Source organism: Chaetodon trifascialis, chromosome 20 (assembly GCF_039877785.1).
Source record: "Chaetodon trifascialis isolate fChaTrf1 chromosome 20, fChaTrf1.hap1, whole genome shotgun sequence".
In the NCBI taxonomy this organism is placed as follows: Eukaryota; Metazoa; Chordata; class Actinopteri; order Chaetodontiformes; family Chaetodontidae; genus Chaetodon; species Chaetodon trifascialis.
The window spans coordinates 18,556,803-18,676,399 of record NC_092075.1 but is presented as its reverse complement, the minus strand read 5'-3'; the positions used below and the strand labels follow the sequence as shown (position 1 = coordinate 18,676,399).

At 42.5% G+C, this 119,597-nt stretch overlaps 1 protein-coding gene across 1 annotated transcript; it reads right to left on the bottom strand.

The window, feature by feature from the left end:
* Positions 1–41,551: 41,551 nt before the first annotated feature.
* On the bottom strand, positions 41,552–115,157 carry LOC139348328 (ephrin-A5b-like). The gene is made up of 5 exons (XM_070988308.1): positions 114,200–115,157; positions 54,103–54,395; positions 46,857–46,922; positions 46,641–46,721; positions 41,552–46,152 (listed from the first exon to the last, which is right to left on the bottom strand). Exons 1-5 carry the CDS (start codon positions 114,322–114,324, stop codon positions 46,028–46,030), a joined length of 690 nt encoding a protein of 229 aa, XP_070844409.1. The 5' UTR covers positions 114,325–115,157; the 3' UTR covers positions 41,552–46,027.
* Positions 115,158–119,597: the final 4,440 nt, after the last annotated feature.

The following is a 119,597-nucleotide window of genomic DNA, read 5'->3' as shown; positions in this document are numbered from 1 at the left end:
TGGATTGATTCATGTGTGTGATGCTCCTAATGTCTCCCTGTCTCTTTTAACGACTCCTCATTCTCGTTTGGAGCAGGATATGGATCACCGCTGCTCGCTGCTCCGCTGCTGCTGTTCACCGTCTGATTACTCTGTCCAATTAGATCACAGAAGCTGCTCACACTCAACGCCTCAGCTCGCTTCTGAGAGTGACAAATATGACAATTACCCAAAGTACCAGGCGCTGCTGTTCATACCTTATTAAAGAATCAATCAGGACCAGGAGCGCCGGGCCCCAAGGCACCTCCTCAGCCTTGAGGAAGCCAGGCTGGAGGTTGTTCTGCATGTTGGCCTCTGGTTTTGAAAAGAGTTGAAAGCGTTTGTTGCTGTTGGGTAAAAGCAGGTAAATATACTTTCATACTTTAAGCTACTTTATATGGACCTTTGAAAAGTGGAAGTACAAAAACATTACACAGTCTTTAAATCATTCTTTATGTCGGTGGTATCTTCCATGTAAATTTGGTATAGACTTAACTTTACTATGTTCATAATCCAGTGACTGTACTGTTGTGGATTCTACATCACAGTCTTGCAATACCCATCATAACCTTCTAACCAATCACATGAAAGTGTTCTTTGTGGTCATGTTATGTAGTAGTTACTAGTATTTTAGTTAGTATTTTAGTTACTAGTATTATAGAACTTTGCCACCTAATTAAAACCCATGCACAGTTGTTAAAATGAGTGGTCAACAGTGTGAAATGCCATTGTTTTCTTTTTCAGAGGCTGCTATATGTCGGGGTCTCTGAAGACACACTAATGACTCCAACAGAAAGCTGCAATATAACAACTAGCAGAAAGACAAGACTGTAAGGGTCAAAGCCAAGGAGCTCAGATAATGGCATGTATTTCTGCAATATTTATAAGGAAGTAAGAGTCTGGGAGAAAGTTTATTTTTTTTATTGAGACAGCAGCAACATGAGCAGGAAGTACAAGTTGCTGAGTGGAGGAGATTGGATGGTATGTCAAGCATTTCTCGAGGAGATAGCATTTCCTCATTTGACATGGGTGAACACAGAAATCCCATAAATTCTGACACTCTGCATGACAGACTAAACATACAAAACCAAACATAAAGCTCCAGCTGCAGTAGTGACCTTGACCAGTGTGCTTATCTCAGTGAGCTCTGAGTCGGGTAAACAACTCCACATGTGGTCCTTTAGTTCAAGGCTGTAAATGGATTTGTAGACACCGCTCGTCACTCCATTAATGGGATTCAGACATCCATTTTTCTTGACTGCAGTTTTGCATATTGTTGCAGTGTTTTTTTTTTTATACTTTTAGTAGGATTTAGAAAGATTTCCTGAACTCCAGAACAACATCCTAGACCTCCACCAGTGTGGGTTCAAGGAAGGTCAATCAACTGAGACAGTCCACTTCGCATCCCAGAGGCAACTCTCACTTCTCACTCCTCATACTCCACCAGATCCTCCCTTCCACCCTTGAATGAAGGGTTGTCTGTCTATTTGCATCCTACCTGAGGGGTTGCACCTACCTGGTGACATGGAAAGTATCTGTGTACGATGATGCCTGGTAGCTGCACTTATCTCCTTGGCCAACAATGCTTGATGCTGTCGAAAACTAGCATTGGTTCTATACCACACTATGCTGATGACACCCAGCTATTCTTTCCACCTCCTGGAGACCTGTCTTGCATGACCCCTTGCATTTGTCAGCAGATCTCAGTGGTCAGTTGAATGTTGCAGAAGGTTGCTGCCACTCTGTTGTTCACCCTGCCTCAGTTTTCCTACACTTCTACTCTACTACACTGTTTCCCTGTTTCATCTTGCATCCTGTTCAAGACTCTTGATCTTGCCTGTGAGGCAATATTGATTGAAGTCAGGACAGCAGAGTCACAGTGACAATACTGAGTTTACTTTGCTTAAGGATTTGGCAAATAAGCGCTGTGCAGAGAAAGCATTTTCAAGGACTGCAGAAACTTTTTTGCTGAGAGTGAAGACTGGCTCTTCATTAGATTTCCTTTGGAGGGCAATCTTTGGTAATCTTGCTTGATCTCTGCCAGAAACACAATCCCATTTTAGGAAGGTCAAAATGGCTGATTTGTGTTTGTGGGCTGTTGTTCTTACTTTTGCATGTCATTTTGGATCAGACACCAGTTTTTTCATTTGAAACCAACAGAAAAACAGAAAATGACATATTCAGGAGTCAGAATTTTAAAAGATGAAAATGAGAACACCAAATTCATTAAAGAATCCCCTTTTGTTTTTTTGAAAATTCCTTTTTTAATGTGGGCATGAATGAAGGAAGCCAGACAGGTGGCACAGAAGTGATAGATAGATAGATAGATAGATAGATAGATAGATAGATAGATAGATAGATAGATAGATAGATAGATAGATAGATAGATAGATAGATAGATAGATAGATAGATTTGTCATCACACAGTTGTATCAATGGCGTCTCCTTGATCAACTGGCAAATTTCTCAAGTTGCCGGAGAAGAGACCACAGAGCAAGTCTACCACCTATAATTTAGTTTAGCAGATGTGCTCTGCTCATTACTACTGCAATAGTGGTGATAACTACTGAGTCATCACCTCCATTGTCACCATGTTCATCACTTTAATTATAATCCCCATCATGAGCATCCACATCTGATTTGATTTCAGCTCATAAACTGGTGTGTGCTTCGTTATGCTGGTGTATTTATTAAAGGAAGTTATGAGGAGTCACTACTCACTAACAGCCACTTATACTTACATACAGTCTTTTCTTTCTGTAGCAGAGAGTATCAGCTCATGTGCCAGCTCTTCAGAATCGACTGCTTAGTGATTATGAGCTGTGGTTGGTGCTCATGCATCATTTTACCAGCGAAGATAACAATCCTTTTAAAGGGGCAATCCACTGATTCTACATATGATCTTCAACTAGAGTACTACTCAACCCCTGAGAGCAGCTGTCTTTTGTTGCTCTGGATGTTCAAGTTTGATAAATTAACCCTGATGATAGATGCTATTTGCCACATTGCATTATGGAAGAACCTATGTTTTTGGAGCTTTAGTCATAGGGACCAAAAGTCAGGATATCTGAGCCTCTTCTGCTTCAACCATTCTTTTTTTTAATATGTCTCTTGTGAGCCTCGTGAGATGAATGGGACAGTTGTTGTTGTTGATTTTGATCGACCAATTCAGCCAACATTGTCATTACCTTCAAAGCAAAGTGTTAGATGGAGAACAGATGTCATCAGTCGTCAGTCTGTAGATTTTGATTGACAAAGTTGTTTTTTTTTGTCTTAAGAATGATTTATTGAAATCAGCTTTGAAAATCAGAAATGTAAAATAGTTTTTAGAGTTTAATTTGACTCGTTAATTGTGTTAAGTGTGAACATATACAGTACATGGTGAGTGTTGAGGGAAGGTAAGGAGTGTGACCTGTTATCTCCTTTGTTTAGATGAGGAGATTTTGTGCAATGACAAAAGTGGCCAAAATAGTGCTGGTTCTGGACTTGCTAACAGGACTTTACACATAAAGGTACAGTTAGTCTTACACTTTGATGGATGACCAGCTTTGTCAGAATGTGCTTTGAGGTCAATGCCACTTAATCCAACATTCCCATGACAGAGACCTGGCCACCAGTGTTGCTGCCTTTGAATAGGACCCAGTCACAAAATTACAAATCCTATTGGGTCAAAAGGGGGAAACCCTCTTTTAAGAAATAAACATGTATGCGTGGTCTAGGGCTTGGATTCAGAAAACTCTTAAATAAGGAAGCTTCTGTTAAATTTTTCTATTAAGATGATGAATATCACCTGCCTATGAGTATTCCGGAGATTTCATCTTCAATATAACTGAACTCCCACATCTGCTGCTGGAAATCAGTGGACAGAGAGAGAAGTTCAGCAGTGTCAGTAGTTTAGTTAGAGGGCCTGATGCAATTGGAAAATATTAATAATACAGCTGCCAAAGGCTCATCAGCAGAGCAGCACTGCACTGTGTCAGTCACAGACATGAAGAGGGAATGATTTAACATGAAATGTAATTCTCTAAAATCATCTATCCAAAGCAAAGCAGTCTGTGACTGATATGAGAGATGGTCATGTGACATTCACTGAGATATTAGATGAGAGAATACTGTCGCCTTCAGTAAGTGATGTTAAACTGTCAGGGGTGATGACAGAAGATGATACTGGACAGAGAACTTTCCTGCTGGACTGAGGAAGCTGCTGTGATGAATTCTCAGTAAAGTGAAGCCATGATTAAGATGATGATGATGATGATGATGATGATGATGATGATGATGATGATGATGATTTGGTGAAGATAATCTTAATTCACATTAGGTCTGTTAGGCATGATTTTTTTTTTTTTTCAATGAATCTAAAGTCGAATGAGTTTCTCCCCTGTGGAGGAAGGCAGACTTTGTGCTTTGCTGACTTTGCTGCTCCTAATTACACCACTATGTCACTTTGCTTGAGATGGTATTGCAGTATTAGTTTCAGTGCCAGGTATGGGTACTGCTATTGCCTAATTGCTATTGTAATTTGAATTTAATTGCACTTTTTCAAAATCTTATTTTATATACGCTTTAACTATTCATTTCTTAGGTTTCAGCCTGTGTTGCTGTTACACACCTCTGGGGATCAGTAAAATATCTTATAGCAGTCTTTAGACTACCTATACATGACCACTGAGTTCTGTCTGTACCTCAAAGGCAATTCAGAGTGTCAGAAAATTGGTTGATGCCACAAATTCTCTGAAATCACTTCCACGTGCCAATCATGAGGCATAATTGTCAGGTGTCACTCTGAGTATTGAATATTTAACACTTCGGGTTAAAATAAATGTGTCAATGTAGTGTTAAAAACACATTGTCTGGTGTTGTGCAATGACACCGTAAGTGTTGAATTTTTTTTTTTTTTACAGTATTTGAATATGGAACACTTATGGGCCAATTCAAACATGGTTCGAGCTGATTTAACACCAGGTGCTCAGACATATGATGATGTGCATGATAGCTTTTATTATCTACGTCATTTAGAGAACCAGCATAAGAACCATATTACTGTTAATGAGGTCATTCAAGGTAATTTTCCTGATTGATGGCAGATATGTAATGTCTCATTAGATATAATGTGTTTCCATGGTTTTACTTGCAGGGAAATCAGATGTTGGATTTTTGTCCTCCTCTATGTTAAATTCAAAATTCAAAAAGTTTATCAAGTGTATAATATTTTTTCATTCCTTTTTAACCACCATAGTCAAACTGTTTATAGGCCTTTAATCATTGTTTATTATGTCTAGACTTAACTGAAAACATGCTTTCTCATCAGCTGACGCACTTGACTGGCATTCACATGGACACATTATTTTCCTCTCAGGAATTCTTCCATCCTGGCGACCCGGAGAGCCTCCTCTGTGCTCACGGGATGACCGATACCTGATCCTATCCAGGAGCCTCCGAGATCTTCTTCCCAGCCAAAACGAGCGCTCTGTTTAATGAATAAATAACGGTTCGTCCCGGTTTGCTGGATCACAGGCAAACATGTTTTGAGTTAGTTCTCGGCAGGAAGAGGCGACACAGATATTGCTGGGGAAATTCGATGAGAGGAGGAATAACATTCACAGCAAAGCAGGTCTGGTGATGCCCTCCCTCACATCAAGACAGAAGGAAAGGGTGTGTATTTGATGTGGAATCATGCTGAGAGGGCCGGGATCAGTTCAAATGGACGATGACTGTGCAGGAAGTGGTCACTGGTGGAGAGACGGACGGATGACTTACGGACATTCACAATATACTGCTCCATGCACAGAAAAACTCAAGCACATGAAAAGAATTCTTCCCATAACGCCTCATATGATGGTCACGGTGTGACCTCCACATGTCTCCCTGGTCACACTGGTTTATATGCCCTCTTTAGCGTTAGACGTTAGAAACATGAATGACGGGCAGGCTGACTTTCCCATCCCAAGAAGCATGCTGCTAGCATGGCTAAAGGTGTAGCTAGTGAGTGAGACAGTGGAACAATTTTAGTTAAGGTCACAGGTAAAGCTGTTTTAGATCAAGCAACAAAAGCAAGGTTACAGGTTTTTAAACCTGGTTACTGTTGTGATTCAATAGACTTTTTAGGAGTCATTTATTACAAAAAAAAAATTGCTTTCTGGGACTTCAGTGCTGCTTTTCAGAGTGAAAGTTAGGCGACCTTCCACCACTCGACTGGCCTCTGTCTCCAGCAGTACTTTCGCTCAATGCAGTGTCTCCTTCAGTTAATTATTTTGTGGCAGAAAAATGCATTTTTCTCTGGTTTCAGGAGACTTGCAAATGTTTGGTTTTCAAGATGAAAATACCTTTCACTGACTAGCATCAACATCTGCAGTGCGCTGAGTGATTTGACCTGTTTAGATATCTGTATATAGAATATTTATATGTGTTTTTGGACCAGAAGTTCTTGAGGTGCTCAGATGAAATATTTTGTTTGGTTGAGGAGGCTCATGTGTGAGCAGAGGCCCCTGGGGCCCTCTCACTCAATGGGCGGCGCTAAGGAGCGCCGCCCATTGAGTGAGAGGCCCCAGGGACCCTCATCACTCCACTGAGCCCTCTCATTCCAACAAAATATCTCACTCCTGATGCCCTCAAGACCTTTTGAGTCCACAACACCTTATAATAATCTAAACTCACGAAATCTCACAGGTCAAAGTCGTTTCAAAGATGTTTTCCTACTTATCCTTTTCAAAACAAACTCTTCCCCGCTGTTCTGGTGATACAACAAAGAGAATAAAAAGGAAGGCTTGTTCTCATAAAAATGAAGTGTTAAAGCTTAGACATCATTTAAACCGCAGGTGAAGTGTGTTTATAGGTCGGTTCAGAGGTCCCTTTTGGAGTGACAAGTTTGTCAAATAAACATCATACTAAGTGTTAGCACTTGTTCCCTCATTTCCCCACAAAAGTCAAACATAGCATGGTCATATTTTATGCTACTACCATGCACGTCTCTCGAGTTTGTCCCACATGTTTAACTGAATTTTAATGACCGCTCATGAAACATATTTCCTGGAAGAAAAGGCTGAATAAGAGCCCTTGTTTTAATGAAGTGGTGTATAATTTAAACGGCTGAGAAATGTCATCTTTAACCATAAAGCAGAGAGAAAAGCTCAAGAGATGCACATAACATCTCCCCAGATGTGCATTTAAGGCTATCATATGGCTGTGAGTAATGTGCTGCCTCCACAGGGTTTATCACACTGACTCTAAGGACTTTTTTCTCCCACAATATTTATTGCTGTTTTCCATTATTCATAAGCTTTGCCATGTTGAAACAAAATGGTATTTGATCATACATGTTCTTATTCTGTTCTTGCATAATATCATGGCTGCAGGTTCAGTTCTTAGCAAGACTTCATGGATGGCAGTGTTGGTCAGTCTACCACTTTGGTCAAGACTGATCTCAACAACTGTTGGATGGATTGTAATAAAACTTGACTTTGTTCATCCACTGACAACAACATTTATTTCCCCCTTAGGATTAAACTTTGGTATCGCTCTGAATTTTGCTCTGTTCCCATCACGAGGTCAACATTTTATACCTGCTGGACATTCCCATCATCCTCAATTATATTTTGTGTTTAAAGCTAATTAGCAAATGTTAGCATGCTAACATGAAAGTAAGATGCTGGTAATCATTATACATTCTACACACAGCGTGTTAGCATCACTGTGAGCATGTTGTCATGCTGACAATGGCATTTAGCTCAAATCACAGCTGTGCTGCAGCACAGCATCACATAGATGCTGATTTGGCTTCAGGCCCTGTCTGTCTGTCCAATACAGAACCATTGACTGCTATTCATGTTCTGGCAGGATGAGCCCTTAATACTTTTGGTGACTCCTGTAACATGTCATCTTGTGCCATTGTCCGGACAAATTTTACTCTCAACCAGCACATTGGCCTAAGACATGGAGTCTACTGGCTGGGTTCCCATGACGTTTCCTTTGGCTATTCATGAGGATGAACCTTAATCATTTTGTTAACTACTTCATCATTAGTTAAAAAAATTAATTCATGGATTTGGTCTTCATGTGTGTGAGTGAGTGTGAGTGTGTGAGTGTGTGAGTGTCCATGTGAAAGGTTAGTGCTGCTGGTGAGCCAACCTTCTTCCTTAATGCTCCCCAGAGGATGAACCTTTTGAATTTTAATGTCACTCTCACCTCTCATCTTTGTCCATGACAAGGTATCTCAAACAACTGGTGACCAAATTTGCTTCAACTTTCATGGTCTCCAGAGGAGCAATTCCCCCAGAATATGAACCCTTCTCATTTTAATGACCTCGTTACCTTTCCTGTGTTGCCACATTTTTCTTTCTGTGTTACTATGCATGTTGAACAGTCAGCTGTCCCTGTACACGCAATGGGAAAAGAGAACTTCAAAATAGCCCAGTGACCAATTACATAAAGATAGTTAACAGAGATCAGTTGTTTGTCAATTAATAATATGCAATTCAGTTTTGAGCACAACACCAGATGAAATGTTCCTGTAGGGTGATTGCAGTTTTAAGCCCAACATGATTAATCAATCCACAGTTAAGACAAAGGTCGCTACAGCTTGTTTTCAAACATGCGAGTTATCTACAGTGCTGTAATCAAGCGGTGGCGAGCGTTTGTGTGATTGCTGGTGTTGTTGTTGTTGGCACCGTTGGCTCTCGTTCTCCACTCCTTCCAGACCTGGATCTATATTTAGAGAACAAGACTGTGGTAATGGGATGATAAATGGACTCGGCGAGGCCTAATTTCATGGGGCAGGAAATCACTGGAGAAAAGCTAAACTATAGAGGCTGTAATTATCCTGTGGGAGAGATCAGTCACAAACTACAATACAGGAAATGGATGTATCATGATTCATGGTAAAGTAACATGTCGTACATTCAATCTTTCACTGTTATACCACCTTCACATGCTCGTGCCCCCTCGTATGCTTTCCCGAGGGATGTTTTCTTTTTTTTAAAGGTGATATACTATTCAGATGACCTCATCTCACTGCGCTTCTCAGGAGACACTGAGCCACACACTGTTGGTCACTCACCACTATTTCCTTTGCAGCTGCAGCCTCACTGCATGACTTCCATGCATATGTAATGCTATATGTAAACAGTGTTTGCAGAGTGATATATTGTCTTGCCTGTAACATGTTGTTCTTTTGCATCGTGTGAGATTCTTTTGCTCCTTGTGCGTCAGCCTGCACACAATGTTGTCCGTATGTTTTTGCGTTCATGTTCTGAGGAATCTGGAAATAAAAACCTGGTTCGAGCAGACTGGGGTGGGTTGACTGTAGCTCATCATGTATGGGCTATGACAGCTGTACCAGCGAGTGCTGTGGCTTGAGCTTTCTGTCAAATACTGTATGTAACTACTACAGAACCTGGTTTGGTGAGGGATTTTTTTCAATGAGTTATTCCTTAAACTAATTTTGAAACCTGAATTTCTTTGTCCTCGATATACTACATTGGCTCAGTTTAGTAGTTCATATGCTTGAATAACCTAATTTGTTCCCCTTAATGACCTGGTACCTTGGTGCCTTCAAAACACTTAGTTATTTATACTTACTTATAATAATAAGAAGAGCAAAACTTTTTTAATACAGCACTTTTCAAAACAGAGATACAGAGTGCTTTACTTTTCAAAACAGATTTAAAACATTTCACGACTAAGGCAAGTAGTCTTGCACAAACACAAAGTAATAAACATTGTGTTTAAAGGATAAAGATAGTATTATTTTGTATTTTCTAATTGTCAAAAAATCCTCTGAAAAGACTGAAGCACAACACTGAGCCACACTGCTGCACTGGGTGACATGTTCCTTCATTTCCATGAATGCAGCCAGTGCGGCTTAATTAGATTCGATCCCACATTCACCGTCCTGCTGCTGTAAATACTCACTAGACCACCAAATGTGTGTTAATCCGCTGCTGAAAGTAGTCCGCTATAAAGGCACAATGTGCTCCTTCAATGCTCTGACAAAACCACAGTGTTCAGCAGTTTCAGGAAATGACTGAGCCCTTTATAAAAATGAAACTATTTATTTGTGATCTGTTGTGAAAGATTCAATAGAAAAGTGTTTCATGAACTTGTTTAGAAAAGTATGGAATAAAAACAAGCTTATCTTTTAGCAGCTAAACCCTGAAGAATATTCATGTGTTTCAGATCCGAATCTAATTTTCATGATAAGAATGTGGAGCACCAAGGACAAATGAAATAAGGCTGATAACGCTGTTAAATACCCACAATTGTGATAGAATGAATTTGGGAATTCAAAAGCGCAATTCATTAATTTAGTCATGGTACAATATCAAGGACACTGATAAATAAATTTTGCATGCTGGTAAATTAACAAATAATGACTGATTATTCTAAAATGAGATTTATCTAAACTTTTGTACATGAAATATTTCAACCTTGTAAACTACTCTTCTGAACATTTGCTTGATTTGTGACTCACATTTACATGAGCATAGATGGGAGATATTATTGTTGCTTTTATATAAATAATCATCATAAATTGGAAAATCAAAGATTCTGCAAAGGCACATAACCAGTCTCTGCTCAGGACTTTATGATAAGTCAGTAGAGGAAATAAAAAGTGTGCCAACCAGCTGCAGTCTGACAGTGATTCTGAGTCCAGGTCCCATTTTAATTCCTTTTTTTTTTTTTTTTTTTAAATTCTATCTGGGACGTTTTACCCTACATTTTAATATCTGATCAGTGTATGATCCCTAAGTGAGGATATGTTAATTGTCCTCTTGACCAGCAGAGGGAGCCATTCTTTGCCACTTTGATAATATCAAGTTTCTTCTATAGGTTTTAACACAAGTGTCAATCTTATCTATGACAGCGTTTCTAAGTTCTGTGTAACAGCCATGGTAAACTTTTCACTCTGTGTGTGTGTGTGTGTGTGTGTGTGTGTGTGTGTGTGTGTGTGTGTGTGTGTGTGTGTGTGTACTATGTAATCCAAGCTGGTCCGGTCAGAGAGCTGTTTGGCCTTCTGATGCTCTGGAGTAAATATGAAAATAAAGCTTCACGCAGGAAAGCCCTAATTAGTCTGTCACTCCAAACTTACCGTTCAACCCCCCCCCACTCACCTCATCCACCCCCTCGACACCCCTAGCCTCGACTCACTCCCACCCCCTTCCTCACCCTCAGTATTTTCTCCCCCTGTCAGAGTCGGTCATGAGTGTCAGATTTAATCTGGTGCAGGGGTCGACCGAGCCCTGGGGTGCAGGGAGAAACCCATCATTTTGAGTTTGTTTGTGTGTGTGTGTGATGGATAGAACAGATAGAGGAAAGGATTGGGCCGCAGAGAAGGAAACAGCCTGACAAATTCAATAAAACACCTCCAAAGAGCGCCGGCCGCGCCTTCTGCTTCACTTCGCCTCTCAGAATAAATATGAGTTTGTCTAAATCCGCCGCGCAGTGCATTACCGTTGTGTATAATTGTCTCATTTTTTCCAGACCGTTCCTCTGTTTCCTTGTTTCACAGACTGAATCCAATTACAGGTGTCACCATCACTCACGGTGGTGGATGGAGTGGATGATGCGGGGATCTGGACGATTGATTGGTTGTTTGCGGGGTGATCGCATCGATTATCTGTGAAACACCCTGACCGACAGCTTCTATCAGTCACTCTCAAATGGGGCTCCAAAAAGCTAAACTTAAACTATTGAGGGAAGTGAGACTTTATCTATGACCTGCCGCTACTGACCGTTTCCCGTGAGCGATGCTAAAAGTAGGCCCCGGATATCCTTCTTCAGGCTTCTTGTCGGCTTTGAAAAACAACATATTTTTGGAAACCACACAGATCAACCAATGTGAAATCAGATGTTGTTGTTATTTTCCCACATGTAAATATAGCAGGTGTCTTCAATTTTTACAAATGAGGACCTTCAAATGGGGATTTTCCAATATCTTAGCAACTTGATGACCATGATTCTGGAGGCTCCATCTTCATTTGAAGAGCCAAAAAATTAAAAATGACCCAGGTAGAACATACACGTGCCAGACTTTATGCCAGCATTATGAACTTTAAAGAAATTTAGTGTGTGAATGGGGAGCCAGTGAGGGATTGGGTCATGCCTTGATGCTGCACTTGCAACTCCTGCTGATTGGATGGAGCATCTGCATAGTAGGAGCAGGTGAAAAGAAGTGGTTGAGACAGCAGAGATGCATGAATGGATATGACGCAACACGCCTTCAGTCTGGTATAATTCAGTAAGATTTACATTAGGGAAAACCCAAGGGAACAGGAGTAGCTGCATCAATGCCATGTTAATCACGTTAATCATGAAATGAAAATGATTACAAGTGTTTAATCTGAATCAAGAAAAAATCTTCCATCTTTGCCCATTTTGTCATGCGCCAAAAGACTTTCCATTTATTCTTTTTTATTTCCTGTTCCAAGCGCATGGATGCGGATGGAAAATAAAGCAGTCTATCTAAATATTTGTCCTTTGCAGCTGCAGACCTGCATTTACTTTGAGTCCTAAAATATCAGCCTGGGCCTGAAAAAGACAGAAAACTGTACCTGTAGCTTCTCATGAACTAAAGCTACATTTTGTTTTATGTAGAGCACTTACAGCTGTTCTTATTACTCCCTCGTGTGCATCCCTTCCCAACCATTCTGCTCTTATACACAAATTTTAATTGTCTATTGCTGTTAATTCTATCAGTCACTGTGACGCCCCAATGCCAGAATAGATCTGTCGCTGGTATTGCAACAGCAGTCAGCAGGTCAGTTGTTCTATAAATTGTAACTTAATTGTAAATTATTACCATCTCCTTAAAATGACACAGGAGTTGAGCAAGCATGTCTCTTTAGGTGAATACAATTCATTTGTCCTCGCATGTCTTCCGTGCATCTCTCTAGCAATGAGCTACGATGTAAGGAAGAAACCGCAGAGAGGGAATTGAGGAGCCACATCAGCCCAATGGAAAGCAGCGCGTGTCGCCAAGGAACAGTAGGACACTGAAAATGAGGGACGCTCAAGTTGGCCACCATATTGACAACATTTGCCTTTTGGTTGTTTCCAGTGGTTTATAAAGCTGTGTATTGTTTGAAATCTCAAAAACTTGAACTCCAGCCTTCAGTTGGACACAGTCAACCTGATCCTTCTGTGGAGGATAGTGGAAAGAAAAGCGAAAATCGCTCACAGCATCCTTGAAGAGAAGAAAAACATGGATCCACTTGGTGGACTAAGCGAAAACATAACAGTGGGAGTCTGTGCTTTGGCTTTGTAGGGGTCACAGTTAAGTGGAGGGGTTAGAGGTGCAGAGAACCAATGCCCTGCCCCGGGTTTCAGGGGGCAAGGGCAGGAATCTCTGTAATCAACGGGCACAAGCTTTCAGGATGAGTGCGCCGACCACAAACACAATAGATCCACTGAGATGAGGATAAAACTGACACTAATGATTGCTCCCCCCTCACTGCATGTGGAGTTAATTTTCATGCTTTTCAAGTGTTGTGTTTGCAAATTAATCAGTTGTTCCCATGACGTTAACATGACTGGTCAGGCTCGAACCTTGTCAGTAAATTGCAAGTAATAATACAATGAAATAAAACAATATCCAAACACATGTACTCAAATAACATGATAAGAGGAGAAAAGATGATTAAAAATCACCGGCTCGTTGGTTCGCATCAATAATATTCTAATTCATTTTTGGTTTTTTATTGAGGGGTTTTCACTTTCTATTAAATTCTGCTTTTATCAGTGTGTTTCTTTCAACAACAAATTACTGTAATGTGAAACGTGTTGCTCACGTTGACAACCTTCCACTGAATTGTCAGTCCGCAGTTCCCCTCAGCTCTTGGGTGCATTTCAACCTTTTTCAGCTCGTTGTTTTGGTGTGACGGCCCACAACTTTGCTATTTTGATTCGCTCTCAGTGCTCTCATCAGCCTCATTTCCACAAGCAGCAGCAGCTGTTTTCGGTGAAAACGCTCTGATAAACCCACTGTTCACTACCTGCCCGGCACTCTACATAGTGGAGCATTTAGCAGCTAAAGAGCCAGATGTTTCCCTCAGGAGGTGGTGGACAGCAAACCCGGAGCTAAAAAGAGAATGAATATTGAACTCACATTCATTCATTCATTCAGTTTTTTTTTTTTTTTTTTTAAATCAAAATCTTTTCTCACCATCTAAAAGTTAAACTTACATGGACCCATACATTGCATGATGGCATACAAACCATTATTTTGTATTTACATTAGTCTAAACATTCCTTTGCATTGCTGAAATTTACTGCACAGTTTTAAATAATGTCCAGGATAGTTTGATAGAGTCTGAATTACTATCAGGCAAGACACTGATTGTCATTCATATATTGAACTTTGAATTATCTGCGGCACTTTATAGTGATTTCATGCTCCGGAAATAATTCTAAATTTTCTGTTGCCTAGTTTTACCTTGCGTAAAAACTCATTTCCAGTGAGAGAGGAGAAACCTTTGTGGATGTAAACTTAATTAAAATAATAGTTTTACACTGTCTGGGCAGTCCAAAAGCTTTCATTTGTTTCTCTTTCATATTTTCACGCAGACGTTTCATTTTCTCCTCCACCTGTGAATTCTCCTCAATGTGCATAAACTACCTTGAACTGTTGATAATCAATGTTCACCCATAAAAACCCGGTTGAGCCTCTCCCCAGGGCGAGGCGTGGTGGTGTCTTATTTATGAAATTCAATATGCGTGCAGAGAGAGTGGACTGCGGTCCTTGGGGGTATCAGTAATCGTCTGGAATAACTTCCAATTAATGAGCCAGATGGTATTTTCACAGTAACACCTGGGATGTCCAGGCGCTCAGCAGGCAGGAATTAATTCCACTTAGAGTAATATTTCAAAAAGTGTTATCCCCTACATCCCTGTCTCTTCTTTTTTCATTGCTGGCTGCTTAAAGCTGTAATAAATACCCTTTGCACTTTTCTAATAGAGCAAGTCTGATTTGGCTGCACAGGCCTCCTCTCTTGTTTCCGAGCGTGTTTTTAGACCTTGGTCACCGTGCTGAAAGACATAACTGTCTGGGCCGACTTCCAGGGAAGTGAAATGGAAAATGGTAAATTCCATGTGTTGGTCTGTTTATAACTTAATATGCCACTCAGGCTCCTGCAGTGCCGAGTGAGGGCCCTGGCCTAGTGCACACAGGCTAAATTGTGTTAGTTAGGCAAACACTGCAACATGACGGGATTAACCAGGAATGTGAGCAAAGGCACAGCAGCCAGCAGAGACTGGCCTCAGCTCATCGTATTTTGTCTTGTAATTATGACTAAGACCAGTCGATTTGTTGACCATGGTGGCCACATTGGTAAATACATATGTCACTTGTTATGAATGACTACAAGACTATTTGGATGGAGTGATGTACCTTGGGAGAAAGGCCTGGAAAGGTCTTCTACAGGGCTTCTCTGGGTTGTGCTTTAAAGGTCAGTTGAGTTGCATTTATTTTGGAATATATGGTGGCCGGGCTGCACGGTGGCGCAGCAGGTAGTGCGCGTGCCTCACAGCAAGAAGGTCGCAGGTTCAATGCCCGGGCCGGGCCTTTCCGTGTGAAGTTTGCATGTTCTTCCCGTGCATGCGTGGGTTCTCTCCGGGTACTCCGGCTTCCTCCCACAGACCAAAAACATGCTCCTTAGGTTGATTGGTGACTCTAAAATTGCCCCTAGGTGTGAGTGTGAATGGTTGTATGTATGTGCCCTGCGATCGGCTGGCGACCGGTCCAGGGTGTACCCCACCTCCCGCCCGTTGACAGCCGAGATAGGCTCCGGCCCCCCCGTGACCCCGAAAGGGATAAGCGGCATAGAAAATGGATGCATGGATGGATATATGGTGGCCATAAGGGGCAAAAACAAACATTTCACACACCAACAATTAATTGTTCGCCCGTTACATGAATCTATCCAATGCTGGAGTACGTTCCTTGCTCGAAAGTACTTCAGTATGGGTGGTACGGATGTCAAAAACATTACAGAGCAGACAAATAAGAGGAGAAAATGACCAAGTGCAGTTCCAAACCACAGCACTGAGGCTCATGTCTTCACCCTGGGCATCAGGCCTGCACAGTGCTGATCTCTGACCAGAGAAATTAAATGAAACAGAGCACTTCCTGTAACATTTGTGCAGTGTTATTTTTACAAAAAGCATCGTATTATGGCCACACAGACAAAAATGGGGTTGGTTGAGTAGTATTCTCACTTGATCTAACTACAATAAACCTATGACTTCAGTTTCGAGACACTGCAACAGCTTTGTATTAGACTCACTGGTTCCCAACCTTATTGCCAAGTCAAGCCAACTCCTGACCCCTCGTCACGATGGCATCTGATCAGCTGAGCAGTTCAACCAAAGACTGATGTTCTCGTCTCAGACTGTTTCATTTTGAAAGTCTTGCAGACGTAAAACTCTCATGTGTTTCATAAGAAAAAAGGAAATATCTGAGTTAAAAAAATATACTTTTCCCTTCCCGTGTCTTTAAATGAATTCCAAGACCCCCTTTTTTATCTTGAGGCTCTTTGGGGGGCCCTGCCCCCAGGTTGGGAACCCCTTGATTTAGAGAAGAGCGAGAGAAGCACTGAATGATAAGCTGTCTGATCACCATTCACACTGCACTTTACTGACTGCATCATCATCATCATCTGTGCAAATTAAAATGATTTCTCTCAGGGCATAAAGAGATGGAATAGATTACTTATCCAGAGATGTCAGCTGCATAATACAGTCATCATTCCAGAAGCATAATCATTAAAATTCAAGAGTAAAATTATTCCAAATATCTACACTTACCACCAAAGCATTTGCCCCTGCTATGAATTTGAAATGCTTCATTACAAAAAGCGTGAACAAGAGGTTTCAAATAATGAAACTTGGCATGTTTTGTCTGTGTCTCTTCACAGCGACATTGAGTTTATTGTCAAGCGCACAATGGGCGTGCTGTGATGAGCTGCCTTTGATGATCATAAATGAAATCAGAGCTCATTATGATGAGTCGATTTTGATCATCAACTGGCCCCTTTTTTTTCTGCTCATAATGATCAAAGTCGGCTCACAACGCAACTCCCTGGGACCCTCTCGTTTGCGGTTTGCTGTCGTCTTGTTTCCAGGGGCAGAGCTGCAGCCCGGGGGCTTGGCCCTCCATATGGAAGACATATGCACCCGGTTATTTGCTCATGTAGAGACAGACTGCCTCTCTGCCTGTACTCTGTGATGTAATTAGTAGCTTCTCTTGTCAAGAATGAGGTTACTGTTTATCTTTGTCGAAGCCCGTCCATTAAATCATTATTAGCTGGCTAAATGCTGCAGGAGGAGTTTGCTGCCTGCGTGGCCGGTTCACTGAGTTATGACCAAATATCGCCTGTGTCTGACTGTCCCGTAATTGATGGCTCTGGTTAAGCTTGGGCTGATCCATAAAGAGCAGTTTCTGCACTGTGGGTAATATGGGCCTGGAAACTGAGGAAATATGAGATAGAGGAGGCTGTGAGTCACAGGAGGACACAGAAAATCCCCACATGAAAGGCAGAATAGACATTACGCGGCTCCATGTAATGTAATGTTACTCATGTCCACCCTGAACGTTCTTAGGATCAGGTCTCAGGAGATTAATAAGAGCAAAGAAGCAGTTCTCTCAAGGTCTTTTTTATGATTGCATTTTTATTTTTGTGCAACACTTCAACACTTACAGCAAAAATATCATCCCTTTGAACCAGTCCTTTTTCACAGGCTTATGCCATAGTCAGTAATGATCTTAGGCATGCTGTGCAGGCAGCTCTAACAGAGAAGACTTTCAAGTAATCAAACCCTGTTTCTAATGCTGTTTATTGTTGACATGTTTTCAGGAAATGCAATTCAATGTATCTTAAATTACTCTCCATTAACTTTCATTGTTTGTGGCAGAGTCCGGCATTCCTGCACTAGATTGCCTCAAATTTCTTACCTAGAGGGATTCACAGGAAATGATGCATACATGTATTTTCACCGTTACTGTTTGTCAGAGAGTGAACAGTAGCACAGTGCAGTGCAGCCCATATCAATGAAATAAAATTACAGCTGTGTTAGAACTGGATTAAGTTAATGCAAACTGAACATTTCATGCTGCTGTTGCTTCACATTAAAAGTGAACTGGTGAAACAGCGGGTGGCTTTTATTGTGAAGCGGCAACGAGAAACACAATGCATATGTTACTGAGGTTACGTTGGCGCTAACTGTGACTGTTCATCAAAAGTGCGTTCACAAAACAAGAAATGGTTGTTTTCAGCATTTCTTTCAGTGGATCATATTTACTGTATGATCCACTCAGGTGCTCAGGTGCACAGGAAGTTATGGTGCAGGCAACTGACGGCAAGAACTTCAGTGGGAGTTGGAGACCTTTGTTGTATGCCATCCATAATTCAATAAAAATTCATTCAGTATTCTAACGTTTCATCAGGTTATTCAGAAATGCCATCATTTGGGATTGTAGTGCTGCTTTACACGTATAGATTTGTATTGTTGTATTAGATTTTTTTATTCTAAAGCATAATAAAATACATTTTAAAAAGGACAACTTAACAAACAAGAAAGGAAAACTATTGCTAATACACTCAGCACTTGCTAAAAACAGAAATATAAATGTAGAACCCATTCATAGTACAATAAAGTGACTGCGCATAAAAAAAGAAGCGTTTAGTCTTTAATTCTTTAAAGTTTGCTCTGAGGGTAGTGCTAGAGAAAAGTTCACAGAGACCTAAAAAGAGTTCGTCCTGTGGGGAGCAGGGATACACTCAACGTGTTTCATGACAGTTTGCCTTAGTTTTTATATTTATTCTATGCAAAGTTCAACATTTTGGCCTGATGGTGGTGCCAGAGGAAACTTCAGATAGCTCACGCTCTGGGGAGCAAGAATGTGCTTGCAATTTTTTCTTGGGAATGTCAAAGGCCCCAACAATTTTCATATTTCTTGGGTAGAAGTTTTTTGGGGGCTTGGAGGACGTGCAACAGCAAAGGTCAAGATCCCACTGAGAACTAGGACTCATCCTCTGGGAAGCATGAACATCTACAGCTATTCTAATGAAAATCCAATGTGCTGGATGGATCACCATTTTTGCATCCCACAAAGCATTCGTAATGCTCTTGTCTGTGAGAATTATTTCTTTTTGGAGGAATCTGTGTTGACAAGCCAGCAGCTGTGCGTGATGACAAACGGTGCATCTGAACTTCTGACTTTCATGTGAAATATTAGAACCTCCTCACAATGTTTGATGTCCACACCTCTTGGCCGACCTACAGAGACTCACAGGGAAACGTCTGTCTTAAGCAACTCTCTGTGTGTGTGTTTGTTTGTGCATGTTTGTGAATATGTGTGTCCCTGTGTAGTCTCAATTTGCCAGGAAGTCTGGCTCTGTGTGCAACATGGAGTGATGCATGCTGGGAGCCTGAGGCATGGAGATATTAATTAGCTCAGAGGAAACAATAGACGACTGGCTAACAGAAAGCAGAGCACACTAGCAGGGCCGTTTTTATTTAAGCTGAATGAAATATGTCATATCCATGTGATGATTTAAACAGCACGATTTCTTTGATCCTTCGTGATGAAAATCACTTCACAACCTGTCATTTTTATGGTGGTGCAGCCTGGAAAGCTCATATTACGTTTTACGATGCGAGATGAAGCAGGAAACGATGCTCTGTAAAGAGATCCCTAAACAAATAATGCAGCTTGTTTGCAAAACTATTAAAATGGCAAAACTGCCACGATGTGGCTCTGAGTACAATTCTTCATTACAGGTTTTGAAATTATTTTCCAACATATCGCAGGAGTGGGTGGTGCCGTTCAGTAACAGGTTTCCCATCAGGCAGTAAACATTAATTGAAATTCTTTGTGCAGTGAATTCAAACACATCCTCATGTTTTCATCTACTCTGGAACTTAGATCGAGTTTCTGATCTTTGTTTTGTAACATTAATTTTTCATTTCTGCTGTCAGGGATTTCATTTAAAATGAGGATATAATCATACTGAATTATTACTGAATGAGGCTGATTTTTCATAAATAATGTTTTTTTTTTGCAAAGAGATAAGAAACAAGAGAGATTGAAAAAAATGCTATCAACTGTTTGTGACGGTGAAAAACATGGTTATCAATTTATAATTTATGAGTGTTATTAAAATGAAAGGTGACTCTGCCATCAGCGCTTGTTTCTTTTGAGAGGAGAAAAGACAAATATTCTCTTTGCTTCTGTTCCTCTGGACCTCTTTTGATAAATTGATAACAGAACTCTGGAAACAGTGTCTGAACTTAGCCTGATCAGGTTTTTAAGAAGTTCATAACAGCCAAAACAATAGTCTTAAAATGCAATATCACGTTCATGAGTTGATCTGAGGGTTATACTCATTTATTTAATGTGGCTTTTGTACCACTACAGAATCAGAGGGTTAGATATGATACCAGTAAACCTCTAGTAGTTCTGATATGATAGACTTTTCTTAATTATTGCTTGTATGAAAAAACATTCCTCTAATCAAATTTGCTGTGTAAACCAAAGTTTATCATGTAATTAAGCTGTCATGTAAATGACTCATTCTGTGTTAATGGCCATACCAATACCTCTGTTGTTTCATTATTATGATTTATAGAATCTTTGTTTGTTTGTTTGTTTGTTTTGTTTTATTGGACAATAATTTCTTTCTTTTTGTCCTCCTTTATTGTATATTTATTGGATATTTGTCTGCCTCCATCCCACATTCACAGAAACAAAACTTGTCCTTGGGAAGACACTGAACACCAAGTTGCTCCTGACTGTCAGGCCCAGCATGGTTGCATGCTGCCATCTGTGAGATGTGTGTAAAGCTCTTTGGATAAAAGCGTCATATTTACATTCTATCAGTGATTCTGGCCCTGGTGTTACTTAGTATGGGATCTCAGCCAAATTCTGTGGGTTTTCCTCATCCCTACCTCACAGAGGGCAGCAACTAAAGGTGATCACACAGGAGGTCAGATATATCAAATATATGTGTTTGGTTCCTCTAGCTGGCTCTGAGCTCTCCCACTGATTTTATTGCGTCTGTGTTAGCTTCTGTCACCAAAGTGATTTTTGATTTTTATTTACAACTGAGACGCTCATATCCAGATGTTAAATCTTTCTACCAGTGGACTATAAACAGGATATTAGAGCTAACACCAGAGCCATTTAACTTCCCAACCAGATAAACACACTGCACAGACTTTTAAAAGACTGAATTATTACTCATTATCATCATCATCATTATTACTTATTATCAGCAAAACTCTAATTTGAACGCAGATATGTGACTAGGAATTACATGAAACCAGACAACTTCAGCAGGTTGTGTACTTAGCATTACAGTGACTGTCCTTTCCTGTATGGCATTGCTCATTACTACCTGTTTGTTTGTCCAGATGTTAATTCGAATGCACTTTTACTGCAGCAATTTGTGTAGGAAGAAGATCAGATCATGTACTCAAGCAGTACCACTGTACTGCACTACTGTAGGAATACACATGTGTCAGTCCTGCATTCAAAATTTTGTACAAATACAAGAGCATTTGTATCAAAATATAATTACAGTGATTATCTCTCAAGGTTATTGACAGACAAGTTGACCTCTATTCTTCTACAGGAGAAAAATGCATGGCGACGGAACAAGAAGGAGCAGCCACAGTGAGCTGTTCGATGAAGGCCTGCAGGCAATCGGCTGCACACCGCCAACTTTTAGACTGCCCTTTGAAAGTAGCAAAAGTAAAAGCAGTCATTATAATTGCTATTATTGCAATATCTTCATTGCAATAGCCTATATATGTGTGTGTGTGTGTGTGTGTGTGTGTGTGTGTTATACTTGGTAGCTTCTGAATTGCCCTGTGGGGATCAATAAAACCTTAAAGGATGAAGCTTTCAAAGGGAAAACATAAAAAATGCTACTTAGGTAGCATATTGGCCAGTATAGTGAACGAGGCCAATGGGGTCAAAACACCTCTTTCACACTTTTTTCCTGTTCTGTTGCTGTTTAATGGTTCCAACATGACACAGGACACCTGTAATATCTCTCCCACTTTTTTTTTAATCATCATCATCGACACCTACGAGCATCGAGCAGGTACTGAGAGAGGTGATTTACTAGCCCACTAAAACCCTCAAAAGGTCACAGCAGGATGCAGGCGGGAAAAAATGGAGCCAATGCTCTGCAGTGATGAGGTGAGAGCCGCTCTCGTGAGGTGGCGTAACGAGCCGCGTCCGCAGCGGGCGAAGCTGCGATTTCCGCCCATTAAAACAGAAACCCTGGGTTCGCCCCGGCTGTCGTTAAGAGGCAGCTGTGTCTGCGAGGGTCAGCACTGACACGGAGCTGGACTCTGATAGCGTGTCTCCAGCTAATTGTGAGAACACTCATTATGCTTGATAAAGAAGAACATAAATCACAAGGAGAGGCCTGACCTGCGGCTGGCCCCGGACGCTTGGCGGGGGAAACTCTCGCAGGCCGACTCAGAACAGCTAAGATCTCATTACGTCTTTGGCTTGACAAAGAGCCAGCAGCATCTTTGACTGCTGGGGAGACCTGCTTTCATACACACTGCCTCTGTTCTGTGTGGCCTGATAAAAGCAACCTGAGACTGTCACAGATGCTGGCAGCGAGTCTCTGATGCTGGTAGCTGGGAGTACTCCCTGCTTCACTCCAAATATCAAGGATCTTCCTGAAAAGAAGTCTGTAATCCAGACAGCACAAGGTCTTTCCTATACAAATTACATTCATGTGCAACTGTTTTACATTAACAGCACAAATACACTGGTACCCTGATTCAGCACTTTTGGCCAGACAACTGTTTAGTCATGAGCTTTCATGTTTGTCAGGAGGATGTGCTGCACTGTCATTGACCGGTGCTAAAATGCAACTCTTGTGCATTTAAGGTGCTCTCACACCTAACCAGCTGAGTTCAGATCAAGTCTGGCCGGTTGGATCAATTAGTTCGGGCTGGTGTGAAAGCTGCCTGTCAAACTCTGGTTTGGACTAAACAGCTGGACCGAGACTGTTTGCTGTGGTTCTTCTTTGGTGTGAAAGAAAAGCAGACGATCCAACACACTGAGTGACTGTGGATGTATGATTTTAGCCTGAATTCAAACCTCTATTAACTCCATCGTCTGGGAATGGAAACTCAAGGCAGTGATATGTATTAATAATGTATATATTTATGTAGCCTCATTTGGTAATCATGGTAGCACATGAACATCAGCAAGTTCATGTGGTGGAAGAAGGACCTGAGATCTGTTAGTTAATTAAAAGTAGAAATATTCCATTATAAGTAAAAATCCTGCATTCAAATTCAAAAGTAAAAGTACTTCTTATTTATTGGAACTATTGATGCATTAATGTGTACAGTACTTTAATGTAGCAGCTGGTAAAGTGGGCCTCATTTAGTTATTTTGGATACTGCTGGGTTGTACTAAAGTAACTGTAATGGAGTAAAATAGTATGGTATAAAGCAGTAGAAAATGCAATAAAATACTTCCAGTACTGAAGTAAATTTATGTATTTACTTCCCACCACTGTCAGCATGTGAGTGATAGATCAGGAAGTGAAAAGGGGCTGACACAGCGCGGTTGATTTCCCCACGTGGGTACATGTAGCCTGATGATGCAGAATGACATCACCACAACTCTCCAACCAGAGAGCTCCCCGTCAGCCCGTGAGACTGCATGTTTACTCCTCTCGGTTTGTTTGTTAAGAAGTCAGTGTGAACACAGATGGGTGCAGAATTAAAGACAATCATCAAGTCAAATCCCTGTGAATACAGAATATATTAAAATTTCCAACATATTTCCAAAGAAAAAATAGGTGATACGATCACATCAGGGTTTTCAGAAGGTCTGATGAAAAATGTTTGAATCGGGGTTACATGACACAACAATACATGAAAATCCTCATGAGAGCGCATCGCACTGCTTTGTGCTTAGAAACACAAAGGCTGGATTGCAAAACAGACGAGCTAACAGTGAAGGAGTGCTGAGAAAACACAGGTTTGTGCTTATCATAACTCCCATAAGCGCCACTTCCTTCAGCACAGATCAAGTCTTTTCCAACATTTCACCATTCAACAGCTTCACAGATCATTGACTTCTCTCTTGTGTGCATGGGGATACAGACTGAGGCTAAAATATAAAAACTGATGAGTCCACCATCTTGCTCGCTGTAAACTACGACCTTCAACATGCTTGTGTTTTTCTGAGTGCTGGTCTCGAACTGCACCAGCTGCATCAGAGTGAGACATCAGTGGGATGTTTTACAGCAGCACATGTTGGACTGCGGAAATCCAAACAGCTCAGTGACTTTTGTCACAATGTTTCTGGTGCTGAGGTTCAGTCTCATGGCTGTTCTTTGAGACTGTCAGTATTTCAGTACTGCAACATCAACACTGAATTTGAAAGGAAATAAAATATTTTAGGAAACGACACAGTCGTGTGGTACAGATACATGTGTGTTTTATACACTCTGAAAGGTTTTCTGTGTTTCTGTTTCATGCTTTAGTAATGCTTTAGTAATAAAAATTTAAATGTTACAGGTAAGGGCTGCACGGTGGCACAGCAAGTAGTGCGTGTGCCTCACAGCAAGAAGGTTGCCTGTTCGATTCCCGGGTCGGGCCTTTCTGTGTAAAGTTTGCATGTTCTTCTCGTGGATGCCTGGGTACTCAGACCACTCAGATCAGATCATTAGGTTAATTGGTGACTCTAAATTGCCCCTAGGTGTGAGTGTGAGTGTGAATGTTTGTTTGTCTTGTGTGTTGCCCTGCAATCGACTGGCGACCGGTCCAGGGTGTACCCCGCCTCTCGCACGTTGGCAGCTGGGATAGGCTCCAGCCCCCCCGTGACCCCGAAAGGGATAAGCGGCATAGAAAATGGATGGCTGGATGGATATTACAGGTAAACCTTGTATCTTGGCCTTTCAGCTTATTTACAGGAAAGATTTGTGCATTAGCGTTGTGCAAGTTCACACATCACAAGAGCTAACTACTAAATCTCAAAAAATAAACTAGTTCATGTTAATTTTAATTTAATTTAATGTTAATTTTTCAATAGTCAGCAGATCTACACTGCAGTCTCTGCTCACCTGTTGCTGGGGAATGAAAGTAACTGGTCCTTTGTAAAATGCTGTGAGTTTGAGTTGGGTGGAGGAACTTTGTAGCTGCACACTCGTGGTCTTACCCTTTGTGAGTGAGTGATGATAACAAGAAATCCTCAACATCAATCCTCATTTCCCCACACTGATCGTATTCTTCCACTTCATGTGTTGTTTTAAATTCCTTGCCGATGTAGCTGACACCAGACCTGCTGGGCACAATTTGCATAAAAACCTTAGATTTTGATTTGTTCATAAAACACCTTCAGATATTCCCGGCTTCCCCACTCAGCCTCCCGCTGAGCTGCCTCCGCTGGTTGAGGTTGTTGGGTTAATGCTTCATCCACATGTAGATGGATACTTGTCAAAACAAAGCTTTCTCTGTGTGTTCTGCCTTTTCGTTCACACACAAACGCAAAGGTCAGAATCAGATACCTGGTCGAAAGTGAGATGCTGTGAACATCCCTGCGTTACATAGATGAAAATGCAAAAGCACGTAGAAATTCAACACTTGGTTTATTGATGTATTTCATGTGATACACTCAAATCTGTGTGGCATGTTTTGCAAAAAGCATGAATTTGACCAACATTGTTTGTCATTAAGTTCAGGTAAGCCTTCTCCCATTTGGAGGATACCCCCACAAACTTTTAGCACTTTTGTCAGCAGGTACGCCTCCTGTTTATCCCTCTCGCTGTTCTTCTTGCTCCTCTTCAATAGATGTCTCATCTGATGTTCTGCATACTGCCACCTGCTGTGAGAAAATATTTGAACAATTATATTTTCCATCCATCCATTTTCTATGCCGCTTATCCCTTTCAGGGTCGCGGGGGGGCTGGAGCCTATCTCGGCTGTCAGCGGGCGAGAGGCGGGGTACACCCTGGACCGGTCGCCAGCCGATCGCAGGGCACATACACACACCATTCACACCTACTGTAGGGGCAATTTAGAGTCACCAATCAACCTAATGAGCATGTGTTTGGTCTGTGGGAGGAAGCCGGAGTGCCCGGAGAGAACCCACGCATGCACGGGAAGAACATGCAAACTTCACACAGAAAGGCCCGACCCGGGAATTGAACCGGCAACCTTCTTGCTGTGAGGCACGCGCACTACCTGCTGCACCACCATGCAGCCCCAATTATATTTTCCCTTAAATATATTTAATATTATATGTATATTTAAATACAGCGCTTGAGCATCATTAAGTTAACCGAGTCTTAATGATGCTTGTGTGCAGTTCACCATTAACCAGGAACACTCATGCACAACACTGATGACCACATTCTGTTTATTGTATGTCTGTTTAATGTATGTTTAACACAACATCCCGACGTTTTTGGAATCAGGGTCGTACGTAAAAGGATTGGAGTACCTTTTCCCTTTTTCTATATAAACCTGAGGTTGTAGTTGGAGAGGAAGGGTCTCTGTTCAGCAGGGGGAAGTATTGCTTTGAGGAAATGGTTGACCTTTGACCCTGGCTGGTGGCTTGACAGCACACAACGTGTTTCCAGCTTCCCTTCAAACACACCTCAGCTCTCTCCTCCAGAGGAGAAAGGCCTGTACGTTCCTGCAGGACTTTGACGTGCGCTGTTATTATAACACATGGCTAATTTTCTCCCTGACACATTCGAAGCCAAGACAAATATTCACTTTCTCTCTCCTGTGTGAGTTTGGATTATACAGGCCCGAGGTTTGACAGCGCAGTATGGAAACAGCAGACTGGATCATTTTGCCACTGTGGTGGACTGCCGACACTCATCGGAAAAAAAACATGATTATTTTGGACGTTAAGTGCACTTTTATTTGACATGAGAGACGTGGATGTGTCCATGTCTTTAGAGAGTACGGTCCAGAGTAAACACTGACTCCTCACATTTCCAGAGCATTCCAGCACTGTGAGAATCAAGACGTCGTAACATCTGCAAAGCCCACTCCCCTCCTGATTCAATTTTTGACCATCAGACCAGGACAGATTTATTTCTGCTTTGATTTAAGTGTTTATTTAGCTGCTTCAGCAAAAAACTGCATTGAAATGAGTTTATTTAATTTAAAAGGAATTTACTGTATGTGATTTAAGAATTTACAGCGAAGCACAGAGAGAGATGGGTGACCCTGAATATTTCTCTCCTTCACTTATCTTTAAAGTATTCATGTCAATCTCACCCCTCCTCAAACGCGTGAGGCAGAGCGGCTTCAGTCAGCGGTCCACCCATCTCATTCAATCCCATTTTGACGAACAGCCTCACAGCAGACCAGTGAGGTAATGAGAAAGAACATTTTATTCAGACATCTGACTCACTGAAAGCATCACTCTTGACAGCTTTTTAACATTTGCTCTCTGCATTTACTGACAGCTGCAGTCGGTAGTAATGATCAACGTTAAGTTGAAAAGCTAAGGTGAGCTTAGAGTGTAGACCTGCCTTAGGCTCTTTATGATAGAACACTAAAAGCAGCAGAAGTTGTACATTTTCAAATTCTGCATGTGTAAGTCGGCTAATATATTAAGCTTCCTCTCAAAAGAGAAGTCAGGTGATATTATATCAGCTTTTTCCACAGATAGCATGAGACCAAAATGAACTATCAATTGATCAAACTAATAATACTTCATATATATCATGTTCAGCCAAAACAACCACACTGTTGCACAGGTTTCTTCATTAACATGGATGCACATACTGCAGTTTATTTCGACACCATGCTGATGCTGGAAGCACTCATCAATCTGCCAGATATATATTATTCCACCACTGAAAATAGACTAAACAAATGCATTATATCCTCCTGTATGAGCAAGGTTTGCTACAACCTACTGTGACTAGATGTTTTAGGAAAGTACTGACCCTTTTTTAAAATAAAACTATATTTGTGACATGTTTAAGATTTAGACGTTGTGCTCTGTACACACACCGTCCACTGCAAGTGTGCAGTAAAGTAGGTAAACATAGCACTTCCCACACTAGAAAAAATATTTGCTTGGGAACATGATCCAGACACCAGATATTTTCCCCTGTAAATTGGTTAAACAAATTAGTTTTAAATGTCTTCTTTTTTGTGTGTGTGTGTGTGTGGGGGGGGGGGGGGGGGGGGATTTGCTTGTTACAGTGCACATTTTAGTTTTGTCAGGTATTACAGCTATCACAGCTTTCTTGTATTTTTTGTTTTTACAGTAGTTCTTCTGCATGTCTTTTCTATCTTTTAAACCCAACGGCTAAAGAATGTGCAGGAGCTGATGACACCATCAATATAACAAAATATTGTGAGCGCAGTACCATTAAGATGAAATATGATTAGAGATTAGACCCATGAGTGAAGGACAGAGAGAACAAGGGCCTGCCAAATGTCCAAACTGAAGATTGTTTGGTGATTATGGGCAAACTGCTCAGCCATAGGAGTGGTTCCTTTTAGTGGTGTGGCATGACTAATGGACCGCAGTTACTTATCCATCACACCATGAGAGCAGGCATCTGTAGGCCACCATACGCTCCTGATCCCCAGGCCGATTAATGGCGCTGTACTGTAGCATGGGAAACAGAACCATGTGTCACCTCACTGTAAAGCTATGCTAATTAGCCAAGCAATAAAAACATTCAGGCTAATTAACAAAGAAAAGGCATATAAAAGGAAGGAATGTCAAACAGAAGAGGAGGAGGAGGGAAACTCAAACTGCGGCTCACAAAAGGAAGGAATGTCAGAGACCAAGCACCAGCTGAGGGTGTGCTGAGCATGCTTCTGTCTGTCTGCAGGGCTTTCTAAGCTTTTTTTTCCCTGTGTGTGTGTGTGTGTGTGTGTGTGTGTGTGTGTGTGTGTGTGTGTGTGTGTGTGTGTGTATGTTAAGAAGATTGTGTGCGAGGCGGAGGTCATAATGTCTGAGAATATCCAGCTTCCACGTGTCTCTGGGGTGTGTTCTTCTTAATTACAGCCTCTGCCATGTCAGGCAGATTGTTAATTTTCTTCCTCAGTGTTATTTGTTTGAAAAATGCTCCACTCATTGTTTATAAATCTGTGAGACACATTTAATCTGAGGGATAACATATTAAAGTTAAAACACTGAAACATAGTCCCAAGATGTCCCAGAAACAGAAAAACCCACATAAAAAATAAGTAAGTAAGAATGTTAGAAATTACAAAGAAAAAAATGTAATTGCTGATTCAATTGAAGCAAATAAGCCTGTGTGTATTGTATTGTACTTAACATCCAGTTCTCCCTAACTACCCAGAACAATGTTGCTCTTGCTGCAGTGCAGTCAACACAGGACCAACCCTCAACTAATTTCACTGTTAGTGCCAAATTGAAATTTTGACCTGATGATGGCGCTAGAGGAAAAGTCAGGAGGTCACTTGAGTTGACATAATTCATTTTCCTGGAACCATCAATGTCTCTACCAAATGTCATGGCAATCCATCTGAAATATTTGGAGATATTTGAAAACTTTGACATGCTAATTGTGTTTGAAAGGTAATTATCCTTCATCCTCTGGGAAAGAGAAAAGATTTCATTACAGTTTATCCGATATCGAACTGACCAGCCAACCAATCATTGCCATCCCTAGAACCACACAACATTGTCAAAAAACCCTCAACTTTCCCCTCAGGCCAGACTCCAAGACATCTATTTAACCCATTTATAGGTTTTGGGTTACTTAAAAAGAATAACAAAGTGGCCTGTGATAATATTTGTGTTTCTTTTTCATTTAGCGGGATCATCAGGATATAGCACACATCTGGAGGAGCAGCACTTTCTCTTAAAGTAGAACCTTTAACAGCATTTCTGACACTCAGATATACAAAGAAAAACAATGCAAATTTCACAGCTATCACAAATATTGGTAATTAAATTGTGTAATGTAATTTCAAACATTCATACTGTTACAAGGACTTCTTTAAATAATTTTTGCAGGTCACAACAACGTGCATTTTCACTTTCATCTAACTCACAGCTTTTGTCATATGCATTATCACACCATAAAGAGGCATAACAGCTGTGTGTGGTGGTGGTATGTTTCTAGAAGCTGCAAACCCAGCTGCAACAAAGACAAGCAGCAAGCAACTGTAAAAATGTAAGAACAGGAAGAACGTCTGGATTTTGCAACATCTGTTCGTGTATTTACGAGAGCAAAGGACTGAACACTACCAGCATGTTCCGGCTGAGTGTTGGAGTGTGACAAAACATGAGGCAAGCAGGATCTTATAAAATCTCAGGAATCCATGCAATTTGTTTTTTCTAAAAAAAGATTGCATTATCAAGATTGCACATTTAAAATAGGTAAAATGATCTGGTGTTTTACAAAAAAAGAGACGATAAGAGGAAAATCAGAAAAACACACAGCTGTGTTGTTTTAAACATCTTTTCTATCTTTGAGACCGCAGCCCCTCAGATTTATCATGTGACCCACCAGCGGCTCCAACCTCCCACATTAGGAACCACTGATCCACAGTATCAGATGAAGACATTAACAAGACAAATAAACTGAAAACCCATTTAAGCCCAGTCACACCAGCATTTAACAGAGTGAAATCAATTCATTTTACTGGAACTGCTGCAGTCACAGGGGCAGATAAATCCATTTTTCACACTGAGCTAAACTTCAGTCAGCTTTGAAATATGAATTGACCAATAGCACCATCTTATAGCTCTGAACTCAATGACTCCAAATCAAAGAACATAAATAACATGGACATAGTCTTTCAAAGTCTTTCTGAAGAGCTGTTGTGAAGCTCAGTGACAGTGACTCCGGCAGTTGCCATCTTGGCACTGCCAAACTCGTGGCCAAGCTAGTGGTCAGTCAAAGCAGCCATCCCATAATTATGCACAACTTTAAACCTTTATATAATTTAAACAAAGAAGTTGCAATAAAAATGTATCCCCTGTTTATCTAGCAGGCTGTAAGCCTGTAATATGGAGGTCTATGGGGATTGCCTTGCTTTTGAAACCAGCCTCAAGAGGCCATTGGAGAAACTGCAGGTTTTGCCCCAGAGGTTGGTACTTGGTCCACATCTTGTCAACTGACCTAACCAGCTAGCATGTTGACTTATTTTGACTCACTGGCGCTGTTATATTTCCCACTGACTAGGATGCTAGCAGTTAGCTTGTCAGATGCAGAATTTAACTAACTAGCCGTGTGATTATCACAAGGCTAAACAAAATTTTGGTGCTTTCCGTTGTGACTAGAGTAGAAAATGTATTTTTAGCTATTTAAAGAGTAGCCTAAGATAAAATGAAATGAAATTCTATATTATATTCATAAAAGACATGACCTTTTAGTTAAGAAACATTTCAATCTCTCTTTTAGTTCACAAAAATGTTTTTATTTAATTAACTGTTCAGTAATGATTTGTGCAAAGGGAGCCTTTCTCGATGTATTCTTTAACTTCTTTTCCTGGTCTAACTGCAAAAACAAACATTTCCTCCTTCAGACTCTGTTTGGCTTGTGTTTTCCTTCTTTACTAACTTATTTATATTGGACATGGTGTTTAACCCGATCATTTAACCTGGCAAGGTGAGCCATTTGCAGGAGAAACACTGTGTATTTGTTCATGATGACCTCTGAACAGTTAAACTCTCCTGACACACCTGTGATCAGTGGTCATGATTGCACGTTTGGCTCGAGGTGTGGTCTTTAGAAGGACCTGTGCGGTTTCCACTCTGTAAGCAGGCCAGTGTGTTGGTTTTTAGGACGTTGAGCTCTCTCATAAACTCACACATGTGCCTGGCATTAGATTTATATACTCTAAAAACCAGGGTTATGTTAAGCCGAATGATGGAAATCATTTTCTTTCAAAATGTTTAAACTGTGGTGCGTTGAAAGTGAAGCTTGAATATGTTTCATGATGTATTGTTGAGAGGAAACATGTCGTTTAACCAGAAAAACACGGCAAACTAGAGGAAAACCGCCCCCTCTTCCCATGTTGACTTTTTCCAGAGTTTCCTTCAGCCTTGGACGACCTGCGGATTTGTTTAAGATCCTGAAGTGCCCTTAGTGTTTTGTCTTTATAATAGTGAAAATAAAAGAATACAAATCCAAACAAACCCTAATGAGGCTTAAACAGAGACAGAACAAACACAAATATTGAAAATGGACCTGGGGTTGCAGTGATGTAATTGCCAGCAGCAGAGCATTTAAATACATACAGCACTTCAGTGGGTCAACTGATCAGAGTTGGTGCTCTTCTATTAAGTATTTAGATGCCTTCTTAGGCGCAATCCTTTAATTATCAGCCCATTTATTTGCACAGATGTGACAGCTGCAGTGTCTCTTTCTCTGTGAAAACTGCACCAGCCACACACTGCAGAACAATCTTCCTTACTTCCTTACCAAAAATGACGTTTGATGCAGGCTAATTTAGAAACATTGTAAAATTATGTGATCACACTGACAATTTTTTTACTTTGTTTTCAGAACAGAATTTATCACTTACAGAAGATTAAAGAAGTCCCTTTTCACAGCTCACCAGCCAGTTTAGCCCAGTACAAGTGCATGTACAAGTGTATAATGTGTGTATATGTCAGAACTTTACACACAGTCATCAACACGGGCGCTGTAAAATAACAGCCTGCCCTGAAGGAGACACTGCCACAGCAGTTCAGTAGCTCTTCAGGACCTTGATCCTCTTCCTTGGCACCCCTGACATTTGTAGACTCCCCCCCACCAGCAACCACGCTGCCAGATATTTAAACGCAAGCAGTCCACAGCAGTTTGTACTTCAAGCCATCATCAAATGTCACTTTCACCTTTCCTATCAACAATAACATCAGGTGTGTTTCAGAGAACATCATTGCACAGTTTGCGCCTGGAGGGCTTAACACAAGAATGTTTGTATGTTCCCACAGAAGAAGGAACATGAGACCTGATGTTCTTCAGGAATAAGTCTAAGGAACAGTCTCACCGTGACTTTCTACATGAAGCTGCTTGCATGCATAGAAGCCTTTCAGAATGCAGACAGAGACTGAGTAACTCATTCAAGACCACCATGTGAACAATGATGATGAGTGGTTTCAGTGAACTGCACACTTAATTAGTACAAAGACCATGCTAGTGTTTATCAACCGTAAGGGAAAATGTAAATTTGGGCTAAATGATTTTAAGTATGCATCACTTTCCAAAGCATTTTTTTAATTTGATACCAATAATAACTACACACAGTACTCATTTCTAAATGGCTGACAGCTGTCTGTTTAAATTATAACCGGACACCTCGAATAAAGACCAAGTAAACCAAGTCAAACCATTGTTCTAATTTAGCTCACAAGATATATTAAATAACAGGGAATCACAGAAGCAGTGCTCCTGTTTATAACTGGTCAAAAGAACTTAACTCCTAACTAACCTGAGTCAAGGCCTGCTCACACCATCATTTAAGATGGCAAACTTTTAATCAAAGAATCAAACATTTATGTGTGTTGAATTGCTGTGGATTTAGTGGATTTGCCTGCAGGTGCCAAGTAAACCCTCGTAATGTGTTTTGCATTGAACACAATGCCTTTTAGTGAGCCTTGAGCTGCAAATTTACGCCCTTGACCAATAGCTAGCCGTCTTAGTGCTGATCTTTGACAGAATGGAGAGCCACAATGGAGAAAACTGCTGTAGATTATTAGTTGTGAGTGGCATGGCCAGAAATACTCCTGAGGAGTTTAAACTGCTCCACCAAAGAGAAAGGATTTTGAGACTTATGAGTCAGAAGCTGATGGTGCAAATACATCCAATGATACTGCCTAAACTTATCGTAAGCAACCAAGCTAGCGAGCTTACCTGACAGCAGTAAACGCACAGAGCCACACATAAACAAATAGCAAACAGCTGGCAAGCTTGTTTGCTCAGAGGGCTTTTCCCACTCTTCACTAAACTCTTAATTGCTCCCTTAAGACCTTTTTTGTTTAGTTGTCACTTACCCAGCTACTTAATAACACTGATGTCAACCAAACCAAAGTCCTTGGTTTTTCCATTCTGAAAATACAGTCTCATGAGTTAGATTTGAAGGCAACACGTTGATTCTTTAAAATGAGAAAAATTTCATGTTGGTCAACGTTATCAGTGTAACAACAACAATTTACAACCAGCTGCTCTACATTTGATTCCCAGAACTCCTGTGACTGTTCCAGTTACTTTGTACTAATTCTATGTGGGCAGAGGTCTCCTCAGCCGCTGCTTGTGTGTGTGTGTGTGTGTGTGTGTGTGTGTGTGTGTGTGTGTGTGTGTGTGTGTGTGTGTGTGTGTGTGTTGTAGAGCTGCCCTGTCTGAGAGCTGACTCCTGGGATCTCATGTAGTTACAGTACATTGTTACGAAGTGTTTGTGTCTGCATACAGTAACTGTGTGTGTGTGTGTGTGTGTGTGTGTGTGTGTGTGTGTGTGTGTGTGTGTGTGTGTGTGTGTGTGTGTACCTGAGTGCCAGGTGGCCACCTGAGGCCCCGGGCTGGGAGAACACCTGCCTCTGCACTGCCTGCAGCTCCATATTTTCCCATGTGTTTCAGCTTAATGTTGTTATTGTGTAACAGTTACTGTAACACACTACTGAAGGAGTATCAGTTGTAACAGAGCCTCTCAACACTTTACCTACACAGCAGACAAGATCCACCCTGAAACTTTCTGCATTACTAAATAGTTTTGGTCTTACAAGATATCTGAGGTTTCTGTCACCACCCACTGGAGGTGAATACGTGTCACCTGTGGCTCAGACTTCATTCTGATTTACATCATTTGAAGAACTCAACAACATATAACAATGGATAGTTCTACTATCTATAGTGTACTTCTTTTATCAATCAAAGTTGTTAACTGAGGTTTGAGGTTAACGTACACATAACGTGAATTTAATAAGTTAACAAAGCCTCATATATGCATGTAAAAGAAAACAATCAAATCACTATTTTCACCTTTCCTTATCCTTAACTAAGCAGACTAATTCTTGTGCCTAAATTCAAGAATTATTTGCATGGTCGTCGCCCGTAATGGATTTAAATGGCAGTAATGTCATTCTGTAAATTACCTATTTTGTTGTTATAGTGGTTGAAGTTATTGTCCTAAAAAGTGCTTGTTTGCGCCACAATGACAACCAAACAGCTAAGGCAGGACAGCTGTTAATTTAAAGCTAGCTGTGATAGCCACAGCTGGCCATAGCTAAATTTACCTAGCTTACTAGTTCCTGCCTGGATATAAAATAGATATTTTGTTAAGCAGACACCTTAGTACTTAAGTTCTACATCCCACAAAAATTAAGCAAGTACAATCTTAAATAAGCAGCTAAGATAATCCTGCTAAAGGTAATTAGCCTAGCTTAGCTGAGAACTAGGCTACCTCCCATCTCAGCCTCTGTACTGAAATTAGCATCATCTAGTGTGGTGGGGCAAACTTGTTGCATCAAAATAAGCATTTAAATATGGCTCAAAGACAAGGTAACTACATAAACAAATTTCATATATATTTAAGGGAAACATTTTCATGTGCTCCCTTAAGATTTTCTAAGGTTAGCATGCTTTATCTGCATCACTGAGGTTTTATGTGTGGCCTGTCACAATGATTTTTTTTTGGGGGGGGGGGTAAAAAAAAAATGACAGAAAATGTATTAAATTAAGTTTTATCATGCAGTTTGGCTTACAGTGTTGTGATTAGTCTCCAAATGTCTCCCAATATCACACAAAATACATTAGCCCCTTCAGCAAGGATCCAGTCTCGCTAGTTTCATTTATGCAGAGACACACAAGACTGGCTCAATGATTTTAATCTAACAGTTATCATTCCAACATGACATAATACATAACAATCAGTTATGTACAGACTGAATATCATTTTGTGACTATTCCACAGAGGAATAACTAATGATCGATCACAGAGCTCTATACTGTGCTGTATGCAGTACTAGAGGCCATTTTGTGAATATTGATTTTTTTTTTCTAAGGTATGGGCTTCACCCTACAGTCCTGTATGTGTCTGAATAAAAGATTTAGCCCTTTTCACCGGCCTTGAGTCAATCACAGTGTCATGCTCTGTGTTTTCTCTGGCTTGGCTCTCTCCTTTCAGAGATCCCATTCAGCTCTGAGCCATCTACAGCGAGAGCAGAGAGCGATGAATATGTTCTGTTCCACTCAGTCTTTATTTTTAGGTTTGAGTAGACTTACAGATGGCCTACATAAAACTGAATAGGGCTTCATTTTAACAGCGGGGCAGAGAATTGGCCGCCATGCCATTGTGTGGTCTCTATTATGGGAATACGGGGGAGTTCAGTAATACAGCCTGTCCCTCGCTTGTCTGCGCACACGGCCAACGTGATTTTCCATGATGATTTCTGAAATGGGTTTGTCCTCAGGGTTTGCGGCTGCGCTGCCATGCGTTCGAAGGTCACCGCTTCTGAAGAGGTGTCGCGATTGTTTGGCTGCTGATATTACATTTCGCTCCCCCAAATGATTCATTTACTGCGGCCCGTCGCCCAATTCCATCTGCTCGAGCCTTCAGCTAAATTGAAGAGGACAGGAATAAAAGTTTGAAGAGGAAGCGTTGGGAATTTAAGTGGAGATATTACGGGGGGCACTCCCTGTGAGATCAAATTAACACGAGCCGCATGAGACGCTCTTAAAACCAAGGCAACAGGAAAATTAATCAGGAAAATGAAGGATTATGAATTAGAAGGTGTCAAACTGGAAACATACTAGTCTGCTAAGTGTGCTGGATATTTGAAGAAGAATCAGAGGGACAATCCCCTTTATTAGTCACACAACAACTACATCACACACACACCATGCAGATTTGGTGAAATTTGTCCTCTGCCTTTATCCCATCCTGGAGCGGTAGGCTGCCATCTGACCTGCGCCCGGGGACCCAATCTCTTTCGTCATCATTGGACAGGTGGTGATCTTCTTGCATGTTTTTAGTGGGGGTTATTTAAGGAGGAAACCCCAGGTGAACATGGGGAGAACATGCAAACTCCACACAGAAAGGCCCCTTTCCTCAAGCAGCAGGCACCGAAGGCATGGTGGAGCCAGAAGGCACCATATTTGGACAAGAGGATGGAGCTGGAGGATGGTACACATTACTACACCTCTATCTGATTGCATCTGACTGAGAACCAGAGAAAATATTTAAATACAGCACAATATTGTGTAGCATAATTATTCCCATTTATTTCCATTTATTCCCATTTTGGCTGGTGGGATTTTTTTCCCTTTCAGCCGTTGCCTCACAGTTGATGTTACAGTTCATCCCAGAAGGCGCTGGTTGAGGCTGAGCTCAGGATACTGTGCAGGACAGTCGAGTTCACAACAAACTGAGAAAACCATCCCTTCATGGAGCTTTGTGCACATGGACATTGTAATGTTGAAACAGGGAAACACAAACTGTGGACACAAATTTGGGAACACACTATAAAATATAAGTGTATATTAAAGTGTTAAGATTTGACTTCATTTGATCTAAGGGGACGAGAACAAAGCACGAAAAATAGCTCCAGACATAAAATACAGTGGACAGTGTCCTCATGCGCTTGGACATATAGGGTATCTTTTATGGAAAACAAACCCACTGCAGCTGCTGTCAGCCTATACTTTTTTCCCTGCTCTCTCAGACCAAACAACAGCAACCACCAGACTCCACTTCCTGCAGCTGACATTTTCTCAAGGTAGCAGGTTTCTTCACAGCTGAGTTAATGAAAGGGACGAGCCTCGCACCTCCCGCTAAGGCGTCTGCTGCGTAAGGCGTGCTGCAGATGGGGAAAATGACAGAAAACAGCTATTAGGCTTTTACTGTTTTTGAAGAGGATGGTGGAGCAGGCTTCCTATTCACGGCCCTCTCCTCTGCCTCACTCTCTCAGGTGGTCTAATGAAGGATTACACAGATGAGCAGCCGTGAGGTCATGCACAACACTCCCATGATGTCACATTGCTGTCCAGTGAATATCATGTCTCTAAATTTTAAAGGTGTTTATGGGGATGGAATGTATTGTTATAGGCTAATGAAACCCTTCAAAAACTCCCAGAAACAAGGTTGTTTTTCCCGATTCAGAAAAGGTTGCAGTGCAGGTCCTGGGATGAGTTGTAAGAATGAATCCCTCATGATAATCAGCAGCTTTTGCAGTCTTAAGTTGATCTGACAGCAGAGCAGATACAGTGAGTCTGTCTGCAGCTAATCCTGCTGCTGTGAACAGGTTCCTGGATTTATCCTCCATAATCTTACCAAAAGAGTTTAAACACACGAGGAATCCCACAGTCTTCAAACACTGATTGTATCCTCCAGAAAGAGGCAGAAAACATTGATTACATGTTTACTTCTTGACACATTATTCATTAAGGTTTACTGGAAATCACAGCTCACATAACCACATATGAGGCCACAAAATCAGTGTGCAGAGCAGAGAGAGCAGGAAGAGGAAGCGTCTGACAGATATATTTCCCTCAGACCCAAAACACAGATAACAGGGGACTGGTTATCAGTGGGAAGTCCAGTTTGAGACATTCCCACAATCCTGCATGTGTCAACATGGAGCTAAAGAAAAGGTGATCTTTAAACAAAATTTATGCTCTTACTTGCTTTAACTTTACTCACATCACATTTTTTTCTGCACATTTCTTCATTGCAATGGAACATTTTACAACCCCCAACTAAGAGTTTTTGTGCAAAAACATCTGTGTTTTGACTACGTATGTTGAGTGCAATGCAGTGTTTTTTATGCTTATTTAGAGTACATGGGCTGGTTAACTGCTAATTGGCAACACCTCCAGCACAAATTAAAGTCCTTTTCTTGATATTATTTCATCTACCCCCTGAGCATAGTGGACCTCGAGCTTGAGTCATTCTCTTAAACAGGGTTTTGGAAATACTGAGATTCATGAGCCCACATGCTGTTTTTGGGTAGGAAAGTGAAAATGTCTTTGAGGATGTGGGCTTGGGCTGCATCAGAGAGATTTGAAATAATAATCTCATGTTCGGCATTCATGTAACATTTTACATTTTTTTTTGTTAACAGTCCAAGTGGATTTGATTTCACAGTCCTGTTCAGACATTGACAGAGAATAAAGGAAACAAACCTACCTGAGAGAAAAGTTGAAGCAGTGCTCCTGCTACCTGCTTGGCTATCACTTCTCTCAAAGGAAAGACTTGCAGAAATGTGGTAGCATTGTCACAGATGACCAGAACAAATCTACTTCATAAATCTACACCAATCTGCTCAAAGGTGATGACAGGGAGTGGTATAAGGAGCTCTGGAGCTGTCAGTCTGACTGGCCAGAAAATCCTCTTGAAAGGTTTGCATAAAGTCTATATGACCTGCCCAGAGGATGGTGTGGTCTACCCTAAGCACTTCCTCGCTGCATGTCTTGGGGAGGACTGGCTGGCTACCACAGTCGCTCAGTGTGTTAGGAGGTCATTTTCAATCAAAAATATTAATTTAGGGGGTTGACAGTGGAGCTTTTCTGTGCCTCTTGTCTGACAGAGTGGGACCAGGTCACTTGGGTAAACCTTAAGAGCTAGTTCAGCTTCAGATTCAACTTCAGGATAGAGGGTGTTGTGTGCTCTAATGGCTGGAAAGCCCCCTGAGGCATATTGTGATTTATGAAATTGAGCTAAATGAATAAAATCTTGTCTTGGTTCTGTTTGGGCACTGGGTGAAGGTTAGGGAAAGATCATGGTCTTGGTTTACTACAGAAAAGGTCAGCAGTGACTTAAAGCATGAGACACTACATGTTTGTGAACATTTAACCAAAACCACAAGTGCTGCATCTGCTTAAACATTACAGTTACATAAATTGAGTTGTTTCAAGAAATTCCAGAAATGATCGTCAGAATCTTGAACCATAACTCAATTACAGACAGACATGCCAAGAGACACTTCAGCAGGGTGGACTCTATGGGTTCATAAAGACATTGAAGTGGTCCATTGTGCTTGCAGTAAAGTCCCTCTAACCACTAAGGCTTCTCTTCCTTCTTTAACCACAGTTGTACTGACTGAGAGTGAACTGCTGTGTCCTCCAGTTAGCACCTGACCACAGGGCCGTCTGAGAATAGACATGGCCTCCTCACGACCGAGATAGAGGGTGGGGGCAGACTTGGGTGTCACCAGTAGTTATGGAAGAGAAGAGACAGACGCTGTAAGTCTGTGTCCAAAAGCAGCATCTCTTCACATCAATCATTGTTCACAGTGGAAAAACACACTTATCTCAATGTTCCCGACAGAGCAGGGACATGACAGCAGGAGAATCAAAGTATCCAACATCAGAGCCGCAGAGGTGGAACTTAACCTCACCATCGGTACCATCAGTTTTGATACTTTTTGCTTATACTTTCTTTAACTTGAGGAAAATTCCCAATGAAGAAATTTTACTTGAAATTGGATATTTTTTTACAGTGTGTTATTGCCTGTATTTAAAGGGACACCAGTCATTTTACACATGAACACCAGTTTACTCGTGAGTAGTATTACTCAGCCTGTGGACAACATTGTCTTTTGTAGGGAGGAGCCACAAAATAACCCTGGTGTTGTCATAGTGATGTCATCAGAGTAGTCTTGACTTGGATTTACGGATTCGTATCAGAAAGTCTGCATTACAAACAGGGACCATGAAGTTTGATTTTCCTTGCCAGGGAATGTCAAGTGAATGATGAGTTCAAGTTGCATTGTGGGAAATGTAGGATCAGGCGTTTCTAGAGCAAAAAGGGTTGAATGTGTCAGCCCCTTTTCCCCTTTTGACCTTTATTTTATCAGTCTGTCTCTAGTGGCTCCCTGAACTTAATGAAGATATTAATACTAGATAAATGGAGCGGAAAGACTTTTTCCACCGCCGAGAGTTCATGGCTCCAAACCATCCAAGGCAAATATCAGAGATTTCCAGCCGCAGCTCACTTTGATTCAGACAGCTCAGCCGCACCTTCATTGCCACTGATAAACAGGTTGTTCCACTGGACCACAGTACTGTGTGTTCTTGACTCTTTCCTGGAAATTTCCCATTGTTTTCATGACAGCACAGTGTGAATGCTATGGTAGGACACCTTAAAGTTCTTGCTGGAGGTTGATGAAAGGTGGCAAAGTCACAGAGACAGAGGGAGGCAAGAGAAAGTAAAAGACAGAAAGTGAGGAATTGAAGCAGACAGCAGGAGAGGCAGAGCGAGGACGGAGCAAAAGACCGTGTGAGACGGAGTTTTCTTGGCAGAGCTCCCTGAAGCGCTGCACATTCCCACAAGATTAATTGAAGCTGTTTCTGTTTTTGTTTTTTCAGTCTGTGAATTACCTCCAGATTACAGAGAAACAGCTGTTCACCCACTTCCCCCGGACCCAGCCTGTGTGATTATGCATCGAGCGACAACCAAGACAAACATCCAGCTCTCACTCGAGCTGTTCCGGCAAAGCCTTCACGCCTTTCTGATGTTCTTTCCGTTTCACAAACCATCACTCATTTGCACAGCGATTAATAAAACAAATCAGACATGATAATTACAACGACAAAGAAATATTTATTAAATCTTTTTTTTGTTGTTTGTTTTGTTAGTCATAGCTGCTCCAACACGTGTATTTACAAAGAAATGTCCTTTTTGTAGAAAATTCTAGTGAGGGGGTTGAGCAGGAAACAGACATTAGAATAGTTCAGATGAGTACAGGAGGGGATGGGGCTCATATAGGCACAAGGTACAGTTACTACAATGTTGAAAGAAATGTGCAGTTTTGTGGCACATCCATGTCTGGTTTGGGAAAAAAAAAGCACAGTTGTGGCTAAAGTAACAAAAACCTTCCCAATGCTAGATGCACTAACAAAAGCACACATCCTTTTTTAAGATACAGACGATGGAGAACAGACGCCGCAAACCAGGGGACACAGTGGTGTTAGCTTCAGGCTGCATGTACCAAAATCAGGTGAAGAAGTTCTTCGAACATATTACCTGCCCTCTCTGGAGCACAGTTTGCTCAATAAAACATGAAACATCAAAATTCAAGGTGGAAAAAAGCCTTTCTCCTGCTGCCACGAACAAACTCATTGAGCTTCTATGCCAATAAAGGTCAGTCGCATCTCCTGAATTATCATGACCACCTTAAGCACAGTTTGGTTCGGAAACAGCTGGAGGCCGAGATTAAGGAAAGACCACGAACAAAAAGAAAGAACATTCTGCACCTTAGAGGCTCTTTTGATCCAACGATACAATGAAGAGGAGCGGGTTTTCAAACAGATATTCTGGCTCTTGGAGATCCATCTGTTCTTTCTTCAGACCCTCTGATTCATGATTGTAACTCGACCACGCCGCTTGTTTGCTATACGTCATGTCAGCACTCACACATCGACAGATAGAGGGTGCAGAGATGATTCTCTATTTTTTTTTTGTTTCATATAAAAGACATACAAAATGAAACGAAGCATTATTTTATATCAAACAGTGATTTTTTTTTTTTTTTTTTTTCTGGCTAAGAACATTAATGTGTCAGTTAAATCGCCCTTCAAAAGAGGTGTGGAAAAAAAGAGAACGCATCCAACACTGTATGTTACAACAGACTAATTGCTGGATACACAGTATCCACAAAGCTGACTGATTGGTTTTCCTCGTCATGGCGGGGCTGGAGGCAATGATTACTGTTACTCTTAATGTTGGCTAAACTAGAACGGCTGGAGGCTGGTAGGTGTGAGGAGGAGAAGATTTAATAAAGTAGTGATTTGTTCTCTCAAATCATAAATGACACCCTGCAACTAATCAACATATTGAAAATACTTATTTGCTCTTACCCTCAAAACACTTTTATTTCCTTAAATTAACAATCTCTTGCCTCAGATTAAAATTTATGGGCCATAATGTATGTTATGTTATGTTATATTGAGTTACCTTTTCTCCCCGGCACTCTCAGCTCTGATGTAATGACGCTTATTTGGATTGTGGACTGAAATTTGTTTGAATTATTTGTGAACTGACAGTGTAAATGACTATTTTAAAGCGGTGATGCACCAATTTTACTGTGATAAAGTTGTATGATGTGTTTTGTGGCTCTGGAGGAACCTTTTTATAAAGATCTAAAAAAGAACAAAAATAACCCAGATGATGTCATTAATTTTGTATTCTTCAAGTCCAAACCTACTAACGAGCCTGTGTAACACCCTGAGGGTGCAGAGTTTGTGAGACGTACCAGTCGAACACAAGACACTACTGAGTTGCATTATGTAGGATCCAGTGTGTGTGTGTGTGTGTGTGTGTGTGTGTGTGTGTGTGTGTGTGTGTGTGTGTGTGTGTGTGTGTGTGTGTGTGTGTGTGTGTGTGTGTGAGATAACATGTGGTTGAGACTAAAAGCCAGCATATCTGGGCCTCCTGGATGTGGACCATTCTTTTTTTAATCTGTCTCTTGTCACTGTTGAAACTTTTGAAAGATTTTCCTCTAACACAGAGCTATTCTTGTAATATTTAAACATTTCTCAGATACAATTATTATCATTATTATTTCTGTAAAACTCCGGCTTTTAATTTTATTGCACTAATGCTGCTCTGTTTTCAGAACAACAGGTGTATTTCAGCAATAAAACCACAGCGAGTGAATGTGAAGCATATCAGTGCCGCTGAGAGTGACAGGTGGAAAACTCGGCCGAGCAGTCGTTTGGATTTTCACATCGTCGTATCGTCATTATCAGAGATCGCTGACAGACGATTCGGTGGCTTCTGGCGGCTGATGGGGGGGTGTCTCCCCTCCCTTGTTCTCTCAGTCTCCCTCTAATTACAAACACGAAAAATTAGTTTAGCTGTAGTTCAAAGTCAGTAACGAAAAGCAGAATTACAAAATAATTACAGGCATTTATATACATTCACAAGTGAATTTTTCAGAAACACGAGCTGGTCTGGCAAAAACAGACCCAGTGCTGCCAAAGTTAGCGGGACGGGGCAAAGAGTTTTTGAAATCATGTGGCTCACAGACTCAGTGGACACACATAAAAATGGCAGCGGATGGTCTCCGGCAGCCGCGATGCAGCCGGACGCTGTGGACATCGGCGCGCAGAGCGAAGCTTTGGTGAGCAGGCATACGGAGGACGGAGATGCGGGGTCTTACCAGATTGCACAGAGCACTTATCAGGATGGAAAAGGGATCACAAACAGGTTGCTTGACGACCAGTAAAGAGCAGATTCTGTTTTCTATAAAAAATCATCTCCTTAATATCAGTAAGGAAAAAACAATCAGCTCTTCAGTTGGTGATAGTGGACTTGGATTTGATTGGATATGTTTACCGCATGCTCCTGCTTTAAAACAAGACTACTGATCTCAGCAGGAGCACCACAAAGCTTCACACCTCTCCTTCTCTTTCCCCCCTCAGGCCACGTCTGGTTGTTTCAACTAGTCCCACGAGAACAGGACCCCCCCTCTGTTTATTTCATCTCTTGATTTTTCATTCCAGGAATAACCGCTATGAGGGCGCCTTCGGTACACTTTTTGTACGGTAGCAACTTAACATGACATGCAAGTGAATCACGCACAAGCCCCTGCTCCACACACACTACTACCACCTGCTCTGTAACTCAGCCACTGTCCCACCGAAACATCTTTAGCCAAAGAAAACTTGTGCTGCTTTATTCGAGGAAGCGCGGCCCTCCCCGATTAAAAAAAAAAGGATCATTCTGTCACCTCATGTTAGGCATGGACACATCCCTGAACTCTGTAGGAAATACGCCTCTATATACAATAGTTGTGTTATGACAGTGATTCACAAAGCAATAGTGTAACAGTTAAACTACATTTGTGACATGACAAATTGGAAAAACACAAATATTTTACGATTTCTACACCCTGATAGCACATCAGACTTTTTTTTTTTTTTCTTCTTGGACTTTGTTAAAAACAATTTAAAAAAACCATCATCGGCGATTGATCCACCAAGCACATACATAAACTGTACTCATTGTTTTTGTATGATTGTATCAAATAAACTGTGTGTAATATGAACTAACTTAACGGATAATTGTAGTCGTTTTTTATTGCCTTTCTACCGTACTTACAGACTAAACCAGAACAGAAAAAAAAGCACGAGGACTTCACAATAAATAGGAAAATACATTTTGCCTGGCAAAATACCATATCGACCTCTACGCTCCGCTCAAATATTTTACTGTACACCCGTGTAGGCTGCTACAATTGAATTATGCGATTTATTAAAAAACAAATACATTAATCGATCATTAAATCTCCACTATCCAAACACTAAAAGATGAGTGCTTCTTCAAATTTTCTTCTTTTTTTTTACTCTCAACAAGGGTCCTCCACAGTCTGAGACGATACACCCGACTCCTTTTTAACCTGAGAGGAAGGTTAAGTCATCAAAAGACCGCCCCCTACCCCCCATGCTCTTGGCAACAGTCTCCTTGCAACAACATCTGTCTCGTTTTCCTTTCTGTTGGCCCGCACGTGACGTGTCGCTCCCGGATCTTCTTCGACATCTCCTCCACACTTTGATGTGAGATTGAATCATGTTAATGTCGGGGGGGGGTTACGTGACGTTTTCCTGAACGCAAAAAAATGTTAAAAGTCTGTAAACTTTTGAGGGCTCCTGCTGTGCTTCTTTGCCACTTAAGCTTAAGAGTGTACTGACTGTGGAGTTTGTGTGTATATGTTTAAAAGCATGTATGTGTGCTTGTCATCAACATAAAGAAATGTTTAATATCTGCATACTGTGAACGGTAGCGAGGCGAGCGGGTCAGAAGACGCCGCCTCTTTCACCTCAGGGCGCTTCCACCATCAGCACCCATCGGAAAGTCAAGAATCACTCTGGTTGGCAAGTCAAAAAACAGCAAAGGCTTCAGTGAAGTCCCTTCCTCTCTCCTTTCACTCAGAGAGATTGTCAGTGATTTTTTTTGTTGTTATTTTTTTGTTTTGTTTTTTAAAAAGTGCTCCTTAAGGGGAGGGGTTGCAGGGTAGGGTGGCCTGTGGTCCAATCAGGACAGTCCATTCCTGGGGGATTCCTCAGACGGGCCGCTATAAAGACAAGATGGCAGCCAGGAGTATGAGGGCGGAGCTGAGCAGGAGGACCGAAGTCTGGCACCGGCCGACAGAGTTCACGTCCCTCCGAGCTGGTTCTGGTGACTCGTGACTGATGCCGTCTGAAGGAAACATGAAGGAGACATGAAAACTATTATCATTAAATAGAAAAACTCATTCAAACTGTTAGCCTGTACACTTCATTTCTTTATTTTCCCACTGCGAACACACTCTTTACACGTGGATCTATGGTGGGATTCAAACTAAATATTTTCTAAAATGTTTAGTATATAGTATGAAAATGAGGCAGTTCATGACATTTTGATCATCAAAGCAACAAGTCATGTGTAAACAAATATTCTCCATAATTTGATCCATCAAGTCTTCAATTCTCATGACCACATATTATTTATGAATCATGTAAATCATGCAAAATGTAAAGGAAATGAAAAGAAAGGAATGTTGTCAACAGACGTAGCAGTTATGGGAAATATAAAGTCTGTCTTTAACACACACACACACACACACACACACACACACACACACACACACACACACACACACACACACACACACACACACACAGTATGCAGAGTTTATTCCCACCAACCTCTGGGTTCTAGGGAGTTGTGACTGTTGTCTTCAAAATCGACCCCTTCCTGCACGCTGCCAGAGTTTTTCACACAATTGTCTTGGAAAAACAAAGAGGAGAGTGGATATGCGAAGATTAGAAAACTCGAGCGTCACTCGTACGCAGCCTGCTCACAAGCTGCTGCACAACAGAATGGAGAACTGGGCAGAGAAGACACAACAATCTGTGACTCACTTTGAGGCCTGACGAAGACTTTGAGTCGAAGGCAGCTTCTTCTCCCCTTGTCGTCAGTGATGGAGGCTGTGGAACCACAGGGCAGAGTTACGGACACATTGCTTACACTTTTCCATTTCAAAACACCTTCCTGGATCTAGTGCAGGGCTGCAGGATGATGGTTTAAAAGGGCAGTCATCATATAATGAGATCACGATGAGTCATCCACCATCGGAAACAAAACAGCTTGTTTGAATAAATTCAATTAGGGTGTTTTATTTTGACAGATCTGCCTTCACTGACATATTTTTCTCTCTAAGCATACTGTATGAATAAAATGGCTTTGAATGTTCAAACCTTTAAAATGAAACAAGGGGTGCAAGAGATATGTTTCACCCACCCACCCAGCCACACGCATGCATGCACGCACGCACGCACGCACGCACACACACACACACACACACAACCTTTCAACACATGGAATGAAGCTTAAAACACCAAAAATAATTTTCACTCAATATTTGCTATAATTGCAACTGCAATAATTGCTAAATACCTGAAAGTTTAATTGTATGAAAACAACACAGAGAGCTAAAAAAAATGGTTAACTGTGCACTGAAGGGCAAAATCTAAAAGACTAAAAGCAAATGATTCACAAAGTTCTTGCACGCCTGCTTGTGTTTAGACATTTTCCATTTGAGAACTTTGACTACTTCCATCTTCTATCTAAAATAAAAAGTTCCGCAAAAAAAAACACCAAACACTTTGACAGCTTCAGCTTGTACATTCGGTCCCTGACACCTCCTTATGTTTCCCTATAATATGCATATAATGAAGTCTTCAAAGCCTACGAGTTGCATCCCAAATGACCATAAACTGCCACGGCTCTGGTCTGACTCAGTGATCACATAATCTGCATCTCAAAAAGCAGAAATATTGTGTAGTCCGTTTAGAGTAAAGGGTTTTGTGGCTCCGATTGTACAAACCCTCCATTCACATTCACGTCACAGCTTCACCCGAGACCTCTTCCCTCTCGAAAAATCCACCTTCATTCATAAACATCGGCTGAGCGGCAAAACGAATAATCTCCGACAAGGTCGATTGTTTCTTCATCAGAGGTACTCGTCCTTTAAATACACTCTGAAGAGCTTTATCTCCTGAACTTCCCTCTCATTCTGATGTGAAATGCTCCATATTTTATGATATGAAACAACTCAATGTCACCCTCATATTTCCAAGTCTAATTTGGCCAGGGGCAGTCATTTCTGCAGATGTGTGTCATGCTGTTAAGCTCACCTACAAAATCTCATTTCCTCTGTTTCCTGATTGTGAAAGGCAATCATTAAAACTTTTTTTCTGTGGGGTTGCTGTGATTGTTTGGCAGAACTACCAAACCTAATTAGTTTTCAAGTAGTGCTGGGGACCAAGTAGCTAACAGAGCGCTGAGGGTGTCTCCAGCTGTGACGAATGACTTCAACTTTTTGTCATTTTCATGTTTTGTCTGGCCGTAGGTTCATCCCACAGTAACTTTTCCTCATCGGGCCTCGAAACTCTAACCTCTGTCATTTCCTGCTGGTTGCCAACTCTGACCAACACACACACACAACCTTGAGTGTGTTTGGATATTTGTGGCCATGCATGTTATGTGGTTTCCCATGCATGTGCGTCTGTCCACAGACACTCTTCTATCCTTTCACCTAAATGCTCCGTGTGATGGATTCTAGCCCAGCGGTGAATTCCTGATAAAAGTAAACCATGTCAGCGTTTCCACTGTCGCGGCTCACTCCGGCTCTTATTTCAAAAGGCACTTTATCAGATACCGAGGGCTGTGAGAGGAGATAAAAATCATATTTAAAACTTTGCCACGAGAGGAATATTGGAATTGAAGCAGTGGAGAGAGGAAATAAGTGTGAGAGAAACGGTGTCAATCACGCTGCTTCTGTCTGTGTCAGCGGGTATCGAGTAACTTACCTCACACCCCGACGGTGGCTGGAACAGACGGGAGGACTCACGGTCTCAGTTTCTGTCTCTGAACTCAACTGGACCCTGTCTTTCTCTCTCTTTATGCCTCTCGTGCTCCCTCTGTCTCTGCCGTTGTCGTTATCTCTCTCCACTTTGTTTGACTCCTATAAAAGTGTACTCCTGCACTCTCACACGAACGCCTTGACGACCAGATATATCAAAACACATTATAGGATAGAAGAAAGAAACCATTGTTCCAAGCTTCCATCCAGGATGTTTTAATCATTATTAATCGGAAATCCCAAATCGGATTTCTGCAGCCCAAATCGGAAATTATTCTGATTTGGGCTGCAGCTACTAATTATTTGGGTTGTCAAATAATCTTATTTCTCCAATAAATTATTACTAATTTAGTCCACAAAATGTCAGAAAGTAGCAAATGTCTGTCACAAGTTTCCAAAGTCCAAGATGAGGTCTTTAAAATATATTATTATACACTTGTGTTGTCCCACAAATGGTCCATAAGACAAAAATATTTCATTTCCTATGATATAAAATAGTGAAATCTCTCAGAATGTGGAATTAGTAAATGTGAGGAATTTTGGTTTGATAAATCATTTTAGCACTCATACGGTTTGGGTTTGTTGATTTCATATTTCCTCATTGCATTAATTATAAATTCCCTCTCACTTAATCAGTGAGGAAGATATATTAAATTTTAGGTGACCTTTAACAAGCTGACTTATAAGAATAACGTATTGCTCCTAACACAAGCAGAGAAAATCACAACTGTGCACAGACGCAGTTAAAAAAAAAGCAGTTAAAATCTGGTGAAAGATCAAAGTTGCGTGTTAAATCAGCAAAAATCAGTTATAACTGACAAGAACAGAATCATAAGTTGTCCAAAGTTCAGACTGCAGACTTTCCATAAGTGCACAAAAGAAGTCTGTTGGCCAATCAGCAGTGGACGTCCACAAAAGGGAAAAACAAGCAGCAGTGCAGCTGAGCCTGTGCTGCAGAAGGAGACATCATGACAGTCAGAGTAGCTGCAGTTGTCCTTTAGGTGGTAAAATGAAAATTATGAAAGCACTGTGAAAAACCCCCTCAGCCTCCAGAGGACTGAAACACAGCCGCTCCTCTGTAAGTGACCATGGTATCAGCAGGATTATACATGCTGAGGTGTCATTTATCAGCAGACCCTGTCATGCATGATCTCTGATGTGTTACGGACGGCTTGTAATTGCTTTGATGTGGTGTTGTTTGAAGCTTTTAATGTGGAGACTGACAGACGTACATGTTCTTCGATATGGTTTTAGTACTTTTGGCTAATTATTTACATTTTACTTCTTTGGGATTTGGGCGACCTCTCCTATATGATTCTTTAGATCTGCGGAAGATCCTGCATCCTCCAAAATGTTGTCGTTTGTTAGTGAAATATCCTTGTTGCAGCTGTGATCAGTGTGCGTAATATCTCCTTCCTTCCTGCTCTGTTGTTGTTCTTTAGCCTTCTCTGACATTGTGTCACACTGTCTTCCTCTCATCTCACTTTCTCACCCTCTTTCTCTCCCCTTACCACCATCCCATCACGGATTCCAACACACACACAATTACCCAACTGTCTCTCTTCCTCTCTCTCATGTCTGCCACTGAGGTCAGAGTCTGGGTTTTCTGTCCTCGAGCAACACAGCCGTGCTTCACCATGACTGTAACTCCAGCTCTGCCTGCAACTCTAGACCCAGTGTTAGCCGGGTCGTCCAGCCGCTGCCTTGCCATGACAATGGGACGACGGTAAACCACCTGGTCACACGCTGAGGCACATTCGGGACTGGCGACACATATCACAGATCACTAAACAGGCGGATTGTCGTGTAAGGCCAGGCTTTGGTGTGACTGTGAATTAGACAGATCCTGATATAAATACTGCAGGATCAGATGTTATTCTTGTGATGACCGGTTTATCTTGGGGAACAAAGCCTTTTGTCTTTGCATCAGCCACGAGAAGCTGAAGGGAAACTGTCGGGGCGCTGTGCTGGCGGGGTTCATGTCATTATCGATGTAGATCTGCGCTGGCTGTACAGAGCGGGACCCGGCGTTTGAAGAGCGAGGGCTTTACAGGGAGACAGTCATCTCTCTCACACAGGGAGAGCCAGACTCTCAACTGTCTCCTCTGAAAATTGGATTTCTATCCCCTGAGATTAGGATCAGGCTTTCCCCGCTCCACTGAGGCTCTATTAGAAAAACATGCCGCCCTCTGAGGCCACGAGAAGCTTGCAGCGCACACCTCGTCGTCATCTCCATGACCTTTGACCTTCTAGGACCAGCCGAAACACTGATCCCACACCAGGGCAGCTTTCCTCCGGGTGTTTGTCTGCCTGCCAGACGGGCATGCTCTTAGCCAACAGCAGGTGTCATCTATTTGACATGGCCCCACCCCCTCTTCCACCCCGCCTGAGGCAAATGACAATCACCAAGGAGGAGGACAAAGGAGTGTCTGTCTTCACTCAGACAAGCGGACAGGAACACCATTTCAGTGAGTCATTTACATGGCCATGAACAGATTCCCAAACCATATGATATGTCCAACACAGGTATTAACTATCAGCCATTGTTGGGCTTTGTTAGAGCAACACACAGCAACGTGACACTGATACCAGCAGATGACACATACTTTACTGAAACCAGCATTTCTGAATATGCATGATTGTGGTGGTTAAAAAAAAAACAAAAAAAAAAAAACAAGGACCATCTGGAAAAATGTGTGACTGCAATACTTCTTTCCAGCAAATGTTTCAAGGCTCGAAGAAAGATTCATTAAGAAAGTCCATACATTAGGATTTACTGCAAGTATTCCATGAAAATAAAGACAAAGAATACTTTCCTGCAGAAATGGAGGCTCAAGAAGTAATAGACAGTGTGAGCGGAGTGACAACTGCAGCACCTCGAGCCTTGCATGGACATTGAATTTAAGTACAAAAATTAAGCAACTGCATTAGAAAGTATCTCATTCTTCGGTGGATGTAGGAAAATTTCTTGGTCGAAAAAATTAAATCAGAAAGCCTAAAATTCCGTTGGTGCACTGCTCACAGCAAGCACAAGCTAAGGACGACACTAACCTGATAAAATATTCAGCAACGTAAAGGAGTATTAATCAATACTGTCATATTAACAATGGATCAAATAACTGTGTAATGTGAAAGGGGTCACTTGTAATGAGGATCCTACAAAGACCCATCACCCACTGTGAAGTTCCCCTCAGCTCCACAGAGCTCTTTTAGCAAATAGCTTAGGTTTTTCAGACCATCCTTTACGGTTCTGGTTCATTTGCATCAACCTTGTCTTCAGCCAATGGTAGCAGTGGTTTTCAGTGAAAAAGCTATGATGAGCCCAATGTAGCCTATATTTCCTGCCCAGCATCAAACAGCAGGCAAAGTTAGCGACTAGCTAATGTGAACATACTGCAGTAGCATTTAGCAGCTAGATATTTCCTCCTGAAGTTAGTGGAAACTAAAACAGAGCTAATAGAAGAGTGAATATTGGACTTGCATTCATCAAGAGGACAAAAACAAATGAACGATAATGTTGCTCCAGTCTGTTGGGTGTGTAAATTCTATGCTCAGACTTTATACGGTAATGTAACAGGCTCTGTAATATGATAATATGTCAGTGTCACTTCGCTTTCAGACTCTGGGCATTGTTTTATGATGAGCTGTTGTGAATTTGTTACAGGTTCTGACTCCCTTCTTTTCCACAGCAGCTGAGGCTCATGGGTACTGTAGTATTTAGAGGCATTCATCAAACAGAGGAACACAGAGAGTAACTGGAGACTAACAGGCTTTGGTATTTTCCCAGAGGTGTCTCTGTCTTTTGTTATTTCATTCCGTGCTTAGATCCCGTGTTGTCAGATGGAAAAAAAGTGTCTTTGGTGAACAAGGATCTGATGGATGAGTCACGAATCTGAGTCAGCGAGAGATAGTCCATATGGCCTGAAACTGCTTGACGCCATATGGACTGTCTCTGCCTGTGTCTCTGTCTCTGGATGATCAATCATCATCATCATCAAAGTCTACAAAAGCATCTTCTTCACTCAGTTTCACATCAGCCGGAGCCAACTGAACAAATGAAGCAGAATTAGGCAATCTATGATTTTTCTTATCGCCATCCAGGGAATTGCAACAGGATCAACAGTTTTCTGGCACTGCTAACGGTAAACCACAAATTCTCCAAACAATACAGTCACATTAATGCAACAGAGTCGGAGAGACTAGCCAATGGACACGGCAATCCAACAGAAATGTTGGAAAGTGAAGGCTAACACATCACAATACAACACACTCCAACAAAACAAAGATTTAGATGTGGTTCAGCTTGCATGAGGACAATCTTGATGATTTTTTGAACCCAGATGCTCACCTCTGATACTGTCCAAGATCAGTGAAGCACAGATGAATGTGCAGACAGACTGTAACTGATATTTTACCTTACTTCTTAATTACAAAAAAAATCTTCCCTGTGATCTTAAACTCTACTGATCTTCATTACAAATGCACAGAACTTCATTTTAGTGAAGTTTCCAAATGAGATTTATACATACAGAATGTGTCAAGATGGAATTTAAAGGATCAATCGTGGTTCAAATGTTTAAATTAGTGACCAGCTAACAGATACCAAATCAGGATTTGCATTTCAACTGAAAAATAAAACATCTTTGAGATGAGCCAAACTGTGTATTTTCTTATTAACTCAGAATTTCAGGCAGCTTTCTGAACCACCTGGTCTGGGTCTGGTCTATATGTATATGTATATGTATATATATATGTATATGTGTATATATATATATATATATATATATATATATATATATATATATATATATATATATATATATATATATATATATATATATATATATATATATATATATATATATATATATATATATATATATATATATATATATGTATATGTATATATATGTATATGTATATGTATATATATGTATGTATGTGTATATATATATATATATATATATATATATATATATATATATATATATATATATATATATATATATATATATATATATATATGTGCTGATAATATAATATAATATAATATAATATAATATAATATAATATAATATAATATAATATATATGCTGATAATAATGATGATTTAAATCAGTATTATCTTCTCAAATAAAAAAATACAAATTTACAAATCTGGCACACAGTATGGACACATTTCTATCTGTACCAAAAGTACAATCATTTCTGGAAATAATAGAGAAAACTAAGTGTGTACTCACAGATATAATAATACTCTCTGCCAGGACGAAACTCGAAGCCTAAGGAGAAGGGAGTAAACAGCTGGAACTTCTCGGAGAACTTGAGCGGTCCGTTTGGTGACAGAGGCCTGTTGCACTCCCAGCGTTTGAAGCCCTTGGCGGTGTGATCACAGGAGCTGTAGCCATCATAGTTCACCATGTAGAGGATATAGCGCTCGGCCCGCTCGTCGGACACTGGGCCAGTGTAGTGCGGACAGTAAACGTCAAGGTAGTCGTTGATGCAGACGTCGATGTGATAATCACCCCGGTAAAACCTGGAGGAGAGGGAGCAAGAAAAGAGAGAAATGTGAATATATCCAGAGTGGATTCAAACCTGCCTGAAAATAGGTTAATCTTCAAGTCTGAAGTCCCTACTTTGATCACTTAAAGGTACCCTCTGTGGTTTCTGACCACTAGTAGTGCTATGGAGCAAGGTTTTAATGTGTGTGCTCCCATTTTATGTTGCACACACAAGCATGCACGTGACGTGACGCACATTCCTGCCAATGATTTCACACTATTCCACTCACTGACAAGTGGTGGAAACATGCAAGAAAAATGTGTTCTGGCAAGGACAATATAAACAATGCATGTTGCAAAATGATCCAAAAATGTGATTTGCAAATGTTTTGAGGAAACAATTACATCCACATTTGTTAGACCAGCCCTCAAGGGTATAGACAATGCATTTGTGCAACTTAAGTCTACAGCTATGAAGGATACATTAATAAAATAACTTGCATTTAGAAGCATGTGGCCACTTCTGCTTACATGACTGAATTTAAATGTATTTATAATGCAGAGTGAGGGCAGTTTTCTGTATGTTAGCAATAACACTAATGTGATCTATTATCAGTGAGGTGACTGTTACACGCAATGATAATTCCCACAAGAACATCATTCATCATACATACATCATATTCACCCAATGAAAATGTGCTGAACATGCATGCTCGCTCTGCAGCAGCCCACTTTGTGTTTTCCCACATATTTAACACACAGATCACCTGAAGCGGTGCATTGCTTAAGGGTACATTGGTAGCAGATGTTTAAATGGCAAGATAGTTACTCATTGCTTTGTTTAGGGAGTCTCTCACCATCATTCTCCTTGATGATGAATTCTCTTATGAGTTAAGGAGTACTCCAACATCTGATGACAAGAGATGATACTTCGGGGTATCTCAGTAAGACCACAGCTGCAGAAAAACTTTCCACATATGTTCGGAAACTGAAGCCGGACTGTGAACGACACATCCAGGCTACGGCTGGTTTTATTTATTGGATCTCATCATGTCAATCTCGATCATCCCGAGTCTCAACCGAATCCCCCTGCAACATACCCGCTCTGGAAGAAACCTCTTATGACACACGCAAGTCAGTCCTAAGCCATATATCAATGCTAGTGCTCAGCAATGATGACTTACGCTGGTGCTGAAATTAAAGTCCCCTAACGTTGCAGGGCTAATCCCCTGGTTAGCATGTGCCTTTAGCAGCTTTAAGAGGATCCCTCCGTAGAATGAGATTTTCATTAGCTCGATATGACAGCTTGATGTAGGAGCCTCTTGTGGAATCTCAGAGTCTGGGAAAATGAGGCTTGTTCTCAAGCCTCGCCTTAAAACAGCCCCAAGATTTTTCGCCTGGTGTTTACTGCAAACCGAGTGGACAGGAGAAAAAACTGCAGTGGCGAGATATGCCAGGTATTCATTCCTGAGGAGTGTGATTGGAAACACATATTCCCATATGTGCCGTATAAGGTTGCATTTCTGGGGCTTTTAGCAGAGACAGATTAGGCTTGGACAGCCAGCTGGTTGTGTCTCTATAGCTGCTAATGGCCCGCGGTTCAGTATCACTGACATACTGCGGATGTCTTCAATACTCCACCTCTGTTCATTGACACAGTGAGGGCCATCAAGGGAGACAGGCCAGAGACTGTGTTGGAGCATGCAGCAGGCTGATGATCCGATATGGGTGAACTCGCTGGAGCACCGCAGGGGGGTTTTTACCCTGATGTTTCCCTGGACCTCGCTGCCCACGGATCAAATATTACACCTACTCCTGCTCCTCGCCAAGGGAAAGGAAGTACCAGTCAGCTGATCTGAGGCCAGGTGAGACAGGGCAGGGGATGAGACGCAGCTGTTCCCTCTGACACGTACATGTTGGGGCTTCAGGAGGCGTGAGTTAGCATAAAGGGAGGTGCGTGCTTGCCGTGGCCTGCTGGGGGTATCAGGTTGTCGTTACACAGATTGTTAATGTGCTGCAGGATTAGTGGCTGTCCTACTGGGTTTGCAGGGGCCACAAATGAGCAGATGTGTGCGTCTGTGTATTCATGATAGCAGAGTGTGTGGGTGTCTTATGGCATCAGCAGCCATATTCTAATCTTTTTCTCTCTCTAATTATAGTCTGGTCAAACGTGAAACCAAAGCCCTTGTTTTCTCTCCACGTTTTTTTTTTTTCTTTTTTTTCCCCTTCAGCACCAGCTGAGCGCTTTGGCTCCAGGCAGGCACAGCATGGCCTCCCTTAGACTCAGTTCCAGAGCTGCCTCGCTGATATTATGACTACCAGGGGTCAACCGTCTCCACAGTATCATGTCCTCAGCCAGAGGCACTGTGGGATAGCCTGCTTTGTCCCCCTGTGTCTTTACAAAGCCTTAAATGTTAGCCGCAACCTTGCAAGTGTCAATGGCTGTCAATCAAGCCTGACCCAGGAGTAAGAGCTAAGATTAGTCAGGATTAAGAAGAGTTTCTATCTAATTCCTCTGTGAGAGAGAGGTGGGAAATAGTTTGTGAAAGTGATGAGGACCTGGTTCAGACTTGGATACTTCCTGATTGTGTTTACTCCTGGCATCAACAAGCACCTCAAAATTAGTCTCCAGTGGCCACTCCTGATTGGATTTCACGTCTGCACTCAAAAGAAATCAATGCATTAATCACTACTCAATGCTTGAGTGCATCGTTTTACTTTGTTGACATTTCAAGAACAAACTGATGGATTAGTTCATTTCAAGGGCTGCAGCACCTGTTGCATTATGAGCTTTATATAAACACTCACATATGTTTTCAGTGTGATTTTCTTGCTAAACCAGTTCATTCATGCAATGCACTTGTGATTTAGCCAGTAAAACCACACCCTTAAAGTTATACTTTTGAACAAAATAATTTAATAAAGCTCTTGCAACACCTTAAATCACATGCTGACAACACTGAATGACGTTTGCCCAGTGAAACAATTTGACAGCATGACAACATGTTTGTTAGGAAATGTACCTTAGTCATGGAGAAGTACTCTGACAGCACAGAGTCACCACTCAATCCACGAGCAAAGTTTTTAAGCACAGCTGCTGGTTGACAGCTGAATTTGAACTTTATTTAGGTCCTGCTGGAAAGGCCAAACATATCCAGCAAAGAGGCTGTGTACAGCTAAAATCTAAAATATGGTCTGTAGGTGTTTATTACAAAAGATGATAAATTGCTCTGTGCTATGGCCTGAGAGTAGCAAGAGAGCCAACAGATGATCCAGATGTTAGCCAGATGGAGGCTATATGGAGACTTTTGAGTGGCAGAAATGAAATATTGATAAGACACAGAGCCATAAACACACAGCCTGCATCAAGATGTGGTGGGATAGATGACATTTAATCTCTCAATGTCCTCTGGTTTCTTCTTTTGAAGAGGCTGACCAGAGACTTTCTCCTGCTGTTCTCTGCTCTGATCTCTGCTGTCTCTACCCTCAGACTCTGACAACATCCGTCAGCCCCACCCCCACCATGGACTGGACTCAAGTGTGAGAAACCTTCATTCATTCGCTATCTTTGGCATCAGGGTTCCTTCATTTTCATTACCAGCAAGATTTATTCATCTGTTTTTCTCAATGGCTGTGTTGTTATAGGCTATTTAGTGAGTCTTTAAGCCTTCACAGGGCTGTTTGAGGCAATTTCAAAAGTTGTGTTTTCCATTTTGGTGTTGTTCTGAGCAGCAGGGTGCTCTGAGGGCCAATCAAGCGTTTGGGGGTTTTGACAGCAGAAGGCAGAAGGAATGAACGGACCTTAGCAAAAAAAAAAAAAAAACAACAAAAAAACCCCCAGCATTGTTCAGCCGTTCAGTGTCGGTTATACATGTGTCATAATGAGCCATTAACAAAATAAAAGCACCTAAATCCATTTGTCTTGGGGATTAATGATCCCTGATTGGCTGAATTACTCACAGCCAGTTGGAGGGGCTTATCAATGAATCAGTAACTGGAGCTCTTAACAAAGCACACATCTATGGATAATCCCCCTTTTCAGTGCGCTCCCCTGCTTGTTTGCTTTCTTTATCCCCTTCTGTTGTGTTATTGTCACTCCGTAGCTTGGCACAGGTAAGGTATGGCAGAGCCAGGACAGAGAGAAACAAAGTGAAACAGGAGAGCCAATGGGGAGGAGAGAAAGGAGAAAGAGTAGAGAGTGGGAGTAAGTAGAAGAAAAGAAGAGAGGAGAGGAACAGAGGAATGTAGAGGACAAGAGGCTAGAAGAGCAAAAGACAGAAGGAAGTTTACTTTCCTCCAATTCTATGTTTAAGATCAAGTAATCAACGAGTGACCAAGTTATAACTAAATAAACTCTAACTAAAATATCTGCATGAAAACTCTGGATTTGAGCTATATTTAGCACCAAGTTACATTACTCTTCCCAGGAAACTTCCAAGAAAAATTAGAAGGATATAGAGTCCTCTCCACATTGTTCCCAAAATCTAATTCTGCTGTAGAAAGACTGAAGTCACAGATTCCTTTTCTCATTTTGCTAATACTGCCTGACCTAGAGCAGGTACTTAAGTGTGCGGAGACTTTTTCAAATATTCAGTTGCCGTTAAAGAAGTCCAAGTCAACAAAAGAAATATTAGGTAAGTTTGAAAGCGCAGAATGTAAATCCCCTCAAGGTTTGCTAATACCACCAAAATCTGGAAAAAAAACACAGAGGACATGACCTCAGTGTTTTAAAAGGGAGCTGAGTGTATAGGAGAAGAATTGTAGCGACTTAGTTATACTGTTACTGTTGTGGCCCTTATAGAAATTCAGAGATAATAGAAACAAATAGCTTCTAGGTTCTGGGAGCCAAAGAGAGGAGAGAGAATGAGAAGTAGAGGGAATGAGAGAGAAGAGGAGTCAAAAGAAGAGAAGGACGAAGGTGAGAGGAGAAGAAAGAGAGCAAAAAGAAGAGCAAAGAGAAGAACAGAGGAAGATAGTTGAGAGGAGAAGAGGAGCAAAACGATGACAATACAAGGGTGACAAGGAGGAGAAGACAAAAATACAAGAATACAAGGTAGGCAAATGTACGAAACAGCAGAGTAACAAGATGCAAGAAGGAGAGGAGATGATGACACCAAAAAGGAGGGAGAAACGATAGAGAAACAAAAAAGAAATGGAAGACGAAGAATGCAGACAGAACAGGAGGGTAGAGGAAAGTAGAGGGGAGGAAGAGAAGAGGACAAAGCCCTCCTCTTGTTTTCCTCATGGACGCTGTTGGGTCAGACAAGGGGCAGCTTCCCAGGGTTATTCCACAAAGACAGAAGAGAGGAGATGCTTTCAGCCCACGGAAACACATGAAGCTCCTGTCTTAACACACACACACACACACACACACACACACACACACACGCAATGATAATGTCTGCACTGAAAGACACAAACCACAAACAGCAGACCTCACGCTGCTTCTATATCAAGTCCCTCAATTTCCTCCTCCACAAACCGATGTGTACTAACTGTCTTTTTAAACAACAAACCCTGGAAAGCTGCACTTCCTCATTTCAGCCTCTAGGGGGAACTCTTATGGGGCCAAAAAGGGGTAATCAGGCCCCTGGTCATGTGACGTGACGTCAGCAGATGGGGTCTGTCCATCCTGTTGCCCTCTGGGTTGGGAGGTCTCGATCACCCTCCCTCCACCTGTCCCATCATTCATAGCTTTTCGCCGCTGGGAAGTTAAAGCCATTATTACTTAGTTGTCTAATTATATACACACTTCTGTCCACGGACTCACAAACACACACACACACACACACACACACACACACACACACACACACACACACACACACACACACACACAGAGAATGTATTTAAACACATAATGTGTCTGCCAGGGGGCTCAGTCCGACTGGGCGTTGACAGAGGGGAGATGGGAAAAATGGAGCCTGTAAAGTATAGACAGTTCTCCGTTTCTTTTTTTTTTCCTGCTGGGAACAAACCCAGAGGAGGTGAATAATTGGCCTCAGATTGAAAACACATTGCTGCTTGTGGGAAGGCACCTCGGATAGTTAAAAACTAAAACAGAGGCTGGAGAGAGGGAGAGAGTTGAAGCAGAGACAGGAAGAATGAGAGCGGACGGTCTGTTTATGGATTCCGGTGGTCCTGACTGTGCCAATCGCTAACTCGTCCTTCAATGCAGCTGCAGCCGCTCTGTGTGCCAGGCTAAGTGAGTCCACACACACAGAGAATGTCTTATATAAAGCTTCATGTATATTCTAATCTCTGTCTGTTTGCAAATGAGGCCCTGTTGTCTTTGCACCTCCTGTGCCAGTATGCACCGTGGACCAAACTGATGCTGACACCAACATGGTGCCATACAGCAACAGTTTTCTGTAGTGTTTTTCATTTGAAAAGAAGAAGCCAAACTTCTCAAACATTAGATGCTGTCTGAACACAAGCACTTTAGGTTAGGCAAATGTTCTAATAATAACATTTCATAGAAAGAACTATATAATTACGTTTCTGTATTACAGAAAAGACGCAGAGATATATATTTAGTATGGCTCAAGCTCCAAAAAGACTTGATCCTACATTTCCCACAATGCAACTAAACTGTGTTGTCAATAAGCACCCCCCCTGCCTGCCCATGTATTTCACACTTTATGCTCACAATTTATGATGCAGGATTTCTTGGAAAGTCTCAAGTCCAGTTCAAGATGACCCTGATGACATCACTGGGGTTTCCCAGAATTTGCAAAACTCCTCTAGAGACACAGAAGATGACTGTTTTCACAGGCTGAGGATTACTAACCATGACCAAGGAAAAAAAAAAAAAAATAATCAGTGGAATTGCCCTTTAAATGCAAGCAAATATTCACTCAATTTGAATTTACTATTAGAAACTTATTTACCATATATATTCAATTGCAGGCTAACCTATAGAGAAACGTTATACTTGTGCCTGTCCAGCTGACCAGGTGGTCACTGTGCTACATGAGTGTGCTTGCAAAAACATACTTACTTTACCCGTACAAAACAAATGAGATGTTGATTCACACCGGACTGATATTATCAGCTGACTGTGGTGTATATTTTCACAAAAACATAGCAGGCAGGCAGACTGCAAGTTACTTAATTTGAGTGAGCGGACCCTTTAAGACGAATATTTCTGACTGTGTGAGACAAGAGCTTCTCCTTCTGTTGTACATGGATGGAGCAGGTTAATTACTGACAACGCTATTCTGGTGTCAAGGAGGTCAAAGCAGCATCGGCAGCATGGGTTAAGTGTCAGTCAACACACGCACACACACGCACACACACACAGCAGGGCTCCATCATTCAGTCAGTGTAAAACCCCAAGGGGCCGACGCAGCGACTCATAAACCCCCTCTGTGCCAAAGATGGTTGCTCAGGTTGCCATGACGCCAGTTTACAACAACGCGATGTTCCGACCACAGAATCAGCGCTTTTGACAAACACATTGTGTTCACACCTGCGGGTGTGTACATGCAGGCAGGCATATATGAGTGTTCAGACACAGGAACACACACGTACCTCCACTACAGGCCCGAATGTCACATAACTCCAGGAGGCCCTGAGCGGGTCCTGTTAAAATAACCCCACTAAAATATGTCCCATCAGCACCTGCCGGACATGTGTACTGAGGAACAGGATGCAGGATGCTACAGATCACTGCATACACACACAGGGATATTATACAGCACAGTGAATGAATGACTTTTTAATTCCACTTAATGTGGATGCTCCGGCAGAGCCAGCGTGACCTCTGAGAGCAGCGGAACATCCCCATCAGACGAGCTGCTCGCCGTGCTCGGCTGATATCGATCTGACACCTTAGACTCTGAGCTGAGGTCAGGGGTTAGTGACAGCCCATTATTCAGCCTGTGAGCCAGTGTTTGGTCAGTGTCTGAGCCCAGGTGATGGAGTGACCTCGCTGTCGTCCATCTTTGGAGCCGCTGAGGGATGGAGGGTGAAGTTTAAAAAGTCTCTCAAAAAGGCACTCAGTTCCCCATGAAATGCTTCATGCTTCATTCACTTGTGGATTTTCCTCCGATAAACTGGACTGCTCTTCTTTCTCCGCCTCTGTCCTGCTCAGCCGGCATCTCATCATCCTCTTCTCACGTATTTACCAAACATTCCTTGCTGGCTCTTTAGTATCTATCGCGTTCATCGCTGTTGTTAATTACAATTTTTGGTTTTCTTTTTGATTACTGAAAACTGTCCAGATTTATTTCATTAAATAAGCAGGTTGGTCTCATTTTCTCCAAACTGACTTACTCTTTTTTTTTTTTAATCTTTTTTTAAAAATAACACTTTTTGGTACAACTTTTTGTGTGTTACAGTGTTTTGTTCACTCATATTTTTCCTTGCTGCAGATTGTAAGCACTTGGCTCTTGCTGATCTCAATATAAAGGCCCTGGTGCACTCCAGCACAGATGCACAGAGCAGACATGTGCGTATGTGGTTCTGTTTACAGTGTTGTGTGTATAGGTGGACGTGTTCACACATGTTGTCGGTATGCATGCCCTACGTGGGCCGTGTGCACTAAAGGGCTGATGTTTGGTCAAAGAAAGTATAATCTGAGTTTGAACCACTAATTGTAAAACAAGAAAAGTGGAATAAAAGTCCTAAACACACACACACACACACACACACACACACACACACACACACACACACACACACACACACAGAAACCCAGATGCGAGCCTAAGCAGCAGAGAATTGTACAGGAAGGCCCCACCTGAAGCGTGCTTGACTAACATGGCCCTGATCCTAGAGTCAGACCTCTGACCTCCCTCCACGGGGGAGATCCAAGCCCCCTGTGCTGCCCTATCACTTTACTGCACCCCAGGGAGCCACAGCCCCGCCTGCCTTGGGCCCAACACACTCTGAACCCACAACCCCGGGGGGAAGGGGGGGCGGGATGGCGGTGAAGAGAGGAACCCACAGCGTCTGGACTCAATCACCCGCCCATGACAAGCCTGCAAAGCTCTCACACACACCACCACTGCATGCACACGTACGCACACACCAACACCAGCACTTATCCACCAGTGAGGTCTCACACACATCAAAGTGCGGTGGAGCTGACTGGGTTGAGTAATAGGCGTTCTGTGGGGAGATGGTGAAATGCTAAAAACTCAGGCTAGGAAAATTTGTTGTGTTCATGGTTCTGAGAAGAGAGGGGGAGAGAGGGTGAGAGAGGATTATAGTCAAGGTTTGAAAGAGAGAAAGGGGGGGGTAGAAGTGGCAGAGTGAAAGATTGACTAGTGAGAGAAATGTGAAAGAAGAAGCCAAAATAATGTGAGAAAATGTGAGGGACGTGAAAGAGGGGAGTGGGAGAGAGCACAGCCTTGATTTAAAACTCCCATAGGTCCTGTATAAGAGCTAGGAGGTCTCTGTGTGTGTGTGTGTGTGTGTGTGTGTGTGTGTGTGTGTGTGTGTGTGTGTGTGTGTGTGTGTGTGTGTGTGTGTGTGTGTGTGTATGTGTGTGGATCTGCCTGTGTGTATTTCCACCATAGTGGGGACATGCATCTGTTTACACAGCCACATTGTGGGGACTTGTCTTCCGAATGGGGACATAACACAAGTCCCCACAGTGTAAATCGTTACATTTTTAAGGTGAAGACTTGGTTTAAGGTAAGGGTTAGGGTTAGGCAAGTAGTGGCTATGGTTATGGTCTCCAGGAAATGAATGTAAGTCAATGTAATGCGGAGATGTGTCATTAAAATGCAACTCATAACTTCTGAGCAGCGCTCCAACATGGCAGCACGGCAGGGGGGTTGACATCAGGGACACTCTCAAGTCTCTGAGGGGGTCACTGCGACATGCAGAGTTAGGGTCACGTACCCGAAGCAGGCAGCTGAGGGCATCAGCAAGCGACTTGCAGATATAAAGGTAATAAGCGAAGTCAAATTCCAAACTGTCCTTGAAGTTCAGCATTCAGTAATAGCTCATGGCGAAGGGAAATTAGAGAAAAGGTTTATTAAACAACCTGCCACGCTTCTCTGTTCTTTTAGCTCTACACTTTGTCTGTGATTACAGTGATTACTGTGATTCGCACGTCATGGTGGTCCCTCGAGATTCTCCTGGTGAAAAAACACTTTTCAGAAGATGTAGAGTGGACCTTGTGTCAAATCGCCAGCTGAGTGACAAGAGATCATAGAAAACTGTATTCTTCTCCATCCCCCTCTTCTAACACCCCTGTTGTATTCATCACATGTTGCACTGTGTTGCAACATGTGATGAAAAAACGCAAGTAGTTACATGTGTGGGCATGTTGCTGCAGGTACAGGTGAGAGGATGACCCCCGATGTGTTAACACAGTGGTCCCATTGAAGTGAAAGAGGGAGCTGCGTTTGATACATTGGTCTGATACACTCAACTGAAAACAGAGCAAAGACAGTATATTTAATGTTTTACCTCATCAACACTGAATCTGATGGCAGCAACACGTTTCAAACAAGTTGAGACAGGAGCAACTAAAGACTGGGAAAGATGTGGAATGTTCCAAAATCACCTGTTTGGAACATTCCACAGGTAAACAGGTTGATTGGTAACAGGTGAGAGTATCATGATTGGGTAGGAAAGGGGCATCCTGGAAAGGCTCAGTTGTTCACAAGCGAGGATGGAGCGAGGTTCATCACTTTGTGAACACATGATTGTATAAAGGATATGACTACATGGGCTAAGGAACACTTTGGAAAACTGCTGAAGACATACTATGTTTCCATAATGTCTGTCTTACAGAAGAAGTATGCAAAATAGAGTTTGAACTGTCAAATAATGCATGCTGGGAAGTCTTTTATGCGTCTTAATTTGATGAGCTCACTGAACTCTCAGTGAAGACACTTCAAATTCAGTGAACTCAAATGGGTCTGAAAATGAAAGTAGAAAGTTGAATTGGCTTACATTAATTGTAAGGATTTAATACAAAACATATGCATTTATGTATTTGCTTTAAGTTCATGATCAATTTATGTATGTTTAATAGAGTATAGGATTCTAATGTGTGTGAAATTTAAGGAAAACTAATGTTACAAATCTAATAAAAGAAGTCTGAAGTGCCCATTGTAAAGTGCTACAGTGGGAGAACCACTTAGGAGGCACAGCTCTGTCCCCTTTACATCCCACAGCAGGCCCAAAAAAAACAGCACATGTAACATCATGTAAGGGCTAAACATAGAAGCGCCCTCCAAGTGCCCCGCATGCCAGCGCCAAGCCGTACCACCTGGTCCGCTCAATCTGCCCCTGCAGGGCCCCATCACACCCCTCGCCCCTTCCCCTTGACACAGAATGTCTGTCAAAGTCTCGTCCATCAGCCTGCAAACCGGAGACCATCTCAGATCTTCACATGCCGCCTTAAGAGAAGGCCGGCTCAGATTCACACACACCGCCTTTAGAAGTCCGGAGCTCAGATTCAAGCGCTCCACCTTAAGAGGCTGCATTTCATATTCACACCCGCTGTAGCATTCCAGTGTCAGCGCCGGCGGAGGCCATGTTCCTCATTCACATATTCAGCCCGGTGCAAGGCATACTGTCAGTGAGGTAATGGCCCGTCTTTTGGGACTTCCAGTGGGCAAATTTCAATGCATATAAAACGGTTTCCCACTGCTATAGAGCATAAATGGACCTGAGAGGTGCTCCAAAATTTCAAGCACATGTGAATATATAGACACACACACACACACACACACACACACACACACACACACACACACACACACACACACACAGGTGGCAGCAGCTAAAAAGTTAGGAAGGTAGACTTATTACTGAAAGGTCACTAATTTGAATCCCTGACTGCAGTTCTTTCTCTGTATAACATTGTCTGATTCAAACACACTTCTTCAGTTTACACTTAGTTCATTTTATTGCATGTGGATCCAGTGTTAAATCTAGATATCAAATCTGAATCCTCCTCAATCCCTTATCCAATCCAGAGGGATTTCATTTCTCAAATAATCAAAGTAGCGAAAGTTGTTAATAATTACTAATTACGAATTACTATGACACTCAACAGACCGAAACTCGGTCTCAAAACCAGAAGAAATAAAAACTGTGTTCATGGCTGCAAACCAGCAGAGGTATTCTGTTATTTGGGTGGACTGACCCTATAATGAATTTTTACCAATTTGAAGCCTGATCCAAAGTAAATCCACTTCAGAATCAAAAAGCACAGGCAACAATTAGACTGTAGAAGGCGGTAATGTGGCTTACAATGTGAACCTAAAGCAGGGCGTTGCCGGCAAAAAAACCTCCCTGGATAAATAACAGTTAAGAAAAAATACACACATACAAATCCATCCGCCCACATGTACATGCACTTTGCAGACACAGCTCATATTATTCTGAGCAAAAGGCCACAGAGAGCAGCAGAAATCTGGCCCAGGACAAAGCGGACCGGTCCGACAGGGTGGACTGGCCAAAAAAAATATCACCAGCTGCTATCCAACAGCTGATCAGCATTAAACAAAACGGAGCCCACTCACATCCAGAAACACGCCTTTCAAATGTTTGAATAAACTCACATCCAGCATCACATCCAAGGAACATCATGGACACCTCCTCCTGATATATTTTACAACACCTGACGCATATCTAGTCTCTATTCGCCGCTCTCTGAACTTCACAACTGACCCCAGATCAGCTATCAGCACATTCCTTTCACGATGAGCAGCACCTCGGCTGAATCCAGGGCAGTTGAGAAATCACTCGATAGGAACCACATGTCAGCAGCTGCATGTCAGTTTGAGGAAGGATTTACTGCTTCAATGTGATGATGGAAAGGGCCATAAAGGAGAGATAGAGCCCCTGTTGATAGATCACCTCAGTGCAGGCCGGTTTCCATCTCTCTGAGAACACAAGCAAGCGGCTTCTCCGCCTCCACACCTCGCCGAAGGGAAGGAGACATAAGACAGATGTGTATCAATTTTCTGACAATCTCTGTCAGAAACCCCCTTTTTCTCTCCGTTCACCGTCTGCCACAGTGAGTGTTTTTACATGTACAGTATAAGCCTGGGTTAAATTAAGCATTTCGAGGCAACCGAATCCTCCCCTCTGCCCGTCATTATCGCTGTGTTTTAGGGAGCAGACTGCAGTGATTAGCCCCAGCCGCTGAACCATGGGCCTCCTCGTTTAACACACCACTTGATGTAATTGTTATTGGAGTGGAGATACTAGCCTGCTGTTCAGACGGCAACACGCAACACTCTTGTCTCCCTCTCACATTTGCTGGCGACGGTGTCGCCGCCTGTCCTTGTTTGTGAGTCGGGAGGAAAAGAGAAATCAAGCGTTTGGCAAAGGTGACAGAGTTCTAACAGAGTATGAAATGTGTGAATGGAGGCCAAGAATACAGTTAAAGACACCATTTGTTGAGCCAAAAACATGAAGCGGGAGAGATATTAATACAAGTGACTTGTGACTTTTGGGATTTGTTTAAATATGTGTAGGGTAAAACTGGGCTAAGTCTGACTGAAAAGTGAAGAAGGTCTAACGTGCAGTCCTAACGACATGTTGATGAGGGCTGTCATTATAGTCATTTAAAGTTCGACATAGCTACATAATTAGAAACAGAATGCAATCATTTACAAATGAACTGTGTTTACAGACAACAGTTTTCCAAAGTGTTCCTGAGCCCATGTAGTCATATCCTTTATACAATCATGTGTTCACAAAGTGGTGAACCTCTCTCCGTCCTCGCTTGTGAACAACTGAACCTTTCCAGGATGCTCCTTTCATGATACTCCCACCTGTTACTTATGAACCTGTTTACCTGTGGAATGATCCAAACAGGTGCTTTTGGGGCATTCCACATCTTTCCCAGTCTTTAGTTGCTCCTGTCCCAACTTGTTTTAAACACGTTGCTGCATCAAATTCAGAATAAATATATATTTACAAAAATCAATGAAGCTGATGAGGTCAAACATTACATATAAACGCAGATGATTCAGTGATTGAAAAGAGTGGAGAAACTCAAATCTGTACGTGGAGATGTGTAGGCGTGTAAACCAGTGGGGGCGTCATCCTTGTAGATGCTGATCTGGTTACCTGGCTATGGCTCAGCAAAATGGCTGAAAATTGCAGACGAGTATTTATGAGATTGAGGCAGTTGTAAAGGTTGTTGTAAGCTGCAGAAATAAGAACTCTGCATATTTCACGAATCGACAGAAAAACTGCCTCCAGCAACGACCATGTCGGTTTCAGCATCGACCGACAACGTCCTTCATGAGACAGGTGTGCAGACCTGAATATGATGTAAAGCTGTATGAACGCAGGGAAATGAAGTAGCATTTTAGACAGATTATCAGGCTAGCACCCACTCACAAGGGATTCACAGGAAATGATAGTAGACACGGTGCAGAAGACAACAGCTGGTGCCAGGAATCTGAAAAAGAGGCATCTACTGTTGTGCACTGTCCCTGTTTTCTCTATGGGACATGATGAATCCTGTTCCTGTGATTCTGCACACCTTTGCCATATTATGACACGTATTTCTATCATAAAATACCCACATTAATATCATAAAATTGATTTCATCACACTTGAAAATCACCAAAAACTGCCAGGGTTGGAATTGGGGAGTGGGTTCAGAGACAAAGAGACAAAGGGATATATGATGGCGAAAAAAAGAGGGAAAAATGAAGGGAGAAAATTGAAAATAAAAGATTTAAAAGAGCAAAAAGAGGAAAGGGAAGAGCTCAAACAGGGATAGAAACACAGTCAGTGGGAGTCAGTGGAGACAGTGGGGTGCAGGGTTGGATAAATATACTCCCCTTCACTGAATGACAGGCATTCTCATCTCTCATCTACCCCCTGGGGAGACAGAACGAGTGGAGCAGGGCTGGACCTGCCATCTTAACCCTTCCTCTGTAGTCATTTTACACTACCATGCCTCTCTTCATCTCTCCGCCTGCTTTTCTTCCACTCGAGCTCGGGGCTGCCATCTTAACCCTGCTTCTCTAATTGTTTTAATACAACCCCTAACCCTCTGTCTCTTTCTCCCTCTCCCTGTCCTTTCACTGCCATTACAAACCTCTTTCTCCCACCCTAAATGGCATGTGACCGCCATTATCGCCCTGTGGAAAGAGCGGCGTCATCATGTGTGCCATCATTTTCATCCATAACCATTAGGAACATTGTAAAAAGATACGACCACTCACACAGCGTCTTCAAATAATGGACTGTAGGCACACGGTTGGACTGTAGCTGCTCGCCAACATCAGCAGACGCTGTCATTACTTTTTACGACTTTGAGTACTTTGGCCCTTAATGCACATTCTTCCTGTCCTCCAGTGTTTGAACCCGAAGAGGGAGGGCAGATTAGCAGGGGTGGAGACCATTTGGTTATCAAAACAGCCGCAGGTTCGATCTCTGCTGCAATTAGCAAAGCTCCGTTTTAGAGCTGAGTCCATGCTGACGTTATTTGACCAGGGTGTGGCAGCAATTCAATGAACTCGTGATCATGTTTCAGTGGAATCACATCATGGTGTATTACTGGTGTCGATTTGCCATGATGCATGATTCTCTGGCTGAACTGATATAAATAGGAAAGAAACACTGGTTATAGGTGTGTTCAAGCGTGCATGTTTACCTTTCGTAAAAGGATGCTTTCTACTCTCGTCCTATTCATAACATGGAAGCTGGAAATTCTACCAGTTGCACAGAGTTCACTAAATGTTATGCAGAGAAAGAAATGACGTTTGTTACCTTTGTCATCTACTCTTTTTAATTGCAGAAAAAACAAGACTGAGAGTCTGCAGCCATGCTAATGGCTCTACATGGCTCTACTTAGCATTTAGCTCAAAGCTCAAATGTCCCTGTCTTAATTTTGTGTGCTAGCGTTGTAAAATTTGCTGTCGTGAGTTTTGGAGGAATTATAATTTTGACCTGATGATGGCATCCAGATATTTGACTTCAAGTGTAATGGACATAAACTTATAATTTCCATTTTAACAGCAGAAATCCTCTGAAGACTATAAAACTTTAGTTCGAGTGGGCTTCATATTTCCATCCTCCTCACTCTAATTAATTATGACATTTTGAACATATTGGCAGATTTTGATAAATGCCAGTGTAGCTCTGATCTCCGAAGCCTTTGTGAAGGTTTTAATTTTCAGTTTTAGTAAAGACTGGTGCTGTGGCAATTTGCCACCTCAAAAATGTCAGCACACAATTAAATCAACACGAGCGAATCAACGATTAAACATCTGAAAAGTCAGAAATATTCCTGATAAGGAAATACGCAGCAAAGTCCGCAAGAACACTCAAACACATAGAAGTGTGAAAGATTGCAATCATCCAGAAAAGTCAGGAAAATCTGTCTCTTTTCCAGGCTAATACATTAATGCAGCCTCTGACTGACAGTGTGACACATGCCAAGTGTCTCTGCTGATTGGTCGACCTTCAGAAGTACGACCATTGATAGAAAAAGGTGTGCATGAAAGAGACAGTTTAGGTAAGAGGGCCAGTTTAGAATCACTCTGAGCCAGCATCAGTCAACACACACACACACACACACACACACACACACACACACACACACACACACACACACACACACACACACACACACACACACACACACACACACACCCCGCTGAACGCAGAGAATACGCCCACTGCACTCAGCACTCAGCACGTTAACACACACAGCGAACACTTCACAGGCTCAACACTTCTCAGATAGTGTTTACCCTCTGAACAACAGCCAATTACATGGACAGGGAAGCTTTGAGTGGCTACACCAATGCTATTATAATCACAGAGGCACAAACATTTGGACATATTGCATGCTATTCTACAGAACACTGTTTGGGTGAAATTATGTAAAATCAAAGTGAACAACATAACTAAGCAGAGACATAAATACTCATTTTTCAACAGACGCACACATTCAACTCAACATCCTGAACTCTGTTAGTGTTATCATTCATCAAATCTACTATTTCCCTTTGCTTTTACACTGTTTGTCAGGCACTGTGGTGAAAACTTATGCAAACAAGACTGGAAGAATGGCCAGATTGACCTGTTGGAGGTCAGAAACGAGCTGCTGAGACCCTCTTGACACCCCTTTCCTCCCACTGCCTGTGTGTAGTTTTTCAGTAATTAAGTCAGCTGATACTGTGCTTTGATGATGCACATTCCTAAGAAAAACTTATCACAAGTCAGTTGACTCACAGGGACCCTGGAGTTTGGTGGTCCTGTGACAGCTGCTGGCTTTGCAGGTTGGTTTGAGTAGAAGTGAGGAAGTTAAAATGGACAACTGTGGGTCCATTGTTTTGTGATGACCAACTTTTCCATTGAATCTAGCTTGAACTCTCTTGGTTATGTTAGAAAGTAACCACCATTAATCAGTTGACATGTACCACCTCAACAGAGTCTCAATTTTCCCTTTTTTTGGTACTAAATTACATTGTCTTTTCTGGAAGCCATAAAAGCTACATGCTGGTTGCTCTTTAGGGTATTTTAGCAAACGTCAGGACTCCTAAAATAAAGTGTTACCTTATGGACAAAATTCACTGATTAATCTCTTAAAATCTAGTTTTCTTGTAATGACTGTTGACAAATAGCTCATTCCCCATAAAAGACCATAAAAAATGACCAATTATCTAAGGCTTTCTGGGTTGAGTGAAGACCCTAATGACCAATTAGTTGAGTAATCGACCAAGAGGCAGCAAACCCCGAGACTAGTTTAAATGAACCTCTTTATATTTATGTGTAGATATAAACTACACCTTTTACTTGTTCTTCGGTGAAGCATCACAAAGGAGCACCCCTGAGTCTTTCCATCACTGCACTCACATCGACATCCATATTGCTGCGGTTGTTTGAGCTCATTCACGTGGGAAATCGGTTATGTGCTGAGAGTTTAGATGTCAGCTCGCACATTCAACCTGTCCAATCTCAGAGCCAGGTCATCACAATTGAGAAGAGGTCTCAGTTTAACACCTACAGGTCACAGAGTGCACCTTTCCTCTGTCATTAGGCGCTAGCTGAGCCTAACCCAGGGAGTAACCCGAGCCCTACCCTGGAGGCGGCTAATCCACCTCCACAAAGCCTTTCTGCTGCTCTGACAGCCTGAGTGATCATCAGTCAGGTAGAGCAAACTGCTCCGTGCTGACCACTATGCACACAAGTGGCTTTACTGGCCGCTGTGTGTGTTTGAGTAGGTGCATATTTGTGTGTGTGTGCTGGGGTGATATAAGGTCGCAGGAAACACATTTGATAGACAGTGTGTCCCCGCCTAACTCTGTGATTGTATGTGTGTGTGTACAGGTGTGTGACATGTCCGGACCTGTTAGATTTCATACGACATAAGACGGTCCTACGCTGAAACTGAGGCTGCAGCCATGGCGGGCAGACAGACTGATTAGGTCGCCTTTGTCACGGCAGGTAAAGACTCAAATCCCCATAATCCCTGAAATGATTAAGCTCAGGTCAGGAGTGACGGCTAACACACAGGCACAAAACTCCAGACATAACACAGCTTTTTAATGAACCTTGACAACTCATTCATATAATAAGTCATATAGAAATTTAAATCAAATTAGCATTTATATTAGCATTAGCATGATTACAGCGTTTCTGATTGGTGGGCAGGAGTCCTTCTATAGGCCTACTGAATCAACAGTATGATTATTGGCAACAACTGGGCACTGTAGTTTTTAGCAAACATTACTCAAACAGGAGTAAATACTGCACTTGTTTGGGACTACGATTATCAGCACATTAATATGCATGGTGCACCTGTATGTGGACAGTCAAAACAAATTATGTGTCTCTGTGTATGTATGTTCATGGTAATGAAAGAATATGGACTGGAGCTCTATGTCAGAGAGGAATAAGAAATATCAGGATTCAATCAAACAGCCAATACTTGTTAGCAGAATTGATTAATTGTTGGTTTTTATGAAATCTGTAAACAATAAGAATAAGAGAGTTACTGATATACTGAAATAAACAACTAGTCAGGAATAAAAATCCTTCCATAATAAATAATAATGAAGATACTTAAGGAGGAATAGGCAACAAGACAAGTGCTGTGACACAAACAGGAAGTGAAAGGCTTTCTCTTCAGCAGGCTAGTTGAGATTCTCGAAGAGACGCAGGTTAGCCAGAGGCAAACAAACTAAGAAAACAACATGTATAGCCTTCAACAAGCTAGTGAGAGCAATTCTTCCATTCTTAACCCGTACGGGGAATGAAAGAGACACACACACATACACACGCACACACACTTAGAGAGAGCGTCTGCTGCATTCCTGTGTGCCTTCTGGCTCTCATCCCTCCGCACTTGTCACCGGACAGCGCAGCAGGGCCTTGCAGTGTGTGCCCGCCAGCCTGAAGAGCCTCTCACAGGCCTGTTAGCATGCAGATGGTGTCAGGTGACAAGAGCCGGAGCTGCAGGACACAGATGGAGGTTGGTGGCTGCTGCAGCCTGCCTGAGTTTCTTTCCAAAACACCAACATCTTGAGGGGGAAGTCACTTAAGCTCAACAGACAGCATTCAGGTCTGCTTTCTAATTGTTTTAAATAAAGCAGCTGAGGCCTTGATTGAACTTTTGTTCTTTGCTAAATAGCCAATTTTATAGTTTGAGCTTTACAAAATTTAGCAATGTAATCGTTGTAGCCAGAGGGCACATTTACTCAGGTTATTTTCTATGTCCCGGACGTTTGAGGCTACTTTGAGTCGATTTACTTACTGGCCAATATTTGCTTTAACATAACAAACATTTTTACCATTGGTGCTGATTAAAGAGTGCAGAGCAAAGCTTGCACTGTGTGGGATGTTTCACTGCACAAATGCCAGTAAAATAAAATATTTAAAGAAATCAATTTTGAATTTAAATAGAAAATTGTATGTGATTGTCTCAACCTTCAAACCCTGAAAAAAAGACCAAAAAAACTGCCGTTTGATGCTACCACCGATGTCGGATAATTACTAATTCTAGACAAACAGCTTTAAAGAATAAAGAGTAAGGTTCACCTTCAGAATCAAAAATCCGAGAGATTGCAAAGAAGGAATGAAGAGGTGGTCTGTGCAAGCAGCTTGTAACTACCTGTATTTACGCTTACTGCTGGGCAGCAAACTATAGGCTGTCGTAATTATGACTGAAAGTCCACATACGGGGGAGGCTGGGGAGGATAAATGGGTCAAACACAGGACTTTCACCCAGGAGACTGCTGTTTGTACCCCCCCAGAAACCAAAAGTCAACAAGCACTTATTTTATGTGACATACTTACATATGTACGGAACATAAACTAAACAAGGTATGTAATTTAACTAAACTGTTAAAAAAATATGCCTTACAATTTCAAATATATGCTTTACAAAGACAATCCAGTAAACTCAGGGTATGATCAGTGCGTTCGAGTGAAACGTGGCATTAATAAAAAATGTATTCTTACATGTTCAATAAGACACAGGCGGTGACATCTGCCTGGACAAAGCCAAAGCCTGACAGACGGACACACAGCGGTCAGTGGCAGCGGTGGTGATGTGTGTGTTGGGGGGGTCTTAATTGGAAGGAACAACATTGCTCTTTTCAGCTCAGCAGCAGATGTGAAGCAGGTTTCAGCCAGACAGCACATGAGGGGAATGTAAATGACCTTTCTGACCTTTTCACCTATCAGACTGAGATCTCTGTCTCCTCTCTTGTTTCATGGTGGATCATTTTTGAAAAAATAATAATAAGATAGTTATGTATAGTTTTTTAGGGTATCAGTACTGAATCTCCAGTATTGTACAGGCACCGACACCGAGCCCTCATTCTCTGTGCGACGTTCTGTGGTATCAGAGTCATATCACACACACACACTTCCTCTTGAAACCTAAGACAAAATTCTGGCACGTGCACGCGAGTGTCTGCCTTGGTATCCAAGCACTTTACTGTATTCTCAGATGGTGTGCCCAGCCCAGTCGAGGCACAAACAGAGGAGGAGCAGAGAGGGTGTTTGGGGGATTCCAGGAGGACACAGAGACCCCTCTGAGGGGTCACAAAGCAGCTGTGCTCACTTGGCTTCATCGCTCAGGAGGAGAAACATTACGGGAACATAATAACTGAAGGAGCAGAGATAATTGACTTTTTGGTGGTTTATGGGCACAAGCACATGTCATCTGAAATGTTTATACAATCCGTAATAAGCACAAAATCCCGCTATTGAATATTTATACACGGCTGTGTATGTATAGTCTGCTCAGCATGGCACAGTATGTCTTGTCATGTCTTTGTATATTGTATGTGCAGTCCTGTTTATATTTTACCATATGTTTCAGTATAAACTGTTGTCAGAAAGTCCCTGTGGCAGCAGCATTAAGACAAAGTCTTAATGTTTCCTCGTGATTCGGCGATTCTTTAACCATAACATGCTCACTTGTCAGACAATTTGTAGCTATTTAATTGTTCTCCAATGTAAAGCAGATCAAATAAGATAGAAGATCACAACATATATGATTGCAGCGGGAAAACTAGTACATCTCAATAACTGCTAATGAATCTTCGAGACCGTCCTTAATTCTGAAATTCTTCCCGGCGTTGTCTCATCCTGTATTTGTCTTCATAAAGAGGAATTTCCCCTGTTAGGCATAAATATTCACCTCTCCGCTTCCTCTCTTTGAGGCGATGATCTGACACCGGAGATGAGAGCTCGTACTCGTACATACACACACACGCACACACACACACCTCCAGGCTCTTTTGCTTCTCATTAACACTGCACTGAAGTTCACAGATGTATGCTTACAAAAAGCACACACACACACACACACACACACACACACACACACACACACACACACACACACACACACATCCCGAGACATTTGCATGCATACACACCGAAAGCTCGTGAGTTGCAAATGAGGCTCCTTTCAGCAGAATCAGCCAGCGTGCACATCGTCCAATATTTGACACAATTCTCTGCATCTGACACACATGACAGAGGGCTGCGTTCAATCACTCACTAACCTTCTCTTACAAACACTCCTGGGCTCTGCCAGCTCTGCCTCTGGGCCTCTCGTCATGACTGAAGCACTCACTGCCTCGCCGTAAATGGATCACAGTGTCGGGGTGGCCTTGCGGTCAGCGGGACCGGCCCACAAATGACATGTCACAGATTTGGTGCCAGCAACGGGCGATATGCGCATCTGTGGCCGCATTAAGTGGATGGTGTTGACAGTGAATGCTGCACAATAGGATGATATTACAGTCTATGAGTTTTTAAATGGCCCCGTGTGGATTTCTCAGCACACAGCGTCAGTGCTTGTCCCAAGGTTGCTCTGACACCACAGACAGGGGCGATATGGAACAACTACGGTGTGGTGGATTTTGAGATTGAAGACACTTTTTAAATATTGCTGATACATCAATGTGTTTCTCTTTGCTGATTCATCACATTTTTTGATGCAACAACATTGCACCATTTGATCAAATTGTTTTGAATAGGCCCCCAGTATGATGTTACTATTGTAAAAAAGAGGAGAAAATATTTAGCGATGCTCTGCGTTGAGTAATGTTTTATGATATATTTGAAACTATATTTGAAAGTTCATTTCTGAATATGCAAATACACAGAGTGCTGCAGGGATGACGTTAGCGTTGGCAACGGGAAGGGCCAGTGGGATTTTTCCACTGGATTTTGGACTGTTAAAGAAAACAAGCTCTCTGGCAAACAAAAGTTTAGGATAGTTGGACGTTTCATTCAGTAAGATAATCTTCATAAACACCACTTTCATGATTTTTGAAGCATAAATGCAATCAGCAGATGTAAAGAGCTAACGTTAGGCTACAAATGAATTACACCATTTACCATAAATTGTTTAATCTACATGTTGGAAAGTTTGAATAGTTTGCAAGAGCGAGAATATAAACACATGCTGAGTTTCTGTGTCCCCCTACAACCTCCACTGTCTTCAAAATTCACGAGTGAGGTATTTACTGCTGTATTTTATGTTGTAGAACAAATGTTAACTGCTTGCCACAGACTGCCTCAAACTTCACTAAATAGTCTGATAATTTCATGTTGGATGATGATTGGCTGCACAGTAATGGCAAAGTCACAAAAGTGAGTCTCAGACACATATTCTGTGCAAGTAAAATTTGGCAAAAATGAATGTTTCCATCAAATGAAGCTTCAAGCACAAGTGAAAAGACAAATGTCAGCCTATTTCATCATTACACTGACGTTCCACTCCTCAACTATTATCCAATGATTCCACTGGGTTGTGCTGTCATTGCAGCCTGCGCTGATTTGTAGCTTACAACCACGGCTCTGTCTACGGCTCCTCAGGGAATCTCCAATTGGCTGCTATTGTTTGGGCTGTATCCCTATAAATCTCTCAAATCGATGTTGTCAATGCCAAAGTCTAGAACCTATTTTGGACATTTTTGGCCACCCCAAAGGGCAGGAGACTTGCTGAACCATTTTAATTTAAGCCATGAAGCCCACACATCCGTTTCAGATCCAATTCAGCCGAAAAAACACCAGAATACCATGCACAAGGTTTTTATTTGTGTGACAGCTGCGATACGTCCTACTGTACCCTAAGAGTGAGGAAGTGGGTGGTTTAAGGCTGAAGAGGAGGGAGGACTGGTGAAGGATGATGGGTTGCTGCGAGGATGGGAGTTATGGAGGAAGGGCTTCCTGGCCCTTCACTGAGGCTCTAATCCGCCTGAGCTCAGGAGAAGGTGTCTGTGTGGAGAGCAGCCATGTCAGCACCCAGAACTCCATCCTTTATCCTTCCCCTCCCTTCATCCCTCTGCCTCTGTCTCTCCATCCCTAGCCTCGCTGCATTCCCACATTCCTCAGATAAAATGGCAGGTAAAGACGAAGAGGAGGAAGGGAGAAAGTTGAAGTCCCAGCTGTGGCTCGGGGCAGCTGAGGTGCGTTGGGTAAAGCCCACCACTGAAGCCCTGATAAGCGTATCTCCCTCCCTCATGTGTGCCAGACAAAACCCATTTGTTTCTCATCTGTTCCCCTGATTTAGGCCTGACAGCTCGGGGTGAGCTGTGGAGGACTTGTGACAGAGTGATGGAGGAGAAGATTGGGGGGGGACACAGAGGAGAAAAGAAGAGCTTTTGCTTCCCATACCTTGTTGTTTGGCATGTTGGCAGTGTATTTTTGCCCATCCATCATACGCAGTATCAGACACCACTGACAGGACTTTGATGGGGGTAAAAGTGCATCTCTTCTTATTCTTTTCAGGACACCGTATTTACTCAGCAGCTTGGAAGTTCATTCAGTGTGACAAAATAATCTCAAGCCCGGGTCCACTTATGAGCTTTGTATCAGCTTTTCACCTGCCACATCGTCACTGAGGTGAACTAGCTCACACAGGACAGACACACTATCACCTTTAAAGTTGCTATGATGAAGCGTTGCCTATGTATACATCCAGCAGTCACCAAGCAACATCAACATTCATTTGAAGTTGTGTTTTGGCCTCCTAACAAATGAGGGAAATATGTATCTTGGGCTGTAAATGCTCCAGTAAATGCTCCAGCTGGTTGCTATTCCTTTCTGTCGTTTGGTGCTGGGCAGATGTTTGGCATCTTTTTTGCTGAAAACAACTTCAATTAACGCCATGAGAGCGGTAACACTGAACCAAAACAGTAGAGTTGCAAGCCGGAAAACCAAAACAATGAGCTGAAAGATGCTATAAAGCTCTGTAGAGCTGAAGGGAACTGCAGAGTCCAACAAACTGCTGAAAGCTTTCTTGAAGTCTAAACCTCAGGCAAACTGAACTTGAAGCTTCGAACAGGAGCCCTCCACAATGTGTACAGTCCTCACACAGAAAGGACACGTGGTGCAGCCGTGACGGAGGCAGCTGTCGCGAAAAGCAGGACGGTGCTCTGATCTTTTACTGAAGCGTCTGCAGAGAAGGACTAATGAAGAGGAAAAGAGGTGTGTGGTCCTGCATAGCGCGACTGGCAGAGCATGACACCGCCTCTGCCAGGGTGGTGGTGGTGGTGGTGGTGGTGGAGAGCTGGCGCTGCATTCCCGCAGGAGGCACCAATGCTAAAAATGTATGTTCGCACGGTACGGTGAGGCACTTCGGATAAAAGCGCTCGCTAAATGGCGCAGGAGAACAAAAGGGGAGAAGAGACAGGAGAACACGCCCGCTGTTTGTAAATGGACTCTTTCTCTGCCTTTTCTCTGTTCTTCCCTTCATCCTGTTTTGTGTGGATGTAGGTCTCTCATCCCTCATAATCCTTTCCCCAAACACCGATGAGTAAGTCCTGACACACAGCCACATTGCCTGCTGCTGGGGATTTACTACCTAAATAAACACTCCACACACACACACACACACACACACACACACACACACACACACACACACACACACACACACACACACACACGCATAAAAAATAAATTGAAGCAATAAATTCATACTGACGCCTGTTACGAGAGCTGTGTATCTTTGGAACTCTCGTCCTGATGCGATACCTGACAATCTGCGCCGATAGGAAGACAACACTTTTTGTGATTCCTCACTTCGAGGGATAGGAACTTGTTTTTCGACAAATCCCTTTATATCCAGTTCACTAAAGAAGCCAAAGTTCTGTTCTGGATTTGCTGAAATCTGATGCGAATTGAAGTCTTTTATCTCTCTTTTCTCTATTTTATTAGCAAATAGTGACAAATAATCAATGAATTTTAAACACTAGCATCACTTTCGCCAATTAAAAAGGAAAATTTCAGAGGCAGTAGATTGCATCAGCTGTATTTAATTAACATTAATTCTGTGACAGCGTAAATGTCACTTTGACTTGTGTGTGGTTAATGTGTTAGCTACTGTCACAGAAGGTGCGTTCTTATCGCTCAGTAAGATCAACAGGCCACTGACTCGTCAGTAGAGCAGCTCATTACATCACGTGAACTGTAAGAGAATCTCCAGTTCAACTTTCATGCATATCACATCAATATTTTAAGTTGACTTAGTTGCTTCTTGGCATTTCACGTCTTCTCTGGTATCCTTTCATTTTCAGGTTGTAGCTACAGGTTGTGAGCATTAATTAGTCTACCTCTCAAAACTGCAGCGCTTCTGCCTCCTCCACCGACAAAAGCAGAGAACAGATCATCACGTTTAAGTTATTAATAGTCCCTTACAAATGTCAAAAGCTAAACCTAATTAGATTTCATAAGAGGATTTTGGCTTCAGTGCGTTGAAATTGATTCTGGATTTGATCAATGCAAACCTTACAAACGAGATTAAGAAACTAGACATTCATTGTCAGCTTCTTGTAGTTACAATCTATGTCACAGACACACTTTTCAGTACCAAACTAGTACTGAGGTTCAATACTATCCATTATTCTTACAGATGAAATAGCTGTTGGCATTCACTCCAGCATCCCTCAGCATTCAGCAGTCTGCACCTGAGATGTCACACTGCCTGAAAGAATTTAATTAGTATCGGTCTCAGTGGAGATTTTTAGTGGTGCATCAGCTCAATGCTTGTCCAGAGGCCAACATTAATTCTGGGGCGAGACCCGGTCTAAAACAAAGTTAAAATCTCATCTAAGACAATATAAAGTTTTATGTTCCTCCTAATGTGATACACAGAGCTAGAGAGATGAAGGGCTCCCAGGAGGTTTAGGTTTCCCTCACAGTTTTACTTCCCTCTGCTTCCCTCGTCTCTTCTCCTCACCCTCTTTCCTCTAATGACCGTGCTGCTTGCTGGCTCATGGCCCGTGTCGATCTATAACCGCCCATCTGGCCTGTATGTGTGAGTTTTTGATGAGCCTATGATGTATCTGAAGGTGTGCATGAGGAATGTATGAATGAATGAATGTGTGTGCATGTGTGTGTGTGTGTGTGTGTTTCATGTTTTTCCAGCACACCTGCTCCACATGCAAGCAGCACGGCCTGTTAGCTCCTCTCAACACTCTGTATTGTGCCATTAGCCAGCGTGGCGTTGCTAATCCGCAGTGTTCAGGGTTAGCTGGAGGCTACCATGCTGCTGTCTTTACACTTGTGTGAATGGAAGAGGAATGTGGCACAGATGTTCTCTGTGTAGATCTGGCTGTTAGACTGCATGTGCACTTGGCTCAGACATGGACTGGCAGTGTACTGACCTGTGTCACCATGTTAAAGAGCAATGAATTTTTAATATGGTATTGTTGTTACAATGTCCATTTGTGCTGTGTGTGAAGCCATGATTTCCTTGGTAGTTGCATATCCAGATACTGCTGGATGTTTCTGGAACAGCTGCCTTAAATCATGGGACAGGTAAAATATGAATAGCAACTCATTTTGTTAGCATTCATCCACATTATATCCTGCGACTTAAGGACGACACACACCAGCAGTGCATGACATGAATCAGAACACCAGGGCCTGCTGTTTTCTACACAAGCCCACTCACCCTTGGCTGTCATCTTCGGTTGTCATGCAACAATGTCACTCCGGACACAAGTTGATGACCTACAAAAGCAACAGTTTTATCACAATCGGAACACATTGCTGCACCTCGACTGCTTCTGTCTGTATGACACATCCGGCGTGTGCTACAGGCGTCAGATGACATGACGCAATGTGACAAGTCTGGGGTGTGCTTCCTATAGCTACTGGCATGCTGTGAGAGCCTCATGGGAGCTGCAGTGGTAGAACGCTAACAATATTTATTTATTTTTTGTTGTTGTTGTTGTTGCTTGGTTAAAATGAGGTGAGTCATTATTTTCCATCCAGTACTATTTCTTTTAGAATATGAAGAGAAAAGCCCAGGGGTTTCAGCTGAAAGACTGACAAAAGAAAAGCACTATAAGAAAATACATGTGAGCTACAGCTGCTAGTTGACCAAAGGCTAGCGGGGAGAGATGATGAGACTTCAAGTCTGTATAAATCCATCAAAAACATACCCATTTTTTTACCAGAGGATTCTATTGCAGCCAGAAAGTAGGCCCAGTGTCTTGATTCAGGACACTTGCACATGAATGGAGACAGGCTTTTCCAGGACTCAAACCACGTGATGTGACACTGAGGCCTCTGCTTACATAAGCACCAAACCTGCAGCTCCCACAGCTTTCCAAGAAGAAAACACACTAACAACTTCAGCAGGAAGACAATGAGGCAATAACTCTTCCTCCCTGAAAGGATGGTTATTATGACAGCAGGCCCATTAGCTAAATGGAGAAAGAGCATGTGCAGCATGTGGCTATGGCTATATAAATCTGCATCCCTCACCCTGACCTCTAGCAGTCGCTCCCTGGAGGAGTCGACCTGGGATAATTCCAGACACCCCATGATGGCCTTCCGTGGGTCAGGTCGCGGTAAATCTCAGGCTCATCAAGACCAAGTGACACCCGGGAACGTCCCTTTTCTCCACGGCAACGCGGTGTCAGCGGTCGTGAGGCATGTCAAGGACTTTGTCGTGACCAAAAAGTGCTTAGCTGGCAGCTGGTGGTCAGGAAGCGACCGGAGTCACGTGTCCTCGCTTTTAGTTTTCCACTCAGGATATTTATGTGCCTTCAGCAAAGAGAGAGAAAGGAATTAACTGTGGCTAATAGCCATTTTAGCTAACGAGTCACACGTGCGTAGGGGTTACAGAACGACTTCCCCTCCATGCTTTGAAACAGATGAGGGCTGTGACCACACAGTCGCACAGCAAAAAACAGGACGTAAATTAAGGCCTTCTCCTTCTCCTCTAGTGGGGAAGTGTCGGGCGAAAATAACGGTCTTAAATCAAACACTCCTGCAGACTTCACCCAGCTCTGGGAAGCTAGACCTCAAAAATCCTCAAGTACCGGCAAAGGGATTCATACCAAAGACATGAGCTGGACACGGACAAAACATCCCGGCAGAGCGATGACAAGAGCCAATCACACGAGTTCCCTGAAAGGATGTAGATTCACAATGGTCTCAGAGGGGAAGGCAGCGTAACAACATGTTCTGTACATCTCATGTATTTAATATAATGAAGCAGAAATCTTCAGATGTTTGCAGAGCACTTTAGGGCACAGATCCTGTATTTGCTCAGTGAGCACAGTTGTAATTATTCACTGAAATCATTTAACAACCGAAATTTGATTTAAAGTCTCTCAGCAAATATTCAACGAAACATCACAATGTGATTCAGTTTAATTTGATAAGGTATTTAAATTGATATTTCTGAGATGAACAAGTGCTTTCTGTTCACCTATAATCTCATTCTTATCTCGTACATTCTGGTTCCAAGTTGATTTCAGGTCGTCAGTGCAAAGCAGCTTTTCATGAGGCGTGGCATGACGAGAACAAAGACTTAATATGTCACCATTAGTGTGAAGCATGAAAAAACTAACAGCAATGTTAAATCACTGCAAACTACAAATAACACCAGCAGTGAGTGGAAGGCATGACTGTGCCCGAGCTACAGATTTTAGTTTCCCGTCTGCCGATGAACACAAAGACATCAGTGCACAAACCAGCCACATGCGATGCAACACAGCGATAACAACACTTTTAGATTCGATTTTACTTTGCCGACCATGAGTCACGTAGTAATTTTGATTTAGCGAGTGAAATGTTTGATCCTTTAGATCTAATATTACTATAAATAGGGTCCCTATGAATGCATTAAATTTTTTTCCCAGATTCATTTTATTTTTTCCAAATTTCAGTGTTTTCTGTTTGAACTGTTGTTACACTTGTAATTGTAATTCTGTGTTTTATGATTTAAGCACATGTTGTCATCAGAAAGAAAATTCAATAAGAAAATATTGCAAATTGAATGACTATCACTGAATCTGATGTAACACAACACACGCTTTTTTTTTTTTTTTGTTTATCAGCCAGATCTTCTGCAGCTTCCACATGCAGCTCAGACACGCTGGCTAGGTGGGTCTGACCGAGGCTGCTCTCATGTTCAGGGCCGCGATGCGTGAACAAAACGGGACGTAATCTGCCGATGTGGTTGATTCGGAGAGTTTGCTGAAGTGCTAGCATGCTGCTTTTTTCTCTCTCCAAGACCTCTTCAACATGACGTGTGTATGTGTGTGTGTGTGTGTGTGTGTGTGTGTGTGTGTGTGTGTGTGTGTGTGTGTGTGAGAGAGAGAGAGAGAGAAAGATATGAAAACAGCACAGTATTTTTCTTTTCTTTGGGTTCGGTGCTGTGAATAAATCCAGATCTGTACAAATTATACCCACATTTTGGTAATTTCTACGATATTCCATGTTTTATAGTTGCCTCAGTTTTTATTATCATGTTCTGCCATTCCGTGATTTTTTTCTGCAAGGGGTCGATGCCATATTCTCCAAGTCTCTCTCTATTGCCTTCCAGGATTTCACATCATATTGCCCACTTCCCTCAGCACATGTGCAGGAGAGTGCTGACCTGTAAAGGACCACAGGACTCTAAACACACAGGTCGACCATGGGACCATCCCACTCCCTCCGCCATATTGACGTCCAGCGTTTCATCGATATTAGCTGTCTGAACGGGTCACCACACGCTGGCAGGAATCCTGTCCTTTCAAAGAGCGTCACTGACGGATGTATTGAACTGTTTTGGAGCATTTCCTCTGATCTGCTTTGTTTGGGTGTGAGTGTGCGTTTGTATTGACGATCTCAAGAGCAGAAGGGGAGGATGGGATGCAGGAGGAGGCAGAGACACCATGATAAGGTCAGGCCCCTTTACATCTCTGTGTGCTGATAACACAGGACACACACTCACACACACACACACACTCAGACAGCCATACCACAGCATCAAAGACTGATAACACACCTCTGTGTTATCTTCCTGTGGCTTTGTCTCCGGCTACGACCCCGTACTCCTTTATTTTTTCTACTGGAGCAGGGCAGCGTGCGGCTTCAACAGGGCGAATCCATCTCAAAGTGTTTACAGGAGATCAAATGCGCGCTTTATTGTGATGAAAGGTTTTCCTCATAAACAAGATTTTCATTAACTGAAAAAATCTGAATCATACAGATTAGCAGAAATTTGAGATAATGCTATTTTTCAAAGAATCGGAACTCCTTTCATCTAACTCCTTTGCTGATGTCAGATAGATCACCAAAATGTGACCTTTTCAGCATGTAATCCTGCAATTTATCAGAAAATGTAAAAAATACAAAACTACGGGACAGACCGTCATTTGGAGCCTGTAGATGTTTTCTTCTCTCATATTGGACAGTTTATTTGCAAATGAACTGTTTCAATACATCCTGCAGCTGATAAAAGACCACTAAGGCAGACTGTTTGGCTCCATGGTGGAAACCCGGCAACTACAACACCAACGAGGTAAACTGAAAATCCTTGGGCATTCTGACAAAAGCTCGATCCAGACAATAGTCTTATCCCTCATCCAGTACAAAGCCCATTCAGTCAGCTCTTTCATCTGCGCAAACAGGGCAGGGGGGAACAGAAAACATTTGATCAAATCAAAGTTAATCTTCCAACAGTTTGAACTCACCGAGCTTTGCTACGATGGGACCCGTCAGAGGGTTTTTTCCTGGAAGTCTCATGAAAAGACTAAATTTGTCTGTGGTTACCTGGTGTCCCTGGGTGTTGCTTAATGTATTTTTTGCAGCTTCTTTTCAAGTGTTTTCTTTCCTCACCAACAGACACATCATGCACTTGGAGGTTTATATGAATTCTTGACTCGACTTCATTTAATAAAGTGACATAACAGATTTGTTCTCACCAACCTTTCCCATGATACACTGGAAAGCCTTGCAGGTCTGTTTTTGTACTTGAAATCACTTTGCGTTTGTCAAACACATCCACAGTCACAAGAAGATGCAAACAAATGCAAGAATTCCTGGAGTTTATTTTTGTGGTAGTCACATATGTACTGTATGTATGGAGCCCACAGACTGTCCTCACTGCACTCGGCGTATGTGAGGCCCTTCAGTCCTCTGTTAAGCTGACAACACATCTCTGTACCAACAGGAAAACAAATTCCTCTTAATGACAGCCAAACCGATTTTTCATTCCGAACATCAAGTTTATACCTGTGGAAATAACTTTCCTCAAACTTGTTTTTACAGTTTTCTTATCACCCTTGACTTAACAAAGATTATCCTTAACCCCGCTCCGATGGAAAAAGAAGGAATAATCAGGGAAAATTGCATTTTAAAAAAAAGTCTTTTGGGTAATACAACCGTTATCTGAGTAAGTCCAGCACTTTCTTGAATGAAAGTCAAGAGAGACCCTCGGGTACCTTTGGGAAACCTTACCCTGATAAAAAAAAAAGTGGCCCTGGACCAGTTGATAAGGGCATAAACTTTAAGTTATTAAAGGGCACAAAGTAAACAACCGCGCTGAACTTGACTCCTCGGGCCCCTGGCTGGCACACTGGGCAGCAGCGCCACCCGATCCTGGAGCCGCGGGACCTCGCAGCCGTAAATCAAGAGGCATCTGAGACGCTGAGCTCGCGGGTGAGACGAAGACGAGACCGCATCCAGACAGGGAGGAACGCTGATGTGTGTCTCTGATAACAGGGGACACACACACATGCACAGATCTGTGCATTTCCCTCAGCGTTCCCACTCGGCTCACAATAGAGCCCCACAAACAGCCGAACAAGAGGAGATCACAGGACGACTGACATAGTTGTGTACACACTAATTAGGCACACTTGCACGACCACAATGGGCTTTTTCATAGCCTGCATGCACAAAAAAAACACACACACACACACACACACACACACACACACACACACACAGGATGGGTATCAGGGTCGGGATCTCTGCCATGTTTGCTATGATACCCTCTTTGATCTGGGGTGAGAAGTTCTCTGCCCCCGCTAATAAAAAAAGGAACGAGACAGCCGGGTTTTTGAGAAGGTGGCAGCGTTTGTTGGAGTGTTTGACAGTCGCAGTGTGAATGGAGGATGCTGTGTTTTGTTCCGGCTCTGTATGAACAGGCGTTTTGTTTGCTAGATGACATTTAGACAATGGCTGAAGGACGGGTGGGGGGGAGTGGGGGCGTGGGGGTGTTATTGGCGGCGATCATATGAGCGACGTCTGAAGCTTTTGTGGACAGCTGAAGAACAGAGGGTCAGAAGGTCAAGACCGAATGACCTCTGCTGACACCCAGGCACACAATCACACAAGGAGAGAGGAACCAATAATGCCTCCATGTTGGTTTTCCACCTAATGCCTCCTGATTTAACATCAACATTGTTTTGCTGTCAATCAGCCGTATTTCCACCTGCCACTGCTGCTCTGACCCTCGCAAGACTCTCTACTGCTGTATTATTAAATCTAAGAAAGAGAGTTGGCTGTTTCTCTGCTGTGAAGAGCTCCATAGCTCGAATATGAATAAAAGTGGGATTTATGCTGGAAACAGAAAAAGAAGTGTAATTATGCACAATGATCTGGGTCCAAAGATCCGATGGGGAGCTTGTGGCTTTCTTGTGGAGAGTTAAATCAGAAGATCAATACGACTCTTGCACATTTCTCTGCAAGAAAGAGGATGAGCACATTTCCCAAAATGTGGAACTATTCCTCTTTTTATCTTTTCTTTAAGCGTTGTCATCACTCCCAATGTCAACAAAACTTCCACATTCTCTAGTCCACCGTTTCATTTTTTATGTGCACTAGAGTTGTACTGTTCGATAGTTCGAAGTTTAATTCACGACGTTGACATTCGAATTCTCAGTCAGCATTCAATAGACCACACGATTGTGGTGTTTCTGCAGGGTCAGCTGTGTCGGCGGCCTTACCTGTGAAGCACAGCTTCAATCTGTGCAAGCATTCTGTGACACGGAGCCTCCAGTGTTGATAGGCTATTACTCATGACATGTGACCAGTCAGATAGCGCTGTGGGAAGGACAGTGAGCAAGAATACGGGGGGTGACTATAGACTGAGAGATGGGCGGCTGTATCAGAGCTCTAAATACATCCACACAAGCATATTTCAATGTATGTATATTGATTAATGTTGATGAAACTGGTGAATTATATTCATTAAAGAAAAATGATTTAATAAAACAAAGACATTTAATCTGATCTGATTCACATTACTCCAATTGAGGATTTTGTTGGAGGATTTTAAAAATGATTTTTGCCTGATGACATCATAAAATATGACAAAAGACATTCAAAACTTCATTGGTCAATAGAAGCTTTGAATGTAAATAAATAAATGACATTCGGTACAGCCCGAGCGTGCACAGGAGTTAGTCTCCAACTGTGTGTGTGTGTTGAGTGACTTCCTGCCAGCTGTTTGTCCTCTTATCTCTGAACCAGAGGCTGATCACAGCGATAAACACACAGAGGGTCTTGACACACACACATGCACACACACATACAAACATTCAGGTAGCTCCAATCAAGCCAGTTTCGTTGTGCTGCAGTCGTTCACCACAGGTGACTCAGGTAAGGTCGCTGCTGATATCAACAAACACACTTCAGTCAGATTATCCAATGCGTGTGTGCGCGCGCGCACACACACGCACACACAGAGGCTGAGCAGTATGACTGAAGTGGCGGCAGACATGAGATTATCTTGATTCCGTGCACCTCGGACACTCACCGCTGGAGTGACTCAGCGTCACAGTTGAATTGTTGATGCAGAGACAGAGATGAGGATGAAGATGGATTCAGTCTGTTCTGCTATCACCAGGTGCTGCTCTACCTGTGTCCCTCCTTCCTCCTTCTCTTCCCACCTTTCATTCTGCATGCACCTCTTCATATCCCCCCACACTGCATTTAAATGAATGCCAAAGATTGCTGTGTTTTACGTGTGCAACTGAGTGTGAATGCCTTCCTGGAGAGACTGACTGACTACATACTGTGTCTCACCCCTCTCTATCATGTCTGAGACCAGCTTTTCACCCCACCTTTGAGCGAGGCTGTTCTCAACAAATACAAACACTTTCGCCTTCCGACATTTTCAGACAATGAATGTCTTATGAGCGTGTTCTGCTCTAGCATAACCTGGCTCTGTATGTCCTTTTTAAACTGAATGTCTGAGCAGGACAGGAGAAAATTTCAAGTTCAGACAAATGGGGAATTATTTGTGGAGACAAAGGAAAGTTTCACTTCCTGCTTTTCCTGTGCTCCATAAATGATGATGTGCATTTTTCACCTTTTTTTGAGCCTTTATAGACTGGACAATTCATCAAGAACATATTTGTGAAAGTAAACAAGATCTTACTGTGTTGCCTTTTTATCCCACCACGCAAGAGTCCCAGATGATGCTGTCCCTGTCTGCAGCCTCTGTCCTGCACATGTACCCATGTGGGACTGTTTTTCACTTGCTCAGACTGCTCTCTTCATTCTTTCATTCTCTCTAATGGAGAAACCTAGTTCATCAAGGGTACGGAGAGGCCACCACAGAGCCTTAAGCTTGGCCTTTATCCCCCCCGATTTAAACACCTCATCAAATCGGCCTTACACCTCCCCCAGAAATAGACACTTGCTATAGATAGTAAATAAAGTAAACAGTTGTGTCTCTGTCTGCCTCCACTGCTGCCTGACTGGTGAGGAGATCTCTGGGCTATCAGCTGCTCCACTGCAGTGGATAAAGGGAATCACATGTTTGGCCTGACATGAGAAAGCTCTGTCAGACGCGGAAAAAGAAAGACATTCAGAAAAAAGTGAGAGAGAAGAGGAGTGACTGCTTGCACTGGTCGCCGTCCAGCCCCACTCCGATTTCCAGCTCCGTAAGCTCTGACCAGCTATGTGAGGTAAAGAGAAACAGATCTTTATGGGAGGTTTTACTGTGTGTAAAATATTGGGTGTTGATAAGGCGCTGTGCGGTTGCGAGCCTGAGAAAAGAGCAGAAAAGAAAAGAGCCTCGGCTTTATTTTGAGGTTAGTTTCCCCATCAATTTTACTCCAGTCTCTAAAAGGTCCATTAAGGCAAGTTGAGTAGAACAGCGACGGAGGGCAACCTGACATCCATCACCTCCGCTGCTTCAGAGGCGAGCAACGCACACCCCAAAGAAAGCTAATGAAAGAAAGTTGGTGAAGTTGTGTGTGTGTTGGTGCACACAAGCAAAGCGCCTTCTTTTGTGCACAATCCTATCAATGTCACAAAGGTTACGCTCCCTCAAGATAACCCGCGGAGATCGCTGTGGGCTCCAGCTGATTTTTTTCCACTCCTCTCTTTTTGTGATTAGGTGTCAGCAGAATTTCCTTGGTGTGCAGACGACGGCTTTCATGTCGGGGGTTTCTCATGGTCTCAAGGCCTATCGAGCCGCCCATTCAAACACCATGCAAAGCGGCTGCAAAGCAAAGTACACAATGTCTGTTTGTAGTCTGGTGGCACAAGCAGGAATCCATATTTATCTGAGCACAATGACATTCACTCGGAAAGGCTTTATTTTTATTTTTTCCTCTCACAAATTAAAGTACCACAAAGTGGAGACCCAGAGGGGTCTAAAGAAGAGAGGCAAGGCAAGAGGTGCTTTTCACACACAGCACTCAGATAACTTGAGAAACTTGAATAGACATAATGATAAAATGAAAAGATCATGATCTCACTGTCTTTGTGGGAAAGGTCCTCTGATTGAAAACATATCCGCATATTTTGGGGAGAAGAATGTAGCAGGAAAAATTTTGAGTGGGCACAGATGTGGCAGAACTGGCAGTGTGCTGTTGGCATTGACACAGAGTCTGGAAATGGGATTTGTTCCTCAGCCACCACTTGGGTGGACTGTGGTTTGGTTGGTATGTACTTTCTTTTTTACATAAACTTGTCATTTAGTGCAGTAAACATCCTGCAAAGACCAGTGGCACCGCAGAGCTCGAGACACTGAGCTCAGTGTCCTTCGTGCCTCCACCTGCAGGGTATTCTCATTTACTTGTTCTCACTGTGTTATGATGTTACGACACTAATTAACCAATTGCTCGCAAATTTAAGAGTACGGTCATATTATCAATGTGCAAAATGTGTTTATTTGTTCAAAAGTGTTCTGTTCTGAATCTAAATGAATCAAAATTAATGAATGGTACATTTCTACAAAGTATAAAATGTCATGTAAATGACCAGTTAATATCCTTAGTATAGTGATGTGGATTGTGGGAATGAGGGGCTCAGAGAGACAGATGAGCTCTCCAGAAAAATGTTTGGAAAAATCAACTTTCTGGTATTAACACAATTTATTAACGCTAGAGTAGACTGAAATACAGTCACTGAAACAACAGTTAAATGCAAACTACCAATCTAAATAAAGTTTTCCAAGAAAATGTAGCCTATCGTTAGCCTAGACATGTAGGCATCTGTGGCTTGACCCAAATTAACACCCTTAGTATTAACAGTACTATAATCTGTAGTGTAACACTTCACCTTCATTTCAAACACTCAAGTATTTCTCAGCTCTCGGCTGTGTTGCACACTGCATCAAAAAGCGTCCTCATTCATCTCAATGTCACTATTGTGTTGGCAGGGTGCCACAGCAAAAAATGCAGCACCATCATCTGCAAACAAGCTGAACCTGGCTCAGCTTTGGTAGCAATGGCTGTCCAGTGTCATCTGCAAATACTGCATCGACCAATCAAATCCAATGACGCCAGTGTGCATTCTACGTAGGATACCTTGTAAGCGTACAGAGCGTATAACATTGTGTAGCTTTTTTATTATAAGACTCCTGATATTTTCTCTTTTACAGTTGTTTTTCTTAAAATTTTCATCTCTCAGCCAACTTGATTTGCAAGTGCAATTCTGCTGTTGGAAACAATGATGATTCAGCTCTCTTGAATCATGAACCAGATCTACGATTTATCTCACAAAGACTGAAAGGGATGAGAAAATTACTGTTTCCGTAACTTCCCAGAGCTGTAAGATCATGAATGAAAGCAGCATTAACAGCTGTAAAACGTGCTGGTGTTTGATATACCTTCAAACTGTACTTCCTGCTCTGTTTTTACACCAGTCCAGGCCATTATGGCTTTTTAATGCAGAGCCATTGTGGGTCTGAACACAGCCTCTCCCATAGTATTCGTTGCATTCTGGATGAGGTCTAAAATGTAAATGGGAATGTGATTTACAATGGGAACTTCATGGCATTCTTCTTGTTTTGGAGGACTGTGAAAGGAACCGGACTTGAGCCAGCTGAAAAGAACAGTGAGGTCTAACAGCCAAGAAGCGGCTGCAGTGAAGCTAAATTGAGAACGCCATATAAATCTTGGCTTTTTAGAGAGCAACACCAACGCGCAATCACACACACACACAAACACACACACACACACACACACACACACACACGCACGCATGTAGATATGCACATGCACAGCAGCTCTGCAGCAACAACTGTTTACAGCTGATATGTTAATGGTTCAACCAAAGCTGGTTCACGGCCAGGGTGCCCACACCGGCCTCTGAAAAGCTCCGGTTCTAATGAAGACCAGTTCACAAAAACTCATTTACACATCGAGGACAGAGGAAAAACACTGAAGGGTGTGCTGTAACTGAACACTGGGTCGCCAGCTAGTCGGTGTGTGTGCCAGCATGTGTGAAATGTGTGTGTGCAGCATGTGTGAAAGAGAGAGTAGAGGGAGGCGGTGGTGGTAGACGGCGAGAGACAATGAGAGAGAGAGAGAGAGAGAGAGAGAGAGAGAGAGAGCAGCGGTGTCAAAGCCAAACAGCCATCCCAGCACTAATACACACCTTTGGCAGAAATGTCAGAGGGAGAGGGGGGGGGGGGGGTTGGGGAGACGGGTGAGGACTGTGCTGTGGGAGAGCATTAAGAGCAGCACACGAGTGAGGTGAAGAGACTGAACTAGCAGTGGAGGAGACAGCGGCGAGTGAGAGCGGCTCATGTCGTGGCTGGAGTAGTGCGGAGCGGTGGGTGTCAAGGAGGCAAGAGAGAGAGAGTCAGCGGCTGATGTGAGGATGGTGGAAGCCGTGGGGGGGGGGGGGGGTTCCTGGATTGTGATGTCACAGGGTAGAGGCCTCGACTACAAAGCTGACCCCTGACTGCCCAGGCCTGCCTGATCCTTATCGGTGGAGCTACTGCACTGATCCAGACAGACTGTCATACAGATGGAGCTGTAACCACAGCCCTTTCTCCAAGAAATTACACTTCTATACAATTAATTAGCAACAGCAAATAGGTTTTAAGGAAAACATAATTACATTTTGCATTAACATAAAGAGGAAATGCTGTTCATTACCTGGCAAGCTGCAAAAAATGCTCATACTGAAGGTGCTTTTACTGACAATGTGTTTCATTCGCTTTGTGCCAAAATAGGCAGTCTTGTAATGCATTACCCACTCATAGTGACGACAGCATCATTCACCGCCTTTCCCTAACCTTAACCAAAGTGCTTTTGCTGCCTAAATCAAACCACACTAAGTATTTAATCTAGCTATACTTTGTATGTCCGCCATCCACCTCCCTGTGAGTCACAGTACATAAAATGTAGTGTTTCATTCACTCAAACAAACGTTGACTCATAAAAATGAACATAGTCCAAGCAGTGACTGTTTGTCAGCACAATGTAATTACAAATGTAAATCGGTTGTATATAAACATAATTTCTAGAAGACAGGGCTGGTAACTGAGCTAGCATTGGTTTTATTCATGTATAAGGAGAATACCCTTTTTAATAAGAGCAGTTGCTGAGGTAACCCAATTTTTGACTATCATAAATGAAAACTGGGCCAAAAAACAAAAGACAAGCACAAAGGTAATTTTGTGCAGACCGTATATGTGAGCAGCTGAGCGATAAAAATCACATTAGCCTCCTTGTTGTAATTATGAGACAGAGACCTGCAATGAAGTATTTTCTATTTTGTGAACGACGGAAGAAGGTTAGGGATGTCCAGCATAAAGAAATAAAATGCAACGCCAACACTTCAGTGCAGCACACACAGCGCCATTTGATGTGCGTGAATTGCACTGACACATGTCGCCAGTGTGTGTTAATGTTGTTATTAACACAACTGCTGATTAAGAAGGAGCTGCAGGTCTGATGTAGTTTGGTTATATCTGGTTTAACTCGTTAGCAAGCACCTGACGAGATAAAAAATAACTATTCGGTCTAGATGGCGTGCCGACGGGTCGCTTCGTGCAGTGTGGTAACCATCTCGGAATAATGTGTGAATGCTCCTGGAAAATAACAACGGCACATTATTTTACCATTTTCACATTCTGGCAGCGTGGTGAGTATGCAGCGTTAACGAGGAGGAAAAGCGAAATCTCACATGCAACGCTAAGAGAATAAACCTAACAACAGGCTCAGGAAGTTTGGAGGCTCATTAAATAGTTTAATGATCTTATACACCCACCATTAACATATTTGTGTGTTCAGTTCATTGGCTCAGCAGAAGTGTGTCACAAACTTCAAGGCTGAAGTAATGACCAAACACAAAGAGGTGAAACTCTGCTGCCACTTGTTTATTTATTTCCATCTCCGGGTTTTCCCTTCATGCTCCGGCTCAGTCAGCACATGCTAACTGCAGGCCAAGGCCAAACACCCGCAGGGAGCGACCCTGTCCTCAACACTGCCGCCTAACACATCATGCGGCTTCTTCCTGCCTCCCACTTAACCCTCACCACGAACACAAATATGCTGCCCATAGACAAGAAATATGTCGAGACCAAATAAACATGCCTGGCTAGTGAGGAAATGCGAATAAATGCTGAGACGTAGGACAAAAATTATATGAATGCTGAAGCCAGCCATGCTGAAGCAATGTTGGCGATGCACCAACACACACACTCACACACACTCTCAGGTCTGCAGCAGAGCGAGGTGTCAGAGCCCGTTAGAGGCCTTTGGCTGGACGCAGCTCCAGAACAAGCTGGACAAAAGCGTTGCCTGTCTCCCCTCATTAAGTGATTTAAGATCCCGTGTTCCCCTGACTCCTTTCATCGCCGTCCAAAGTGAACACACTCAAAAAGCCCAACAAGACTGCCAGGACCTGCTGACATGAATGGGGTGAAGAAGGGCAGGAAAGCCAAGTTCATGGCGGAGGACCAGGGTCTAAAGCTGAGCTACGCTAGCCATGCCTATTAGCCTCCACGCAGATGGAGGGGGGACATCAAGCTTGAATAAACTAGGGTACGATCGAGGCTTGGCCCCTGGATGTGAAACAGCCGCCACTTAATCCATTAACGGCTCTTCCTGCACAGAAGAAGCAACGTTTTCCCATGAAGGTTTAGTTCAGCAGAAATGTGCCGTTTCCACATTCCTGGCTAACAAGGCAGTGCTATCTGGGGAGGTGGGAGAAGACGGAGGTGCTGGATGGAACATTAGAGCCGCATCCAAAATCAACCTCATGAGAGCGTTGGTTTGGTTGAGTCGTGTCATTATTATGAGTGATTAAAGCAGGCGATCGTATATCACACTGTTACCGGGATTTGCTGTGAAAACTCCATTACTGCCTGTGGTCCAGGCTGGGTCTGGATTTGTCAGCAGTGTTGGAATGTACCAAAGGATTCAGCAGCTGCTGCAAAAAATAGCAATTTTTTGCAAGCCATTGTGGTTTATTATCGTTCTTGTTGTTTCAAGAATTTTCTAGACATGAGTATCGGTGAGGGCAGGCACCAAAGGATTCTACAGGCATATGTGTACATTACTTAAAAAGTGGGGTTTAGTCAAAAATCGTGACGTTTCAAACTTCTAGAATCAAGACAGAAGGATTTTGCAGCTACTACAAAAAAGTTAATTTTGCATTTTAAGCCCTAAAAGCCTCATTTTGTTAAAACAAGTAAAAAAAAAACTACACATTAACGCACTACTGCATTAGAATCATACTTGTATACAGCAAATTCAGCTTATTTGTACATGAAACCAGTTGAACTGTGTATACTTTTCGCTTAATTTAACACTATTTTTCGGCCTTAATAATAGACAAAATTCACGTAATGAGACAGTGATTTCTGCATCAGTGTTTGTATTGGTAGTGGGTGAATTTGTGGCAAAAAATACACACTCAGACACACACGTAGACACATAAACATGCCACACGCAGCTTCAATTAACACCTGAAAGGCAGCTTGCTCCTCTGGGTCATTATGTCATCTGTTATCATTCAGATTGATGTTTTGAGAAGGCCTCAGATCCACCGCCGTGAATGATCTGCACTCAAGAAACCACTTTCTTCTGCAGCTTTGATGAACACGGAGATGTGCTTGATGCTGGTCAACTCTTGAGAGAGGTGACACGCAGAGGGGGGGCCCCCAGCTGAGCTGACATCAAGAAACCTATAATTCAGACTCGTCTGCTACTGCACGCCGCGGTGGCGCGGAAGAAGTCTTTAATATGTCCGTTAAAAGACAAAGTGGAGAGTGAGTGTGGTCTGAAGTGGACAGTGTACTGAGAATGCAGAAAATGCACTATTTGGATGTGGAAAAAAAAGGATCCTCTGAGCAGCCAAGGTCCAATTAGTGTGGTATACGATGTGGGATCCAAACATTTGTTTACAAGAGGCTGTTTCTTTCCTCCCTCTCAGGGACAGGGAGCCCTGGTCGGATTCCACGGCGGCTCCACAACAGAGTGGGTGTGGCTACACCGCACAAACCTTGGGGCCTTTTGACATTACACTGCGCAACCATGAGGTCAGAGGAAGGCTCTTTCTTCCAAGGCACAAAGGAGTGATTTTTCACTCGCCCCGTGAGAACAGCGGCGAATAATGAACTCTCGGGCCCCTGGTATCACGTTCGGTTTCACACGCGTCAACTCCATTCTGGAGCGGAACAAAAGGGCAGTAGGAGAAACATTTGTGGGGAGGGAACAGTGTGCCCAGGGCATGCCATGCAGGGTGAGTTTGATGCATTTTACGGCATTTTAATGGCAGTGATAGTCATGAGATTAGTAGGAAATTGTTTCTTTCACACACAGAAACGTGCACAATTAAGGCGAGCAGGCAGAATGCATATGAAGGCATGGTGGGACCTGCAACTTATGGCAATACAGTATGTAGAAAATCAAAAGCATTTGTTCAACATGTCGCTCTAAGCAAATATCTGTGACTTCACGCTCTGCCAGACGGGGAGGGGGGGCTTTCAAATCACTGAATAGAAGAAGAGTCTGCCTGCAAAGTCTTCTGTCGTAAGCAAGTGTAGCCTCAAACTGATTCGTATTGGAAACTGGGAAAGAAAGACAATATATTGTAAACAACAGAACCAGGAAACACATGGCTGGAAGGTAAGGCTGATCGTTTGTGGTTTTTTACTAATTTTCGCTAAAGAATACAGGTTTTCAATCAGTTCACATTCAAAAAGCAGGGCTCCGAATGTGCGTCATTTTGTAGGAATCCGTGCAACTCAGATTTTTGTGGTATTCTTTGTTCCCCCATTTTTTAAAATCTACAAATCCATAAATATCTGCATTTCTCTTTTAAAGCAAAGGCCTCGAATAATGAGCTCCTCCTGTACGACGAACAGAAAGAACACAACAATTGTTGACCGACTGCATGCGAACAAAGCCGAGCAAAAATTTGGGCTACCAGACCACAGCGGTTAAATCCTGCGTGAGACTTTATTTCGGCTGCAAACGGAGTTCTGCTTCACCAGCGGGACAAAGTGAGCAACATCAGCGACATGTTGGTGTGTTTCTTCATGTTACCCTGCTGCTGTACATGCATGAAAACAGCACCAGAGAGGCTACAGCAGCACGACAGCAAGACAGATGTGCTCCAAGCCTGTGACATCATCAGCTTCACTGATGACACTGACCAATTAGCTGGCACACCTGGGATTTATGAGCTGTTGTGACACCTCTTCCTGCTCTTGATGAGGGTTTTAAAGCACAACTGAAAGCTAATGCAGTAACTTTTGGTTCTGTTTATTTCATGTGCTTGCTTTGTCTTTTCTTTGCATCTCCGTGAAATAAAGTCTTGCAGACTTTCTGGAATCATTTTCTTCAAAGTTTCACCTCCTTTTGGTCTTTTACTTCTGCAAATCTAAGAACCTACACACCTGAGACATTTATCGTAAACAAAAGACAGCGCAGGTTCCTCCCTCACTCAGACTGTGTAGAGAAGACAAACATCCTGAATGTGAAAATAAAGCATTTGCCTAGATACACATTTAATCAGCGGGACAGGAAGTTGTGTGGATAAGAGATGCGTGGGCCGAAAACCTGTGACTTTCCAGTTCTGAGACACTATTAGAGCAGCGGCAGCCAGCAAGCCCGCTCTGTGTCATCCGCTCTGCTAAACTGGAGAGCATTTGGAAAAGGCCAGACGGATTAGGCTGCAGCTACTCTGACATGAAAAGCTGCACTTAATTCAAAAGCTCTCATGGCTGATTAATCACAAATTATGATCAAACAGCTGACTTACAGGATAAACATATGACACCCTGCTCACAAGTCTGCGTCTGTGCGTGCCCGCCTGTGTGTGCAGGCACGCACGGCCTGCGTGTTTGCGTGTGGGGGAAAGCATGTGTGCGATCACACCGTCTCCCCAAAGTCTGCAGACTCATTTTCCACAGCAGATTAAATGTGTGTCTGTGGTCATAGAGCACGCCGGCAAATTAAAGTCCCCAATGTGCTGACATTCACCTGCGCAGCATGCAAAGTTTTCTGAGTGCACATCACATAAAACAATTTCCTAAAAAGATCAAGATTGTGTTGTGTGGAGACGGATGGAACTTAAGTACAGAAAGGAAGGTTTCCACGAACGTCAACCTGCTGGGCTCCGTGGTTGCATGTTGCACATATGGAGCACATGAAGGAGTCAGCTGAGCGGTCAGGAGTGAAGGTAGATTTATTTTTTTTCTATGCTCCAGAACAAAGTCTGAGAAGCTTTAATCGCTCTTCATATCTGACAGCAGAGTCAGCAGCTGGATGAAAAACATCTGGACGCCAGTGCTAGCAGAGCTGAAGCAAGAGGCAGCTGAGGGCACCACGGCCACCAAAGGGGGCCTTGAATATACAGAAAGCGTCCTGTTAACTGTTTGTTAATAATAGGAAAGACATGCTTCTTCATTGTGCTACAGCGTGCTGGCCTGGCAGACATTTTGCAATTCGGGGGTACTGTCGCATATTCTGGGTCCTCCTCCATTCTGGTGCATTTTTCTGGTGCTATAAAGAGGTTTTATACAAAAACACATTTAGGCTTTTCTGCAAACCTTCTTTATATCATAGCAAATACATTGTGATTGTACTACACCACATATTTGGGTTTTATGGTGCTATCACAAATGTTATATTATAGCATTACAAACAGCACATTTTTGGGACCCCGCACCAAATTTGGGGGATTTGTTTGCATACAAACATACTTTCTGATGATGAGAACAGATGCTTGTGGGCCCGACATAAAAAATTTGTAATTATAACAATTTTGGGGCAGCCACAACAAATGATGGGATTCTGACACTGTAAAAAATAAAATTGGGATTATCACAAATAGCACTAGACCAGATTTTGGGATCGCCTGCCCCACATTGTATTTTTGAAGCCATATAACAAATGCAGGGTGGTTTGACTGCAGCACATTTGGAGATTCTGACATACATTTTTTGTAGTTGTCACAAATGACAAATTTGGGGAGACACAACACAAAATGTTGGTTATTTGCATGCACTGTAACGTATTTTCAGTCTCTACCATGACAGTTTTATGGGCTCTATAAGAAATATTGTAATTATAACAATTTTTGGGGGCAGCTACAAATTTTGATGCTGACACACTCACACATTTTGTGATGCTACACCAAATTTGGGTGATTTACACGCATTTTAACATAATTTGAGATTATGCCAATTGTGTTTCATGGGCTTAATAACAAATTCGTTGCATACTACAATTTAAGGGTTTACTGCAAAACACTTTGGAAGTCGAGCAGAGCATCTCAAACACACAACTTTGGCAGAATTTGTGAATACTGTGACAACAGTATGTCAGCTAATTCCAGGGGCAATATATAAAAACTTTGCGATTAAAATGAAATATTTTGTCACTAGAATATGAGAGTAACAGACTTTGGGATATTGTGGCACCATAAGTGATTTGAGGGTGATCAGAAATACATAATGCTGGGCCCAGATTTTTGTGTTTGTGTGTGCTAAAGCAAAATCAGGACATGTTTAGTTAACATGTGTTTCTCGTATAGTTGTTGTATAGTAATAGTTTCTATAATACAGAAACCGCACAGAACGATATGGTTTTTGGAGTGGCGTCAATTTTAATTGTCAAAAACTAAAAGTAATAGTTGGGGGCCAGAAAAGCTCAAGTTTCCTTGAAAGGAAAGAACAAAAGAGAGAAATGAGACACACTGGAGGAGATAATGAGCAAGCAAGAAGTAGGAAAGAGAGACAGCAAACTCAGCTCCCTGTAACCTTCTAACATTTATACTGTGGCGGACTCTGCAACAGCGTGTGTGTCCTTGCCACGATGAATAGAGACAGATAGTGATTTATTCAGATAGTTGTTGGCATTTCAGTTTACATCCCCCAGAAAGCAGCAGGCTGCTGCAGCATGAATTCAACATGCTGCATTAAGAGCTTTGCTCCCTTCAGGCAACAGGAATTCTGGGTTATTTCTACCCTGGTGTATCTGGCACAGTTTTGGTTATCTGTGCTCGACGGGCCAATGAAAGCACTGCCGCTCCACGCCTCATTGGCTGCCGCGGGGTAATGGGTTAATCCTGATTGGTGACTTTTTGGGAGGACACACCCCAGTTTTTTTTTTTTTCCAGTGGAGTGGGGGGGCGTGTGTGAGAAATTTGCATATTTATCCAATTTCACTATTGTGGAGGATTTGTAACCTAATTTTTGAACATTTTTGGCTGCAAATGACAAAGTGATATCACCACATGTAAAAAAGACCTCTCAGCTGATGCTTCAGCCTCCAGAGTTGCTCTTCAAGCTCTTAATCCAACACAGGGATAATTATTAAAACCATTTTAATCATTTCAACAAACTTTACAACCACGCAGCGCCTTCGCTGGACTTTGAAAAAATCAGAAAATAATGCGATTTCTGATCGGAAAAGTCAAGAGATGTGTCAAACAGTGGTGCTGCATCATAGCACCACATCTCCTACTACACTGCTGGGTTGCTGGGCAAAATTTAGAACGGGCCTGCCTCCATACAGGAGTGGCTTGGTGGATGGTAAATGTGTGTGACGTCTTAGCCGGCGTGTTTCTCTAACCCCCCTGTGTATCGCGTGTCTAGACCTCACCAGCACTACTTCTGGAAGGGCCATGTGACCCACAGGAGCGGTCACAGGACTTCAACATCCACACTTAAGGCCCACTTTTTTTCTTCTTCTTCGATCAATTCTTCCCTTTTATTCCAGCCTGTAATCAGACGGCTCAAATAAGCGAAAGTGAAGGAAAGCGACAGAAGTGGAGCCCAGCGCCAACGACACATGGCTGCATCAAAGCGACGTTCAACCCTGCAAATACCAGCTCACTGTAAAAGATTTTTTTCTCTAGTCACAAGATATCAGATTCCTTTCCAAAACTGTGGCAATGACAACACGAAAAAATGTAATCAAGAATTTAAAAATTTATAAACAAAATTGCGTTGAATAAAAATCATTAAATTTACAGTGATTTTTTACATTTTATTTTTAACAATTTTTTCTTATGTGAAAATGATGCTGAATAAATAGGTGCTGCCTATTTAAACACATATTCAAGATTATATTCCCTTGAACCAAGTTTCATTGGAAATACTGCATATTCTTGCAAATTCCTATACAAAGCACAAATAAAAAAAGAAAATATGCATCCATTTGTACTCCATACTGTGCATGACTATATTTTCTGATAAATAAAAAGTATTATTTTGAGTGTGGTGTATTTTTTTTTTCAAAGTATGAGTTAAAATAATAATATTGAAAAATAAAACATAATAAAAAAAATTTTTTAAAGCCCAACAAATTTTAGTTTTAAGACATTTCTAAACAATTTCTATTTAAGAAAAAAGTTCAGAAGTCATGATGAATAAAAATAACACTGTTAAAAATTGAAAAGTCATATCATAATAGAATGTCTGCGTAGATGCAGACAAAGATAATCTAATTATATTAAATCTCTCCAAAGCTTGCTTTGGGGAGATTAAACATGACTGATTTAAATGTTTAGATATACACTGAAATAAATTCTCCTTGCATTTGAATGTGTTTTCCCTGTGAAGTAGATATTATAACACTATAAAATCAAACTGTGTAACACTTCAAAGCCTGGCACTGCAGTTTAATTTTTTTTTTTTTTTTAAATCATTAACGAAAAGAAAAAATAATTAGTGAACTTTTGGTGACCAGGCTTTTGCTACCTACAAAAGTCCACTTAAACTTAATAGTCACCTCCATCCAGAGACAGAAATATGAGCAGCAAGTCATAAAGACTTCTGATGGAAACCTAAGCAGCCGGCACACTCAGGAAACAAATAAAACATCTTTATGAGCGTGATTTTATGATCTTAATAGGCACAGTCCCGGTCCAGTGGCCTCTAAGTGCTCTGCTGGACAGGTCTGTGTTTCAGAGCCGACTTCAGAGCCCGGCTACTGTCTGCACCGCCACACACAAAACCCTGCACAACTTACTGTCTTCATTCCTCCGGCTGCAGGATAATTAAAAGAACGCTTTCACTGCCCGTGAAATTTCAATAAATTCCCATTAGCTGGGTCCAAAGTACATTTTGTCTATTAAGACGGAATATAAAACTAACTGATACACAACAAACACAGGACGTAGGAGTCATATGGTCTGTGTAATGAGAGACAAAATGCAATTTTTCAGTGCTTTCACTTGAAGGTGTGGTGATTACAGTGCAAGAAACTCAATGTTTTCCAATGCACTTAATTCCAAAACCCAATTTTCTTTAAAAACAGGTGAAAATAATCTACTAATGAGGTATATTATTTCACATTCCAGAACAAGTCAACATGTTTTCAGCACTTTCTACATTAAAAACTTCTTTTCCTCACTTTCCTTAACTTAATTTTGTGTTGTTCCACAATACTTTTTCTACAAAGTTTCTATATCAAGTGGTATCATCTCACCACCACAGGCATATTTTTTTTGTTTTTAGGGTTTTTGCAGGTTTTTGCCGTGCTTTGTGTTGTCAGGTTCTTACAAATTATTACTATAAAGTGAAAAGTGATCAGTTTAGTTCAGGGGTGAAATGAAATTTATTTGGTTAACAATAATCTGTATTTACATACAGTTCTAACTAATGAGCATTTTGGATTATTTAAAAAAAAAAAGCTTTAATTGTATTTTAACTTCAAATTCTCAAGGAAAATCAATAATTAGAGAAAAACTATTCTTAGACATTCTTTCATAACTTTGACATTAACTCAGTAAAACTTTGGGCGAGGTTGAAACCTGGCTAATTTTATTCGTTCCCTCAGAGTTCATCAGTGTCTTTGAAGCAGGACGGGACGGGTTATCTGTGTCCTCGTCCTTTTGTTAACCAGACAATGCAGGCGTGTTAGGCCATTAGTTTGTCTTTGTAGGTGCTCGTCTAGGTGTGATATCCGCCCCATCACTGCCGATACCTCAATACCTCAGAATCCACTACAGGGACAAAGAATGCCTTCTGAGGTCAAAAATGCCCTGAGGTGATTTCCATCACTCCTTTCCAGCCAAAGTGGAACCTGCAGTAAAACGTAATTATCTCAATTATACATCAGAATCAACTTTAAGCTTTAATACCACAAATAAGATGGAATGGAAGCAGACAGGAGAGGCCTGAGAAGCGCTGATCAGCCAGAGTCTCGATTCATGAGAACGTAGTACTCCGCTCCAGTGGAGACGTCTGATTGGCGGGGAAGAGGAGGGCTGCGATTGGCTGGGGCGGTGACATATTCTGTGTCGACTCAGCGCTGGGACCTGTTACGCCAGATGCCCTCCTCTCGTCCCCTGCAATGTTTGCAGCCCCACGCACGCGATCCCTCGCTCCGCTTGGCTGCACCCTCTCATCGCATTACTTCTGCTATTCTAACTCCTCCATCAATTATGCACTAGAATAACTCAGGGCCCTGATGGAGCCAAGACATAAAAGGGGATCATCAGCGCGAGCGCTCGCAGCGTCTGCCCGCGTGTTCCCACCATGCTGCTGCTGCAACCAGTGATATGAGCGCCAAGGTACCAGCTCCTATAGAGCAGCACACGAACGGGTTTGTGCACAAACACCTCACAGCTTGCGCGATCATCAGCGTGCTCATCGGTCCATCAGGCAACAAGACGGACCTCAATAACTCAACAAAGTCATGAAACCTTTTTCTAGGATCACCAAATCTTCATCCTTCTAATACAAGATAAATAATCTTGTCATGTAGCATTAGCATTGCTTTGTTCACAAGACGCAAGACTGACTGAACTGTGCTGTAGATGTAGCTCCAAGAACCTTATCTGAAACTTCTGAAGTTTGATTGTTCACATCAAGTCTTTTTGATGAGTTTTAAGATCTGTGACAGTTTCAGGAAACCTTTTCATCAAGTCATTCTGTCGCCCTCGCCAGTAGATTGTTTGTTTCATGCTCGCACATTTTCGTAGAAAGCAGAATATTCTGCTTTGCGGTGCCGCTCCTCGCCTGGCCCCAAATTTAGACAACCTGTGCAGACAATGCTGAGGAATAAAATGAGCTTAAGTGGTTGTAAACTTAGGTTGATTCTTTTCATCTTCAGAGAAATGAGATTTATTCCAACAAGGGAAAGCTGTCAGCGCAGAATGTGAACTTCAACGTGTTTCCATAGAAATGAAGAAAAATTTCAAGAATATCTCAAAAACAATGCCTGTGTGTTGAAACGAGGAGGGAGTGAAGCAGGTCACTGCACTTAAATGACGAACAAAGAATCAAAAAAGACATTCAAAGAAGCTGACTGCATATTAAAATCCGAAATATTTTAACTTCACTTCCAAATTTTTTCCCCATTTTAGGGAAATCAGACTTGTAGAACTCTGTGGCAGAAATGAATGACTTCATGACAGGGAGACTTTTTTTAACAATAGTTGAATGCCAGATCAGAAAAGATCAGAAAATGCTCAAGTGACATCTCAGGATTCGTAACCTACTTTTGTCCCCTGAATCAAAATGGAGTCGAATTTGGAAAATGGCTGCCTGTGCTCCGCGCTCCGCCACACACCGCAGAGAAGGCGAAAAGGAGGAGAAGTCAGCCACGTCTATGGAAAGTGTACAGACCTTGGCAGTCTGAGATTTCAATTAATGACCCTGCAACTGAAGTTGTGCGATGATAAAATACCAAAAACAATTTAATCGCAGTCATTCATCAGCAAAGAAACACAGACCAGGAAAGAATTTGTGAAAAAGAAAAAGAACAGCCGGCACAATGTCGACCCCTCTATTAAAGTCATGGCGGTCCTGACCTGGATTTCTCCTGGTTGCGTGTGAAGGTTTGTCCAGGCTCTATCGTGAGATCACAAACGGCTTTTTTAATATTTCATGGGTCCCAAAGCACCAAGTGTGCTGAAATCCAACAGGAGGAAACACTTTGAGTCTCGACGGACCAGGGAGCCACACGAAAGGTCCCGCGAAGTCACACCAAGTTCATGAAACAACAACTGCTCCCCACACACAGACAAATAACATTCGTCCTTTCAATGATTTTCACCACGGGAGGCTGAAAATGGCAAAACCAGCACAAACTTCTTCTGCGGTGGGACGAAACACACAGCTCCATGCCACCATCAGATAAACCCTCATACCTAAATGATTACATGAGACATTTGAACCGCAGGAACAAAAGCAATTAGGCAGCAGCGGCGTCTGCCACAACAGCAGATTGTGCTTCATCAGAGATGTTTTGGTTTGTCGTTGTGGCTGGAGGAAAAGCTGGCTATCGTACGCACCGTTCATCACTCCGTGAATCACACATGATTCACAAACCTTGACTGGAAAAGTAATGTGCTCACACGTCAGCTTTGTCTAATTTCTTCCAAAACACACAAAAAGCTAAAAGTCAGCAGCCATTTAAAATCAGGAAAAATCGCCCTGATGAGGAGGCGCGCATTCTTTTTTGTTTCAGGCCTCCCTCCAAAGCCGCAGTGACCCAAATATAGTTCCAGAAACATTTAGTTGGCCCCCGCTGTCAAAATGATCACATTTGCTTTTTATCAAGCATATATTTCAAGCCAATTTACATTTCAGCTGTGATTGTATGTGATTTCAATCCGCTGATGTGCCAATTTTCTCATTACCTCCATTTGTCTTAAACCAGAAGAGACAGCGAAGCCTTCCCTGTCAGGATAACTGCATCATGTAATAAAAGCACAGACAGCACAGCTGACAAGAGAAGAACCACAGACCATTTTTAGTCCAGAATTAAGCTTAATAACCACGACAGGACAGTTATTCATTTCGAAATGACCCAAACATGTAAGAGAAAACACTGCTGATACCAGCTTTCTCTCAGTCCTGTTGAATCAACTCGTCCTTAGTATTAGATCAACTTTGAAGAGCGGAGAGTAAATGCAACTTTAACTTCTACACTACAGGCTCTTCGTCTATAATGACTCAGAAAAGTCTCTGGGAAAAAATATACAACCTGTTCCCAATACAAACTTCTTTAGTGAGAAAAAACACTACAACTACAATGAAGAAAAAAGTTTCATGATTATAGAAGCTGCAAGAGGGAAACGGGTCGATTTGTGTTGGGAACAGGTTGAAAAGCACTATGAAAAAAACCCCAGAAAATAAGACTTTTAGATTCAATAACACAAAAAGCATTCTTGGTAAGAGGGAGACTTTTACAGCGCAAACACTTAAGCACATTGGACAGAACGAGCACATTCCTGCAGCTGCAGGCTTCTCTCACAAACTTTTTTCTTGGACTCTAGTTTACACGAGTCTTGACAAACTGCATAAACTCATGTTTCATCGTTTCTCGGTGTCGAGGAGACTAGAAAAGGCCGCCAGGACGGTCGAGCACCCACCCTGCTACCTTTGATACTGTGTGATGGCCTACAAACAGCTGCAGCCTGGCCCAGTCTGTTAGCAGCTTAGTGGCTCTTTAGGACCTTTTCGGAAGCAGTTTTTAGAAGCTTTACTGCAGTCATTAGGAGCTAAGGCTGATTAATGTGAATGGTCAGGCAGGGCCTGGCTTTCTGAAGGAAGAACAGAGAGGGGTGAAGGGTCTCACAGGAAGTGTTTTGTGTCTCCACACAAAGGGAGGGCTGACCTCTTAAGCCCCTTAGAGCCTCTTTGCTAATACCCTCACCGGTGCCTACAAAGACACAGGGGATGCCATTTCACCACTCACATTTAAACAGCATACACAAGAAAAAGCCCCACCAAGATTAAAACGGCAGAAAAGTGAACCTCTGTGCAGCGGAGTGAGACTGTGAGATTAGGCCTGAAGAGTCCCCCGCTAATCCATTGACTGTGGTGCATATCAAAAACTCACACAGCCTCTGATCTGGACACAGTGAATCTTATCAAGTCATTTTTTTTGTCTACTGCTGAATCATAAACGTTTCTTAAACAGGTGAAAAGAGAGAAAGATTACTTCAACCTGTGTTGATTTCATCCACTCTACTGCTTCCTCTCTGAAGGTAACAGCAATTCTGGAACAACTCTTGAAGCAAGTGTATCATTGCAAAGGTTGAAATGATCATGCATGCGTATTTCCTTCAGGTTTCTGGATGAAAAAAGGATTCTGGTGCTGCAGTTTACCTCACTGTCTTCCTTCAAGAGCCGGACGATCAATTCTAGAAACTTCTCAAAACACGCTGACTTCTCTCTGCCTCACTGGCAGATTTAGTTTCACATATTTTTAACATAATATCGATATTTATGTGTAATTCCTCCTGATTCAGTCTGATTTGTAATAGAAACAGGTTTGTGGTACCACACTGAATGGGCAAACCTTTTCACTTCTGCTAATTTTCCACTTTTCGAGCATGATTCTTCTCGATTCAGATTCAGGGATTTACTTCAAAAAAAGTCTGGAAACAAATGGACTTTTATTGGAATCTGGCTGAAGTAATCTTGCTTCACTGGCAGATGTTTTTCACATATTTTTAGCAGAATTTCTGGATTCCAGTGTGATCTACCGCATCCTTTCTTCTTTCAAGACGGTGCCACTCAGTTCTAAAAATGACTTATAATTGAAACAGCTGTATGTTACCATGCTACATGGGCAGACCTTTTCACACTGCTAGATCAAATTTTCCAGACTCAAGTACAATTTTTCTTAATTTAGATTCAAGGATCTACTTCAGTCTCAAGATACTGCAGACTTCTATCTGAATCTAGTTGAAGTGATCACGCTGCAGTGGCCGTTATGGTGAAAATTCTTGTGATGAAAAATAAAAATAGCAGAAGAAAAGAAGATGCACCAACTTATAATTCATTATTGTAACCACAGTGCAGCTGCTGTGCCAGAAGTTGAGAGAAATCTTGCCGTAAACCAATAAACTGTCCACACTTATTAGCGACCCCTCGTCACTAGTTCCTGTCAATCACGGCCTGGCAGCCTGAGGGCCTCGCCTTATTAGTCACAGCGTAAAGGGAGGGCAGGGGCAGCTTCTCTGCAGGCAGAGTCATAGAGAGCATGAGGAAAGACGGACGTCTCCACAGGACAACAGTTCCCCCTCTGCACAAAGCTTCATATATGAAACTCACAGCTTAATTGACCTGAAGGTTGGGTCTTATTAAGTGCATTCTGGGAGATGCAACTGATTAAAGCACACCGAGTGGTAGGAAACTGACATGATATGAGAAACAGAATACGGGAGATTTCCTATCTGTGATGTGACACTCTTTCATTTCATGCGCTGAGAGCCTGAAGTGCTGTGAGGACGCTTAATGCTCCTGCACTTTGTAATAAAATGGAAGGTAAACCTCAGATAAGAAGCCTCTTATCCTCAGTTTATTGATAGTTTCTGAAGCCTCTCTGCAGGAAATCACATACAGTCCGCTCTCTTTGATGTCTTTTGAGATTGACACTTCCTGAGGGTGGAAATGCTGGTTGTGACCCCACCCCGGGACTCCGCGGCCTGGACACTACTCCCCTGTCGTAGCCTCTGGCCTCTTATGCGGAAGTACCTCTCACCCCCGTCACTGTGTTGTCCGCCCTGTTATAATCCCCCTGCCCCACCTCAGATAACTTATGCACACTCTCCACCACCATCTCTCCCGTCTCCTCCTTCTCTCAGTGCGTCTCTCTGCACAGCTAAAAGCCGGCTACGGGCCGCTGAGTACGAGCAGAACAATAGCGGCCTTTCAGGCGTTCTGTGCCGGCGCTGGGAGAGGGCTGCGGTCCTGAGACCCAGTCAATATTTGGATGTGGTTGCCTTTTTGTGTCCGTTTTTAATCCAAGCGGAACCAAGCGGCAGGGAGCCGGGAAAAGGCTGAGAGGGGAAAGCAAGGGTAAACACTGGGAACAATGCAAACGGGGCAACTCACAATGCCACTGGGAAACTATCACAACATCAGCTCGCCACCAAGCGAAAAATGAAGCATTGTTTCTTTAAGTGGAGATTAAAAAGAGAGCAGTGTAAGAAAAGCAAATAGCGGAGGTCATTCTGCTATGAGAGGAAATGTGCGCAAGTGTCAAGACGAGGAGCTCGCTCCTGTTTCTGAGGCATTAACTCAACCAATAACAGTCAAGTATGTCCAGAAAGTGAGGGGGAAAAGACCATTTGAATCACCAGAGAGGTCTTTTAAGTCGATAGCCGCACTTAGTGTATATCAAAAATGAAAACGAGCCACTGAAACGACTCTTTGATTGTCTTATGGAGAGATATGTTGCATCTGCTGGGGAAAGCTTCGGATGGGCATTATCAGGGATTAAAGGAAACCCCTGGGGTGACAGTGCTCTCCTTCAACGCTGGAATCCCTCTCTCCCCAGCTGTCAGGTCGTTAGTCCCACCCAATGAGGTTCTTTGATGACGAGGGGTATCAGTTTCCATGGCGTCCGAGACACAAACAGCTTGAGAGATTAGGGACGGAACTCGGCCCTGATTCTCCGTTGATCCCACCTATCAGCAACAAATAAACACCTTGGGCCACGGCAACGCCTGCGTGCAGACCATATGGACCCGGGTGGGTTTTAATGAAGGAGCTAAATAGCTGGTGAGCAGGGAATTCACTAATAGCTCCTTGTCAGAGCGGCAGTAAATACCCCACTCATACACTTTATTCCATCACTGGTTACCGACACAGACGGCGAAGCTGACAAGGAACATCTGTGGCTCATTTTTCTTACATGAGCTTTTCCACCACAGCTTTTATTTTCTGGTTTTGATTTCCTGTCTTCATTGGGATGTTTCTGTCCTGGTGCCACTTTCTCATAAAGCATACTTCATACAAGCTTTATAGGCTCTAACTAATGTCTTTATTAATGGTTAGTTACACATGTGTTAATAATACTTTATTGATCTCACAAAAGGACCAATGTTTCTTTTGATCTAATCTATCTAATCTAATAAGGCTTCCATTGTGAAGTCTATAAGTTGTGGCTGCTTTCTAAGTTATGAAAGCTTTAGAGATCAGACATTATAAAGCACATTATAAAGCAATGAGGTAATGCCACACAATCTCTGATCTGCAGCGTAAATCTTAATTATTTCTTAAGTAGTTGTTACAACTTGTTAACTTAGTTATCCTGCTAATCCTGCCTTGTCAATATGTCGCAGGGCTTCAGTGTGAAGGCAGTCACACATTATTCATCATTCTTTTATCACAATATCTGAAACTACAGCATATCTACAAGCTCAGATTTTGCCACATGCAGAATTTTCTGCTTAATTTTTAGGTTTGGATCATGCATTTCTCACATTCTAACAGGCCACCGGGTAATTATTCTAATGTTAATAACAAAGGTTTCTTCCACAAAGGTTTCATCATGTCTGCAGCTGTAAATGTCAATAAGCGGTTCATACATGGCTTTCTTTTTAGAAAGTAGGGAGCGGATCTGTCCATTGCAGGGGTCTACTTTATCGCAACCTGGCAACACAACACCTGTTTTGACAACTGGCTTCTTATTGACTCATAAACATTAATAAATGATTTATTAACATCAATAAAAGTATTAATAATACATTATAAACCCATTCTGAAGTATGCCTCCTTAGAAAGTGGAACCAAGCATGTACAGCTTATGAACTTTTAGATACTGTTAACAAAACCTTGTCGACATGACCCTCACTATTCTTTCATTATTCTTCAACGATAAACCTGAAACCACTTTGAGTTTACAACTGAAAGGAGTCACAATAGTGTTTGGCCACCTACTCTTTCCAGATTCTGCTGAAATTCCAACATTTTTAAGGATTATATCCAAATTAGGAGCGTTCCCAGACTTTCCAAACCTGCACTCGCTTTGTGCACAGCTTACGCACCTCACATCCCCTGACTAATGGACTGACTCAGAGTCGACCGAACAATGCAAAAGATTTCGCTGCAGCCTCCACGCTGAGCGAATTACATTTGACTGAAATACTGAAATGGTGCAATTATCTGAAGCCTTTTTTGGGGTGATCTGGCATTAAAAAAAAAACAACTAAGAATCATCACATCATTTGTGTTTCAGCATTTTCTTTCCAACAAGGCTCTCTGACGCTGGAGATCATTTAATTTCATTAAGTCGCTCATACGAGCACAGCGACTTGCTGTCACTGTGGGAGCTTTTCGAGCTCCAGGTGAAGCTGAACCATCCTCATGGCTCTGCATCCCTCCTCCACCACTCAGAGAGACCTGCTTGTCGGGGCCTAATCAGCAACGAGCATCAGCACAGGAAGATGTTTCCCTGAGATGAAAGCATAGCAAACATGGGCGCACATTTATATAAATTACAAAGAGGCTCCTTTCAGGCCCTTTGAAACAATAGAAAAACATGAAAATGTCATCGCATTTCCATTTTTCACGACTCACTTCCCATTTCAATTCCAGAGCTCCTGTAGGGGATTTCATGAATGGCTGAGTATGGACTGCTGCTCCGGATGCCATTTTTCCCCACTATGGTCAAATATGCAGCGGAGAAGGCAGAATGGGGGGGGGGGGGGGTAAGAAAGCTCATCTGGAAGTTGGGACTGTACCACAGCAGGTTCCCAGAGCTCCAATACTGACTATAGTTACATTAAACAGCAGGGATCTGGGGCCCACGAGCTTGTATGGAATACTGTTAGGTTCTGCTGAGGGTCAGGGGGCCCCCATGCTTTAAGCACGGCCCTCTCTTACATTATACAGCCCGGGTCAGGTTTAGATTAAAGTCATGAATGAGAAAAGGAGACAGTCATTTAGAGTTACTCATTTATTTAGCCTCCATTCTGCAGAGACAAAGCCCAGGCAGGGTGCCGTGCCAGGGCCGTCACCGGGCCCCATGGCCGGCGGTACTGCCCCGGTTTTGACCCTGACAACGGTCTCCTCTGCGCTGCTTAACCCGCAACTCGCCTGGTTACTACCAAGTGTGTGACCTCAGCATGTGTGGATCTCTCACAAGACCGAGCACCACGCTGTGCTTTGGCCGCAGCTGAAATACCCCTGTGTACCCCCTTATTGTCTGCCCCAGCGTGGGCCGGGAGGGGGGCAGAGGGGGTGGTGGCGGGGGACACTTGGAAGGGGGAGCATGGCAACCAAGAAACCAGACTTGGGAACTGGGAACTGTTTGAAGGCTAAGAGAAAAACAGCAACCTGCAGCCTGTGAGTGGGACAGAAAGCTGTTATCAGACTCAGATATCTGTCTGTTAGCGGAGCAGGAACTTCATCAGCCTTTGATGCAACCACCACATTTGCATTTGTATCACTGACATCTTGTCAGTTCAGCTCCTCTGGAGCCCAACAAACCAGTTTCTTTTCCGTGAGCAAATGCTGATACACATTTGTATTTATTTAGGTCTTCATTATGACTCATGCCAAAACTATAGCCAGCTAATAGCAGACAGAGGTGAAAGTATTGTTGTCCAACAGAAACTAAGTGATACACTCATTATATCACTATGTGCTTAAGTACCAGGAGTGAGACACTGAGTCACCAAGGGAGGTGCCCTGACACACACAGGAGGAGAAATGTCATTTTAGTATTTAAACTACACGGATCTGGCCTCGTATTCAAAGAATTTTTAGGCAAAGTTCTAATAATTAAAAGCAGAAAGCCACCTCAAGTTTTCAACTGCAGGTTTTAAACACGGCAAAATACACTTTTCAGCACTTTCTGCGCAAAGCAGCGCGTCACTGTGATACAAGGACAAGAATTCATATCAACTCTAACTTCACAAAAATATGTAAACGTTTCATAGGATGAGATTCCATTTGTCACAAAAAGAAAAAAAAGAAGAAAAAAAACATTTGGCACAAAAATTATTGTGTTAATCCTAATCGATGGCAGCAGTCTAGAGACTCAGCAATATCTCAGCGCAGCCGGCGCAGCAGCTCAGCTGAATACATTTCTCCCAGCGCTTGTTGCACTTCTGTATTTCATTTTCGACCTGAACGCGGAGCGCACACTGAACATTAATGCGTAATAGCGCGTAATGGTGCGTAATAGCGGACAGCCTGTGCGAAAATGCCTTGTGTTCCTCTGTCAGGGATGATTTATGCTGCTCGGTGTGCACAGTTGATTACAAAGATGATTCAGATAAGGAGGATTATTAAACTGCATCATCGCAACAATCCATCAATGAAGACAACAAATAAAGGATGTAGTCAGGACTGATCCTAACAAACGCTCAATTTATCAACCTTGCGTGTGTGCCGGAGAGGAGTTCATAATGGTGGCAACTGACAGAAAACATCATATCATAATAGGCAGTGTTATAAATTGATGTAATTACAGGCTCGTTTTTAAACTGTAAATATATAAAGTGACGTTTTGATTGCTCCTTTTACTTTGCGTTTCGAGCACTCGGGATGCTTCAAATCGGGTAAAACGTGTACAGACTGTACAGCACACACTCCACAATCAAACTACTGGAAGCCGGTTAGAGTGCAGCCTCAACCGGGCAACGTCAAGGGTGAAGTCCTCCGCTGCGGGCGGAGGGAGCCCCGGTGTGCCGGTGAGTCCCTGCGGGCGTGCAGGCTACTTACTTGGGGTTGGTTCGGTTCCAGTAGACGGCGTAGCGGTCGGACACCACCTTGGAAGCCGGGTCCTGGCCGTACACACACATCCCAATGATGAGGATGAGGAAGAGGATCATTTCCACCTGCGGCATATTTGCTCTGGAACTCCGATGAAGCTAAATTGATTACAGTCCCTCCTCAGGTCTACAGGTTCTGATGAATGTGATGGTGATGAGATGAAACACGATAAGAGCCCACTTCACGCCTTTAAGACCCGCACAGATGCAGCTCCCTCCTCCGTGTTTCTAACTAAATTAAACGTCTTTCTCTTCTTTTAAAAACAACGGCTTTTTGTTCAGTCTGCGTTTGGACAGACTGATTAATTGCTTTGCACTTCTTCACTCGCTTGAACGAAAGCCAGATCTACTAAAGTAGTGTATAGAAGGTGGAAATCCACTGTGTTTCTGCCTGAGCCACGAACTGTCTTCCTCTGGCTCAACTCCGCGCAGCGCAGCGAACACTTTCTCCAACTCGCAGTGAATTTCCCAGAGAGGAGGCAACGTTGCGTACGCGGTGGAAAACTGTAAATCTATATATATAAAAAACAGAGAATAACTGTTCCACAATGCAAAGAAAAAGAGAGCAGAGACGCAGTCCTTGTGCCGTCGCTTTCTCCAGCTCAGGATCTCCCCTCTTGTTCGCCGTGAATCACCAAGAAGCCAAAAAGAAGCCTCAAACCTTCAGCTCCGGCTGCAGCTGCCCGAGCGCGTCTGCCCTGTGAACAACAGCGCACGCAGTGAATCAAACCTCTCCGCCGCGGGTTGACGCACACAATCTCCGGGTTAAATGCGCTTTTACGAGCGGTACTGGGAGCGCTGTTATCAATGTGGAGGAACCAAGCCAAGTCAGCAGCGCTCTGGCTCCTGCGGCCATGCTCTCTCGGACCAAACCCCCCTCCTCCTCACCTCTACCCCCCTCCCCAGTCCCTCTCTCGCTTCCTCCCTCCCGTGCAAGCCGGAGCACACTGCAAAAAGTGTTCGCTTGTGCGTTTGAGGCGCGCTGATTCACAGACTGGTGAATCATCTGGGACTCGCTTTCTCACATTAAATTAATTACTATGCAAACGGATCTCAGATCAGCTTCATCAGATCTGCTTTAAAGTGTTCACAGGCTGGAGAAAATCCTTTCAAAGCAGCCGTGCCACCCGGAAAGAGGCGACAAAAATCTAAGCAATCTGTGCAGGTATTTATTTAATTCTTCCCCGTACGGAGAGGTTGTAATCAGGCTCATTGATATGGGATTGAGCGCAGCTGCTGCTCCACTGGCTGTTATTGTAGACATTTCTTGCAGTGTACAGTTTCACGGTTGCTCAGTCTCATTGGCTTGGATTTTGAATGACGGCCGTCTCGCTAACAAAAACAACGTCCCTCCTCCTGTGGGATATATGTGCTTCCCAGGCCGACAGACAGACCCCAGATCAGTACGTAAACCTGCTGCACAACAATGTCCTTTCGCTGGATGAATTTCATTTTCACTCAGCAGTAATGATCTCAATCTGTCCAGGCCTCACTTTCTCATTTTGTCCAGTTAAAGCGCTATAAAGTTCCTTTCAATAAATGTGGCATAAAAAAAATCAAACGAACTCTTTTTATGAATTTACTGGCAATAATTATGTTGTCAGTAAATGCAGAATTCTCGCAACTAATTCCAAGACAGTCTTTAACTGGGAAAATTGCCTTGAAACCAGTAAATGCGCAGAAGTGTCTCAGCTGGCAGTTTTCTCTTGTTTGGGGGAAAACAAAATTCAATTTTAGACCAAATGACCCGAGAAGGGACGCGCATTTTATTGTCAGCTCAAAAGCTGCTTTCATTTCTTCTTGTGTACTACTTCGTATTTTTTTTAATGCATTTTTATTGACCACACATTTATCTCACAGAGATTTTCAGACGTTGCCCCCTCAGGTTTCATTGCTGCAGATATGTAGCGTGCTGTGCAGTGGTTTGGGTTCATGACTCGGTGCGCCACGTAGTGGTGGCCATGGGAAAATCATCACGAATTGTCTGAGGAGCCACAGGATCCCTTTTAGGGGAATTCAATACCCTGCTCATTAAAGAAGGGAACATTTTAACTGCTTCTGTGCTTGGATGGAATTATTACAAGTATTTAGACCGCATAAATATCACCAGGTGGAGCTTGGAGGTTGTCCATCCGTGAGTGAGAGCAGATACAGACAGGCTTCAGCCTGGTTGTCGAGCTAATCCTCTTCATAACAACCGTACCACTGAGGAAGCTCGTCTGAGGGCCGCTGGGCCCGACAGGAGGATGGTAAACTGCAGTGACACTGAACAGTCGCCGCTACTCCTCAAACCGTGGCTTCTGTCTGCAAACAGCCTGATTTATTCCACCTGAACAGGCTCGTTGAACTCCATCCTGCCTGGTTCAGAGTTGCCCTCCATCTGTTTAGCCCCTGATGCCAAGGTGTGTGCACTTGTTTTAAAACTATTTTGTTGCTACGGACACAAAACTAACTAGCCTCTACAGAAGCAACAAATGGATGGGTGGAGATAGTGATGGGGTTTTTATTTTAGCAGAACACAAGATCTCAGGTGGTCACCTACAAAATGAAGTGAAGTAGAAAGGGCACCAGGTAGATATCAGATCAAATGCTTCATAGCTACATCAAATGCTTTAATGCCTATGACTGAGTGGCACAGCGGATGAGTGATTCACACTGCTGCCTCAGAGCAAGATAGCTTGAGTAAGTCCGACTCCAACAACGACCTTTGTAGATGAAATGTGCACGTATGTAAGACTTTTTACTCCAACTGCTCCTCGTGCATGTTCAGCCCGTTTAGCTGCTTGATGTTCAGTAACTGTGCCTGTCTGTGGTTTGGTGCTGGGCAGGTGGTGTGCAATGGGTTTATCACAGCTTTAATATGCAAGAAAGATTCAAAGAGCTTCACAGATAAAGAAAATGTGCTCTGGTGAGAAACTTTGAAAGTAAAAATGTTTTCTTTACAGCTGAGGTTTCATAAGGGAGGCTGAGTGAGAAAAGCCTGTCTTGAATGAGACTAACAAAGTGAGCCAGGATTAACTTATTTTACAAAGCAAGTTAGAGCTGATGAGATCAGATTAAGTCAAGTCTAGTTTATTTCATGACAGACCTGAGACATCGAGCACAGATTAATTCACAATGAAGAAAACTGACGCGGAAGTCAAAACAGTGGTGTCCGCTGCTACAGAGCACTGCATTTTAAACACGACATAAAGAGTAGCATATTACAGCATAACCTAACAAAAGGGGCAGCATTAGCTCATTCCAGCATGGACCAGTCCATACAGAGGTGGTCTGATAGTGCTGGTTCACCTCCCAGGCACTGCTGAGGGGCCAGTGAGCAGGGGTTTCTCTGTATCTGTGTCATAAAGTACTAATCAGAGTGTAAAGATGGATTTCCCACAACAGGTATTAAAGGAATTCTTAGCCTCTATATGAAGAACTTCAGGCTGGCTGTGCCCCTTTCTATTTTCAGTAGACCTATTTTGGAGTCTTTAATTTTATTTACGTGACATTTAAAGACAGAACACACGGTGAAAATGTTTCTTACTAAGCCTACAGCCTTGGGCAGGTTAATACTGAATTTCAGTGTATTTAGAAATCACTTATTTGACTAAAAGACTATGAAGATACTTCGGACTGAAAAAGCACTAACCTCAGATTTTAATTGTGCATCGGTTTTGTCATGAACTTGATATGCACTGCAAAATGAGTCACATTCACAGTGCAGAACTGTTAGGAAGGAACTCAGTGTGACACACTGATTGTCACACTGGTTAATCCTGAGATGAAGCTAAGCCTGGAAACTAACCTGACCTGGACCAGGCTAGTCTGGATCATTCATTCTGAACCCACCTAAAAAAAAAAACATGTGAAGCACAGTGGCACAGTACACCATGAATCCTGAAGTCACTGGTGAGTGAACTGAACCCAAACTCCACAGCGTCATGATCATCTTCCTGTGGGCTTTGTTTACAGTAAATCCACCTCACACTGTGTTTGTTTGGGTGTCTTGGTGTGTGTGCGTGCATGCACGTCTGTGTCCTGTAAATGCTTGGATGTGTACACACGAACCTGCAGGTCTGCGTGTTTTGCGTGTGTGCTTGTAAGTGCACACTTCCTTTGTGCGTACGTGTGTTTGTGTGTGTGCGCGCGTGCATGCGCATCAGACTGATCATCCACCTCAGCCAGACTAATCCATGAGCTATAATCACCTCATCTCCCCAGCTAAAGTGCCTGTCCTACTTCATTTACGCCTGATATACGTCTGTGTTCCCCAAGACAATGGAGTCATTATAAATTAGGGTCAGTGGGGCTGCCAGCACAACACACAGCGGTGCATCTTAATGTTTCTCATGGCCTTATGAGTCGACTGTCACATACATGGAGGAATGAGAAGTCTGTATGAGGTTTATCTCACACACTGTTTCACCACAGAACGCTGAATGGCAGACATGCTCCACGGTGTGCAGAGTGAGGGAAGCTATGAGAGCTGCAGATTGTTCAGATTTTTTTTTTTTATTTCTGTATTTATGAATGCAATCTGTAATAAAGCAGTGCCATCAAAGTGCCACTGTGTGTTTATGTTGTGACACGGGCAGCACAGCCCCTCAGTCCTCTTCCATTAGCCACTCGTAAACAGACTGTAATCATGTTCAGCTCTGCAAACAAAAATCCATTTCAATATTCCTATCTTGTACTGAGAAGCAAATAAATACTTTTTTTTTCTTAACACAAGTTAAATATCTGCTGTAACCACCAGAGCTGTTTATATTTAGTTGAATCATTTATTAGTGTTATGAATTTAATTCCACCATAGATCTTGTCATGCTACATGGTATTAATGGTCCCACTTGGTATTAATATGATCTGTAGAAAGCATTCTTAATCAAAGGCCAACATGAACCCACTGTATGTCCAGCTGGGGAATCAGGAAGTGCCAGATAAGTTAAAAAAAAAAAAAAAAAGACCTAAAAAAGACCTTGTTTGAATAGTACAGAGGACGATAAGAGCCCCCCCCCCCCCCCCCCCCCCCCCCAAAAAAAATGTAATTCTGACTTTTGGATTTTAATGTCATAATATCAGATTCTGAGATGAACTGATATACGGTATGCTTATTAAATTGGGTCCCATAGGGCTAAATACTGACAGTAACTGGAAGAAGACATATTATGTATGCTATGTTATGCGGTATGAGGCCTCCTAGTTTGTGTTGTCTGACGACATCTGAAGGCACAAGAGTCCTGAAGAGTGAAACCCAGACAACGAACAGTACTTTAATGAGCGAGTGAGAGAATGAGCCTCTGACTGATTCAGTGCAGAGCTCAGGTAGCTGTGGTAAGGCTAGCTGAGCAGGAACGATCAGAGAG

Coding starts and splice junctions, on each gene's coding strand:
- LOC139348328 (XM_070988308.1), bottom strand. CDS start 114,324: ATGCCGCAGGTGGAAATGATCCTCTTCCTCATCCTCATCATTGGGATG. Junction 46,722..46,856: donor AGTCTTCGTCAGGCCTCAAA/GTGAGTCACAGA, acceptor TGTTTTTCCAAG/ACAATTGTGTGAAAAACTCT. Junction 46,153..46,640: donor CAACTCCCTAGAACCCAGAG/GTTGGTGGGAAT, acceptor TGTTTCCTTCAG/ACGGCATCAGTCACGAGTCA.